Here is a 115648-nt window from a genome sequence, read left to right on the forward strand (position 1 = left end):
CATCGGAGTTAAAATCTTCATCCTCATTGTCCGTGTCCCTCTTTTCAACCCACCAATCAGTGACATAGTCATACATGACTTGGGAATTTGGTCGTGTTCTTTTTATTGAAAATGAGAAAAATCCTTCAGATGCAAACGAATAGACACATAAAACGCTGCAAGATATTCCTGTATGGTGAGATGGATAAAACTGTACCACTTATCTCGAATGATGGGATCCTCCTCCTTAAAAATTTCGGTAAAGACCCCTGATTGTATCGAGGCATCAGTGACGTCGATGTCATGCTTGCTCAGGTCACTCTCTGAAAACACCAGATTTTGTTTCTCTAAGTTTTCAAAGGCCAGCTTACCCAATTTGAGGATTATCTTCATGTCTTTCTCAGACAGTGATACCATATTGTGTTTGCCATAGTACTTCTCATCCTTCTTCTGCATCTGATGAAGAAGAAATCGGGTGTACATTGAAGTCAGGGAGGTAGGGATCTTTTCACGAGCAGTGTCCAATATATTGGGAATAGAAAACACCGTTGCTGAAATCCAACAGAAGACTGGAATGTGACACATGATGTAGAGGCTTCTTGATGTTTTGATATGGGATATAACCCTATCGGCCAAAATCGGATCAGTAATTTTCTTCCTGAAATACTCCTCCTTCTGTGGGTTACTGAATCCTTGTATCTCAGTCAAACGATGTGTTGTTTGTGTCCAGTTGCTGACTTTGTGGATGGCTGCCGGTCGAGAAGTTATCCAAATACGTGCAGATGGCAAAAGACGATCAGATTGTATGAGATTTGTAATCAGCTCATCCACTGAACACTTTTTTGTGACCTTAGACACCCTCTTGTTTTTATGGAAGTCAAGAGGAAGACGACTTTCATCCAGACCATCAAAGATGAACAAAATGCTGCAGTTTTCATAGGTCTTTGGGTCTTTGACATCCTTAAGTTCAGAACAGAACTCCTCCAGTAGCTCTTGAAGACTGTACCCTTCATCATCTTCAATCATTGTGTTCAGATCTCTAAAGGGAAGCACAATCATGAGGTCCACATCCTGGTTGGCTTTCTCTTCTGCCCAGTCAAGAAGAAATTTGTGCACTGAAACGGTTTTCCCAATACCAGCAATTCCTTTAGTTAGGACAACTCGAAAATCTTCATTTTCATCAGGTAAACATTTGAAAATATCATTGAGTTTGATTGAAATGTCCTCAGATGTTTGTGATTTGGACACACTGTCGAGGTCCAAAACCTCATGTTCCTGGTTTATTCCCTCCCTCTCGCCCTGAATGATGTAGAGCTTTGTGTAAATATCATTGAGCAAAGTTGAGGTTCCTTTCTTTGTGACGCCTTCGACAATTCTCTGAAACTTCTTCTTCAGTTTCAATTTCTGTTTTTCAGATAGTGTTTTGATATCTGTTTGAAGAAAGGCATCATTGATATTAATATTAGCGAAAGTGTTCTGAAAGTAGGGAAATCATTTGAATCATTAATATAAGTTTAGAGCGCTATGAGCTTACTAACTTTCATGGTATATAATATTTCCACAATGAGGATATGGTATAGATTTAGAAGAATGACATGATTTACTGCCCATACGATATTGAGCTGTTTTGGCCAGTACAAACAAGTGTGTTGAAGTGCATACATTGTTTTTGCATACGCATTGAAGATATACAGTATATTCAGGTGCATTTCTAATCACCTGTGTTCGTAGTAGTGCTGCTGGCGGATGACTCCTGAACACCGTTGCTCTCTATGGGTGGTAGTAGAGTTGTGGAGAGACAAGTGTCAATAACAACAGATACAGTTACACACACGCTAATAAAAGTGCTCAGCATCCCAAAAGTGTTAAACAGTGTTATTATTCCTTTGAAGTTAAGAACAACTTGTAACTTTTGCATCCTTTAACTTCTAAATGGCTACAAGATCAGATCAGATGTCTTTCATGTGGTAGGGTAACATGCAGGTATACAACTGAAAGATATGAAGCGTGAATTAAGACCTGATTTTAGCACAGGAGCTGAGCATGTGCTGACGTTGATGTTGACCGATCCTTCAATGTGGCAAGAATGTAGTTGAGGTAAGACTGCAACTCCACCCGTATGAGCCGTAATGGTGGATTGGAGAGGTCCAGTCTCCGTAATGGTGGGTTGGAGAGGTCCAGTCTGAGCCATAATGGCCGACTCACTGGACTTGGAATCGGCCATTAGTAGCTTGTTGTCAAATGCGGAGTCCTGGTTGGAGGGAGAATGTGAGAAAGGGGGAGAAAATAAAGAACCAACATGTACAATGCTTATAATTTGCTACCTTTTATACTGTACATTTCACACAAACTAATGTACACACCTTTCAAAGTCAAAGTAGTTACTAGTTTCCTGTTGATAACTTATTCACTTGCCACTAGTTTTACTGAGAGTAGCCTAACTGTCAGGCAAAGCACAATAGAAAGGCCCAGGTCGCTTAGCAGTATCAATTTCACTGTCAATACAGAACTGTTTAATAGACTAAGCGGAGAATTGAGTTGATGTGTAGGTGAAAGAAGTTGCTCTACAAACTATTCTGTGTCTGTCAGAATAAAATAAAATAAAAATATATACATATATAGCAATAATAATAATTATTAATAATAATAGCCAACTAATTGTGTATGCAAATGTAACAACCCTTGGTACAAGTGAGATTCAATTAATCATTATCCCTTACATACTTGCTCCTTTTCCCACTCACCTCCATGTCATCTGTTTCCCCTACACAACTGATGTCATCATGCTCCCTTTCTCCATCTCCCTCTTGTCTTGCAGTGGACTGGAGGGAACATGAAAGACATCATTAAACAAGTGTATTTCCATAAGTTTCTTTCTGTTCACAAATGTATTACCATTTCAGATCTGAATGGCAAAATGTAGGCTGAAGGGAAGCCAGCCCAAATTTACCCCGCCGACAATGATGTGGGCGTTCAGGACATTTGGTTTGGATTTGCTCTATTGCAAGATCTCATTTTGTCAATGCTCTCAACTTACATTTCTTCTTTTCTGAAGCTGCACAGAAAACTGGCAATTGTCGTCTCCACCCTTCCTCTTGCTCATGATGACACACTGTGAACAAAGCTGACTGTGACTTATCTGTTTGAACAAAAAATCACGCAAAACAATGGATGCCTTCAAACAGGTGATCAATAGCAGTTTCCCCTATGATATATTCAGCAGCGCCGCCGCTGGATTTTCAGCTCTACAGCAAAATCTTCACATGAACAGTAGCCTAATGTCATGACAGGCCTCCGAGCACATTGAAAAAGCACAACAGCCAACGTCATCGTTGAAATTGTTTTCTGAAAGTCTTGACTAAGTTAAGTGCATCAAGTCAAGACAAGCATGCAGCAGCCCATATGTAGGGGTGGGAATTGGCAAAAAAATGACGATTCGATACTATTGCGATATTTGGGCCACAATTCAATATTATTGCGATTCTTACCGTATTGTGATACAAGTATTGCAATTCGATTCTGCGATATATTGCTATTCATGTCTCCCATATTATTCGAAGGCATTACAAAAAATTAGGAAAATAACACTGTTCAACTCACTTTGCAATGGCAAGGTGCATGTCAAGGTCCTTACTATTCACTTTTTGTTGAAAACTATAATTATGTATTGTGATACTTTGAGCTGCTAGTATCGATATAATTGCATGCACAAAATATTGCGATACTGAACAGAATCGTTTCCCCCCCCCCCCCCCCCACCACTATTCTGACGTAGCCTAGCCCTAGGCTGTAGCAGAGAATGTCTAATAAGGGGAAAACTTCCACTCTCTGCAAACTCCGGGCTTATGAACTGGTTGCAGTTCCACTCTGTGAAAGAGACAAATTTAGCCATCTAGCTCCATAGACTCATTCTGCTCTCATGGCAATCACCTCCAGTGGAACTCCACAATTTGATACAATAGGACGTAAAGCTGCAGTTGGTAAATCTGGCAGATTGAGGGGATAGCCAACAATTTGAATGCATACAATTCTCATGCCCCTCCCATCGAGTTTGTGCTTGTTAGTGATCGCACAAACTGTGATTGACATTCAGATCTGCCAAGATACAGCCTTGCCCTTACTGGACCAGAATTGGACCTTTTTGCAAAACAAATAACAGGCTCTAGGTGGAGGTAGAAGCGCAGATTTTTTTCTTAAACAGGTTGATTCATGTTGTTCAGTTGGATCATACTGTTGGTTTCAGTGAATATGATCAAAAACATCTTGTCTACTACACCTTTAATAGGGAGTGGCCAGGCTCTGGCCTACTACACCTTTAATAGGGAGTGGCCAGGCTCTCCGTAGACAGGCTCTGGCAGTAGGCTACTCTAACATTACGGCTACAGCCTGGCAACATTCCATAGCCAAACGATTCAGTTTACTGTGCCCCAGTGAAAACTTTAGTCCAGGTTAAACTAGTCTACATTTCTCACGGAGTAGCCTACTCGTCACACAAATGTCACACAGCATGAAATGTAAACATCTCTAATGGATTCTTCATTAGACACATAACAAACTGTATACCACAATAAACAGCAGACCTTACCGAATATGAAGATGTAAAGCATGTCTCTGTACAAGAGCCTGTTCCTGAGTAATCAGGTTTTGAAATTGCATTTTTGCAAGGTCTCCAATTTATGGTTGAAATTGTATTTAAAAGTAGCCTAAACTATTATTATGTCAGTACAAACATTTTCGCAAATTACTTAGCCATAGAGTATCCCACCATCATGGTTCTTCTAAGGCCAGATTCCTTAAAGAGTAACTTCACCCCATAACTCCACCCACTTCACATTTCTGAAAAAGGCTTTGAAAATGCCTTATCACAGGTACTGTAGGCTAATCAGGGCAGCTGGTGTTGGGGCGTTTCATTCCTAATTTGTAACGACCCGGTGACGTAGTGTTGGACGAGAAGTACAGGACTTCGTCAGCATTTCAATAGCATTTTGGACCAAAATGCCATGGCATGTTTCAACCTGTAGATGGCGCGGAGAGCTATATCTCCAATACAAAATCATACGAAATGTTAGTTTTGTCGGGAAACGCGATTTTTGTCAATATTAACCCTGGTAATAGTGTAGTTCACCACTTATGAGTATTTTCAATCAATCAACAGCTCAAAAAACATATTTTAGGATGCAGTTACTCTTTAAACATATGTACTGTATACTGTAAAGCATTTAAAGAGTTTTTAAAAAGATTTCCTTTATTTTTACCAATGTTGATATTTGATTTACATTTAATTTTTGATTTGTTTTGGTTCTGTTTATTCTTTTGTGCATGTAAAGCACTTTGTAACTGTTTAGAAAAGCGCTCTATAAATAAAGATTATTATTATTATTATCATTCCAGACATCCCACTTTATAAAGCCTGATATATGTAAACATAATCACATACAGCCCAGAAATATAGCCTACACTGTTGGACTATTTATGAACTGTGAAACTATGGTTGTGAACTTAATGCAGTTAGGCCTATCAAAACTATTCCACCTCTGTAAAATTCTGAAGTGCAAAATAGTTTAGGATACAGCAGAAATATTTTCATCCATAGATAAAAAGTAAGTCTAACATCTGAATTTATTTTCAAAGTCACCAGACTGATGAATGTGGGCGTTTAAATATTTAAAATTGCCCACGGAGCCCCCTACCATGGCTTGATTACAACTTCCGGCATTTAACACATGGACAAATTGAATGAGAAAATCTGAATTCTGATCTGTCAATTTCATTCCACAAAATCCGCCAGAAGTCTTCATTTTAGGGGGTCATTTTTCACATTTTCATTTCAGCACCGTAGCTGGAGAAACTAGATGTACCACAAAGCGGTACAAAATATGACCGCTGCGCAGTCCTGCACATTCTGTCCGCACAAATGAATCACATTTGTCAAATTTCTTTCCATCTCCTACTCCATCTCCTGCTGCAACTTTTATGTATGTAAATTAGTGTGTCCATGTGTGTGCTTGCTTTTGTGTATGTGTGCTTCTCTGTCAGTGAGTTTTGGCGTGTGTGGTGGGGGTAAAGGGATGTGTGTGTGTGTGTGTGTGTGTGTGTGTATGTGTGTGTGTGTGTGTGTGTGTGTGTGTGTGTGTGAGTGTGTGTGTGAGTGTGTGTGTGTGTGTGTCTGTCTGCTTGCCTGCGCGTGTGTGTATATATTCACTTGTGAGAGTGTGTGTGTGTGTGTATTTGTGCGTGTGTGCGCGTAGGCATGTTTGCGTGTGCGGGGCTGTGTGTGTGTGTGTGTGTGTGTGCATGCGTGTGGGTGTGTTTGTGCATGTGTGCGTGTACTTTTTAATGTGTGTGTGTGCGTGCAGGTGCGTTTGTGCGTGCTTATGCCTGTCTGTCTACTGTGTGTGAGTGTGTGTGTTTATGCAAGTGTGTGTAGGCTATGTGTGAGTGTGTGCGTACCTGTGTGTGTGTGTGTGTGTGTGTGTGTGTGTGTGTGTGTGTGTGTGTGTGTGTGTGTGTGTGTGTGTGTGAGTGAGTGAGTGAGCGAGCGAGCGTGTGTGCGTGCCTGCATGTGTGTGCCTGCATGTGTGTGTGTGTGTGTGAGTGAGTGAGTGAGTGAGTGAGTGAGTGAGTGAGTGAGTGAGTGAGTGAGTGAGTGTGTGTGTGTGTGTGTGTGTGTGTGTGTGTGCCTGCATGTGTGTGCATGTGCTGTAGGCCTATGTGTTTGTGCATGCGTATGCAGTGTAAAGGTGGTCCTCCCTACGGTTCTCGAGATATTCACCGAAAACGTTTCCGCACCTCCTTTCGGGGGTCCAGTCCGGCCGGGGGGCGATGGATCAAAACGACCACGACGTTTCATGCACCCCGGTCTTTCAGTCTCCCGAGAATCCTTGACGGAAAATTCCACATTAGAAAAAAAAATACTGTAGGATATGATCTAATAATAGGTGAACCACCGTTACGCCTGAGTTTCGATTTACCAATTTTGAAGTTGAGTGGCCAGAGCTCTGCGGTAAACCCCAGCTGTGTGTGGTCGTTTTTAATGCTAGGCTGTGTAATGTATTGATATGTTGAATATATCTTCATGTTTCCACAAATAGCCTACTTATCATAGACGGAGGGTCTTGGTCTATGCTAACGTGTCTATTTTGTAGGCTATTCCTTTGCTCTTTCCCGAGACTGCAGAAGAACCAGATTAAGTATTCTGGTTAAAGGCTAAACCTCTTCATAGTTTACACAACATGTAGGCTAACATTCGAAGTGTGAAAATTAGTATTCCGTCAGAATGGATTTTGTAGATATTATCTTACCTGTTCACGCCAAGTCAACAATTGATTTTCACACTTCCGTGTTTTCCGAATATTTATCGTCTGGTCTAGAGGGCGTGTAATGCATGCGATGTCAAGTTGCCACGTCTTTGTTTCCTGAAAACGTCTAAAATAGGCTAGCCTTTATTTTGTTTTATTTTATTTCATTTCATTTCAAATCTTCATGATATTTGAAAGCATAGGCCTATAGGCCTAGCCTAAAAGTTATTTTTCATCCGAATCAACATCACTGATAGGCCTACAGTCACATTGAAAAGAAGCGAGGGGCATTACAGTTTTTTCTGATTGGTTAAGCACTATTTTTGTAACTATTGGCTATTTTTGCAAAACTCTACACACAAATAGCAAAACCTTTCACCAAATTATCAAAACATTGTAGTTCTCTTGCAAAAGCGAACACAGTGTGATTAACTCATCACACCTTTGTAAAAATGGTGTTTCTGTATCAATCAGTAAACACAAGCCATCATCTACTAAGGACACATTGTGTCAACTACACACTGATGGTATGAATACAAGACACATCTGGCTTTTGGTTTCTCTGTGCACAAGGTAGGCTACAGTATGTCAGTTTGAGGTCATACTTTTGTCTAGCCTAGTTGTGTAAACATATAGGAATCCAAACTTCAAGTATTGGTGTTCACACTCATCAAAACAAATACAAAGTCAAAACACAAAATAGTAATTTCACTGAGACAAAAAAAAAATCTGTCTACATCATGACATCTCTATGGGTAGTGGGTACGGCCACAAAATTTCATCTACAGTACATTGCATGCAATGTCCTCCTGTCCAAGGCACCGGGCTCCTTGTCCTTGTCGTCCTCTCCCTCTCGCTCCTTCACCTCCACGTCCTCTTCCTAGGCCTCCTCTAATTCTCACTCTTCCTGCTCCTTCCATTGTACTCCACACGGATATCTTACCTGTGCCTTATTTACACTGCTTAGGCTGATTGCAAAGTTAACTAATGATCTAAAACAGTTTTCACATGTGAAAATGTGCCAGACAGTTGGCAAAATAGTGTTAATGATAGCCATACATGTGTATGATTTTGCAAGGAGTGTGTTGGAAATTTGGTAATTGAGTAAGCAGTGAGTTGTGTTTAAAGTTCCGCAAAAAGAGTGTTGCGTAGTGAATTAGGCCCACTCAAAGCCATCGATATCTCAAAGTTGCGACAGCCGTTGACTTCCATGTTAAAGCCAGATTAGAGCGGTCACGTGGTTAGTGGGTAGACTCAGTAGTTCCCTCGGTCCCTGGTTTACTACGGGATTGACAGCAGCGATCGCATTAATATTTACGGTGAATACTCGATGAAAATTACTATAAACTGCATTTCCACATACATATACATTACTCAATGAAAATGCATTATTATGCACACGACTATAAGTCATGTAGAAAAGTCGTATTATATTCATTCATTCTCAATGGAATAGTTCTCGGAAGTGCCGCCATTGTTTGTTCACGGGAGTCAACTAGTGTCGCAACTTTGAGATATCGATGGCTTTGGGCCCACTGTTTTGCAAAGTGTGTGTTACAAAATTGCAAACTGAGTTCAAAGCAGTGTTTGTGCTTTTAGTTATGCAAACTCAGTGAGTGGTTTTGCTATATGTATTAATAGTTTTAGAAATTTTGCTACAAGAATCACGATTAGTGCTTTAGCATTCAGAAAAAAATGTAATTCGACTGAATCCAGTAACTCCTGTAGGCTACATTGATAGATAACATGTATGTATTTATGTATTATGACCAAATGGCATTCAAACAAATAGTAATTATATGTTCATTATCCTTCAAAATAACTCATAGTGTGTAAGCAGCTAAAATGTTTATGAAAACAAAGCTTTGGTTATCTGAGTGACAGTTAGGAGATCGAGATGGGATAACAAAACAACTTGCTCTCAAAACATTCTCCTTAATGCAGGCTGTGTGACACCATAGCACACTAAATGGCAGACTGTTTGGCAGTGACATTCATGTATTTCTTCAGCAGAATCTGCCCACTGTCACCTCTGCATTTGTTTATCACTATTTACCATCAGCACTGCAGATACAGGCAACACCCTGATAGATAGATAGATAGATAGATAGATACTTTATTGATCCCCAAGTGTACATGTACACATTTAATCAGTATAACATGCCAGCCGAGTTATGTGTGCTGCTCTAGTGATGTGACATTGAATAACCAGAATGACGTGAGAATGGGCAAGACTTTATGTGTATTTGCTGTGTATCCAAAAAAGTTAGGACACTGTGCACAATTTAAATGAAAACAGAATGTGATCCTCAGCAAATCTTGTAAACCCACATTTAGCTGAATAAAGGATATGGGCAACATATCAAATGACAAATTTGACTATTTCATGGAAAATATGAGCACATTTTGAACTTGATGCCAGTTTTGGAGGAGTTACACCGCACTCACATAAGAAGGTGCCAGACAAACAAAAACTAAGAATCTTGAAAATAAACTGTCTGCACACTTCAGTCCTTATTGCAATTTTAATAGGCAGCCTAGACTGAAGTGTGCAGACAGTTTATTTTGAAGAACTTGATGCCACAAAAAGTTGGGATGGGGGCAACAAAAGGCTGCAATAGACAGGAAAAGGAGGAACCCTGTGTGGGCAGATAATGAAACAATGTAGCCTACTCTAAGAATAATGTTTCTGAACATGACATTGAGATGGATTTTGGGATTCCATCATCTACAGTACTTAATATCATTAACATTTTCAGAGAAGCCAGAGAAATCTTTAAAGCAAGGGACAGGGTTGAACATATATATATATTGGATGGCCGTGGTCTTTTGGACCTCAGATGGCACTGCATTTGTAATTTGTTGGTTCCATCTTGCGTATCTTGCTCATTATACAGTTATGTAGGCTATTTCTTTTATTTTATATCTGTTTTTTTAATTACATGTCTTAAAGGAACACACCACCGTTTTATGAAATTGGGTTATTCACCATCTCCCCTAGAGTTAGAAAAGCATATTGTCTCCGTGCATACATTGTCTTAGTCCGGCAGCTCCACCACTAGCTTAGCTTAGCAGGCTATAGTGAATGGAATCTCTCATCGTCAGAGTTGAGAGTTAAAGTGAGGCAAAAAAACCCCTGATTGCCGGTACTTCTTGTAATTCTTACACAATGAGTACAGCTAGGAATGGCACAGTGCTCCCCATTAAATTATGTCACAAATATAGTGAATTTTAAAATCAAAACACATTTTATTCATAACATCACCGCATCATAGGTACAGTATGATCCATACCAAGAAAATTAATCAAATGTTTCATCAAAAGAGTCATTAATAAAACATGCTTAAACTTAACAAAACACATAAATTCATCACAACACCTACAGTGTTGGTGTCATTTACTCATGTATTTATTTTGTCACCTGAGCGCACTTGAGTTGATTTGGTTCACAACAAAACTGCTGCCACTGGAGAAGTGAGGTGGTTAAATCCTTCCATTTCGTTTGATATATTGAAGATATATTCGAAGATATTGACAGCTCGAACAGAAAAAAAACAGCAATTACGGCATTTGACATCCTCAAACTGTGGGGCATGATCAATTTAGGTGGGGCTTTCAAGTTAGGTTGAAACGTGCCCCATAATCAAATCCAAATGACGTGCTACCAGACTGATAAGAATTTTGATTCTCATCAGAACTTGAGTCTGGCTACGGCAAGCTAAACATTACCTTATATTGAAACAACTCAGCTCAACTCTTACCATTCTTATATGACATTTGAAGTCACACTAACTCGATGAATATGAATAAGCCTATTAACAAAGCTGAAGTAAAAAATAATACAGGACCTTTGCCTACACTACAACCACCAGTAGCTCTAACATTATAGCCAATTTAATTGCACTGAACTCAATGAGAATGAAACCAGCTAATAGGCTAATTTAAATAAAACCATGCCAATCTCTTGGTATGGTGAAGGGTAGGCCTATGTGTTGATGTGGGGTTATTTTAATTCCAAAGACCAAGGGGACTGTATCAGAGAGCATAGTGTCCTGGATACATGAAATAACTGGCATTTTAAAAATAAAACAAAAATCAGCTATAGCCTCTATGGGAATTTTAACACATAAGGTTATATGCGTTCCCATACGTATGACCCCTGTATTTTAAGGAAAACATGTATTTATTTACAATACATTATTCATTCACAAAGTAAATGTATGTCCTTAAAGGTTGAATATTTCCTCATTTTTTCATTAAGATCAATTTCCAAAAGATGATTTTATATAGTCAACTTTAGCATGTGTTCCAATACTTTTGGAGGGGACTGTAAATGCTGTAACGAAATTCGAAGTATAAATATACAAATTCCCTACATATACTAAATATACAATCCATATATGAGCACTAGTGGATGTGACTTATAGTCAGGTGCAACTTCTACATGGTTTTTCCTCTTCATGACTTTTCAGTGACTTTTAGTGACTTTTAGTCTGTAAAACTTAAAGGAGGCGGGTCAACCAAGCGCATGTGTGTGTGTGTGTGTGTGTGTGTGTGTGTGTGTGTGTGTGTGTGTGTGTGTGTGTGTGTGATCCAGCACGTGTGGTTGTGTGCCCAATTCGGATACTCGTCCCTTAGCACTGCCCTCCCACCGGTAAGCATCAGTACAGTCTCACTGTTTTATATGGATGTGAATTTGTGTGTGAAAAATAAATTATTTCTTTATGGAACCATGTCTCTGTCAGATTAACGAACCTGAGTGCCTTAGAGTTAAGGATACTGATTCTGAATTACATCTATATCTTTGGGTGCAAGTCCCATCGTGGCGTAGTCTGCAATACCTTAAAACTACCACTTGCCACAGTAGGATTAGATGAAAAAGTTTCCGTCCCCGGCGTACTATGTAACATTAATGTTAGAGGTATGAGTATGACCATTTTTATTCGTTTTAAAGAAATTGGTTACCTCCTTGCTAGAGATCTAGACTTGAGTAAAAGTACAAGTGCTCTATCAAAAAAATGACTTGAGTAGAAGTGCTTTTTAAGAACTGTACTTAAAGGGACGCTTCACCGATTAGCATTAAGCTTTGTATCTTTAGAAAACCAGTCATGTTTTTGAATGGTCGTGCATCATTCCCTCAGTTTGCCTTGAGATGGGAGAAATACGGATTTCAATGTTGGACTTCCTGCTTTCAATGATGTAAAAATCATCATTTTGCATCATTGAAAGCAGGAAGTCCTATTCATGGGTTTCATTGAAATCCATATTTGTCCCATCTCAAGGCAAACTGAGGGAATGATCCACGACCATTCAAAAACATGACTGGTTTTCTAAAGATACAAAGCTTAATGCTAATCTGTGAAGTGTCCCTTTAAGTGGAAGTACTAAAGTATTAAACATGTTTTGTACTTAAGTATTGCAAGTAGTTTATTTTTAAAATGACTACTCAAGTACTGAAAGTAAAAGTACAAGTATTGTGTAATTAGCTGATTTGCGAGCGAGATGAATGATAAACACTAGTAGGTTTGTTGAAACCTTTTTTCCATTAGTCTCATATTTTGACATAGCCTACATCAGAGGGGTTACCAGGATGTAATCTTTTGGGGGGCATTTGGCTTAAATTTGGGACACACGGGGGCCAGCCTAGGCCCTAGACTAGGCTATAAACATGTGGTAGTTGTTAAACAAGGTGAATAAATATAACTGTATGGGTTGTCCAATGTCATTGGGGTGTTATGACCGATACAACTCATATCAATACAATAATAGGTACAGAATCATTGATCGTCTGTAGCCAATCTATCTATCTATCTATCTACAGTATTTATTTATCTATCTATCTATCTATCTATTTCATGCATTAGTCAGGAAGAAAGAACAGATTTGTTCGCGACCGACACACCACTAACGAGTAACGATGCAGCACATAAAAAAATGTATCGGAGTAAAAGTACTAAACTAATCGAAAATATGTAATGAAGTAAAAGTAGAAGTAGGAGAAAAAAAAATAATACTCCAATAAAGTACAGATACAGTATTTCAGTGCTTAAGTAGAGTACTTAAGTAGAAGTAGGAGAAAAAAATGAAGTAAAAGTAGAAGTAGGAGAAAAAAAAATAATACTCCAATAAAGTACAGATACAGTATTTCAGTGCTTAAGTAGAGTACTTAAGTAGTTCTACTTCGTTACTTTACATCTCTGTTCCCTACATCATGATGCTTTGAAAAGATGAAATACAGTAGGCTAACCTAGCCTTCAGAGCAGCACAATATTCTAACATTGTGTGTGAATGAAGTGTGACAATGACTATTCTGTCAGAATGGATAATGTAGACAATTGAAGAGCTCAGATTACCTGTTGAGCTGTTGTGAAAACAATTAATCCAACAAAAGCTGCTGAGCAGGAGTGAGAAGAAACTCCAAACCAGTGAATGTGGAGTGGAATGTTTGCAGGTGGGTTGGTAGGACAGAGTGCTTGCTGGCCAATCCAGGTACACTCCTACTTGTCCTACAGCCAAAGGAGACGGCAGGTATGGCAAGTTTACCACTATGACAATGGTAAGCTGTTGGGTGTGTTTGAACTGTGTGGCATCCCTTTCTACATTCCACAATGGGGAGCAGTTCACCTGATGCACATCACAATTATACTTCCTTATTAGCTGCATACTTGAGCATGTTAGGCATATCAAGTTTCTCACTGGAACCTCCTAAAGATAGCCTTACGATAATCTTCAGTTCTGCACTGGACTTGAATTACAGTAAGAACCTTGGGCACAGCTACTACAGTAAGCACCAAACATATGATTTTGGACTATTCCCTGGTTTTGGACTATACCCTGTACACGTGATGTGGTAATGTGATATACAGTAGTACAGTGCTGTAAATAACATCTGAGTAGAGTAGAAGGTGGAGAGATGAAGACATAGGCCTACCTGTTTTCCAGTCTGAATGTTGCCACTGAGATGCCACTGTGAAGTGGCCTATGTGGGTGGACTCTCTGCCCAGCTTCCCTCATAGTCAGGCCATGGTTGATGACATGGTCCACCAAAGTTGCTCTTATATCATCAGAAATAGGGGTCCTTGACCTTGTCCTCCTCTTCTTCTTGCTCTAGGCTACCTCTGCCTCTCGCTCTCCCTCCATCCATGTTCTTGAAATGGCTAAACTGAGGGCTTTTTTGTAGCTGGTTGATTGGTGTTCAGTTTGGTGTGGAGTTCAAGTGCCTTCAAGTGTGTATTTGAGTGGTTGCAATTACCCAATGTGTTTTGTATTTTGGATACATGTGTTTTCCGAATGGCACCCTGAGATTTCATTTTTGAACAAAGTGTCTTACGTTGAAATAGAGTGTACTAGTATGCAGGACTGCAAGTGTGTTGCATAAAGGAGTAAGTGTGTTGCAGAATTGCAACTAGAGTGCAAAGCAGCACTTTTGTTTAAGTATGGGTACATGTGTTTGAGGTATGGCAACAAAAGCTTCAAGTTGTGTTACTTTAGTCTAAGCATGGGTCTATAGCGTTCAAGCAACGGGCAAAAACAGCAACTACTTTTATTCTTTAAAGTCGAGCTGGCAGAAATAATTGAATTGCTTTAATGAGCACATGAGCACATTCCTTTTATGAGCACAAGACTTGAACTTGAACTATACAGTACTAGGGAGCAACATTTTCAATGTTATTTTTTTTAATTGTTTGAACATTTACATAATATTTAAATCAGAGGTACCTGCGATTCTAAATCTGACAAGACCCCCTTTGTGAGTGTGTATGCCAAATTTCACGTTTTTTTTAGAAATAAGTTAATGATCTTTTTTAACTGTCCCACTAGCCTAAATGTAACCCTCTGAGAGTTTTAATAAGCTAAATGTTTGGGATAAAAAATAAAAAAAAAGCTGATTTGCAAAGTGATTTCATGCTCCCTTGAAAAACATATTGAGACTGTTTTCAAAATACACATATATTTTGATACATAATATGGCTACTGTATTTTATTTTGATACATTTAAAAGCACTCCGAAAGCACAGACCTCTGCCATGCGAAAACATAAACGCCTCCTGGATCCATATCACTCCCAAAATGTAATGTTTTCTTCCTTGGGTCATTTCAGGCCATTCCTGAAAATGTAGTCGAAATCCATCCATAACTTTTTGAGTTATCTTGCTAACAAACAAACAAACAAACAAACCCCATTGAAAACATAACCTCCTTGGCGGTGGTAATGAGGATATAAGTTTTTTTTTTTTTTTTTTGTATATATATATATATATTCTGATGTACACTATATTGCCAAAAGTATTGGGTCACTTGCCTTGATCCCCCTAATGACTTAAGTCACATCCCATTCTTAATCCATAGGGGTTTAATATGACATTGGTCCACACTTTCAAGCTATAACAGCTTAGACTTTTCTGGGAAGGCTTTCCATAAGGTTTAGGAGTGTGTTTATGAGAATTTATGACCATTCTTCCAGAGGCGCATTTGTGAGGCTATACACTGATGTTGGACGAGGCGACTGGCTCTCAGTTTCCGCTCTAATTCATTCCAAAGGTGTTCTATTGGGTTGAGGTCAGCACTCTGTGCAGGCCAGTCAAGTTCATCCACACCAAACTCTGAGATCCATGTCTTTATTGACCTTGCTTTTTGCACTGGTGCAGTCATGTTGGAACAGGAAGTGGCTTTCCAAACTGTTCTCACAAAGTTGGGCGCATGGAATTGTCCAAAATCTATTGGTTAATGCTATAGCATTCAGAGTTCCTTTCACTGGAACTAAGGGGCCAAGCCCGGCTCGGGGATGGCCCCTTCCTGTTCCAACATGACTGTGCACCAGTGCACAAAGCAAGGCCCATAAAGACATGGATCTCAGAGCTTGGTGTGGATGAACTTGACTGCCCTGCACAGAGTGCTGACCTCAACCCGATAGAACACCTTTGGGATGAATTAGAGCAGAAACTGAGAGCCAGTCTCTTCATCCAACATCAGTGTGTGACTTCACAAATGTGCTTCTGGAAGAATGGCCAAAAATTCTCATAAACACACTCCTAAACCTTATGGAAAGCCTTCCCGGAAGAGTTGAAGCTGCTATAGCTTGAAAGTGTGGACCAACGTCATATTAAACCCTATGGATTAAGAATGGGATTTCACTTAAGTCATTAGGGGGGATCAAGGCAGGTGACCCAATACTTTTGGCAATATAGTGTATTTTTAAAAACACTACGCAACAGTTTGTCACCTAAGGAAGGCTAGGCCATGTTTGTTCACGGCAATAGCCTACGTCATCATCCTCAAATGCAGGCTAAGGACCTCCCACTACCTGCTCCTCCAGATACAGTTTATGTAATCATGCCTTTCACTTCCTCATTCAAACTCTGCTGTCACCTCGTCTGTTTTATAACCTAGAAGGATGTGTTTGGCATCATGGATAGCTCTTTGTTAGCCTGGGTTTTCCCATACTGCCTTGCGCGGTCATTTCAATCCCGCTGCTAAGCCAGTCTGGAAACTAACGCCCAAATGTTCGCCTGATGTTGGCGAACCAATCACAGAACATCCGAGAAGTTTCCGTTGCCTTCTTGCGTCTACATTCGACGCCAAAGGATTTACGGCAGCCCTTAGCGTTGCATACGAACGAGTTGGGTATTTGATAGACATCCGTGGCGCCCAATGAACGGATCTGGGCATTTTTTCAAATACGAGAAAATGAACGTCTGGTTGCCAGACCACGTCTCATTTGAGAAGTGGTAGGCGTTAGCCAGGCTAGCTCTTTGTCTCCTCTTTCATCTGACATGCGTGCCATGTCTATCCGATCATCACTGGTTTGTGAGTAATTCAAACGAGAGTAATGGGTACCCACATACAGTATACACACACCGGATACTGATTTATTCAACAACAAAAAAGGTTGACTAAATGCAAGTTTCCCAACTGCTGCGCAATCACTAGGCTATACTGTACATAATTAGGTTTAGTTTGTTTTAAATTCATATGGCTCTTAGATACCAGTTTTGGTATCAACAATGTGGCTCAATAACGCTACAATTAGTTCATCAAGAGCATAGACTACTTTTTACAATAAGCGGGTCGGGTACAGTATTTTAATAATTATTTTCCGGTCTGAGTTGCACTCAGGTTAGTTGAAAACGGCGGGGCGGGGCAGGGTGTTCAAACACGTACCTGCGCAACACTGCTACAGATACAGGTAGAAGCCAAAGGAGAGGACAGGTATGGAAAATGTACCTGTGCAAGTTCACAGAACAAAGGGCACCAACAAAGACGAACTCTATGTCTCTATTCCGATCCTTAATGACATATTTCAATGAACCACAATGACATAAGTGGTAAGCTGTTGGGTGTGTTTGAATTCCCTCCTTTCTACATTCCACAATGGGGAGCAGTTCACCTGATCTAAATCACAATTATACTTCCTTATTAGCTGCATACTTGAGCATGCACATCAAGTTTCTCACTGGAACCTCCTAAAGATAGCCTTACGATAATCTTCAGTTCTGCACAGGACTTGAATTAAGAACCTTGGGCACAGCTACTACAGTAAGCACCAAACATGTGATTTTGGACTATTCATTATAATGTGGTTTATTGAAAGCTCTGTCAATCACTTTGGATAAAATCATCGGTTAAATTACTTAATGTAAATGCAGATTCTTAAATGATTCTTAATGCTGACTACACAAATTCTTAACACATTCCCCTCGCCCTAAACACACAAACACACACACACACACACACACACACACACACACACACACACACACACACACACCATCACACCACACAGACACACACAATATTACACCATACCCACACATCACCCTCCCCTCCATACACACACACACACACAGGTACACCCCCTCCCTCACACACCCCCATTACCCCCGACACATACTGTACACCAACTTCCACACACACCTTTCCCCATAGGCCTACACACAAACAATACCTTTTTTTTTTTTTTACAGTTTTAGCCCGTTGCTTGAACACATTTTGCAACACTTCACTCATTGTGCCAAAACTCTACACACAAGTAAACATGACACAACAGAGAAATATACCAGTCCCTTTTGTGTCAAATTGAACTCTACTATCAGTACCTAAATTCTGATATCAAAACCTAGCAATCCTTTGTCAAAATGTAACTCTGATGACAAAATGACACACACTTGCATGCAAATGTGGCAAGTGGTAGGTTTAAGGTATTGCAGACTACGCCACGATGGGACTTGCACCCAAATATATAATTTAAACTCAGTATCCTTAACTTAAGGCACTCAGGTTTGTATGACTGACAGAGACATGGTTCCAAAAAGAAATAATTTATTGACACACAAATTCACATACAACAGGGAGACGGTGCTGCTTACCGGTGGGAGCTAGTGGCTACAGTAAGCAATGAGTTTCCGAATAGGCACCTCAATCACAGTGCTTGGTCACACACACACACACACACACACACACACACACTACACACAGGCAAGGCAATGACACTCAGTGGGGAAAACGGGTCACAGCATAGGGGAACCCATATCGCCACTAGAAACCCACTTTCGGCTATAAGCACCTACATAGAGAGGGGGCGGGGCAGACAATGATTACAGACAGCACAGGCACAAAAAGTGTAACAAAGTAAATCAAAACCAAACAAGACGCAACAAACTGTCACACTAAGGATCCGCAGCTTTCCAACCTCCACTTAGTGAGGACAAAACAAATGAACAAAAATAAACGCAAACAGAAAATAACAGAAGAGAAGAAGAAGAGATCAACGTTAGCCATCAGTAGCACTAGAAAAAGGCCTCCAGTCAAGCGTGTCAGATGCAACGAAACGGACACAAAACGTACAAACTTGACAATCACATGAAACGGCAAGGTCTTCCTGCATAATCCAGCTAGCATATGGCAAGCTAGCCGCGGGACTCCTTGACCGCTCTTTGTCTCCTCTTTCATCTGACATGTGTGCCATGTCTATCTGAACACTGGTTTGTGAGTAATATAAGCGAGAGTGGACCCCTCTCACATGGACCCCTCTCACTTCAGTGCATTCACTGTCAGGCAGCAAACTCCATTTTCCGACCATAACCAAATAAATATATTCCTGAAAATGACTAACAATTTTACTAAATCACATAAGGAGCCCAGTAAGTTGTACAATCTCAATCCAATGTACAGATGGGCGACAGACAGTTCAGAAAAATTCATACAAGCCTTAAATTCACCAAATTTGACTAACAAAATAACTAACTTTACTAACAAACCCTTCTGTAATGATACAAAAAGTGTCAACATGGCCGTTCAAGAGCTGAACCTTATTTTCCACACTGCTGCAAAAAAGGCTGGGCTAACAAAAAGCCAGAGAGCAAAAGCCAAAAAGCCAAAATGTGATAAATGGTTTGACACAGAATGCAAAAATATAAGGAAGGAATTAAGACAACTGTCAAACCTAAAACACCGCCACCCCCAAGACACAGTTTTAAGACAACAATATTGTCTGACCCAAAAAAGTTACAAACAAACCATCAAAAGAAAAAAACAGCACTACACCAACAAACTTATCTATGAGATTGAAGACTCCATCAACAAAAATCAGTTTTGGCATATGTGGAATAATTTGAGCACTAAAGAAGCAAAAGAAGTACCCATTCAAAATGGTAACACTTGGATTGAGCATTTTCAAAACCTTTACAGTGAAATACAACTAACAGAAACAAATCAAAATCAGATTAAAGAAAAATTACAAACTTTTGAATTAGTATTTAAAGATAATCAAAGTCCACTGGACTTCCCCATTTCCAGTGAAGAATTATCACAAAAAATTAGATCCTTAAAGCCCAATAAATCCTGTGGACAGGATAGCATCAGGAGTGAGATGCTTAAGCAGAGCACACCTGAGATGCAGAATGCAATGCTCAAATTATTCAATCTTGTTCTAAGTTCTGGCTCTTTTCCTGACATCTGGAATCAAGGCATTATCACACCAATTCATAAAAGTGGAGACAAATTGGATCCTAATAATTACAGAGGTATCTGTGTGAACAGTAATCTGGGGAAGGTATTTAGCAGCATATTGAATGAAAGAATCCAAACCTTCCTTAACAAGCACAATACCCTGTGTAAAAAACAAATTGGCTTTCTTCCAAATCATCGCACTACGGATCACATTTACACCCTACACACCCTAATCAACAAACACGTAAAATATAAGAAAAATGGAAAAATATTTGCATGTTTTGTCGACTTTAAAAAAGCATTTGACTCTATTTGGCATGACGGATTATACTACAAACTGCTAGAAACTGGTGTAGGGGGTAAAGTATATGATGTGATCAAATCAATGTATTCAAACAATAAATGCAGTGTAAAAATTGGCAAAAAACAAACAGAAGTCTTCACACAGAAACGAGGAGTGAGACAGGGCTGCAGCCTGAGTCCAACTCTGTTCAACATCTACATCAATGAGTTAGCGGTGCAGTTGGAACAGTCTGCAGGCTCTGGACTCACCCTCCAGAATACAGAAGTCAAATTTCTGCTCTTTGCAGATGATCTGGTCCTCCTATCCCCTTCTGAACAGGGCCTACAAGAACACCTAGACCTGCTGGCAAAATACTGCCAGACCTGGGCCCTGTCAGTAAACCCTACAAAAACAAAAATCATGATTTTTCAAAAGAAACCCAGATGTCAGGAACACAGACACACTTTCACTCTAGGTGGCACCGCCCTAGAGCACACGATGCAGTATACCTACCTCGGTCTGGTTATTACTGCATCAGGTAGTTTCAGCATGGCAGTGAATGCACTCAAAGAAAAAGCCCGCAGAGCCCTCTATGCAATAAAATCTAAATTTTACAATATAAATATACCAATATCAATCTGGTGCAAATTATTTGACAGCATAATACAGCCTATTGCGCTATACGGAAGTGAAGTCTGGGGTCCACTCAGCATGCACAACTACACTGCATGGGACAAGCATCCAACAGAAGCCCTACATGTAGAATTCTGTCGATTTATTCTTAAAGTCCAAACAAAAACACCAAACAATGCATGTAGGGCAGAATTAGGCCGTTACCCATTGGCAATACCTATCCAAAAACGAGCACTAAAATTCTGGATGCACTTGAAATCAAGTCCCATAAATGCACTCCACTTTGAGGCTCTACAAACCCAGGAACTGAACCCTAACAAGAGTCCCTTATGCCAACTGGTACTGAAGCTCACTAACTCCATAACAAGTATACAACCTGCTCAGACCAGTACTGCTTCCAAATCAACAATTAGTGTCAAAATTGCCATCAAACAAGCGAAAGAAGACTATTTGGAACATTGGAGAAATCAAACTACCAGTCAAAGCAGAATGAATTTCTATCGGGCCCTAAATCGAGAATATAAATTGGCAGAGTATCTCTTCTCTGTCAGAGATACGAAGCAGAGGCAAATCCTGACCAAGTACAGGCTAAGTGACCACACTCTTACAGTGGAAACAGGCAGGCACAGGAAAACCTGGCTGCCAAAAGAGGAAAGAATATGTGGTCACTGCCAGACAGGGAAGGTTGAGACAGAGGAGCACTTTCTTCTTCACTGTGAAAAATATAAAAACATAAGAGAGGCATCTTTCCCTAGTTTTAAATCATACTACCCAAAGTTCGAAACCATGGGTTCACATGATAAACTGCCTATCCTCTCAGGAGAGGGATATTCAGCCCCTCTAGCAGCAAGATACATTTCACACTGTCATAAGCTGAGAGACACTAGCATAACTTAATTATTTTATCTCACAGGACTATATCCTTATTTTTACAGAGAATAGACATACTTATGGTATATTACTTGTATTCTTATGTGTATGTGTATAATGTATGCATGTGTACAGTGTATGTATTATCATTCTGTGCTAATGTTACACTATGATATACATTTGTTTGACTGCTTTGGCAACATGAATGTCTTATTTGTCATGCCAATAAAGCATCCTTGAATTGAATTGAAAATTGAGTAATGCACCCACATACAGTACAGTACATACACCAGATATTGATTTATTCAACAATCGAGCAGTTCACCTGATGCACATCACAATTATACTTCCTTATTAGCTGCATACTTGAGCATGTTAGGCATATCAAGTTTCTCACTGGAACCTCCTAAAGATAGCCTTACGATAATCTTCAGTTCTGCACTGGACTTGAATTAAGAACCTTGGGCACAGCTACTACAGTAAGCACCAAACATGTGATTTTGGACTATTCATTATAATGTGGTTTATTGAAAGCTCTGTCAATCACTTTGGGGTCATTCCGCCTCAATTCAGCGGATTTTAGGATTTTCTGGGAATAATGATTTCATGGACACACACACACACACACACACACACACACACACACACACACACACAAACACATACCCCCCTCATAGCCCTTTCCTGATTACATGTAATTGAAATCCATCCATAACTTTTTTGAGTTATCTTGCTAACAAACAGACAAACAAAGACACCCTGATGAAAAAATAACCTCCTTGGCAGAGGTAATAAGGACAGGTATTTTTTTTAAATACATTCTGATGTATTTTTGTCCATCCTGTCTGTTAACACTGCGCAACAGTTTGTCACCTAAGGAAGGGGCTATGTTTTTTCACGGCAATAGCCTACGTCATTGTCAACCATCATCCTCTATGGGTGCCTCTCATTCAGCGTTTATACGTCCTCCCTCGCTCCTCGGGCCTCGATCCTCACTGATCTACATAAAGAAAGATAGATTTTTTGTGAGGATCGAGGCCCGAGTAGCGAGGGAGGACGTATAAACGCTGAATGAGAGGCACCTAATGTCAGGCTAAGGACCTCCCACTACCTGCTCCTCCAAATACAGTTCATGTAATCATGCCTCTCACTTCCTCATTCACCTGCTTTTCATATTAGCTCGTTGTGGACTATATCCAGCATGTTCATGTTGTTACTGTTATTTTGTAAACTTTCCCTGGACTTTGTTTCGACAACGTCTCCTTTATCTGTCGGACTTGTTGCGGCAATGCTCGCATTGCTGTTAGCCTGTTGGTTATTTGACTTTGCCTGCCTACAACGTGAGTTCATGTTAAGTCCTATTGATTGATTGTTTGTATTTTGTCTGCCATTGTTTCAGCAATGAATGATGACTAAGCTAATGATTGCATAAAAAAGACAATTCGAAAAAATATGCTCATCTAAATGTAGGCCTACTGTCACATTGTTGATGGAGAAAAGTTGCAGAGAGGCGCGCTCAACGCCAAAATATCTCTTTGCTTCTTCGGGTGCGAGTTAAAAGTAACCAATTCTAATGTGCAAAAGAGCCGGACTCACTAGATCATTCTTCTTAAACAAAGTTTTTTTTATTATTGCGCCATGCCTAAACAAACGCGTTTCGGCGTCAAGCCGTCCGCAGTGTATGAATCACACCCAAAGCTGACTTGTTTTAACAAGGTATCAGGTGATCATGATCTCATGATTGGCTGCACCCTAGGGTGCGCGCATAGGACAACCAACAGACAGCACTAATGCTTCACAGTGGGCCAATGACCAATGACTATAACTAAAACCGGTATCCGAAGCAAGGTAAGCCTACCTTACATTGACAGACTTAAAGATTTTTGAAAGACTACCGTCTCAGACCCTCTCACATATAAAGACAATTCATTGAGTTTCTAGTCACAGGCCAGTCTCAGATTAGGATTTTGCAAAGACTGTGGGTCACTATTTACAACAAGACTGCTTCTTCTTCTTCTTCTTTTTTACAAGACTGCTGCTAGATTCCTTCAAATTATTTCCATCGTGCACTAGGCTACATGTCATCATCAACAGGAACTCACATGATAGCCTACTCATAAGTATTTTTTTCGCGTTTCTGCAGCATTGTTTCATGTGTGACATCCCTAACAGATATAGAGCTGTTCTATCACGTAGAATAATTACACTAATAATTTATAAGAAATTAAATAACTAGGGCTGTCAAACGATTCAAATGTTTAATCTAATTAATTACATACTCTGTGATTAATTAACCCTCTGATGCATGAATTATGAAAGCCTGGGTCAAAATTGTTTGTAATGTGTTTTTACTCAGCTTAGGACATGAAAAAAACAAATATTCAAAACATTTTTAAAAATATGAGTTTTTCAGGAAGTTACAAACATGTCCACTACATACATGCACCTCGGACCTCAAACATAAAAGTGAAAACCTAATGTAAAAATGAAACAAACTGAGTTTTTCTCAAATTAACCTCATTTTATGCTCATCAATCATCAGTTCATCAATCCTATTAACTCGTTGCATCCTAAATCTCTGCATCTCATTCATCATCCTCATCGTCCATGCCTTTATTGTTCTCTGGCAGCCACTCATCATCATTTTCATCACTATACTGATCATCACTAGCCTGGCTAACGCCTACCACCTCTCAAATGAGACGTGGTCTGGCAACCAGACGTTCATTTTCTCGTATTTGAAAAAATGCCCAGATTCGTTCATTGGGCGCCACGGATGTCTATCAAATGCGCATAGCTCACCCAACTCGTTCGTATGCAACGCTAAGGGCTGCCAGTGTAAATCCTTTGGCGTCGAATGTAGACGCAAGAAGGCAACAGAAACTTCTCGGATGTTCTGTGATTGGTTCGCCAACATCAGGCGAACATTTGGGCGTTAGTTTCCAGACTGGCTTAGCAGTGGGATTGAAATCACCGCGCAAGGCAGTATGGGAAAACCCAGGATCATCACTGGAGTCAGAGGGGTCTTACCTATTATTTGCTGCACTTGTGGTCTAAAAATATGATAAAATAATATTTTATAGAAACACAAACTACAACTATTATGCATAAAAATCCACAATTATGCATAAATTATGAATAATATGAATACAACATGCATACAATGTATAAACTAACATAAATATACCCAAAATGCACTGAATTGCAACCAAAATAGTCATTATAAGAGATGAATCAACCACATGACCTGTGTGAAAAATATGGTCAGTAATGCATGATGTCCACTCTATTGGACACATGGTTAATCGCAATTTCCAGCTTATTTGAAATATTTTTTTTCAAAAAATATAGAGTAATATTGTTCCTTAGATATTCCTGCATATCATCATATTTTTTTTACCTCTTGGGTTCTCCTGTAATAGGAGGATTGACAGGATATTCCCGAAGTAGTCAATAGGTGTGGCTGTCTGTCAGCCATCTTTGATTTAGAGGAGGCTCACGTGTAGTTACAACAACTAACCACTGAATACACCTCAATGGTTGGGGGCAGCAGAGAGCACTCTGATGGCTGATATGCAATTCCACCATAGAAACTATTGCATTTAGGAGAAAATGACTTTTAAACAGCTGTCCACTGTAGTGACCGCTATGCGCCTCTAAATTAATCGCATATAAAATGTAATCGCAAAATCGCAATGTCAACACTATTTCTTTGCAGTAATGTGGTACTTAAGAGTTGACGAACTCCGGTGAAATGCAAATTCTGTGCTGCAGACATTGCAGAGGACTTTGTTTTAATCAACACTTCAGGACGTTTTTGTTAAAGTAAAAGTGCCAATCAATGATCCAGGCAGCACAGTCTCCCCATTTTACGATCTAATGGTTACTGACTAGAATGGCTCTGGGTCAAAGGTCATCGATTAATCTGCGTTAATTTTATCTCAAATTAATTAATCTAAATTAATCAGTTATTTTGACAGCCCTAGAAATAACAAACAATCATATAAGCTACAGCTGCCGCCTATTTTGCCCCTTCCTGTTTCGTGTTGGAGCGAGATCACTATTGTTTTTTAATGTTTACGTCACTATTTGCATGAGCCATGACTGAAAAGACTTCTGATAATATCAAACATGTTTGATATTGTCGTAACGGCAAAACTAGAAAAAGACTGCCTCTGATGGACTTAAAACCGCCAAGATTGGCACCTTACACTAACAGGAAGGGGCAATATAGGCGACAGCTGTAGCTTATATGATTATTTGTTATTTCATTTCTTATAAATTATTAGTCTAATTATTCTACGTGACAGAACAGCTCTATATCTGTTAGGGATGTCACACATGAAACAATGCTGCGAAAAAATGACTTTGATATGAGTAGGCTATCATGTGAGTTCCTGTTGATGATGACGTGTAGCCTAGTGCACGATGAAAATAATTTGAAGGAATCTAGCAGCAGTCTTGTAAATGGTGACCCACAGTCTTTGCAAAATCCTAATCTGAGACTGGCCTGAGACTACTGTGACTAGAAACTCAATGAATTGTCTTTAGATGTGAGGGTCTGAGACGGTAGTCTTTCAAAAATCTCTTCCAAATCTTTGCAAAGTCTGTCAATGTAAGGTAGGCTTTAGATAGATGATGACAGCTGCTCTCCAGGCATTTTAGGAGGTTAGGAAATCTCTGTACAGCCAGGTGCAACTGAAGATTTGTGTGTGTGTGTGTGTGTGTGTGTGTGTGTGTGTGCGACGCGCAGTGTTGTGCCTGAACGGTTTCATTGAACGAAAGTTCATGAACTTGTTCATAATTTTGGTGAACTTGAACTGAACGAACTGTATTTCTGCCTGATGAACGATTCTGTGAACACGTTCTTTCTGGTGTGTGTGAACATCACCACTCTTTTTTTTAATATCGTTCAATAAGGTTCAGGCAAAAAAACACACCGTTAATAGCACTAAAGGGACAGACATTTAAAAAAGAGAACAATCCTGTGAAAACCAGGGGCCAGTTGTTCAAAGGTAATCTGATCGGATTTTGGTTATCGGATTGGATCAAATCTGGAAAATGGGTTGTTCAAAAGGGAAAGAAGGATTCTGAATTCGGATCAGATCATGTAATCCAATTTGAATCAATGAATCAAGCCTTCAGTTTGTGTTGTTCAAAACTTTTCAGCAGGATTTGGATAACTTTGATCCAAAAAAATAGGATTACCTAGCAAGGGGTAGGATTTCAAGGTGGATTTCAGGAAGAAAATGTACTAAAACTTTAAAATTGATCAAATAACACATGTTTCCAATATATCCACAATGCATTTGTTAATGTATATTTCTTTTTCCTTTGTTGTGGCTCAGGTGAGGGGCTTTAAAATAAATGATTAATTGAGGTGGATGTTTATGTTTTATGTTTTGTCTCAAAATAAACACTTAAGGTGACCCCATGTTGGCTATTCTACCTGTTCTTTAGCTGGCAATCCGGATTTGGCAATCCTGAAAACTGTGTATCTGGATAAGGGTGATCCAATCCAATGTTGCTTTGAAAAACTGACTGAAAAGTAAGACGGATTACCTGATCCTGGATAGCAAAAAATGGGATTTCCAAATCTGGATAATTTTGATCCGGATTACATTTTTTGAACAACTGGCCCCCGAACGTGTGGCAACCCTACCCCGGAAAGTGAAAACCAGCGACCCAAGCGGTTGCGTTCCTATCGAAGAGCAGCTATTGGTCCCGTAGACCGATTCTTTAAAAAAAAGATTATGGAGCCAAATCAGCGAAGTTATTTTTCAGTCTGTATACTGTAATCTATTAACTGTGAAAATATCAGATCCTATGTTGCCTTCTTTAAAAAAACGCAATTGTTCTTTTCGTTTCATAAATAGACTACACGTAGCCTACCCTTCGACGTTATACCCTCAATGGTGTTTTTTACCCCCAACAGCACCTTCCAGGCAGCACTGCCTAAAAGGCACTAACTTTACCCTATTCCTAATCCTAACCCTAACCCACTCAACCCTCATCCTACCCTAAACTGAGGGGAATTAGTGTCTTGAAGGTAGCGCTGCCTGGAAGGCACCATTGAGGGCAAATAATACCAAAGACCACGTTGTACTCACCGTAGCATGGTTTGTTTATTAGCCTGTTAGCATTGACAATTACTTACTGCCAGCTCTCGTGTGAGTAGGAGCAGAACACAAGTTACCCCAACATAAAGATAATCACCACGCGGTTCACCATCGCTCTCTGTTATTACAAAAATATGTACAGCCAGTTAAGCAAATTGCCAATTTGATCAGTTGGAGATGAAGCGCCAAAACCGGCGACGTCAACTGTAGCCTAGTTCGTTATGGGGCCAGTTGTTCAAAAAATTTAATCCGGATCAAAATGATCCAGATTTGGAAATCACGTTTTTTGCTATCCAGGATCAGGTAATCTGTCTTACTTTTAAGTCAGTTTTTCAACGCAACATTGGATTAGATCACCCTTATCCAGATACACAGTTTTCAGGATTACCAAATCCGGATTGCCAGCTAAAGAACAGGTAAAAGAGCCAACATGGAGTCACGTTAAGTGTTTATTTTGAGACAAAACATAAACCTCCACCTCCATATAATTTATTTTAAGGCCCCTCACCTGACTCACAACAAAGAAAAAAGAAATATACATTAACAAATGCATTGCGGATATATTGAAAACATGTTAAATAAAAGATGTCCAATAGTTAACAAAATAATGTTCATAGTTCTTCATCTGAGAAGAAGAGACCCACATTTTCAAGCCCTGCTTTTAGTGTAGTAAGGGATGCTTTTTTTGAAATTGCATCGAGGTTCATATCTGATGATTCTTTCGTTGACATTAATAGGCCTACAGTGATGAATGACAGTGACAGATATTAACAATTGAATATATTATTTTTAGTTTGTTATTAAAATCTGTTTGGGGGTTTATTTCATGTGGATAAGATCATTTTTATTTTTAGTTTATTGTACTGAAAGGCTAAATTAGTAGCCTATGTCTACTTTATCACTGTAACGGTTAAACTTGACAAATTCAAGTGCAAGATATAAATAAAAGTATACAGTAAATGATACAAATGTATTATTTGATAAATTGTAAAGTTTTAGTACATTTTCTTCCTGAAATCCACCTTGAAATCCTACCCCTTGTTGGGATCAGGGTAATCCTGTTTTGTTGGATCAAAGTTATCCAAATCCTGCTGAAAAGTTTTGAACAACACAAACTGAAGGTTTGATCCATTTTCAAACTAGGATTGGATTACATGATCTGATCCGAATTCAGAATCCTTCTTTCCCTTTTGAACAACCCATTTTCTAGATTTGACCCAATCCGATAACCAAAATCCAATCAGATTACCTTTGAACAAATGGCCCCAGAGGTTACAAAAAAACCCTCAAAACAATTAAACTGATCCTAAAAAATAAAGTACTAGAAGCAATAGAGCTGACCCCAATGTATAGCATATGGAAGGCATTTAACTAAGTTCCCATTGTGGGCTGAGATATATTTTTTCTAAAAGAGAATCCCATCCACTCCCGCTATGCTCTAGGAATGCAACCAGTAGGTGGCGATGAGATTACTTTCCCTCCCTATATGGGCAAAGATGGCAGCTCTGATTCCTTTTTGTAGGTGAACTTCAGCAGTCTATATGGGCTCTTCTCATTCGCTGTGTGTGTTCACTAATTCATGGATTGGGATAAATGCAGAGACCGAATTTCCCTCACGGGACCAAAAGAGGATATATACTTATTTTTCTCCTTCCTTCCTCGGTCCTCCTGCTCGTTCCCACTGATCTCTAAAGAACACTGGATAGACTATCCCATTGTTGCTGCCCCCTCATTCTTTATCTAGATCAGTGGGAAGGAGCCGGAGGACCAAGGAAGGAAGGAAGGGAGTATAGATAAAAACACGAATGAGAAGAGCCTTATGACATGTCAAATGCATGTGTTATGTCATGCCATATGGCCGTACAAACTTGTACGTTTCTTATAAACTTGTAAGTCAGACTGGGAACTTGTTGGTCTTTCACCCTACACAGTTTGGGTTTGCTATGACTAATATGTTTCATGATATTAATGTCCAAAATTATTAGTCTGATCAGCACACAGACCTTCTCAAATGTAATTGAGTAGGTCTGGAAAAGGTTCATTGATTTATGACTATGCAAGGCATTAACCAGCAGAGAAATTAAACTGAAATTGGTGCATTAAACCCTTACCAAATAATTTTAGAAGTGTAGCAATGTTGTAAAGATTTTCAGTCTTAAATTATTTGAAGAGCTGAAAATAATACGAAGTTTTATGGCCTGAAAATAACATTATCTTGGAAGCAATGTTTAGGTAACTTGGGAATACCCATACGAACCTTTTGCAAATTTTGAATTTGCTTTGCATGTTCCTCTGGCCAAGAGGCCATTGGAAGCCATTTTCAATGTCCTTTAAAACACGGGCACGCAAATACAATTGCCAATCTGGCATGGACATGTATCTCTTTGAAATTGAGTAAACAATTGCATACATTAGATTTGAACATGAATAGCCAATCATGGAGTTCGGGGAGGGGGTTGATGAGTTTGCTTTTTGGTGGGTTTTTTTGTTTTGTTTTGGTGTTTGGTTCAACTGATGTCATCCAGTGCATTGGATCTGGTCAATGGTCTTTTCTGGTCTGGAAATATTTGATTCAAATCTTGGTATGGTTATGCAGCAGACAGTAGGCTTTTTGATAAATTAAACAGTATTCCAAATAAGTTTACTGTCTTTTTATGTGTGCACTAAGTTAATGCATAGCCTTTCTTAGGGCAAGGCAACATATCAATCTATTTATGAAATTCAAGCTACTGCAGCTTTAAATTTGTATGGATTGAAACAAAATGCTTTAAAGCATGAGGCACTTTAAAATCTTTACTTTAGAGTATTTTAATTTTCCCCGAAAACTATATATTTTTGGAATCCTTACACACTGAAGAATCAGAAAATCTTTGGTTGACAATTTTCAGAAGTCATTACAGTTTTTCTGAAATGCTAAAACACAAAAGCCAATCCTCTAAACCAAATGACCAGTTGTCTAAACACATTTACTAAATCTAGCCACAATTTTTCAATACCATAAACACATTTCACATGAAGACACAATTCTCAAAACACAATCCTCCGTTCTCATAAATCTAAGCACATTTTTCCTTGCTAAAACACATGTTGCAAAACTAGGGCTGGGACTCGATTAAAAAAAATAATCTAATTAATTAATCGAAATTAATCGCATTTTAATTGTATATAAATATATGACCTGAGAACAGTGAGAAGTATTTTTTTTTCACATGGATTTTTAGTATAGCCTACTATTGGATAATGACTGAATACATAGGCCTAAGCTTAAGCAACAAAAATATTGTTTATTAATAAGTCCAACAGACCAGTGCAATTTTTGCCATAAAGTGTAGCAATACCATATTTAGAAATAGTACATGTTCAGAAATTCATGTAGCCTATAGATAGGTAGACCTTCTGTAAACTATAATACTGTGATATCTTGTTAATTGTGTCACCTGTTACCTTGAGTTGAGTTCATGAAATTGTTGTGTCCCTTTAAGGGGAACTGGGGGGCGGAGTTTACGTGTGTGCGTGTGTGCTTGTATGCGGTTCTGATTGTGAAGTTTCTTTTAGGTCTATGAAAGTTGGACATGGAATTAGGTGCGGTGGATTACTGTTATAAGCGTGAGTTGTGGCTGTAACAGCAACTCGGTTGCTATTTGTTTAATAAATAAAGCTCAGAGGTTTCCCTCAAGTGTCTGGAGGAGGCCTATCACAATACTTTGTCCACGCTAGCAGCTAGCTGCTTTATGTTTTGCACTGAGGTGATACCTGCGGTGATACGTCCTTGTTGCATAGGTTGCACACAACCATGCTCTTATCTACGCTTCCATCCGTTCGTTTTTTGTAACAACATTTCCCATCCACGGGGCCAACCAACGCGGTCACATCAGCTTCTTTGTTCATGTTCACTGTGCCACTGTGGTTTGTTTTGTCTGAACCGAACTCATGCGCGTTACTTGGTGCTCCAGTATAATCGGTCCGTCTGAAACTCATCCAGTGAGAAACGTTCCGCGGTGCAAAAATAAATAGGCATACGATTAAAATGCGTCAATTTTTTTAACGCATTAATGTTTGTGTAATTAATTAATCGTAATTAACGCGCTAAAGTCCCGGCCCTATGCAAAACATATTCTCAAATGAAAGCTCATGTAATGCAAAATGCTTGCCACAGTCAGCAATAACTGAACACAATGAACATACTTGGCGTCATTCATTACACACAACCACTCAAAAATGAAGACACTTGTTGCTAATGCGCACAGTGACTGTGGTGTGTGTGTGTGTGTGTGGTGTGAACGAAGAAAATAAAAGAATTTCACACCCTGATCACGTTTTCAAGAGTACTGTTGTGTGCAATAGATTCTGGTTTTTGCATTGAGTTGTGTTACAGTAGCCTAGTGTACTTGGATAGCCTAGAAATCTAGACGCACCCTAGTGGCCAAAAATATTTTTGCCTATACATTTCTGTGTAGTTTGGCTTGCCAGTACTTGGAGAATTTTTGTACTCTTGATATGAAACTCACAACTCTAAATGAAGAGCTCTTTTCCAAAACGCTATAAATCCATTTTATAGACATTACTGTACTGTAACAAATCATGTTACTGTATTTACAGTAATTGTGTGTTTCAGGTAATAAAAATGCAGTTGTTTTGTTTTTATTGAGTAAAGATAAATTACTGTAACTAAACATAACCCAATACAGTTTCACTGAGATTACTTGAAAAACAAATTGTAAAAAATTTATTTATGAAAATTCATTAGTAAAATGGTAGATATAGCGTTTTGGAAAATAACTCTTCAAATGCCTAATCCTCTGCAGAGATCTAAGAAGATCCGTTACTCTATGCATTGACAGTTATGAAACAAAGAACCTTCTCACAAATTGAGCATTGTGTTTTCAATTATTTTGCTGAAGTGTGTAATGATGTGTATAGTGTTTACATTTTTGAAAGCTTCGAGCTGCTCTTTTGGTGTGAAAGTTTGAGTTTTGAAGTGAGAAGGTGTGGTTGTGCTTATGTAGCTTTAGAAAAGGGTATTGTGTTTAGACATTGGGGAACATGGAGGAAACGTTTGTGAAATGTGTTTTAGCATTTGAGAAAAACTGTAATGCAGTCATTTTGGGTCTTGAAAGCAGATGATTGTGTCCTCAATGCTCTACAAATGCTCTCACAAAAAAGTGAAAAGGATCAGCTATCTACTTTGGCGAAGTGTGTATGTGCTGCATTACTTACCAAAGAAGGTTCAAATTGAAGGTTCAGTGTTGTCGGCAGCAAAGCAGACAAATGTTTCCCTTCTTCAGGATAGGGTGTGCATACATGCCTCGACAGTGTTTTGTGTTTTCAACCACAGCATTGGCAAGAGCGGTTTCCATATAGCCTGCTTATTCATAAGACCCATCAGTTTTTTAATTCTTGTAACATGGTAAACAGTTAATTCCACAATCAGTAGCATTGACATGTCATGGAAAAGGTTCTTGATCGAGGAAAAAAATAAATGAATGTGTTTTCTGCCATTGTTTTTAATACTTAGTTACTGATTTTATCAGGAACTATTAAGTATCTTTATAATAAAGTGCTTAATTCTTAATGGATGGCTACTATTATATGATTCAACAGCAATGCTTACTTTTAAGGTTGCTTCATCCAATATGTACATGTCAAGTTTGGAATTTTGTGCAAATTAGCGCCTATATTAATAGATTAAGCCTCATTTGCATATTTAAACATTACATTTCAGAAAACATTACATGTTTTCTGAAATGTAATGTTTAAATATGCAAATGAGGCGTATGATGAAGTCATATTAAATGATTATCAACAATGAAGTGCACTTCCACAATCTCTTGAAAACAAGTAGGCAACATTTTGGCAACACAATTTCAAGCTAGTAACTCAATCCAGAATATTAAAGGCTGGTCTACCATCAGCCCCCAGCATTAACAGCAAATAAGTTAACTAAAATGTAAGACAACATGCTGGTAGGGCTGCTAATGTCTCTTAAATGTTTTTAGCCAGAAACACTAGTCTTTTAACATATAGGCCTAGGCAACTTTAGAGTCTCATTTAAATATATTTGATTTAATATACGTTTATATTAATTGATACACTTTACACTTCTGTATAGGCTATACATCAAAATGAGCATCAAGTGGCTGAATAGCAGACATTTCCAACCCAACTGCTGCATCTGCTTTGCCTTTGCACTTATTAGGTTGATTATAACGTCACATTATGTGAGTAGCCTACAGTTCTCACATCATTTGTGAACACAAGTGGCTCTATCACACATTTCATCACTGAAACAACTGCGCGATCGCTGTCTGTTTTGTTTACTCTCATTCTGCGTCATATATCACCAGTGAAGGCGTCAATAATTTAATGCAGAACGGAAAATAGGGATGGACAGGATTAGCTGACAGATCTGCAATGCTCGCTAGTTTTTGGAAGTTATACTTTTGTCTGAGCTCAACTCGGCTCAGTTTTCGAGCGGCCAGAATGTAGACCTCTCGCATTTACTGCCACTGTGCAGAGCTAGCAGCCGGGAAATACAGTGAGCGGGGGGGGGGGGGGGGGCGATCACAAACTCAGCACAGCCGAACTCAAGGACGGTACATAGACTAGGCTACATTCATAACGTTACAGTCTCCAGAACTCGAGAATTCCAGAAAAGTAGGCTAGTTAATTTGTCGCTGGTGGCTTATTAAAAAAAAAAACTCACCGGGGGAATCTGAAATCTCTCTAAATATAGTGAAAAGTTGTTAATTTGACAATATTGCTAGCGGATGATATGCACACGACCTGCCTCACTCAGGTTAGAGAGAGTTTGTGGTGGCTTCAAATAACAATGTCCGCAGACAAGGTAGAGCATGTTGTATTATTTTATGAATGTGTGATGTATTGCGACATCGAAGCATGTCAAATTTGTAGTTTCTTAGGTCTCATTTCATCGAACTACAGGTAGCCTACGCTACCCGATCTGGTAAAGTTACATAGTGGCGTTAGAGCCGATAGAGGGCCGCAAAGTGAATGCAGAAGTGCCATTCACCCTGTTACGAGCTGATAAACCGCTGAAATAATTTTGGAAACATTATGTTACGGTATGAAAAACTCTTTAGTGTTGCTTTAATGACTTCTGAAAAAATTGTCAACCAAAGATTTCCTGATTCTTCAGTGTGTAAGGATTCCAAAAATGTATAGTTTTCATAATCCCCCCCAAAATTGAACGTATTAATTCGTCTGAAGATAGTGTCCTTGACTATATATTGACTTTTCCACTATTCTATTTTTAGATGCACTTGTACACTTTGGGATAGCATCTTATAAGCAGCTCATTTAGGTTAAATTCCTGAAAAGCTTCTGGAAAGCAGATAGCGAGGCACAGTTAAGGAACAGATGTTGGGCATGGTTTAAAACAAATATTTTGGGTGCTTTGCAATACTGAGTTCTTGATGACACACAGTTATTTGATTCAACAGAAAATTGTCTCTGCCCCTCACCAGATCAGACTTCAAATATCCAGCACATCTGACTCTGTAGTCCACACATTCAACACCACCATAATGGGTCAGGCACATGGAGTGGACGGTGAATCCCAGTCCACCACATCGGATCAAAAGCAAGAAGGGGTCAATGGACACCAAACTGCAATTGTTGCTCAAGGACAAGGATCAACGGTTGTTGCACCCCAGATCATTAACAGTTATATTCAGGGAGGAGTTTCAGTGAAAGTTTCACCAAACACACAATACACAGGTTTGTGTGATTGCATCTCTGCCATAACAGCCAATGTTGTCTCATGGGCCTGATCTGATGGTTACACATACATTATTACAATTAGAAATACATTATCATATACTGTATGTTGTGTAGGCTCAGAGTGAGGTTAACATTGAAACGTATTGTTGAAGTGCAATGCAATCTCCTCAAACCTGAAATTACTGCTTCTTAAAGGATACTGATTAATATTGACTTAAAGTGTGTTGAAACATGATACCGAGTGTGAGCGTTTGTCTCAGAGCTGATCTCGACCTGCTCCCTGCACTCTGAAATCTGCTGCTAGCTTGCCAATGCTAAAACAGGTTTTCAATGGCAGGGCATCGGCTTATCCATGTAAATAAACCACTGTTTTACACCATTTATGAGGCACAAAGTAGCTCCACACTTTATTAGTAGACTTCTGAGGGCCCTGACATTTAAAACGAGACATTGAGAACTTTGAAAAAGCACTGGTGGTTTACTTACATGACTGTTTATTCAGGCAGTCACTTACGAAAGTTTTCTGTTTGCAGCGAAAGTTTTCTGTTTGCGACGATCGCTAAAGTTTATTTTTAGGTACCCATCACAAACTGATTTGGTTCATTGGATATATCATTGGATATTTGTTGATTGAATGCATTTTTGTTCTTATTTTATAGTTGAAGACTCAAGTACCTGCAGTGTTTCTGCCAATCTTAAATCTAACCTGAGGAAGAGGTTTGAAATTATATTTGAGGGTATTGCGAAGCGAGGAAACCCTACTCTTCTGAACAGAATGTTCACAGAGGTTTTCATCACAGAGAGAGAGAGGGTTCCTACTGTGCCATACATTATTTTGCCTGAAGACAGAACCCTTATGGATAGTGGTGATACTTTTTGTGAATTCTGGAAAGAGCAGGAGCTGTTGCAGCTGGATGCCTCATTCAGTAATCCCAAGTGGCAGGCCGATACTAAAGGAAGACACTTTAGTAGGACATGCCATAATCCAGTGTCAGGCTCTGACCAAATCAATGAGCATGAGATGTGGCAGCTGGGTACAGCATCCAGGGATCAAACATGTGGAGAACCTGCCATCAACTGCAATGACATCTTCAAGCCTCTGTATGGCCAGGACGTGCACATCAGAACTGTGCTAACAAAGGGGGTGGCTGGAATTGGAAAAACGGTCTCTGTTCAGAAGTTCATTTTAGATTGGGCAGAGGAGAAGGCCAATCAGGATGTGGATTTCATTTTTGTCCTTCCTTTCCGTGAGCTGAATCGTTATCAAAACAGCAAGTTAAGTCTTCGTGAGCTGCTTGAGATCTTCCACCCGGAGCTGAAAGCCATGAAAGACATGAAGAAGTATTATGAAGCCAAAATGGTTTTCATATTTGATGGTCTGGATGAAAGTGGTCTGCCTTTAAACATTCACAAGAACAAGTTTGTTGCAGACATTGCAAAGAGAGCATCACTAGATGAATTACTGACCAATCTCTTCAAAGGCAATCTCCTTCCATCTGCCCACATTTGGATAACATCACGCCCGGCTGCAGTTGACCGGATCAGTTCGTACTGTCTTCATCGAGTGACGGAAATACGTGGCTTTAATGATCAACAGAAAGAGGAATACTTCAGAAAAAGGGTTTCTGATGAGAGACAAGCTGACACAATCATCTCACACCTCAGAGCTTCAAAGAGCCTTCACACCATGTGCCATGTTCCAGTGTTCTGTTGGATTGCCTCCACGGTTCTGGGAGGGATGCAAAGCGATACGATTGGAGGAAACGTTTCATACACAATGACAGGAATGTACACACGTTTCCTGCTCATCCAAACAAATGTGAAGAACCAGAAGTACAATGAGAAAGATGAGCAGGATCCAAGGGAATTGTCTTCATCCGATGTCCAAATTTTGCTCCAATTGGGCAAACTGGCCTTTGAAAATCTTGAGAGAGGCAAGCTCATATTTTCTATAAGTGACCTGAAAAAATATGGCTTGAAAACTGTTGAAACATCAGTCCACTCAGGACTTTTCACAGAGATTCTGAAGAAGGAGGATCCCATGTTTGAAGGGCAATGGTACAGCTTTATACACTTGAGCATTCAGGAGTTTCTTGCTGCTCTCTACGTGTTCCTTTCATTTGTCCAAGAGAGAATGGACATGCTCCAGTTAAATGCACAAAAAGGTATAACTTCTCAAAACTCTTTTACACGTTTTGACAAGAACTGGCTGCAAGACTCTGTACAACCTCGTAATGAATCTGGAAAATCATTACTTACTCGTGAGCAGTACCTATCCTATGTACTAGATGACTCTGACTGTGACTCGGAGGATGAGCCGTTGAAGAAGTCAGACATCCAGGATCAAACGCAACAACAGCCCGCACCCCAAGACTTCTTCACACTACATGAGTGGCACAGGGTTGCTGTGGACAAGTCCCTGAAGAGCAAGAATGGGCATTTGGACCTCTTTTTACAGTTCCTCCTTGGACTTTCGCTGGAAGCTAATTACAGCCTCCTCAGAAGCCTATGCTTACCCCCTGGGATTTTTCGGGAGGATATCTGTAAAACCACAGAATACATCAAAAACAAGCTCAACGTGGAAGACCAGAGGAAATGCCCTACTCCTGAAAGATGCATTAACCTGGTCCGCTGCCTCTCTGAGTTGGGTGAGTTGGGTGGCACAGTTACAGGGGAGATCCAGTCCTACCTCACGTCCAAGAATGTTCCAGGAAAGAAGCTGACTGCAGCCCAGTGTTCTGCCTTGGCCTACATGATGTTGACGTCCAAAAACGTTTTGGATGAGTTTGACTTGAAGAGGTACAGGACCTCTGCAGGAGGTCGCCGAAGACTAGTTCCACTGGTTAGGTGCTGCACAAGAGCATTGTGAGTATAACAAGACTACTGCGGGGAAAAGGTTGTGTGTGCTGCCTCTGCAATACTGCTCAAATCAAATAACGATTGAAACCTCACAATAATCCAGTAATTTGAACAAATTATGATAAAATGATTCCAATGGTATTTCTTTCTCTCAGACTTAACAGCTGCCAACTTACACGGAAATGCTTCGAGACAATATCCTCAGCTCTTCAAATGGCTGACTCCCCCCTCAGAGAGCTGGACTTAAGTCACAACTTCCTGGTTACAGAGACAATGGAGATACTGTGTGAGGGTCTAGCCAGTCCCCACTGCAACCTGGACTCTCTGAACCTCAACTGCATCAACCTGGAGCTGTTCGGGGGGTGGCCGCTATATTATGTACTGCACGGACCTCATCATCAGCCCAACTGTCTGAGGTACACTCTTGGAAGTCAAAAAAGAGGTGTAGTCGTAATAAAAAGTATTAGTTTGTACTTGGCTTTCAGCATTAAGCCATACTACCTGAAGTAGCCATACTCAATTTTATTCAGAATATGTCTGATACTGCTCGCATGAGGATGGGATTTGCCTTATTCATCCGGTGGCCATTGTAAGCCTGAACGTGGCTACTGGGTACACTTGCCATCACATCTCAGTCCAGCAGATGACAGTTATGCACTCTGTTTGCAAACTGCCACAATAAAACTCACAGAAGGTTACTCTGGCCAGCGAACCCTTCTTGGGGGGCATTTTGCAAACAGAGTGCATTACCACCATCTGCTGGACTGAGATGTTTATGGCAAATCTACTCAGTAGCCTCATTCTGGCTTACAATGCCTGCCGAATAATAAGGCGAATAACAACATCTAAATGTCTAGCTTCTCTAGTGACAGACTTTTTGTTGTAAACAAAATTAACAGAAGCGAGCTCAGTTGACATGAATGAATAAGCACTGTTGCTTACATATTTATGGTTGCTTATCAGTTCATCATTGGATGAAAGTATCTACTAAATGTAATGTACTGTAATTGTATAAAACCAAAAAACAAGTACACACCGAATTTCCCAATCTCAATTTTTGTGAGTGGGGTTAGATTCGGGCTGGCTTTTGAGCATCTCTAGCTAAAACATCAAGGTTTCCAAACATCTGCCTCCCCACAGACTAAGCGGATGCTATCTGGGAGACGACTGCAGTGAGGTCCTGCTCACAGCTCTTCAGTCAGAGGACTCCAGGCTCACCTTACTGGATCTCTCCTATAACAGTCTGACCGATGCTGGACTCACACAGATCCTGACTGAACTCAGAAGTCCAAACTGTAAACTTCACACTTTGAGGTAACTTTCCTGGCAATTGATGTACCTGTAGAAATAAAAGCTGTGTATTTTTTCATCTATATGATTAGAAATCAACATAGTATCTCTAACAGTTTTCAGACGTACAGTGATCCCTCGCTATATCGCGGTTCACTTTTCGCGGTCTCGCAGACTTTTTTTCTAGTGCTTTTTTTGTTTTATTTAGGGTTTTTTTTGCAGCGCATTGAGTTCTGCGCCCTGATTGGCTAATTGACTGTAGAACATTGTCAATTGATCTACTCCGTGCCGTGTCTCGTGTACAGTTCAGCTACAGCGGAGCAGCGCCAGGACGAAGAGGCCCGGTCAGAGGAACTGTGAAATACGCGAGTCACTTTTAATAATTTCGAATGTGTTCAACCTGATGGTTAATCGTTAAGGTTTCTAAAAAACATCTATAGAAAGACATTTATTTTAATTCTCACCCTAACCCTGATAAATGTTGGGCCCGAAAACAACTTTTGATCTTTGGTTTCATTCTCTTAATAGGCTGATGTCCTTATTTTTCTATGAAGGTTTGAACTTTGAGATTATTTAAACAAGAGAAGTTGTGAGCAAATGATAATACCTGTCTGAGAAAGGTGTATAACATTGGTAGTGAGGGGTTTTACAGCCTTAAAACATCTATAATAATTGTAAAAAAAAAATAAAGCTGCTACTTAATTCGCGGATTTCACTCGCGGGTTATTTTTTGAACGTAACCCCTGCGATAAACGAAGGATCACTGTACATTTTCCAAAAACTAAACAGGCAGGCTGTATATTTGGGGACATACAAGTCAGCATTCTTTTTTTACCTAGGAATCGCTCCGCCACACAGCATAGTTATCCCTCTTAACCTCTTAGACTTGCACCACATTTTATTTTGTCTTACCATACTTGGTCATGTGACTACTAATGTTACTGTATTTTAATAGGGAAAACATTGAGATATTTGGTCTAAATTCATCTCTATTTGGATCCTAACGAATGAACTGGGCTAGCTAAGTGCTATCAAAGTAGCGCAGCGCGCCAGAGCCAGTGAGTGCACACATTGAAACGTGAGAGGTATGAATCAACTCGTCTTAGTTAAGGGAATAACATAGTTTAATATAAAAAAAAACGGTGAAGTGTTCCTTTAAGCAACGTTAGCCTATGGCTCTCCTGAGGTTAGTTTTTCAGTAACCTTCTAATAACGTTTGTTTTTTTGTTTTTTTGGAGGGGTTATTTAATTTACAAGGTTAGGGGAATGTTAGTGCAACCAAATAGTAACATTCTCTAAAGGTTGCCTAAAAATTTAAAATGGCCTTGCTGTAGGCTATGGGTCTATAATCGGCAAAATTAGGCTACTACATTATTCGCATTTATACCACTGCTTGGTCAAATTTCCTATTGTGATGCGCTGTTTGGAACGTGCATTATTTTTCTATATACCGCACGGCTATGAAGTAGTTCCCTACTTTTGGGCTTATTACACTTGAATATTAATTCGCCAATGTCAATGTAACGGTAAAAACAACAACGTTGCATCTAAGACAGCGGCAATATAAACGAAAGTGATAGTAGCAGTGGTATAAGCGGGATAATCAACTCCGCGCCCTGTGCGTTTATAGGAAAATAATGCACTTATCGAAGTGTAAAGTCCCCTCCGCCTGCGGCGTCGGGTCCTTATTACCACTTCGAACGTGCATTATTTTCCTATAAACGCACGGCGCGTCGTTGATTATCCCTTACGTAGCCAACAGTGAGTGTATTGGTCTAATCTGCCACGTAAACCCTGAAAGAAACTTGAGGTGACGCCCCTGGTATCCTGTCCGGCGTGTCCGCCTACCATGTTGGCAGTGTGTTCTGCGTGGCGTTAGCTCAAACGCAGCAAAGTGTATGTTTTTCCAGTACACCTGTGTAATGTAATTTAAACCCTTCCTTAACAACACACTCAAAAGTATGTAGGCCTACCGTAGCGAGCTATATCTCTCCACCTCCCCAATTCAGTATGAGCTGCAGGCTGCACTCTCCCAAATTAACACAAACTTAGGGCTGTGGAGCGATAACTGGTTCTGTAGTCTTCAACTAATCGCAGAAATAAGGTTGGTTTTTGTAAATGTATTTTGGACATGTCAATACCATGTTCGCACAGACTTCTGTAGCGCGCAGAAGTAGGCTTGCTTTTATGATGGACTATTTGTCGAATCAGAGTCACATCTGCAGTAAATAAGGTAAAACGCCTGCTCATGATGACGTGCTAATTGTTTATCCCCATGTTAACATCAGGCTTGTGCAAAATTCAGAATTGAATTGAGAATGACTCCTAAATTCCAATTCAATTCTTGAGTTTGAATTGAATTTGAATTGAGGTCAAAAACAGGATGCAGAATTACAATTCGAATTTGAATTAAGGGAAGTAAAATTGAAATTCAATGAAATTCAAATCAATTCATATACATAATATAAGGGTACGCTGCAAATTATTTGATTCTTATCAAGATAAAAAAAATAGATTAGAAGTGTTAGATCATTTATATTGTCTGAAGCGTGAATTTCTTACTTTACGTAAGTGTTCAACTTTACACTATCTTAAATCAAGCACATCTTTTTTTTGTCTCAAATAGGCATGAAATCTTAAAATGAGGTAAATACTGTTAAAATGAGATCTTTTACATCTCTCCCTCAAATTCTCATCAAAATAAAGCTTGTTTTAAGATTAAGTGACAAGAAAATTTGACTTAATTTAAGATGACATTTAAGATTTAAGATATCATCTTAAAACAGCAGTTTATGCTTATAACAACTTATGTAACAACTTTAAATATACATAATCTAGACCTGTCTCAAGCTGTGGTACTGTGGCGCAACAGGTTACAGCATTAGTACCTTGTACTCGTCCATCTACCCACGGGGACCCGGTTCGAATCTCACCTGCGGTCATATCCGAATCTCTCTCCAACTCTGTCACTCACCTACCCGCTACCTGTCTATCTTCATTGTCCTATCTGAATAAAGGCAAAAAGTCCAGAAAATGTTCTTCCAAAAAAAAAGGAATATAATCTGAGGCTGTTTAAATGTAAGTAACCTCATTTTACAACCAGCATTTCATGCTTATATGAAGTATATTTTACTTATTTTGGGGATGTAAAAAATATATTTATAAGTAATCTTAAAAACAGCAATTTCAGCTTATGTTAAGTTTCCAAATACCTCTGTAGACATGCTTATTGCTAGATTTTTTTTAATTTATCTTAATTCACAAAATCTTGTCAAGTGAAATTATCTTGCTGCATGGACAGAAAATCTCACTTGTTTTGAGTACCTTTTACCTCAGATTTAGTGTTTTTATCTTGTTTTTAGACACCCTTTTTTGCAGTGTTTAACAATTAAGTTTCACAAAATGTGAGATATGATCTCAACAAACACACAATTTATGATTGAAAACAGTAATCAATTACATTTCCAATGTAAGTTTCCCTGAACTGAATGTATGTGAGATTCAACACATTCTTCCTGTTATGTGACATGTGAATTTGTTTTGAATTGCCATGAATTGAATTCCACTTCCTGTCATTCCAATTCCAATTCAAATTCAACTTCCTGTGGGGTGGGGCCAATTCAATTCAAATTCCAACTCATGAATTGAATGGAGGCAAATTCTAAAATTCGGAATTGTGCACAAGCCTGGTTAACATGGATCCCATCAAGATCTGTAACACCGGAATTGGGCTGGGTCTGGGCAGGTGTTACATGGCAACTGGCTCCTGTGTTAACTGGCTGCCAGTGTTAACTGGCTGTCAAACATTCCACGATTTATGACGTTTCTTTGACAGATGTGGCACCTTGACTTGTCAACTTTCTGGTATAAACTGGAGACGAACGCATATGAATGAATGGATGAATGATTTTATTTGACATTCTCAGTTCTTACATAAAAAAAATAAATACATGATTTAGTTATAAATATACCACACCACATACTTAATCTAAAAAAACAGAGAGTCAGGATAACACAATAAAGCTCGAAAGATTATTTCCATTGTGGTCCTTTGATGTTGTATGGCAGCAGATGTAAAAATGACAAGAATGGCGCTGTGACATTACTAAAACTGTAAAAAACAAAATTTACATAAACCGTATTCTTCAGATGTAGGCCTACATATTCTATAAGTGCAAGCCCTACACTACCAGATCTCTAAGCCATGTTTTCACAGAACGTTTAAATCCATCCAAGCTACTGCTTACCTTAATATTACCAGGTAACTTATTCCACAGACTAGTCGCAACATATAAAAAGGAGTTCTTCCCTACTTTTGTTTTCACTCTTGGAGGAACAAAATCTGTGGATCTCCCCCTAGTGGAGTAACTATGAACGTCCCTCACTCTGCTGAAGAAATTATTTAAATATTTAGGGACATCTCCATTGACAATCTTGTATACTATGCTCTACTCAATTTGAGAGACTCCACCCTCAGCCATCCCAGCCTCTCAAAATGATGACGATCAAGGTGAGTTCTAGGGGCCAGATCTAGAATGCTCCTGACTAATTTATTTTGTGAGGTCTGGAGCTTATTCTTGAAATACTTAGTGAGGCCATTATACCAGGAGCAACAGGCATAATCATAGTAGGGCTGAATTATAGCGCCTGCTAAGGTCAGCATAGCCTTCTTATTTAAATACTTGGAAATTCTGGCCAGAAAACGCACTCGTTGATTTATTTTAGTAATTTCTTTCTGGGCTTGACCAGCTCCAGACAACTGGCTATCCAGTACACACCCAAGATAGGTGACTGAAGCCTTAGCATTGAGTGCAGAGTCACCAGCTAATATTTCAAAACCTGGGTTTTTGTTTAACTTAACTCTTGACCCAAACAAGATGGACTCAGTTTTTCCTAAATGAAGAGATAATCTATTAAACGATAGCCAATGGCTGACTTCTAAAAGCTCAACACTTAAGGTTGATTCTACAGTGCGTTTGTCCTTATGTGAAAACACTAGTGCGGAATCATCAGCAAATAAAAACAGTTCACATGAACAAACTGATTTAAGATCATTAATATATAAAAGAAAAAGAAGAGGACCTAAAACACTCCCCTTAGGGACTCCACATTGCACAGTTTGTGGCTGGGATAAATTACCCCCAACATCCACCACTTGCTTCCTTTCCTTCAGATATGAGTCAAACCATTTCACTGCTATGTTGTTAAAACCAATTGCCCTCAGTTTAGACAATAAGATACTATGGTCTACCGTATCAAAAGCCTTTTGCAAATCCAGCATGACCATTCCACAAAAATTGCCCATGTCAACCTCCTTCCTGATATAGTCAGATAGGTACAATAAACATGTGTCGGTTGAGTGTGATTTACGAAATCCTGATTGGAGTTTGTATAATAAGTTGTAAGATAAAAGATATTTATTCACCTGCTCCAAAACAAGTCTTTCAATTATTTTTGATAGAGTACACAGAATGGAGACGGGTCTATAGTTACCCTGATCCATTTTGTTCCCCTTCTTATAAAGTGGAATCACTTTTGCCAACTTGAGCTCCTTAGGGAAGTAGCCATACTCAATAGACAGGTTTATAATGTGAGTAATACTTTGAGTGATGTTCTCCGCAGCATCTTTCAAGAATCGAGGTGGGATATTATCTAGACCTGTAGCTTTAGAGCTATCTAGTTTTTTTAAGTTTCATAAGTACATCTTCCTCTGATACCTTCTCTAAAAAATGAATTTGCCTGAACCCCTTGTTTGGAATAAAACTTAACTTTCTTCATATTGTTTCGACATGGCAGGGAGCTTTTCAACCAGCTTACTAGCAATTGTTGAGAAGTATGTGTTAAAACTGTTTGCTACTTTATCCTTATCTGATATAATATTATCTCCAAGGTCTAGATTAATATTACATGTTTTAGTTTTCAGCCTTTTGCTATAACCCAGCTCTTTCAATGACTGCCATAGCTTTTTCGTGTCATGTTTATACTCCTTAACTTTCTCATTAAAATATGTCTTTTTAGAACAAACTACTAATCTACTCACTTCATTTCTCAGGTTTTTATACGCTGCCCAGCTTTGATCATCCTTATTTTTCCTACAGTAAATTGTTCTTAAAGACCATTTCTCCTCCGTATGGCCTCCAGTATACCATCATTTATCCAAGGTTCTGTTCTCTGTTTCACTCTTGCTTCTGTAAGAAGTGCAATTTTGTCTTTCGATTGCAGAAATTATAATTTAAAATAGTGCCAAGCCTGATCAATATCTTTACATTGCATCACAGATGACCAATTTACTTCATTTAGGCAATCTGTACATGTCTCTTTGCTATACCTTTTCATAGATCTAATTTTGATGGTATTGTGAGTACTAAATACTGTTTTCTTTACCTTTCTGGTACAGAAGATCATAGAATGGTCACTTAACCCGTAGTGTATTACCCCACTGTTGATAATTCTTGATTTGTCAGTAACTAAAACAAGATCAATCGTGGTTTGAGTAGAAATGCAAACCCGCGTTGGTTCTAAATCCCCCAACATGATAACTTCCGAATTTATGAAGTCCAAACATTTCGAACATACATCATCCAACAGCTCATAAAAGTTTGTCTGATCGGGAGGCCGATAACACACTCCCACTAGTATTGGTTTGCTTTTAGGCAAGCTTCAATCTGGTCCTCATGCATATCCTCTCTTTTACTAAAACAAATATCGGATCTTAAATAAATAAAGACGCCTCCACCTTTTCTGTTTCGATCTTTCCTAATTAAACAGTAGTTTTCTATTTCAATGTCAGCGTCCTTTATCGATTCATCCAACCACGTCTCAGTAAAGCAAAAAAAAAAAAACATATGAATATGTATCTTTAAATGTCAAAATTGCCTGTAGTAGGCTACATGCAATGGATTATGAATATGCCACCAAAAAATGAATACCTAGATAAAGTTATTATAACTCCACATGAATATTGAATTGCAACTAAATTAAACAGCTTGATTGATGGCCAGCCACGCACCTGTTTACGCCACAAACTAACCGAGAACGGCGCGTGTACTTAACTTATACCATTAAAATATGTCAACTCATGTTGTCATTGTAGCAAGTTAACACGGCTAATCATGTTATCTTGTTACCGTTGTCCAAGCCATTTAGTAGGCCTTCTAAGTTGGCTGTCATGGTTAAGTTTTAGAATATTAAATAATTTAAATTATTAAAAAAGGAGAATATTAATCGAGGAGAGAGTTTGAAAGCCACCCCGGGAGTAGACTATGGAGGAGACCAGCCTTGCTGCGTGTTAGAGAGATGTTAATGTTAATGAAATGATGTTAATGAACTGTTAATTGACGTAGGGCGCTTTAAATACACGTAACACTTCCCTTGATCATCACTGACAAGTGCAGATTTTTTCCGCGATTGCATTCACATAGCAGCTGTGGCGGCAACATTACGGAAACATGACTAGGTTGGCAGCAGGAAAAGTTCCGGTAGTAGATATACGGACATATATATGAATTCAGACAGCACAACGAAAAAAAAACCCTGCCGTAAAAAGTAAAAAGTTGAACATTGCGGAAATACACGTCTGTCTGAAAGCGGCTTATATCTCCTTTTCTAGAAAAAAACAGGGATTTTGATGAAAACATAGAATACGCTGTGGCTCTACAAAATAGTCAAAAATTATCTAGATTTCCGGTACTCTGGGACATAGTTTCCAAAACAGTGCGGCATTCAAAGTGTTAAGTAGGACTTCCAAACTGACACCAGTTTGTGTTCATGAGAATGCAAGCAAGACTGGTATTATTACAAGCTACTGCTTACTTTCAGAATAGGTTATGTACAGTGATGGGCAGTAGCATTGCTACTTTTGTAGCGACGCTACTATAACCACATTTTCAGTAGCTTGGCGGTAACGTCGCTATTTACAAAACCAAGTAACTTTTCTGTAGCTAAGCTATTTTATTGATCAAGTAGCGCAGGAGCTATTTTCTCCTGGACATTTCTGATGTTCATACATAACATCATCTCCTGCAGCCATCAACACCACAAATTAGGAAGACAGCCATAATGTTTGTGTCCACGACAACACGCTGGGTACAAGCGCATGCGGTTGCCACACGTTTTCCTGGGATTGTTCTCTTTTTTCTCCGAACAGAACAACCTCGAAGTGTATGGCACCCAAACTCGATTTGATCTTAGTCCACTCACTTCTGTTTACAGTCAGTGCTTAATTGTGAAAATATTAGGTACATGAAGAGTACACAAGAAAGTATCATTACTTATTCTAAAACTACACAAAGCATAAATACATAACGTCAAGGTGATGGCCTGCTGTCTGTTTCTGGTTGGTCTACCACATTCAAGTGCACTTGTGGGCGTGGCCGCCTCCTTAGGGCAATGCAGCACACCGGCGCACAGGTATGCACAGGGTTTTTAAAGCACAACACGTGTCAAACAGTAGAGGGTCAGTAGTCAGTAGTGTCGGGGTGTTGTAGCAATTGTGTAATGTACTGCGTGCGTGTTGCATGTTCGAAAAGCAAAAAGGTCTCCTGGAGTCTCCTGCACCTGTGCTGCATTACCCTAAGGTAAGGAGCCAACCACGCCCACAAGTGCACCTGATAATGGGAGACAAAACAGAAACAAACAGCAGGCCTAGAAGGCAGTCACATTGTTTGTGTGTCCACCATACTCTGTGGTAAACAAACAACGTGACAGTAGAAGACATATATGCGTCATACACCACTTCCCTCAAGCTAGGTGCTACCCCTCACTTAACTTCTCGGTGTTTACTGCATATGGTGTGGGATAGGGCTGGGACAACACAGTACAGTATAGTTGGCTTAATCGAGTAAATGAAATGCGTTTAGACATGGGATTCAAAAGATGTAGATTTAGTAATATCAGGATTTGTAGCCCAATTTAAACTAGAAATGCTATTCCAGGATTGACAGGATTTATAAAACATACAAGGGCTTTACAAGGGTACAGTAAAACATTTCTGAAATGTTAATGTTAATGAGAAGCTTACAATATTTGGGAATGGGAAAGTAATTGCTACAGTAATCTACAAATGTATCGTTGATTAATCAAACAAATAATAATTTGATTAGAAAAATAATCTGAAAAAAATGTTGCTAATCTCACTGGATTAATCCTTTAGAAACTCCACCCTCAGCCATCCCAGCCTCTCAAAATGATGACGATCAAGGTGAGTTCTAGGGGCCAGATCTAGAATGCTCCTGACTAATTTATTTTGTGAGGTCTGGAGCTTATTCTTGAAATACTTAGTGAGGCCATTATACCAGGAGCAACAGGCATAATCATAGTAGGGCTGAATTATAGCGCCTGCTAAGGTCAGCATAGCCTTCTTATTTAAATACTTGGAAATTCTGGCCAGAAAACGCACTCGTTGATTTATTTTAGTAATTTCTTTCTGGGCTTGACCAGCTCCAGACAACTGGCTATCCAGTACACACCCAAGATAGGTGACTGAAGCCTTAGCATTGAGTGCAGAGTCACCAGCTAATATTTCAAAACCTGGGTTTTTGTTTAACTTAACTCTTGACCCAAACAAGATGGACTCAGTTTTTCCTAAATGAAGAGATAATCTATTAAACGATAGCCAATGGCTGACTTCTAAAAGCTCAACACTTAAGGTTGATTCTACAGTGCGTTTGTCCTTATGTGAAAACACTAGTGCGGAATCATCAGCAAATAAAAACAGTTCACATGAACAAACTGATTTAAGATCATTAATATATAAAAGAAAAAGAAGAGGACCTAAAACACTCCCCTTAGGGACTCCACATTGCACAGTTTGTGGCTGGGATAAATTACCCCCAACATCCACCACTTGCTTCCTTTCCTTCAGATATGAGTCAAACCATTTCACTGCTATGTTGTTAAAACCAATTGCCCTCAGTTTAGACAATAAGATACTATGGTCTACCGTATCAAAAGCCTTTTGCAAATCCAGCATGACCATTCCACAAAAATTGCCCATGTCAACCTCCTTCCTGATATAGTCAGATAGGTACAATAAACATGTGTCGGTTGAGTGTGATTTACGAAATCCTGATTGGAGTTTGTATAATAAGTTGTAAGATTTTGTAGCCCAATTTAAACTAGAAATGCTATTCCAGGATTGACAGGATTTATAAAACATACAAGGGCTTTACAAGGGTACAGTAAAACATTTCTGAAATGTTAATGTTAATGAGAAGCTTACAATATTTGGGAATGGGAAAGTAATTGCTACAGTAATCTACAAATGTATCGTTGATTAATCAAACAAATAATAATTTGATTAGAAAAATAATCTGAAAAAAATGTTGCTAATCTCACTGGATTAATCCTTTAGAAACATGTTTGAGACAGCCCTAAATTCAGGAAAAACTGCTATCCAAGAAGAGCTTGATATCGGAACATTCAAACCCGTTTGACTTATGTTCCTTATTCTGCATGCATGTAAATTTTCCATTTTGTTCCAGTAAGTGTTTCTTATCTCTGAGCAGGTTGGGCGGCTGTGCGATCACTAAGGTATCCTGTGAGGTCCTGGGTTCTGTTCTACAGTTCTCCTCTCTCAGAGAACTGGACCTGAGTGGCAGCAGTGTGGGAGATGAGGGGGTGAAACAGATCTTTTCTAGAACATTGACTTGGTTGGAAACACTGAGGTGGGTTTCATATTGTTGGACATGATTTTTTGAACATTGTTCTCTGAAGCACAGTGTTAAGTAAGGGATAATGTATAGAACGCCGGTCATCATCAGGAAATTGGTCCCAAACTGGCGATCTTGGCGATCTTGTTCTGCCCTGAAAGGACCTATTTCTCGATAATGACCGGGAGTTCTATACATTATCCCGCTTATACGGCTACTTGCCAAAATGAGAAAAGAAACTTAACACAATGGCCCTCATTTATCAACCGAGCGTAGAAACCAGCGTATATCTTACGACGAGGCTCACGCGTGATTCATCAAACTTTCGTATCACTCCAATTCTAGGGTAAGAATAAATGTGTGTTGATAAATGTGGCGGTTGGAAACAAGCGTAATTTAAATATCGCCCCTATATTCTAGTTTTAATTAGCCTGGATGCCAGACCGAAGTTTAGCCCCGCCTCCATTCTTTTTCTGCAGGGAACTTCGGTCTGGCACTGCTCCGTTCAGCTGCTACTATTCGAGATACACTTCTGCTCGGACCAATCACATTTCACAGGGCGGGCTTTACGTGATGATTGACATATGAACAGCAGTGACGTTCACGGCTGCATGCGTCCTCGTTCAACGAGTTGGGTGTGAGACCATGTTCGCTTAGGTTGATTTTGATTGCAACAGAAACGCTATGGCTATGAATGCATAATTTGTTCATGCAGTTTGGCCTTTCGTTTATCTTAGCTATTGAAACTGAGGTTTTATCACGGATTCGCACAACTATTTCTGAACACTTAGACCAACGAGAATATGTGGGAAAACTTCAGTTTCACTTTCACCCAGTTAAAACAGCATGTTTGGGTGATGTTGTTCCCGTTTGTTTAAAAATGTCTGTTTGCTCGTTGGGTTAACGACACACTTCCCCAGCTGTTCATTGCATACAGTTTGAAGGAATTATTTTTAAAAACGAAGGAGGATGTTTTCCATAGCCTACCCTGCTACATATTTCTGTCTTAGATTTCGCAGATACTGACAGCCAATAACTTGTTCTGTTTGGTTTGGTCTATCCAATGAGTGCAGAGCTATCCCCCCGCACTGTATCGGTTGAATCACGCCCCATAATCGCAGCTGAATGGAGCAGTTTCAGACTCATATTCTGATAAGAATTGAGTATGACGTCGTCAGGCTAAGTTTTAATGGCCTTGGCCCTAGAATTTATGACATGAAGGTGCATTATACGTCCAAAAGAGATCATTAGTGATCTGGAGCCACAGTGACGTCCAGCTGAACCTTGTTCATTTTGACAGCTAGAAGCTGTCATCAAGGAAGGCGGGAAGCTAGAGCGATTTAAGCGCAACAGACTTTATTTTCGCAGAGAGAACGCATCATACTATAAATACATTCATTACAAAACCATACAAGACTGAAATTTGCCCTTTGAAAATAATTTAAAATATATCATTCATAAATGTTGCGTTTGCCAAAGAGAAAGTATAATCATCTCCTATAGCTAGCCATAAAATGTGTCAATATAATGCTACATTACAGCAAATAGGCTGCGCATGTACAGGAAAGGTGTTATGTCCGAGATCCATAAATTCAACTCATCAACTTTGTAATCCATCGGCGATTTACTACTGCACAGTGCTATTCCGCCTGAAAAACTTGTGTGCGCGAGTTCAGACTAGACGTGAGATTTGAGCGTATAGCACCGATCACGTTCACATTGAGAAATGCCATACTTTGCGTGGAAACAAGCGCACTCCTGTTTTACGCCTGTTTTTGGTCGTACGCACGTTTCATAAATGAGGGCCAGTGTGTCTTTAGCGATGACTTGGCTACCGTTTCGTGTTTCCGCTAACAAAATAAATAGTTCGCCACACAGATAGAACTTGACAGTTTCAGGTGTTGCATGCATGGTTGCATGGCAACGTCTTACAAGCTGAATTTCACCAGAGACGGTTGAAAAGGGTATTTAAAGTAGCTTTGATTTCACTGTCGAGCTTATCTCCCTCAACAATGGAATTCTCTTCTCTGATTGGCTGATGGGGTGGCCATTAACTTCGTATAACCTGCTACCCTTGAAGTAGTTCCCGTATCACACTTGAATATTAAATTCGCCAAACTCATTGCGAAGTTTAAATGAACTGTCACGTTGCATCCAAGCTGAAATACAGACGCGCACAACCATAGTAACATTGTAGCATATGATATGACGGAGGTGGATTGTAGCTATCTTTCCAAGTTAAAGTTAATCAGAATCCTGGGATATGCCCGCTTGACAACGGGAGAGATAGAACTAACGACTGGCTTTTGGCCGTAGCAACCAGCCATTTAGAACTAACGACTGGCCTTTGGCCATAGCAACCATCCATTTTAGAACTAGTAACGGCAGTTTTGTCCTGCAAGTAGAAAGTTGATATGTGGCGGAAAGTAGTCCCACAGTCAAGACAGTTTTAGCGATGTTAACGGACGCAACGGTGGAATAAAACTATGTTCTAAATATACAGGTTATGAATAGCCTACAAACGGGAGATAAGCGGGATAACGGCCTTCGAGGTCGACCGGTTAGATGGAAATAATGGCTAGGTGGAGGTCTAGAACTCCGGCGACGTGCGAAGCACGGAGACGGAGTTACCTCCGCCGTGCCATTATTTCCATCGAACCGGTCACCTCGTCGGCCGTTATCCCTTACGTATTTGTTGTGGATTGATATGAAAGACCTGAATTAGAAGCACAAAACCCATTTTCCTTGACAGCGGTCTGTTATAACCTACGGTTATCGAGAAATATCAGACCTCCGAACGTTGGGAAGGCCCATTCATGTGAATGGAACTTTCTGCATCACTTTTTAGAGCTGTGTAATAATGCATTTTATATTCTGATTGCAATGTTTTTTTTAAAAGGCAGGGCAAAATTCAAATGTTGTATTGGATATGAACATTTTCTTTATAGAAGAGGAACCAGCTTACACTTACACTGTAAATCTCATAAAACCATATATAGCTTCAAAAAGGACATAGAATCAAATGTTGATAGTGACAAAAATATTAGCTCAATTTGAAGTATATCGTCTATAAAAAGTTGTGAGGCTGAGCTTCTCAGAAGTAAAGATGTTGATGTAGTCATCACTCTGTGAAAACTTGTCTGGGCAAAGAATGCAACAAAAGAAATGCTCAGAATGCAGAGAAATATTCATAAACAAAGAACAGGGCTGAATAATAATATTGCATGGCTGTGATCTTTTGGACTTCAGAGGCACTACATTAAAACTAGACCTGTATATGTAAAGAAAATTCTTCAATTAACCATTGTCTCTGGTCACAGTGCGATGCTTCATTCACTAATGTTGGTGAGATGGATCTTCTCCAGATCATCGACTCTGCTGGAAACACTGAGGTGGGTTTATATTGTTGTGCATTATAATTGCAATTAGATTAGATAATTGCTCTCCAAAGCACACTCTCCATGTACATTCTGATTAATTAATCTCAGAGTAACAGCTGAACACCTCCCATCATATTACTGTGCCATTTAACTTCCTCTGGGTTATGCCACTTACGCTTTACCCCCGACATTGCACTGTGCCAACTTCAGAGGGCACTGTTCCCAACTATTTTAGCCAACCATCAAATGCTTGACCTCTTTGGAAAGCTGAAACCCTGTAGTTTCTTCGGACACAATCAGAATAATTGTGTGGCACATAAGCACTGGCACATAGCTAAAGAGGTTAGACTATTGTGTTTTCTTTCTACTTGGTTACAAACTACTTTGAACTGATCACATTTCAGCCCAAGACTGGACTGGGACAGAAAATCGGCCCTGGCAGACAGGGTTCACCCAGCCTAGTTAAACACAGACGTATTTTAATACAGTTTGGGAGGGACACAAATACCTAAACAGAGGCAGCCGGGCTCGCCTTATGTTTAACTTAGCTAGGTGACCTGGACATTGCTACCAGCATACGGTTATCACTTCACTGCTTGACAGTACCATGCATGGAGACATCTTTCACCTTAATAATGGACATGTTAGCAAAACTATAGTTTTTGGTTAACGGAGATAATCTCCCTCCCTATTATTACAGTCTAATACAACAGTCGAAATATGCATGATGTATTATAGTGAATGTTGCATGTATTATAATGTATTAAAATGAATGATTCTTTCCAGAACATCGACTCTGCTGGAAACACTGAGGTGGGTTTTATATTGTTGTGCGTTATTATTAGATAGATACTCTCCAAAGCACACTATCCATTTACATTCTGGTTACAGTTTTGTCTGATTGCTTAAGCACATTTTTGTAACTATTGGCTATTTTTGCAAAACTCTACACACAAATAACAAAACCTTTCACCAAATTATCAAAACATTGTAGTTCTCTTGCAAAAGCGAACACAGCTTGATTAACTCTCCACACCTTTGTAAAAATGGTGTTTCTGTATCAAACAGTAAACACAAGCCATCATTTATTAAGCACACAATGTGTCAACTACACACTGATGGTATGAATACAAGACACATTTGGCTTTTGCTTTCTCTGTGCACAAGGTAGGCTACAGTATGTCAGTTTGAGGTCATACTTTTGTCATAGTTCTGTAAACGTACAGTAAGAATCCAAACTTCAAGTATTGGTGTTCACTATCATCAAAACAAATACAAAGTCAAAACACAAAATACTAATTTCAAAATAGTAACAAAAAAAAAAAAAAAAAACTGACGTCTCTCTGGGTACGGCCACAAAATTTAATCTACTGTACATCGCATGCAATGTACTCCTGTCCAAGGCACCGGGCTCCTTGTCCTCTTCCTCCTCCTCTTTCTCCTACTTCTTCACCTCCACGTCCTCTTCCTAGGCCTCCTCTAATTCTCACTCTTCCTGCTCCCTCCATTGTACTCCACACGGATATCTTACCTGTGCCTTATTTACACTGCTAATATTTACACTGCTAACTGCAACTAATGATCTAAAACAATTTTCACGTGTGAAAAAGTGCCAGACAGTTGGCAAAATAGTGTTATAATAGCCATACATGTGTATGATTTTGCTAGGAGTGTGTTGGAAATTTGGTAATTGAGAGTAAGCAGTGAGTTGTGTTTAAAGTTCCGCAAAAAGAGTGTTGTGCAGTGAATTGTGCCTACAGTTTTGCAAAGTGTGTGATACAAAATTGCAAACTGAGTTCAAAGCAGTGTTTGTGCTTTTAGTTGGGCAGACGAGTGGTTTTGCCATATGTGTTAATAGTTTTAGAAATTGTGCTACAAGAATCAGATTAGTGCTTAAGCATTCAGAAAAAAATGTAATGTTAAAACACAGTGTTTAAATATTTTTGACACGGAATCTAAGCTTTGGATAAAGTCAGGTTCAAAATTATTTTTTCATTGTGTTAGAGGGGAGAAAAAAATACAGGGGGATTTATGGATATCTACTTTTATTGTCCTGTAAATCAGAATTCACTGTCAATAGCTTTAAATAAATTTGTTTTCGCTGTTTTAGAAAAAAAAGACATATAAATCAGGCTAGGAATAAAGAATCAACAAACCCCTCTGTAAAAATCCTATAGTTTGGCACATGACTGTACATTTTGGTGTATGTAAGTGCTTTAGAAGTAGAGATTTTGCTCAGAGTGGGAGAGGAGTAGCCTGACGAGCCAGACCCACATCAAGATGTAGGGTCTGGACACTCACCGTAGACATGGCTCAATCGGAGGGATGGGATAAACAGTTGTCTTTCAAATTTCCTCCCCGCAATAGGATAACGCTAAATGAATCATCTTCTTGTTTTCAAGTAGCAGGATGCGTAACCTTCCCTCTCCACGCAATAGGATAACGCTAAATGAATCATCTTCTTGTTTTCAAGTAGCAGGATGCGTAACCTTCCCTCTCCACGCAATAGGATAACGCTAAACGAATCATCTTCGTTAGGCTAGGAGAGGAGACTCATTTTGAGAAAACAGCCTTGAAACACTGCCAATTAGATTCCAATCTCAGCCTAGACTTGGCTTTGAACTTTCACAATTGGTTGTTGATACAAAGACAATGTTCATATTTAGATTGCATACTGTCATGCAGGAAAAATAGTGTTACAATGGTATCACACATAATATGCTTTGGATCACGGGTCGCGGTATTGCATAAAACATTAGAATGGTAACTTTTGATGAATTTAAGAGATATATATACAGGCACGAGTAGACAAAATGTAATGAAATAAATGTGTACATCGGACTTTGTTGTTGTAGTAGTGTTAAAGAATACATGTTAAGGTAGCAAGCTAGCCCAAAATCTTGAAATGGGACAGTGCAGGAAAAAACAATGTGGTCACCTGCCGTCTCTAACTTGCAGACCATAGGGCTCGACAGTCCCCCTTGTGGAGATGTTCTCATCTAAAAGATGCAGGGGGAAGAGAGGGGGTTGAGGGGATGTAGTTGTCCTCAATGCCGCATAGGTGATTAGACAGTTGGTTAGACGAATGTATGGGGGAGGGGGAATGATCTTATGCTAATGGCTCTTCTATTGAATGCCTCCATGTGCGAAGGTTTCAGATAGGCTATGTTTGCAATGGATAGTGTGTTATGTAGGCCTAAAGTGCTGCGCCGATCATCGGCCGTCTGTACCGTCTTTAGGCGTCTTTATGCCTCTCCGATTTAATATAGCAAGTCCATACACTTTGTTCATTATACGCTTTTAAAATGAAATGTGTAACAATTTGCCTCTTATTATAATCAAGAGTAGGCGACACACTGCCACGACGCACAAGGTTACGGTCGGATATGAGCAACCGCATAGAGGGCCTCGGTTGACTTAGGATAAACGAGCAGAAGGCCTGTTTACAAACTACGTCAAACATGCAATAATCTAACAAATGAAAAAACACAAATGAATTCTGAATACACACTGTATTGTGTTACAAATTAAGCAATGAGTTCGTGGCCACCTAGCATGCAACTTACGCTGAGCTGAAGGCCCGACACTTGGCTATTAACACAAAGCTTCGTAAAGCACAAACAAAACACCCCCTTAAAGTTCAGTGTCCATAAGTCCAAACAATAAGCATAAGAATCCGACAGTCCAAAACGACGAGATCTCCCAGAAACGAAAAACAATGTTTATCTCAGAGTTTGTTAGTCGTTTCAACACTGATGTGCAACGCAATCTCAGCTTTCACGTTCGTTAGCTGTATTAATAATAATAGATAATAATAATACATTTTATTTCAAAGCGCCTTCAAAACACTCAAGGACACTGTACAACATTAAAACAGGAGAAACAGCAGTCCAGTATTCCAATAAGAAAAATCCACAAGGAAAGGGTCACGGCAATGCAGCATACAGGAATCTTCTAACCACGTAACTTTGTTGAGCCGGCTCGATACAGGTAACAATAGCCACCGTGTGCTCTACCCGCGCCTCCATTTAAACTAAGGGCAAACCCATTCATTCGTGCCCAAAACACGCGTCCATCTGTCAGCTGACATGAAATTTACCTACAGTAGATGGCATATGAAAAGTAAAGAAGAAGAAACACATTTTCATTTAAGCAACGTTTATGCAACCATGTAAAAAGGTGATTTTTGGCAACCTTTACAAATGTGCTGCGGGGAAGCATCGGGGGAGTCAGTTTAGGTTGTCCTACAGACATAGCTGTGTGCGTTTTCAGGGAAGAAATGTGTTCTGAATATGCGCAGATGTTCTTCCCAGTTCCAAAAACAGGTTATCAGAGAAAAAGACTGAAATGTACATTTTCAAAGCGGCATTTTACAGAGGGCCATTAAAACTTCAGCAATAGGTTTTTATCTCTTATGTGACTTATAATTTGCCCCCCTTTATTTATTAATATAAAAATCTGTCACTTTGTCACAATGGCAAACTGTCCTAAACATTGCGTTCGTTTTTGTGACATGAAGCATATCCGTGGTAAGTTGAGCAGACAAAGGTGCTTGCCCTATCGCGAGTTTGTGACGATCTGTTGGACTGCTTATTTGTCTTTATTTCAAAACGTTTGTTTAGGCTATTCCAGATAGTTTGTTATTAAAAACCATTAACGAAAATGAATTGTTCGTCGACGTTGAAAAACGGTCATTGAATTCAGTCAATGTAAGCTATAAAATTTCGCTCATGACATGGATTGAACCCGGTTCGCCTGAGTACAAGATGAGAGACCTAGTGTTGCGCCACTTGACGCTGCATGAGTTAGCTGTAAAAGATACCACTAGACCAGGGGTGTCCAAACTTTTTGGCTCAAGGGCCACATTGGGTCTTGGAAATTGACCGGTGGGCCATAACACACCCCCCCTATTTCAATGATAATAATGACAAAGTTATTTTGTTGTAGAAAATACATTCTTTAATAAATACGGTTAATATGAGGCTGTTGAAATCATCTATAAATGGTGCACTGTCACTTTAAGACTCTTGCTGGCTCCACTCAGTGGCTGCTGTGCCTAATCACCGTTGCTCAGTAGTGAAACTACTGTTGTCTTCACGTTTTTCTTTTAAACGTTTCTTATAAGAAGGAGATAACCGTTATCAACAATGACAAACCAGCTGGCGCGCTCTCTCCCTTTCGTGCGCGCTAAAACGCGTTCCCAATTAGCCAACGTTATGAGTAACGTTATGACTTATGAGTATGTAACAACGCAAATTAGATTTGCTGCAATAGAGATTTCAAAGAGTATCATCTCTATGTAACATGCTGTTTTGATATTGACATTGTAAACGTTCTCTAAGAAGACTGTAAAGGAGTTTGCAGTAATGTTAACCACAACGTCGTTGCTGGAAAGAAATAGCGAACAGCCAATGATAAGTGTGGCGGGCCATATCTATAATAAACTAATACATGCTCCGCGGGCCGCACTAAAGTGCGTGGCGGGCCGCAGTTGGCCCGCGGGCCGTAGTTTGGACACCCCTGCACTAGACTATAGAAGATATACAACTTAGAAGATACAACTATAAATGTACGTAGCCTAGGCATACTAAGTAAGCCCAAATAAATCCATAAGAGAACTTTGCCCAAGTCCATATAGGCTAGTTGCCGGCAGATGAATGATTTGGCTGCTGGATGAACTCTTTTGTTTCACCTGATGATTACACCTGCTTGTATTTGGGGGCCGGCCTTTATTTGTCCGAATCGACCACACACCAGGCTATAAATAGAATACCGGACATAATTCGAGGATTTACGGTATACAATAGGAATAAGTGTTGTGTCGTGATTATTATACACTTTGTGCCACGCTTTTAACTGTCGTGATAGAAGCCCTAGTGTTATCTAATGATAGTAACTAACTGAAGGTGTGTGTGTGTGTGTGTGTGTGTATGTATATACACTATATTGCCAAAAGTATTTGCTCACCTGTCTTGACACACATATGAACTCCAGTCACATCCCATCATTAATCTATAGGGTTTAATACGAGATCTGCCCACTCTTTGCAGCTATAACAGCTTCAACTCTTCTGAGAAGGCTTTCCACGAGGTTTAGGAGTGTTGTTATAGCTGTAAAGGGTGGATAGATCTCGTATTAAACCCTATGGATTAAGAATGGGATGACTGATGTTGGACGAGGAGACTGGCTCTTAGTCTCCGCTGTAATTCATCCCAAAGGTGTTCTACTGGGTTGAGGCAGGCCAGTCAAGTTCATTCACACCAAACTGTCATCCATGTGTTTATGGACCTTGCTTGGTGCACTGGTGCAGTCATATTGGAACAGGAAGGAGCCATCCCCAAACTGTTCAGAAAAAGTTGGGAGCATGGAATTGTCCAAAATCTCTTGGTTAATGCTGAAGCATTTAGAGTTCCTTTCACTGAAACTAATGGCCAGGTCAGACTAAACGATTTTTTTGTCTCTCACGATTGTCGTTTACGATCTACCATGTCACACTATACGATTTTAGAACCATGAAAACCTCTCCGCGTCTTGGTCGGGAGAGTGGCCAGATACACCGAAAGCATCGGTCGCGTCATACGACTCCCGTCAACTTTTTGTCGGGCTGTTTTAGAACGTCGTGAACGACAAATCACAAGTCGTGAAGCATGTCACATTATAAGATTCACTCCGCGTTCGATGTTGTGCCCAACCATTTGAAATCGGATACGACGCTGTAAACTTGTCGGTCACGACAAATTCGGGCCAAAATCGGGCTGAAATCATGTAATCTGACCAGGCCATAAGAGGCCAAGCCCAGCTCGGGGATTGCCCCTTCCTGTTCAAACATGACTGTCCATAAAGACATGGATGACAGAGTTTGGTGGAGATGAACTTGAATGGTCTGCACAGAGTCTTGACCTCAACCCAACAGAACACCTTTGAGATGAATTGGAATGGAGTGACATCAGTGTGTGACCTGGAAAATACGCTTCTGGAAGAATGGTCAGAAATTCCCATAATCACACTCCTAAACCTTGTGGAAAGCCTTCCCAGAAAAGTTGAAGCTGTTATAGCTACAAAGAGTGGACTGACGTCATATTAAACTCTATGGATTAAAGCAATAGTTCGGAATTTTGGACATTAGACCTCATTTCCAACTTAGTTGGGGTGATATACTGTAGGTCGGTGAAGACCATTTTCAGTGAATTTCTGCCCTTCCTTGAGTTGCAGCGTTCATCTCGTGCTAACCTGGCTCCGAGATAACGCAAGTCAACGGTAACATCCAGCCTGCCACTGAAAACACTCCACAGAACACCCGAAACAAATAAATGATAACGTCAGACTATCGATGCACATGCCTGTGTTGATAGAACAATGTTAGAAATAAAACTAACCTTGCATCGCATTGCAATAGCCTACTTTGTTCCCTGTATGGCAGTGGCGGATTGATATTGAGAAACTAGTCCCTCAAAATGTAATAAATCATTGAGTTGCAAGGTTAGTTTTACTTCTAAAATTATTCTATCAACACGGACATGTATATCGATAGTCTGACGTTTAATTGTCTTGTCTCGGGTGTGCTGTGGAGTGAGTAAGACTGTTGTTGATGTCAGACTGATGTTACCGTTTAAATGCGTTAGCTTAGAACCAGCGTTTGCAAAGGGGAACGCTGCAACTGAAGGAAGGGGTTAAACGCAATAAAAACGGTCTCCACCGACCTATATCACCTTGGTAAACTTGGAAATGAGGTCCTATGTCCAAAATTCCGAACTTTTGGCAATATAGTGTATACTGATGATATGTTATTATGAATGACAATGTAAACCAACAGCGTCTCAGTGTCCTGAATCTCCATATCCTGTTGTCTTCTCCCCTCTTTCAGACTGAGGGAATGTGGTCTATCAGACGGTGCTTGTGATGTGCTGGGAAAGACTCTGAGTTCCTCTGGGCTGAAGGAGCTAGAGCTGCGAGACAACGACCTCAGAGATTCAGGAGTGAAGCTGCTGTGTGTTGGCCTGGCAAAGCCAACCTGCATCCTGCAGTCCTTAGGGTAGAGAAAATACGACATTGAACACATTTCAGACTGTATTTTATTTATAACATAATCAGATTAAATGATAACAAAAAGGAATATTTTCCTGGGTGGGTATTGAAGTGTACTGTATGTGAGCTGTGTAAATAGTTTTATTTAGCCTACACAGACTACACAGTCCGTGGTAGCCGAGTTGACTCTACTTTCGTTTTGACATGTCAGAGACATAGCAGAGGTAGCCTGTCTACAACGACGTGTCACAAGCTTTACTGTCTATGGTCACGAGACGGTGTGTAAACACAAGGATAACTGTCTCGTCGGATATTTGTACTTGATAAATAAAACAAAACTTGAAGAAAAAAATACTTGGGACATGAATTCGGTGTCCTCAATGGTAGTTACGGCCATGGCTCTAGTTGCGCACCTGATGTAGCTTCCCTTACCTAACTCGCCACTAGTTGAGTTTAATTCTCACTGCAAAATCTCTAGCGAACACTCTGTTTGGGGGGGCAAAGTGACCCGTTTGGGGGGGGGGGGGGGGGGGACTGGTCCCCTACGGCCCCCTCATGACGCCGGCATTGCGCTAAGTGTTAACACTGAATAACTCAGCATTTCTCAAACTGTGGGGCACAGAGACATGCCAGGTGGGGCGCGAGCTGACGTGAAAAAACGGAGATTTCTTTTTGATCTGTAGCCTGTGCCTTCCTTTATTGATAGCCTAATTACGAGAATGCACCTCCATCTCACAAAACAAACACAAACAAGGTAGGCTAGCCTAATCTAGACTCCTGTAGGCCTATCATTGACCAGATGAAAATGTTAGTCTATCCTGGAACCATAGTCCGAAAAAAATGATTGATATCGGAATTTTAATTGCAGCGGAAACAAAAAAAAACCGTTCATGTTCGAGACGAGCGCAGTAAAATTGAAGGATGTCTTGGCTATCTGTCCGACGACACAATTGCTGTTCTGCGATCTCGAAGAACAACTGCTTGACACAAACACTCATGTGACAGTTACAAAGGTGGTTTAGTTATTGCTTATATCCGCTTTGTTAACTTGACAGCGGGCGAAGATATTCTATTCTGTGAGTATGCCAAAAGTAAGGCCAGTGCAGATGACTATTCAACATTGATCTCAACAATTAGTCTACCTGGCAGAACAGGACATCAAATGGGAAAACTGTGAGGGACTTTGCTCGGTTGGCGCACAGACGATAGCAGGTAAAAGAAATGCTATCGTCGTGATAAAAAGGGTAGTGCCCGATGCGCAACAGACGGACTGTTTCATTCAGGGAAGCGCTCGCGTCAAGGCTTGACCTGAATAAGATTTTGAACGAGGTTGTGAGAGTGTTGAACTTCATTTCTAACACAATGGTAGCATATAGTTGGCCCTTTTGCTGTATTATTGGAAATCAGCTTTTTTTGAAGCAAGGATTGACACCTTGTCAATGACAAAAAACTGACGTTATTGGTCATTGATTTAGATTTTTATTTTCTCTATTTTTGAACTGATATTTATCTTTAGTAGCCTAACTGTTATTTGCTAGGCCTACTGATGTATATTTAGCAAGTGACGTTATAAATATGACAATTTTGAGCTTGACCTATACTTTCTATAGAGCGATGATAGACAGGTGGGGCTCGAGAAAGCCCCCTTGATCAAAGTGGGGAATGAAAGAAAAAGTTTGAGAACCACTGGAATAACTGGACAAGGTTACCGGATACGGACAAACAACAGCTAGACACGCTGATACCTCCCATACGCAATTGTCACAGGTAGGGGGCGCTGATGCCCCCTAGCTAAAAAGACCTCTGCCAGTGGGGAGAACGCTATACTCTTCAATAATGGCAAGGATCAAGTGGTAAAGTATGAAATGTCACTTTATTTAGTAAGTGGCGAATAGAGTATTTAAAATACCCCAATGTCCAATGTCCAGTGCAGTGAGCAGTCCCACCAACCAAGGCCCAGGGTGGTCAGCAGAGGCTCCTCCAGTGGCGGTCCCTCCTGCTGGCGGTGGTAGGCCCAGTCTCCCTACTCAGCAGTTCCGCAGGCCGTGGCAGCTGTTCAGACAGTAATAAGACAGAGGCAAATTACCATGCGTGGCCACACCCTCTTTGTACAGCCAGGCCCAGGGAATAACAGGAAGCAAACAGTTCACCACCCACAATAATACAAGACAGTCACTCTGTTCGAACATTCATCACAGCACAGCACTCAGTGTTATAACAGGAAACAGTTCAATTCACGTAAGGGGAACAGTCCACCCAGTTGATCACTTAACACAGCACAGCACTTCCACACACTGCAACCCACACCACTAGGCTGTTATGGAAAAATGTTTTTGGTCAGATGAGACTAAGATTGAACTTTTTGGAGACTAAGATTGAACCTTTTGGACTGAACTCCAGGTGCTAACCAAACACAGTACATCGCCCAAAACACACCATACCTACTATGAAGTATGGTGGGGACAACATCATGTTGTGGGGCTGTTTCTCTTCAGTGGGGACTTCCTGTTCCAACATGACTATGCACCAGTGCTATTCTGCTAGGTTTTAGTAAAGCACGGGTCAGTGGAATACCTGTTCCATATGGTCACATGCAAGCAGATTCCTTGAAATGCGCTGATGACTATTAAAATCCTGATGTGCTGTTTGAAGTGTCACTCTCATTGGTTTAAAGGATGTTACGCCCAGAACACAACCGTGATTGATTAAGAAACATAGTGAACAAGAGGACAAGACAGCCTACTAAATTTAAATCAGCTTTTTGTGAGTGACAATGTGTGTTAGGCTGTCATTATAGAGCCCTAAAGGTGTGTGTTTACATCCAATTTTTATTTGTATTCCCTTGCTGTCAGGCTCTCTGGCTGTCTGATCACAGAGGAAGGCTGCACTTATCTGGCTGCTGCCCTCAAAACAAACCCATCTCACCTGCAAGTGCTGGACCTCAGCTACAATCACCCAGGGGAGTCTGGGGTGGCGATGCTGTCAGAAGCACTGGAGGATCCCAACTACAAGCTGGCAACGCTGAAGTAAGCACACATTTCATTATATTTTAGTACTGGATTAATGGACCAAGCTCTATTGCAGAGCAACACAGGTGTACAGTACATGGTGTATCTCTCCTCCTTCTCTGTCTTTGATGGTGTGGTTTGGTTAAAACATCTGATTGATTAGTTCCTCAAATAATTAACAACAGTGTCATTCCATACACCCAGAGGCTCACAAAGAGGCTAGTTCTGTTCACAGAAAGGTTTACAATTACTCAAAAAATGGTTTCCAATTTATCTTCCAATCGGCACTGAAAACCTTTTCGTTTTCAGATTTTTTGTGGAGATTTTTACATCAAATATTTGATAAAAAAAACTCACAGGTCACCCTACCTGTGAGTTTTTGGTCAAATATTTGATGTAAAACATATTTGTACACCTGTATTTGAAAATGTGTAGGCTGGGTGAACCCTGCCTGAACTTCCCAGCGAATTTGGATTTCGCCCGGCAGCTCAGGCTGGATACGTGCAAATCTATCTCCTCTGTTCCCGGCCGGAACCTTTGGCTCCAATCACAAACTAGCTTATCCAAAAGATGCACCGGATCGTTGGTCTGATTGGTTGAAGGATTATACAAACCTACGGAGTCATGATTTGCCAATAGAGCTTGAAAGTCCCGCCCCTCCTCCGAAAGAGCACGCCTCTCGTCATGGTTGGCAACTCTCATGCATCTGGCATGACACTCACGCTTTCAGCATCAATCTCACGCTCTCACACAGATGCAATAAATGTCACGCTTAAATCCATTCTTCTTTTTCTTCAACCCGTTCATTATCAGTTGGTGACTAGACCACAGCAGAGCATATTGTGTAGACAGAAGACAAATTTAAGGTATAGATAGGCTCTTTAGATCAACAGCAGGTATACGTCTAATATCTGTCTACAACGTTTTCAGTCAGCGCATGTGTGACAGGCGAAAAGTGCAAAATGCGCACCATTCGTCTCCAAGTCTGTCGGATTGCTCACAAAGTTCTAGTCACACTGATATGAATGACACTTGACAGAGCACGATCTTTCCGATGGTATTATAGGCCTACTAGTTGCTGTGATAAACGGATTGCAAGAAAATCAATGTGAATTTAGGCTACAATAATGTCATTAATTCGTATGATAAGCCATTCCCGAGGAATCCAGTTTTTAAATTGCAATACATTTCTACTTGTTCTCCAACTTCAGGCTGTATGTAATAGCGCCCCAAAATAATGAACTACTGCTCTTCCACTTGTTTGTTTTTTTGACTACATAGAAAACAAGCATTGCTTCCACATATTATATAGGCATAATTTTAGACTATCCAAAAATCTTTCTTCAATTGACAGGCACTCAATTTGACCTATAGTGTAATGACATTAAAGAGACCCTATGCAACTTTTTCATAGTCATAAAATCGCTCAGAAATCGTTTTGCTTGACCGACCAGTTTCATCGAAAACAGTAATATTTCCTCCCGCCCCCAGTGTCCCTATCCGCTATTGCAACCTTGCAGTTTCTGCAGTAGACGATCGCTCCTTGTTTACATCTGGAAGTCATAGACGCGTAAGGAACAAGAAGAACCACGCTTGCAATTTATATATTTATGTATAGCCTATACAGTATATGTATAAATATACACGCTAAAGCTGTCGGGGAAGCTCTGCAAAGAAATATGCAAGCATAAAACGAGCGAAAATGAAAAACGAAACCGAAACCAGAGATGCCAATCCTGCATGGTTCCTCTTTAAGGATAAATGTACAGTTGAGGCCAAAATGATTAGCCCCCTTGAGAAATCAAACATAGTTGAAAATGATCATTTCCAAAATGTGCATAGTTTATATGATTACAAAAGAGCAAAGACAGCATGCCCACAAAGTTTGATGATAATTTTTTACTCATGCTCTGATTTGTGACAAGAAAAGGGAAAATTGACATGTTTGAAATTATTAGCCCCCAGACCATTAACAGTCATTAGAGTAGCCTTTCTTTTCTTCAACTGGCAATGACTTCTTTGGATAGACTTTAATAGGTTGGCACATATCTCTAGACACTCTTTAGCTCCAGCTCATCCAAACTGCATGTTTTTTTTTGCATGGACTCTTGCCTTAAGCACATGGTCTCTGTGTAGGCCACTCCAGGACCTTGACACTTACGTTTGTTATATGCACAAACTTGGAACTCTTTGTACTTTGTAATGATGCCTTGCACAGCTATATGAAAGACTGCGAAGCATCTAGAAATTACAGTAGAGCCTTTCCCATGGTATAGGCCTCAATGATTTTCTTTCTGAGGTCCAGACTGGTTTCTTTCATCTTCAGCATGCCTGTGAAGGCAGTCCCCTCTCAGACAGGTGTTCAAGTACCTGTAGGCCTGTTCCTTGGAGTCTTTAGGTAAACAATCACTGCTGATTGGATGTTAAGGTGTTGTCTGGGCACTAACTGACTGCAAAGGTGCGGCTTGAAAGGTGACAGGCTGGACGTGTGTGTTTAAAAGCAAAAGAATCACATGGGGGCTAATCATTTTGACCACTCCACTTTTCACATAATTTGAAATGTAGCATTCATGATAATAATATTAACACTCCAAAATGCACCAGATACTACATAATATCACTGGCAAATGTTTGATTTTTTACATTTTTTTCAGGGATGAACATTTTAGGGAGAATTTTAGGGAGTAATGTTCCTAAATTTCAGGGGGGCTAATAATTTTGGCCTCAACTGTAAGTCAATATGACAATCGTGTAATATGTCAAAATCAAAAATCAATATGAAATCGTCAACTTACTATGTATTTTAGCTAATTATGCAGATCATGAATAGTGTAAACTTAATATGAATTTCAAAATGTTTGAAATACAAACATTTGATATGAAACCACCTATGACATTCACAGTATGATTCTGTAAATAGCATCTATTGTATTGGATGTGAGTTGTATCGGTGTACAACACCACTACAAATGACATTGAGAATCCCATACTGGTATATTTTATTCACTTGGTTTAACAACTATCACATGTTTATGTAGTCTACTGTATGGTCTAGGCCTAGCCCCGTGTGTCTGGCAAGGGGCCTGCACTTAAAGATTGTGCCAATACCTTTTGCACCCTTTTTTTTGGGTGGCCCTCAAAAGAAGCCAGCCTAGGGAGGAACGTGTACATTTTGGGAGAGATCCGTATCACCGTTTGGATGCAGGAGGCGGTTATGTGTTCGCTTGGCGGAGGTTTGCGCTCTCTCTAGTGCTTTTCTAGTTACCTTTTTCCCGTTCATCCAGCCAATATGTGAGTCTGGCGATGCAACATTTAGCCCCAGCCTAGCATAGATCAGTGAATTGATTTAGACCATTAGCATCTTGCCTCCTAGCATCACGCTTAAAAGTGACTAAGATTTCCGGTAATTTTCCCATCTTTCTGGCAATGGTACATATTGGTGTGCCATTCTGGAGGAGTTGGTCTACCTGTGCAACCTCTGTAGGCTCCAGATACTGGCTTATGCTACCAGTAACACTGATCCTATCCAAATGCAAAACTAGTGAAAAATCAGTCAAGAAGGATAAAAATGGCCATTTCTATGTTGGGGGTCATCTCAAAGTTGGCCGTCTAGTACACCTGTAGTAAATTAAATCAGTATCCCACAAGTGTAACTGACTTGATGCTATACTCCTATGAACAAGTGTTCCCTTAATTTGTTTGAGCAGTGTATTATATAGTGACAGGTGCTCAGGAGTTTTGCACCAAATAGAACCTCAGGGTATGAAAATGCGAAATGAAACACTTTGTAAGATCACTCACTTACTCTCCCTCTCCCTTTCTCAATGTGTGTATGTGTGTATATGTGTGATTCTTTACAGTTTAGAACATGGTGGACTGCAAAGGATTAAGCCTATGCTGAAGAAATGTAAGTATTTCAGTGATCACATGTGCTTAATAAAAACATACAGTGAAAAGTTTGGACACATACATATACAGGGCCGGAGCTTCAGCGAAAAGAGGAGGCAAACATTCCCAGGTGCTATTTTGCAGCTTCAGAAAACAATTACGCCACAGACCAGGAAAAACCTAGTCTAAAGTCAGTGTTGTGTTATTCAGATTCTATATCAGGGGCGCATGTTTGGCCATAACATAGCATAAGAAGAAAAGAAGAAGAAATAAAGGGAAAAAAATGTTGACAATCACTATATGACCGCTACGCTAAAAAATATTGTGATGTCCATGAGGATGTGAAAAAATAGGCATAAATCTACACATTTACCTAAATTATTCAGGCTAATTATGACCGCCGCTAGCGTAGCTAGTGATTGTCAAAGTTTTTCTTCTTTTTTTTCTCCCGTCATCTACTTCCTGAATTTTTAGTCAACGATTCCCGGGACAGCGTAACACCTGGGCTCATGAAACTTGATGGGTATGTAGCCCCAGTAGTCTTTTACGGAAAAAAGATGTTTGGCCCCCGTTTTATTTCGCATCAACTAAGGATGCAATATGATATTGGCATGACATTGGTTGCTGCAGATAAAAACTTAACTAGAAATTACATAACTAATTTCAAGGAAATTACCAGTGCATGCAAAAGCAAGACATACATTTAGATAAAATGTGAAACAAATGTCCGATTGTATGCTTAAAGCTTGAGACGGAGTAGATGGGGGGGGGGCAGTGTGTTGTATGTATGTGGCTTAATAAGATGCTGGTAAGGGGCAGCGTGTGCAGAGGTGGAACACCAGCTGATTCTAATTAGTACAACTCTTTAGCCAGGCAGAGCAGCTAATTGGTGAGATCACCTGTGTCAAGTGCACAGATAGAACCAATACGTGATTGAACTTTTATTCTCTGAAGCTTGACTTTTCCACCTCTGAGTGTGAGTGCGTGTGAGTGTGCGTGTGTGAGTGGATGTTTTCTGTAAGGGTTGAATCAATAACCCAAATTGTATCTACAGCAGGTAAACCATCATAATAACAGATTAATCCAGGCCTGGAAATGGAGAAACGTTTTAATAGTAGAGGTGTATATATCTGTATCAGGCTCCAGGACCTGATGGAGTAGTATCACCCTCTTGTCTGCAGGTCTGTGCTGAACAGCTGGCACAGACCCACAGACCCGCTGCCAATCTTCACGCAGATTTTCAACCGGTCGCTGGAGCTGGGTGAAGTGCCCTCTTGCTTTAAAGGCTCCACCATCATCCCAGTCACAAAATAATCCTCCATCACAGGATTAAATGACTACAGGCTCATCACCCTGACGTCTGTGGTCATGAAATCTCCGCTTCGCGTCGTGCCTAACAACGCCCCTTAGCTGTTCGATTATACAGTTATAACCCACGGCCTCTCGGGGCTTATTGCTTAATTCAATACCGCAAAATCAATCCATGTATTATTCTCTCCAGCATGATCTCTACCTACTAAACCAACTTAACCTTGCAATTCAGCAATACAATGAACTATTGTAGGCTACCATAGGCAACACCCAGGCAATATGTTGTCCTGTAGGCCAGTGGTTCCCAAACTTTTTTTCCCTGCGTACCACCACCTACTTCCTGACTCGGCTCGTGTACCCCCACCATCCGACTCATAAAAACGCAACCGATTCTATTGACATATTCCAGGCATCATGTTTAATAAGCCACCCTTTTATAAATGAAATCATAGCCTATTTATTGATTCATGAATTAATTACAAAAAAAAAGTTAATTTTAATGCCTCTCCGCCGTAGACCTTTTCATCTCAAGTACATAAGCAGCTCGCATACCACCGGTGGTACGCATACCACAGTTTGGGAATCCCTGCTGTAGGCTATCTGAAACAAGTGGTTGCCCTTGATCGAAAACAACTGGTTGCCTCTGGCTGCCACGGTCGTCAGTGCAGTTTAAGTAGACTATTTAATGTGTTTGATCAACTAAATAAAAGATGTATTGTATTGACGTTGTAGGCCTAAATTCTGAGAAGTTAAATTGCACAAAATCAAACTATCTAGCCTATATTTAAGTGCACCAGCCCGCGATGTCTCAAAGGGTTGAATGAAGCGAGTTTGCAAATATTAGCGTATTTTTCGAGTCAAGACACATTCTTTATTTTCGAATGTTTGTGTCAGGGAGCATTTGACTTTCGAAAACCAAATAGGCTCGTACAAGGAGTTGTGCTGGTTTATAGGTGTGCAGGATATTGATTTATTGCAGGATCGAATCCAGTTTAATACTATAAAGATTGTTAAAATATAGCCTATATTTTACATGTCTTTCGTCAGAGTGGTTGTAGTCTAGTGATAATGGCACAGATATGAAATGCGGCCTGAAAACCGTGTAATACAACTTGTTTTGTGAATGTTTGACAACTCCTGCAGCTGTGGTGAGCAACGCGAGCACGGGCAAAGAAACCAGTAAAAACCAGAAGGCACACTACATTGGCAATGCTATAGTGGACTTAAACTGTCACCTTGTGGTGATACGTTGTAATACATTTCATGCATCTGCGTGAATCACGGAAAGCGTGGGGGAAAGTGGCCACTTCTAAATCGGACCCACTGTGAAACATAGCAGGAGTTATGCTTTGCAGTATATGTTCCATAAAAAAAAAAAAAAAACTGTTGCTCGATATCAATGAGAACATGCAAAAACAACTCAAGAACATTTCACATCAACATTGCTTCAAAACATCTATCTACCTGTCTATCATCGGCTTCAGTTTTTCATGTTTGAATATATGACAGTGACATCTGACTGCAAGTAATTTATCTGACTGCAAGTCATTTAATATAGTTGAATTGAAAAATAGTAATAGGCACAGGTCTGATGCATAGCACTACTCAAGGTTATGTAAGTAGTTATGACATTTGCATGTCAATGCGTTTCATGATTAATGTGTGAATTCATTAATCTTTTTTACGTTTGACACTTCTTAGATGCATATGATGTCACCCTGGACCCAAATACAATGAGTCAGGCAACGTCTCCATCAATGTTTTCCCTGAGCGAGGACCATAAGGAGGCATATTTTCATTACCCAAAAAATTGTTTACGACTCCAATCATGTCGTCTAACCTGGCTTGGGGTGAGCTGCTGTAAAGGCCTAACAGGAGGGCGCTTCTACTGGGAGGTGGAGTGGACAGAGAAGGTTGTGATCGGTGTGAAGTACAAGGGGAAAGACTCCAGGTACCACAAAGAGTCCTGGAGCCTCTACTGCAACTCCCGTAGCGCTCACTACGAGGCGAGCCACAACAACAGCTTCTTCAGGATCGACATGGCCGACATAGAGTCCAGACGTGTGGGGGTGTATCTCGACTGGCCGGCCGGCACGCTGTCCTTCTACACAATGGCTTTTGATAGGCTCACACATCTTCATACTTTCCACAGTGCCTTCACTAAACCTCTGTACCCTGAGTTTTATCTGGATGACCAAGATAGTTACCTTACAATTGTCAGAATTGTCAGCCTGTGATGTACTGAGTGTTTTTCTGTGCTCTTGATTTTAGATTTTGTCTTTTGTGATTTCATGATTTAGGTCCCTTAGGGTTTGGTTTTATGGGTGGTATTTGTTCATGACATATCTTCCTAAAGAGTTTGTTTTTAATTCCCTATGACTTTCCCCAAACCATGTCTTATGAGGATAACAAAGGGAAACATTCTTAAAGGCTAGGAGGAGGCAGAATCCTTGTTTCTGGGATCCATTATTTTTACACTTATAGGTTGTAAATGCAAAACATACTGAATTGTCTCTTGTGAACAGAGTGCTCTCATTCACTTACTTAACAGTAAATTAGACACTACATTTGTTTAGTTCTAAAATGTAACTATATCTGAAAGCTGTTTTATAAGACTAGTGATCTTGGATACCAAGATGAAAGTAATTCAAACAGCATGTTGACTGGGAACATATGGCTTACATTATCTTTGGTAGTTTTTTTTAATCAAGTGAGATTTACTTTAACTGTATCTACATTTTAAAAGGATTGTAAATTGTGCAAGCAAAAACCATAAATTAATTACACTAGCAAATCAGAGCCTTGTGTTTCTTGAGATTGGCTTAAGCCTACTGTACATTCTCAAATGTCAGTCTGTCCTGCAGTAATACCTCCCACTCTTAATTCAGACTGTGTTTTATCGTAGTTCGCACTTGTCTTTCACTAATTGCCTTGTGTGTGTGTTATACTGTTGTTGTGATAACAACTTTGCCAGAGTATTCCATCAACCTCGCCAAGACTATATAACAATGAAAGCATAGATTTAAACAACAATCATGGTTTGAAATCAATTATGAGTTTGATTGTCTTCAGCCTACATTCTTAGGTTAAAAGGGTTCACATCTAGGTGTTAGTGTCTAGATGTAGGTGGTCATCAATAAAATTGATATCAACTTAATACCATTGTCTCCCATAAGTTTCATAGTCCTGCCAAAGTGATATTGAAATATCTGAAATGCAATGGCTTTCAACTTGTCATTTAATATTTAATTTGTGTAGCACACAGTTGAGCCCTATACAGGCTACAGAATGATATACTGTATGGCTTGCATCTGATTTAATGTCACTGTACAGGCTATCAAATATGCATGATCCTTTATCAATAGTAGGAATGTCTTATTACATTAAAAAGCATAACTAACATGCCATTATTAAGATGATAAGCTATGTAAATGCTGGGAGGCGAACCTGAGAACACGCACACTTCCAGACAAAGTCACTGTACCATTCAGTGACTCCTGCTGTTTATAATTTAAAGATGGACGGTGACACAAAACAGACAGCACGCCGCGCACACTCCCCTTCGCTCTCTTGCTCTCCTTCACACACAAATCCCAATCTCTCTCCCAATTCTCTCACACACACACACACACACACACACACACACACACACACACACACACACGCACGCACACACAAAACAGAGTAAATGGCTTGAGAGAATGATTTTCTTGTTGCTGGGTGCTTCAGGACTTCTAATTAACACCATGTCCTAACCGGACGCAATGCGAGTGAACATCAGCATAAAATCCGTTTAATTGGAGTGTCCTGACTGCACACATGTTTTGAGATGACTTTTGTCGGACGCTTGGTTTCTTTTTTCTTTCGGTCACTCGCTTTGAGATATTTTGAAAAAGAAATGCTACGCAATAGAAGGGCATATTTAATACATTCAGTGTAGACAGACAACATGACAGTTGACAGACTTATTGTGTGTGGTGGTACGGGTCCGCTTATTGTGTGTGGTAGGCCTACGGGTCCGCTTGTTCCGTGTTGTGTGGATCTGCAATTCGGGTCTGCTTATTGTGGCCCACACAGTCAGATCTGTCTGGGACGGACCTGGGCCAGTGCAAGTCCATATCTGCCGCAGATCCGTCAAACGGATCCAAACCAATTTTGGACCGATGTCCGTTTGGACGCCGGATCAGGTCCATTATGCAGATCCGTGCTGGATGTTGTGGTAGGTGTGGCCCAGTTCCGTCCCAGTGTAGTTTTGCTATCTGGGGTAGCAATTATATGTTCATTAGCCTTCAAAATCACTAATAGTGTGTAGGCTGCTAAAATGTAGACAAAGCTTTGGTTATCTGAGTGACAGTCACAGTAGAGGAGATGGGATAACAAAACAACTTGCTCTTTCAGCTAACACCTTTATCCAACACAGCCTGGCAGTGTGATACCATATGGCACACTATAAGGCAGACTGAATGGCAGTGTAACACCATATGGCACACTATATGGCAGAGTGTATGGCAATGTGACACCATATGGAACACTATATGGCTGTCTGTATGGCAGTGAGACACCATATGGCACCAGGGCTGCCAAGCCTCACGCTTTGAGTGTGACAGTCACGCAATTTGACCCATTCTCACACCACAGTTGACATTTCATTGGAATAGACAGGAAAAGGAGGAAACCTGTGTGGGCACCACCGCTAGTTTAGCTTAGTAGGCTGTAGTGAATGGAATCTCTCGTAGCCAGAGTTGTGAGTTAAAATGAGGCAAAAAAACACCCCTTATTAGCGGTACTTCTTATGGCCTGCCTATTCACAATGAGGACAAATAGGAATGGCACAGTGCTCCCCAGTAAATGATGTCAGCACACATACAGTATTCATAGACCCAGAAAACACTTGGCTAGGTCAAAAAATAAAGGAGTTAGCATATTTAAGGGCTTTCTGCCCATCTTGGACGCCATCTTGAAAATTGCACCTTTCCAGTGGTCAAACTTTGGTAACTTTTAGTATGTTACTAAAGACACCTAATACTACAGAAAATAGCTGAGACACTTTTTGTTAGAATTTTTTTAGGGTTAGGTGTTTTTTTTTTCATATATGCAGCCGCTTATATAGTGAATAAAGTGAGTAAAATCAAAACACACTTTATTCATAACATCATCACATCATATAGGTATGATCCATATAGCAAGAAAATGAATGAAATGTCTCATCAAAAGATGAAAAAGATTACGGCATTTGACATCCTCAAACTTTGTGGGGCATGGTGAATTTAGACTGGCTTTCAGGCTAGCTTGAAACATGCCCATAATCTAATCCAAATTACATGTTACCAGACTGATAAGAGTTTTGATTCTGATCAGAACATGTTACGATGTCTGGCTATGGCAAACTAAATATCACCCCTTAATGATAACTTAACAACTCAGCATATTTCTTAGAACAGTCGAAGTAACTGTCACACTAACTGCTCAGATTAAAGTCTTATAATAACAGTGCTAAAGTAAAAAATAATGCAGGGCCTTTGCCTACGCTGCTGCTACTACTACTACTGCTACTACAGTACTACAAGCCTACTACTACTACTACTGCTACTACATTTGATTAACCCTGGACTCACCCTGGAAGTGCATATGATCAGGCTTATTCTGTAGAAATTACACATCTGTATACATATTTTCTGATATTCTGATAGCTACTACATTTGATTTAAAAAGCGCACATTTTAATGTCGGTGATGAGGAAGTACTGTACATATAATAAGGCTTAGCCTATTCTGTGGAAATGACACATCTGTGTACATATTTTCTGCTGTGTTCACAGTGCAGTTGCCCAAGGGGGCAGGCATATTCCCGGAAGTAGAAACACGAAATGAGCTGGTGATCAACGCTCTGTTAACTCCCTTGGACGGCCATAGATTTCAGATTTTTTTGCGATCGCATAACTTCATGTAACATGTGCCCTTTGTCTCCCTTATAGCTTCTGTGTATTCTATATAGGGTATCGAAGGCAAAATTAATTCACTTCTTCCCCGTATATTACGTTGGTTTCCCGTAAAGAAGTATTTTAGCATGTCGGTTGTAGGGAAGCTAACGTTCGCCCGTAATGTTTGGATAAGAAGCTGAGTGAGCCTGCACGAAAACCATGACGGAGAGTCATTCGCAAGATCAGTGAAAATGCGTGTAGCCTACAGTAGCCTACTGTTTGATATGGTAAAGCATTACCTAGAGGCAAGTACACATAATAATAATATTCAAAAACGAACGTTAACAATTTCAGAGGTTTTCGATCTATCAGACGAGTTACAGCAGGCTAACGTCACGAACTGAGTACGAGTCTGCGCAGTACGACGGAAAGTAAACGGAATTTTGTTTCAGCCCCCTTCCATCGAGAACAACGGAGTCTGTTTGTCCATTTCTTTTAGGTCTATGCAGTTGCCTCATTTACAGATTCAAAATGTACGAAGAGTGACTGAACCAATGCCATCATAAGGATGTGGCTTTGCAAAGGAAAAGAAAGGTACAACGGGTGCGCTAAATGTGGTGTGAAACGTGTGCAGGAAAGTCCTCTCGCCCGAAGAGACGCTGTAGAAAGACAAAATACCCGCTGGCCAGTCCAGATACACACCGATCCGCTGAGGGTCTGGATTTGGCTTCTTTAAATGTGACACCGACTTTGTACTGACCCGGTTGTTGTGGAAAGCAATTAACTGATCCCTGCTGCAAGCCAGATAATACTTTTCAAATGAGTTGAAACCCAACCTTTGTCTCATACCAATGAAAACCATACCAGTCCAATCCACTTCCCAGTAGAAGCGTTCCCCCGACAGACTTGGGAAACACTGCACTTCCACCTGGGAGTTTTGCAAGTTGGACTTTGGCAAAATAGACATATCGTCATCGCCTGAGTCGAATGGGCTGTAGAACATCTCCATATTTCTTCTTGTAGCTTTCTTTCTGTCTTGAGATAGGTCTACTCCGTCACTCCAATCAAATTTGAGGTCTACTGCATCTATTTCAAACCGAGCAAAAAGGTAATATAAAAAACAAACACAAAATTCATCTTGAATGAATGTCAGTATATACACAGAAATTGTTTCTAAAATCATGTAAAACTTTAAATGCACCTACATTTCTTGAAACCCCATTTTAGGTGCCTTTCCCCAACATGCTCAATGCTGTGGAAAAATATTTAAACATTTAATATCCAATTGACTCATGTTTCATTATGGATATAATGAAATGTGTGAAAAAAAACAATTGTATATATACATAAATACATACTGTATATCTAAATGTAAAGTATACAGGTACTGTAGCTACCCTGGATTAACACAGATGATGTCAAGGGGGCCTTCAAGGAAGTTCTGATATTGTGTGTGTGTGTGTGTGTGTGTGTGTGTGTGTGTGCACGTGTGCGCAGGCGTGCGTGCGTGTGTGTGTGTGTAAGCCCAGCTGAACCTTGTTAATTATGACAGCTAGAAAAGTGTCACTAAGAAAGCTAGGACTATGGTGATTTAAGTGCAACAGACTTTGTTTTCGGAAAGAGAAATCATACTACAAATACATCCATTACAATTTTTTAATAATAATTAAAAAAACGACTGTTGGACGACTGTTGCACTTTCCAAAGATACATAGCCTATGGCTATTTTAAGCCATCAAATGTGTAAACATGACAGGCTAAATTACAGCAAGTAGGCTACAAATGTGTAAGAAAAGTCTTATGTCAGAGATATTCCATGAATTCCATGAACTTTCCAATCCACCGGTGATTTACTGCTGCTATGCCGCCTGAAAAACTTGCGTACACAAATTGAGACTTGACATGAGATTCGAGTGTAGCCACCGCTCACGATCAAATTGATAAATGCCATCCTTTGCATGGAAATAAACGTACACCTGTCACACCCCTGTTTTATGTTGTACGCACATTTCATAAAAGAGGGCCAGTGTGTGCGTGTGTGTGTGTGTGAGTGTGAGAGTATGAGGTAGAGAGAGAAAGAGAGATGAGCAAATTGCACGGAAACAGTATCAGCAAAGTGCCCACTTCATCTCCATTTCATATCTCTAATGCCCACTGTGTATAGCCTAGAAATCTAGACACCCCTAGTGGCAGCAAATCTAGCAACTCTCCGTTGACTTGGGAGCTGGCCAGTTTCAATGAGGGCTGGGCCAATATCACATCGTGTATAGAGTCGGTAACAGAATGACGACTGAACTGCGACCAGAAGTTGTGACAGTTAAGCATCCTGCTACTTGAAAACAAGCAGATGATTCGTTTAGAGCTATCCTTTTGCTTGGAGAGGGAATTTGAAAGACAACTGTTTATCCCACCCCTCCGATTCAGCCCTGCTATGGTGAGTTCAGACCCTACATCTTGATGTGGGTGTCTGGCTCGTCAGGCTACACTGTGTATGCACTCAATATGCATTCAAGACCACATTCAGAAGCGCATGTGTCCGCATAGAGTTTATAGTCTGAACTGAACAGATACGCGCCAGGGGCCACATAGACCTCTGAGGTTTGCATACATCAAAGCTGGCGTCTGTCAATAGAAGGAGATCTGGGTACTTGCAAGGTTTTTTTTTCCTATCACACCTTTTATACTCTCACGGTGAGGAAGATGTCTGAAAAAGCCTACAGATGTTTTTCCTTACGCATTTCTCATTCTCATCTGATTACAAGTAGGCTTTCATCACCGGTATGTCAAGATTTAGATTTTCGCTAAATGGGCGCTAACCAAAACTAACGACTTAGTGCAAGTGTGAGATCACTTTTTAATGCCAGATGTGCTCCTCTGCAACTGCTGAGCAAGCTCACTTTGCACTTTCTCTGTGGAAATCAGGGATTAAAGCAAAAAAAAATCCTGAGCCTGAACTTTTTTAGACTCGTGCATGCGACTCTATACGACACTATGTTGGTCGATCGATTGGAAACCGGTTTATTTTTTGGAGTGTTTGCACACGACACAGGCGTTGTTTGTGATGTTGGACACCAAGAAAGGCCAATAGGCAATAGTAGTCCAACACACTACAATATGCTACTTGTTATGTAGCATTTAGGATTTCTTTTTATATCAAGTTTTGCTGCTAATCTTTGTCTTTGACAGGTTACAAATTGACCTACAATCATAAGGTGTCAAGGATATGTGAAATTGGAAGGCAGGCATTTGAAGAATAAGATTTAGTTGCAAACCATTTAAGTTAAGGTATTTAAAAAAAGACAATTATTCTCTTTCTAAAGAGTAATAACAGTGTTTCCCACAGATTAGAAGGCAATGTGTGGTGGTCGCCTCATGTCTGACTTTTTATCGCTTTGCTTTCATATAATGTGAATTTATTTATTTAATGATTTTTTAACAAGATGTAAAGCACACACACACACACACACACACAATTATTTATACATTCTATATACTGACATTTCTGAGATTCATAACAGCAAACTTTATGCAGCTTATAGCCTGCTATTCACATTACAACTTCACCTCTTAAATTCAGCTGTTTGATTGAAGCCTCAAAATATTGTAAACAAAGTAGCATAGTTGGCTAGTTTATCATACTCTAGCTGGTTGGACTGTTCAGTGTCCCCACGTGTGTTTAAGTTTCAAGGTAAGCTCATACTTTTCCTCCTTGGGACAGGCCCTTTAAATCTTGGAGTTGAAAAACATTGGTATTGAGATGGTCAGTCAACTTGAATGCAGAGTTTTAATCAGATGTGTGCAGCATAGCCTACTGATGCTAACCGTATTTAACAATAATTCAGCTAGTCGTCTTCTGTGCGTCATTGCGTTCACGATTGTGAATGTTTTGTTTGGATTAAATGTGCATGTCGAGGAGCGGGTGTCAGTGCGCACGAGAGTGGGCCAAGGAGAATTCGTTTACTTCTATACTGTTTGGTAAAGTTGCACGCATAGTCTACAAAATTTGCGGAAGAACTTATGCTTCCACCCGCAGCGTCAGGTGCATCAGTGCGACCACGCTTCCAGGGATGATCTCGTTAAGGAGACTCGGTGTGCACGAAGGGGAGACTGTGTCTGTGTCTGAGTGTGTGTGTGTGTGTGTGTGTTTGTGTATTAAAGGGAGCGTGACGCTGAGTGACAGAGAGGGAGAGCAGGGAAAGGAAATTCAGCTTAACGAATGCTGCGTGTTTTTCAATAGCGTTAGCAAATAAATAATATTTTTTTAAAAATGAACGCAGTCAATGGCTGCACGCCGGAATTCCGGCACGGTGCCGGAAAACTTTAATCCCTGGGAAATGCCAGATGTGTACACAACTGCTTAAAGGTATGAAATAGGGATGTTAACCGGTGACTGTTTAACTGATTCTAACACTAGACAAACACCTTTATTTGCAACGCGATCACCTTGTACCTAAACCATTTCGAAATGAAGGAGCCATTTGTCCTCCACCTACTTAGGCTACAAGCTCCTTGGTTTGCGGGACTCATGTTTCGCGCTGTAGGGGATTTAAAAAAGGTGACATGAGTGGAAGGGCAGCGCCGGGGCTGTGTGTGTGAGCGGGGGACAGAGATACAGTATGTGACAATATCTCAAATAATTACATAAAAAATATATTTCAAATAACGTAGCATATTTTAAACTAATCGGTTAACCGGTTTCAACCGGCTATAATGAGGCTCGGTGGTTGGTTAAGAAAATTTGTAGTTTTCGCCATCCCTAGTATGAAATGGCCTTGGGTGGGTGATTGGACCCTGTAGATATTGTTGACAAGTGGATTGAGGTCTTTCTCATTGTGTTAAATTAGCTATCTAATTAACTTTAGTTAGATTTAATAATTGCACTTTCATAAATATACGTTTTAAGATTAAAAATGTATATACTGTACATATTTCACTTTGACATGAAAATATTCCTGTTATGAGATTTCTGCTTTCAAACCTATTTCAACCTCACTTCAGTTTCAAGGCTTGTGTTCCTGGGTTCTCTGCTGAACGACAAATCATTAACAGCCATTATTCAGTTATTGCCAATTGCAGCATCTGACTTTTATACAACAAGATTATTTTTAGCCTACTTCAGCTTCTGTAGATGGCAGTGTGGATCTTCCAGTCTGGCAGACAGCAGCTGTATTCCTGACTCTTCGGGGTGATTGTAGCTGAGATCCAGCTCTTCAAGATGATGGGGATTTCTGATGAGAGCGGAGGCAAGCAAAGCACAGCCTCTCTCTGTGATCTGGCAACCAGACATCCTGCAAAGGAGAAAGTGTATTTTTACATTCATTAATTTTGGCAGAGGTTTTCACCTAAGGCAGCTTGCAATTCAAGAATAACAATCCAACTTTGGTACAGTAATTTGAGACTTCAGAGTAAACACTATGTACTAATTCTACTAAGTCTAACAAAGTTCAAAGACATTAAGTAAAGATGCCTACACAGTAAGTGTGAGTTTAGGCATGGACAGGAGATGCTCTTGGAAAAAAGGGTTTTCATATTAGGATATGACCAATGCCTAAGCAGATTCAAAACAATGAGACACCATCCTGTAGGATGATAAAGGACAGCATGGTTTTCCATATCATATTTGCACCTGAGGACACGAAGGGAGCAGCTGGGATTCCTTAATCCAACCGATAGTCGTCTCAGTCCTGCGTTTGGCAAGTCGTTGTTGGACAGGTCTAAGTCTTTCAGCTCCGAAAAAGACCACAAGACAGGAGCCAAAGCCTCACATGATCCTTTATAGAGCTTGCAGTCTTTCAATCTAGAATGGAATACACACACACATGGAGCAAAACAACAGGGTATATCTCAGTCAGACTTAATCAGAGTAAGCCTCTGTGTAAAGATGATAGCACAAGGCTAATACTGTATCACTGCTACTTGGACTTCTGGCCTCAATGTGGAATTGATTACTTTCTCAACTAACACTGACCTCACTATAGCCTAGGCATTCAGTCTGACCTGTTTTGGGCTATCTTTTAATGTGGTCACTTGCTCAGTTATAGGCTATAGCCTATTTGTGCAAAGGCTGACTGACTAAGATTAGCTCTGAATGAACAAATGAAGCCATGGTGCTATTGAAGAAGAAACATGTTTACAGAAGGCACAGTGAACGTTATTTTAAATGATTGTGTCTTCCTCACACTCTCTGTCCCTTTCTCCACTCACACAGCCTGAATGTTTTTGGGAAATTTTCGTTTTCATTTGGTACTAAACGTAAGGAGGGGCAACTACCACCACCAGGTTCAATACAGCTACTAATAGAGTTTGGACTGATAGAAAACCTGTGTCGACTAGCTCAGGGATGGAGTAAGGCAGAGGGACAAGAGCCAACTAGTCGAAATGAGCGACGGTCCGTGTATTGGGAAAACAGCAGATCAGTGGATTAACACAAGACATTACTATACGAACTGTTGCATTCATATTGTTTTACAAGCTCACAAAGGGTTCACATTTCCATTCCCCAATACTCACCCCAGTGTGTTTAACCGACAGTGGGGACTCATTAGTCCAGTGCAGACCAGCTTAACTCCTTCATCTCCTAACAGATTGCCACTCAGGTCCAGTTCCCTGAGACTCGACTGCTGAAGGACCTTGGCCAGTGTCACACAGGACGTCTTAGTGATGTGACAGGCACACAACCTGGTAACAAAATAGGCCAGTATGTGTAAGAAAGCCCACCAGTTAATAACATAGAAACATATTTTATATCATATTTATACAACAAGTCTATTTCTACAGTCAATCAAGTAAGTGACACAATACCTCAGCGTTTCCAGCTCACACTTTTTGCTTAAAAGTGCCTGAAAAATGTTCTCTACTCCAGCATCTGTCAAGGGGTTGTAACTCAAGTCAAGTATCTTAAGTTGGGATAATGGCATCTCCATGGACCTCACCAATATGTCACAGGTATCTTGATCCAATTCGCATCCACAAAGTCTATGAAGGAAGAACAAATATTTTGTCTGTTAGCCTAGCTTAGCTACATTTCACAAGGTAAGAGAAGAGTCCCAATTTCTTTTTCAAAACAGAAATGTCACGTTTTGTTTTTTTAAAATAAAACAACTGGGATCAAAATTATGGTTGCAGCAGACTTTTCTCTTGACTTACGGTACGGCCACACATATTCGTCACTTCACTCTGTCGTGTCGTAATCTGCTATTTCCCTATGGGTGACGTCAAGCGACTTTAACGCACCCACAAAGCATTCCGGGAAGGCAGCGCTGCATTTGAAAACGTGTCGCGCGACAGAAAAGCTGGCCGATGCCCAGCTCTATGCAAATGAGTCCGTTGAACGCGAGGCGTCTGTCCAATGAAAGCACGAGGTTATAGGGCCGTTGTTGTACTAAAACAGTGCCTGTGAAACTTGGTTCCGTTTACAAGACAAATTCATGTTTAACCATCTCTTCCACGACCAGCTAGTATAGTATTTAGTAAATAAATTAAACTTGGATTTGGAGAAATACATTGACTGTTGGTGTTTCTGGTGAGGATTTGAGATTGCATTGAGTAGTTAAAATAAAACAAGATTTGAAAATGGCTTGCATAGTTTGTGTAGGCTATTAATATTTTCGTATGCTGTTAAATACATGCCTAAAATAGTGGTCCATTTGTGAGAAACACTTGAGACAAGTTAAAACGAACTGCTTATGAACTGCTAACTGACCATTCAAACGAAACCGCCACTCACGATGAACGAGGGGAAGGCGAGCGACACCCTCCGTCACATATGTCGCAGGTGACTGCCAATAAATAGTGTCCACTAAAAGAGGAGAGCGTGAGAGAGAGTGATAGAGCAGAAGGAAAGGTGAGTGGATGATAAAAAGCATTAATAAAAAAAAAACTGGCCGCTATACAACAACTTTAGCCCAGGTTCCTCACCAATCAAAGCTCTAAGGGTGAGTGGCAAAGCTCGTATTTAATCTTGACCAAAGTCATGTGGGAGACTCCAAGGTCAAATTGTGGAAGAAGGTATATTGAAGGTGATGGTAGCATCATCCTGTAGGGATACTATGACTTGGGAGAAGATTTCCTTTCCAGCAAGACAATGAGCTGAAGCATACAGCAAGAACTACACATCTAACGGTTTAAAGACAACAAGGTGAATGTTCTGAAGAGGCAGAGTCAAAGTCCATACCTCAATCCAAAGCTGTGACTGGACTTGAGAAACGCCGTTCACAGTTTTGCCAAAAAAATGAGTAAAATTGCATCATCAAGAAGTTCAAGCTTAAGGTACGTTCAGACTAAGCGTCTTTTTCGCAGCTGCTGCCGTCCGTTTTACTTTATAATGAAGTAGACCGTGTTTTCAAAAAAGTCATCAGCTGCAACCATCTTTTTCTTCAGGTCAGAAGTTGAGAAATATTCAACTTCTAGCAGAAAAATGGCACACGTCATGCTGTCTTTTTTACAGCTGACCAATCACAAGCGGATTACCGAGACCTGTGGTTTCCCATTACAACAAGCAGGGGTGTAGTGGGTGTTGGATGCAGGGGTACACCGTCCACCCACTTCTCCCGACGTGAGATATAAAAAAGTAACAAATATAAAATAGCCTACAACTTAAAGGAACACTCCACCGTTTTTTCATATTAAACTATGTTATTCTGTCAACTAAGACGAGTTGATACATTCCTCTCGCGTTTCAATGTGTGCACTCAAAGGCTCTGGCGCGCGGCGCTACTTTGATAACACTTAGCTAGCCCAGTTTCAGTTTCTCTGTGCGAGAGAAACTGAAACCACTCGACGTTGGTAGCAGAGCTCCGCTTCAACTAAACTAACACTTTATTTGAAGGGGTCTACATAAGGGTGTCATGTAACCGTCATAAGAATGACATGACACATGTCATGCACATTAATGACACATTATTGATGTTTATGACTGTTGTCATAATGTGTCATTCGGTTTTTGGAATGTCAAGTTCACATTGTTTGAGTGTCATCATTATGACAATTTGACATTAATGCATGTGTAAATAAGAGTACATAGGGAATTTGCATATAAGTGTGGGATCACTAAGCTAAGTGGTTATATTCCATAGAGGTGATGAATGAACGCTTGCATTCATTTGTTTATTTAATACTTTAAAGAACTCAGGATACCATTACCTACCCATGGCAACGAGGCGCTGATGTATTATGGTTTTGCAAAATTCATTGCTGAAATAAACTCTTTGAAGTCATGACTTGAGTATGGTGTTTGTTATTATACTTGAAATTAGACTCAATGTTCCAGAAATGTAAAATGTACAGAAATGAAACCTACATGACAGTGTAATGACACTTCATGACATGTTCAGGAAACATCTCAGACGGTTCACTATACTTGAGGTCAAAGGTAAATATTCATGACAATGTCAGAAAACTATTTTGGTCAGTAATGGTTCTTTGTGACAGCTTAATGACAAGTCAAAACTGTACCACTGTAGTTGAGGTCAAGAAAAGTGTTCATGACCAATTTATAATGGTGTCATGACAGCCAATTGTTCAGGCTCATCACTTAAAAAACCTTAACTCAGGTTATAGGAGATAACTCAGGCCAAACACAGTTATATGTCAAGTTGTCATGACAATATTGTAAACGGATTACATTTTCTTGCCTAATGTCAAGTTGTCATGACAAAGACACCGTCAAATAATGTCATCTTGCCTAATGTCAAGTTGTCATAATGATGACGCTCAAACAATGTCAACTTGACATTCCAAAAACCGAATGACACATTATGACAACAGTCATAAACATCAATAATGTGTCATTAATGTGCATGACAAGTGTCATGTCATTGTTATGACGGTTACATGTCACCCTTATGTAGACCCCTTCAAATAAAGTGTTACCCAATATGACACCTGTGTATTTCTGCATGTCAAGCTGAGTAGGCCCATTTTCTTTTTGGGGGGTAGGGGGTGGTGACGTCACTGTGATGACGTCACAAATAGCATACCTCCACTTAAAAAATCCCCACTACACCAATGACAACAACTTAAAAAATGGAGAAAGTGACAGGACATCTGTTGAGAGATTCGTTTTAGTGTCTGAACAACGGGAATTGTTCGACATGACTTCACTCTTTGCCATAACATATGAAAAGCAATAGCCAACCCCAGTTTTTTCTTCCGCGATATTTTGCATCCATACGTCCGACGCCGTATTAGGGCCACGTGTGGGGGGTTTTTCGGGGGGGATAAACTTGTATATTTGCCACATTATAAAGTCGCAAATTTGCGAGAAATAAACTCATATATTTGCCACATTATAAATTCGCAAATTTGCCATTATAAAGTCGCAAATTCGCTGGATGCTTCCTGCTTTTTGGAACAGCAATTTTTTTGGAACTCTGACAGATTTTTTTTTTCAAACTAGATATCTGTGGTCTGGATAAATTATTTTGCCAGAAAAAGATGCTAAGTCTGAACATATCCTTACTGAGATCTATCCATGTCCTCTCTAGAGGACCTTTCTAAACTGGAATATCTCCCACACCATACATACTACTGAGCTAAATACTTTTGTTCTCTAAAGAAGACATTCAGGGCTTTTAATTGATACCAAATATATGGGGGTGGGGTTTTGGGAACTTCCTCTTTTTCTTCCTGGAAAATTGGGTCAATTTGACCCATGACAATAGGCGCATTCGAGTTCGGAAACGGCTGACTTCGGCTGGCTGCATACGTCAACGAGAGCTTGAGTCTCACCGGGAGGGGCGAAAGTTTTAGACGCAGATGGTCCCGAACACGATTTAGCAAATTTGACAGACGTGATTTGCGTGAGACCTCGCGGGAGATATCACAGAATTTGTGTGCATTAAATAATACAGTATTTAACTTTCATTCTCACTCATTAAAATGAGCATGATGACTGACGAAATAAATTGATATGATGTAGTTTAAATAAATCACTGTTGTCATACAGTTAACAGGCCTGCATTGTAGCACATTAATTAAATATAATGTGTTTTCCGTGTGTATATGTAACCAACAGCATAAAATAGCAGAATATCACAACCTTTTCAGGAGGCTAGCCTACCGCTGTTCCAGACATCACAAATAAGAAGGTATCCCTTCCATATCTGTTCATTTTAGTACATTCTAACGTAAGGGGCAAAGATTCTACAACAGAACAAGATAGATCACTTTTGACAAGCCCAGGTGTCATCCCAGATGCTGGCTACAGTGCTGATCCTAAAATGTTAACTGATCCATCTTGCTCCGCTATAGGCAAGGCAAGGCAGTTTTAATTATAAAGCACATTTCATACACAAAAGGCAGCTCAATGTGCTTAACAAGTGCAAGAGAAAAGTTAAAAGAGGAAGTATCAGTGCAAATGCATGAAACGATACAATAGATTAATACATAAAAAAGATAAAAGGTTTAAAAAGAAAAAATAAATAAGAGTAAAATTAAAGTTAAAAGCAGAATAAATATGGAAAAAAGAATGCAGACATAAAATACAGCAGTCAGCAAAAGGCATCGGAGAAAAGCTTTGTCTTTAGTTTGCTTTTGAAGTTCGCAGCAGTAGGGGCCTTTTTAATTGCCTCAGGACCGCATAATAACTGAAAGCTGCCCCACCATGCTTAGTTCTGACGGCTGGTTTAACCAGTAGGTTGTTCTGTTGAGATCTAAGTGCTCTTGTAGGGGTGTATGGGTGCAGCATGTCAGTGAGATAATTAGGCCCTGTCCCATTTAGGCATTTATAAATAAGAAGGAGTGCTTTAAAATCTATTCTGTAGCTGACTGGGAGCCAGTGAAGGGACTTTAAGATAGGGGTGATGTGCTTACTTCTTTTTGTCTTTGTGAGGACTCTTGCGGCCACATTTTTAATTAATTGAAGCTGTTTTAAGGTCTTCTTTGGCAGGCCTGTGAACAGGCCATTGCAATAGTCAATTCTGCTGGAGATAAAAGCATGGATCAATTTTTCCAAATCACTTTTTGACATAAGACCTCTTAACTTGGCAATGTTTTTCAGGTGATAAAATGCTGACTTAGTAACTGATTTCATATGCCTGTCAAAGTTTAGTTCACTATCAATGAGAACACCCAGATTCTTTGATCCAGATAGAATCTTTGGTAAGGAGGCAGAACGAGACCCCTGTCATAATCGTCATGGGGAGATTCCTTCCGAACCTGTTCCAAATGGCAAATCACGTTTTTGAACTGACGTCATGGGGTGGGATCCAGCCGGTTGCAGGCGTTTGAAAGCAGATGCGGAGAATTGCAAAATGTGACTGTAAGCGTCTTCATCCCGCGAGTTTTGAGTGACGTGACATGGTCGCATTTTTGTGACATGATCACAACATTTCTTCAAGTCGAACAACACGTCTAACCAGCATGCACTGCATCTGCATATGACGCAAATTATGTTTCTGTTTGCGCCGACTTGACATGTCGAGTGAGCCTATTGCAAGAAAAAAAGAGGAAGTTCCCAAAACCCCACCCCCATAAATTTGGTATCAATTAAAAGTCCTGAATGTCCTCTATAGAGAACGAAAGGAGTTATGTCAGTAGCATGCATAATCTGGGAGATATTCAAGTTTGCAGATGTCCTCTAGAGAGGACAAAACAAACCTCTGGTAGTCAGGATGCTACTAATACTACTAATACTGACTTGGAGGGGGTGAATATTTATGCAATAGCTTATTTTGCATTATAGATTTTTAATTAGAGATGCACCGATTGCAAGTTTTTGGCCGATTCCGATTTCCGATTTTTCATCGAGTTTGACCGGCCGATACCGATTTTAGCCGATTCCGATTTAATTTCTTCTAACCACTTTACAGCACAAACAAAGAGTTATTTTCTAGCCTATATTTTTTTTAATACAACATGTTAGAAATGTAATCAACTTATCAATGGCTGGTAGAAAAATGTGAATAGACAGATTCTTCTTCAAGTCTTCTTCAGCTGCAGTAATCCCAGTGTGGGACATTCATTTCACACATGTAGAAATGCACTAGGAACACTATTTCTTTTCTTCTCACATCCATATGCAATATCCAACTGTAAATATCGTCAGAATACTGATAACTGAAGTTAGTGCTACATAGGCTGAGATGTTGGAAAAAATAATTTTGAGAAGCCTTGAAACACAGCAAATGACTTACATTCTCAGTCCACACTCTTCTTCGAACTTTCGCGATTGCTTGCGGATACTAAGGAAGTGTCCATATTTGGATGGCATAACGTCATGCAGGAGCTTTCCAACGACACCACGCATGATATGTTTTGTATCACGGTCGCGGTAGTTTATGACACGTTAGAATGCTAACTTTTGGCGAATTTAGAAGAAATATACAGGCGTGATCAGACAAAAGGTAATGAAATAAACCTCTAAATGTGTAAATCGGACTTAGTTGTTGTAGTAGTGTGAAAGAATACATGATAAGTTGGCAAACCGAAGCAAAACTATGTTTATTCCTGCCGTGCTATGTCGCTGCTTATTGATAGCGCTTGTGGTTCAGCTGTGGGCACGCAATTAGCGGCAAGGACGGGCTTTGATGAGCGCTGTAACCTGAAGTGACAGCTTAGTATAGTAAATTCCACGCAATATGGCAAAGCACAGCGTTCGCTGCATAGAAAAACTCAGTATTAGCGCTTTATCCAGCCCTGACTGTTGGCCTAGCTTCATCAAACTTTGCAAACTCAGCTGTGTGAGTGTGATGTTGTTACAAGTACGTGCGAGTGCATTTGATCGGCATAAAATCGGCATGTTTCAGACTGACCGGCCGGTCGCCGGTCGTGGCCGATCACGTGAAAATCGGCCGATTCCAATCGGCAGCCGGTCGATCGGTGCATCTCTATTTTTAATGAATGAAAATTACTTAGAGGAAATATGCTTTCACATTGACATTAAATAAAGGATTTTTGTAAATTATTACAAAAAAAGTCCAAATTTAATTAATCAAGAAAGATTCCATTAATAAAAGCAGTAAAAATGTAAAATGGTGAATTGTTTTTATAGGTTCTGTATACTATCAAACTGTACTGTAGAATAATTAAATCATCATTTTCCCTCCAGGATGAAGTTATCAACCAAGACGATACTCACTTAGCTCTGATGCAGCGTCCCAGAACCGGAATTAGTCTTATCCGACCCTCTCTTGATGTATTGTACTTCCTCAGGTCAAACTCCTCCATCACCTCATCTGACGCGGTAATCATATAGGCCAGAGCAGTGCACTGGGCTGCGCTTATTGTCTGATCAGAAAGATTCCTCATGAAGTTCTGAATTTCTTTCAACATTGAGTCGTCTTTGAGTTCGGTGAGGCAGTGGAAGAGATTGATGCAACGTTCGGGGGATAGAAACTTTCTCTCGTTGTCCTTTCTGAACTTGGTTTTAATGAGCTGGCTGGTTCTCATGATGCTCTCTTGATCTCTGGTTATTTGTAAATTCAAACATCTCCCCAGACTCTCATCCACCGAGAGCCCAAGAAGAAATCTGAGAAAGAGATCCAGATGTCCGTTACTGCTCTCCAGCGCCTGACCAATTGCAGCCTTGTGTAGGTCATGCAGAGTTTTCGTTTTCTCTGTATCATCACTCTGTTCACCTTCCTCTTCATAGTCATATGTGTAGAGATTATATCTGTCTTCTCTTGGATATGGCTGTCTGGTTTCTTGTACTGGAAATGGGTTTGATCCTTCAGAGACAAACTGGTAGAATGTATAGAATGCAGCAAGATACTCTTGTATGGTGAGATGGACAAAGCTGTACCACTTCTCTTTGAAGATGGGATCTTCCTCTTTGACCACTTCTGTAAACACTCCTGAATGTACCGAGACATCAGTGATGTCAATGTCATGCTTGCTCAGGTCCCTCTCAGAAAACACCAGGTTTTGTTTCTCCAAGTTTGCAAAGGCCAGCTCACCCAATTTGAGGATTATCTTCATGTCTGTCTCAGACAATGGCAACGTATTGTGTTTGCCGTAGTACTTCTCATTCTTCTTCTGCATCTGATAAAGAAGAAATCGGGTGTACATGGTAGTCAGGGAGGTAGGGATGTTTTCGCGAGCAGTGTCCAAGACCTCCGGATAAGAAAGCACTGTCGCTGATATCCAACAGAAGACTGGGATGTGACACATGATGTAGAGGCTTCTTGATATTTTGACATGGGAGATAACTCTGTCTGCTAAATTACCATCACGGATCTTCTTCCTGAAATACTCCTCCTTCTGTGGGTCACTGAATCCTTGAATCTCAGTCAAACGATGTGTCACTTGTGTCCAGTCGCTGACTTTGTGGAGTGCTGCTGGTCGAGAAGTTATCCAAATACGTGCAGATGGCAAAAGACGATCAGATTGTATGAGATTTGTAATCAGCTCATCCACTGAACGCTTCTTTGTTACATTAGACGTCCTCCTGTTGTTGTGGAAATCAAGAGGAAGTTGGCTTTCATCCAGACCATCAAAGATGAACACAATGTTGCAGTTCTCATAGCCCTTTGGGTCTTTGACATCTCTAAGCACAGGATGGAACTCCTCCAGCAGCTCTTGAAGACTGTACCCTTCATCATCTTTATTCAATGTGTTCAGATCTCGAAAGGGAAGCACAATAATGAGATCTACGTCCTCGTTGGCTTTCTCTTCTGCCCAGTCCAGGATAAATTTATGCACAGAAACTGTTTTCCCAATACCAGCAATTCCTTTTGTCAGGACAACTCGAAAATCTTCTTGATCATTTTCATTGAGTAAAGGTTTGAAAATGTCATTGAGGTCAATTGGAGTGTCTTGAGAAGATTGTGATTTGAAAATGCTGTCTAAGTTACACACCTCATGTTCATGGTTTATTCCCTCTTTCTCTCCCTCAAGGATGTACAGCTTTGTGTAAATGTCATTGAGCAATGTTGGGGTTCCTTTCTTTGAGATGCCTTCTAAAATGCTCCCAAATGTCTTTCTCTGACTTGATTTCAGTTTTTCAAACACTCTTTTAATGTGGATATCTGTTGAAAAAAAAGGCAGCATTGATATGCATCACAGCATCTGACATAAGTCTATAATTGAAACTGCTTATAGACAAGACTGTGATTACGAAGTGTTATGATATTGTAGCATACCATTATAACTAATGCTTGAGGTCACATGTGACCATGTTGGGAAGATTCATTTTGAAATACAATAGTTTGGGATTACAAGTTACAAGTTATCAAAATGTAATAATAGTGTAATATGTAGGCTAATTGAAGTAAATACACTTTATTACTTTTTTATTCTAAATATTCAACTGTTAACCATTTTTGATGGTTTAAATGTTTAAACCTGGCAATTTTAACCTTAAAGCAGTAACACTGACTACTGTCAAACTCCCTTTAAATCCTTCATACATTACAGTAAATACTATAATAATTGAATTTGAAATAACAGCCACCACAAAGTCAGATCATTCTGAGGTCATATGGGCTGTCTCTGAAAACAATCCTGCCCTCTAAGACAGCATTATGTGGCAGCGAAGAATCTCTCACTGAATGTCCAAATCAAATATTTCTATAAAATACTGCCTTCCAAGATGCCAAATTTTGAAGGCAGCATACAGTATTCCTTGTATAGGTATTCTATATCTTTCTGCCAATAATCAAACTTGAAATACAGTAGAACAATACTTTACGACACTTTCAAATAAAATGTAGCCCCATTGTAATCACGAAACTCTTCAAAAGTAATTGTCATTTAACTATACATTAAATGAAATTTAACTTTATAACTGTATTGGATTACAGTTACATTTATTTTGTATTTAAATCACATAATTCCATTACATGTAATTTGTTACTCCCCAACACGGCATATAACTTACACTATAACAAAGAGCATTTGGTGAATAAGCAGCATTTGACATGGGGCAAAGAGACCAATGGAGCCATTAAGGGCTAGAAGAAGCATTACTGTACATTCTGATACCCTTCATCATTACTGTACCCATAATGCTTTGTAAATATTGAGTTATGTAGAGATAGATAGATAGATAGATAGATAGTGTTACCCATGACTTCTGCATCTGATTTTACCACAGGAACTGAGGATGTGCTGACGTTGATGTTGACCGATCCTTCAATGTGACAAGAGTGTAGTTGAGGTACCACTGCAACTCCACCCGTATGAGCCGTAATGGTGGATTGGAGAGGTCCAGTCTGAACCGTAATGGCCGACTCACTGGACTTGGAATCGGCCATTAGCCTACTGAAAGTCAGCTGTCAAATGCTGAATCCTGGTACGAAAGAGAATGTGAGAATGGGGGAGATCACAAAGCCAATTGTTATACACACATAAAGACTGTTATAAAGTCAAGGTCAAGGTCAAGGTAACTTTATTGTCCCCAAGGGGCAATTTTTGTGCAGCCAGCAGACAGGTATACATAAGGACAAGACACACAACAATACGGCAAAAACATAAAATACCCATAGAAACTAAAAACACAAAATAAATAGGATAAAAGTGCAATTAATTTATATTTTACACTGACAAATTTATCTTTGTATCCACTTGCAGTTTTGCTCTTTGTAGATGGATCCCGGCCTAGATGCTCAGCCAAAAGCAGTATGCTCACAGGGATGCATTTCATTTCCCCAGTGCTTTGCATACTGTAAATAGGCTACGCAGGCTAAGTTGACTTAAAACAGGAAGGATCTTTTGGAAATTGAACTCACATGCCCCCTGTATTTTAAGGAAGAACATTTATTTTTTAAGCCTAGGCTACACTACATTATTCATTCAAAAAGAAAATAGCTGTCCTTGGGTTGGATTTTCCCTCATTTTTAAAAGATCAATTTCCAAAAGATGTTTTTATTATTACTCCTCTTTTAAGTCAACTTTATCATGGGTGTATTCACTTACGCAGAGCACTGTATGTTTGCTTCTTTCAGATGAAAACTGGGCTGTAACTTGTAGTTTAGCCTCGGCTACCTCATGACAGTCAGATAGAAAACGTTTCGCCTATGAAATTGAACTGCAAACCGCGAATCTGCCCATTTCTGTCTAGGCCTACTTACCATGCAGAACGAATACAGTCGAATAACAGCCGCCGGAACCGCACAGACCAACACCCTCGGCTGCGATACCGCTTGCCTTCCTCATAGCTTAGTCTAGTAGTTTCTTGCAGTAGGCCTAGGCTAGTAGACAATAGCCGACTTACGCAATTAATGCTAATTTCGGCCCGAATACAGGGTGGGTTTAAAGCTAGACTAACATTCATATAGGCTATGAGTTCATAAATCATGTTAGAAAGAAAGATCGTCAGGTCGATTTTCCTTCATCTTTTTGAAAATTCTGGTTATTCTGCTCTCGGTTTGCAAAACTACATTGAATTAGGCTGCATTAAACAAGTTGCAGAGACAGACTGACATTTAAAGAACCGACTATTCTTTCATTATGCAGGCAAATTGTCTTACCTGTCCTGACGTCGGGTCAAACTAGAATTTACCGACCGAAAACTTTGACCGTCTGTCTATGCTTCCGCATCCAATAGGCGCAAGTTTCTCTCCGCCCTGCAGACTTACGCAAACTGGTCTACATCCCATAGAGGGCGTAAGAGGCCTATGGATGAATATAAAAATGTATGCTGCCTTCTAATGCTGTGTTAGGTAACAATTGATTACGTAGTAATGTACACTGCTCAAAAATATTGGGGACACTGGTTCATAGGAGTATGTCATCAAGTCACTCACACTTGTGGGATGATCTGGCCAGTGTTGTTGTGAATCAGGTTCACCTGCTCTGATGTCAACTAAATGTAGCCTACTACAAGTGTACTAGAGGGCCAACTATGAGACGACCACCAAAACTGGAATGGCTTTACAGGTGGTGGCAACTGGTACTTTTTCCATCTTTATCCTTCTTGACTGATTTTTCACTAGTTTTGCATTTGGTTTGGGTCAGTGTCACTACTGGTGGCATGAGTATCTGAAGCCAAGTTGCACGGGTATGGCACACCAATACTTTCCATTGCCAGAAATATTGCTGTGTCTCCCACTGCAGTCTCAAGAACATGGAAGAGATTCTAGGAGATAGGCAAGTTGCTCTAGGAGAGCAGGGCAGAGTGGCAGAAGGTCCTTTGTGCAAGGAGGAACATTAGGAGCCCTGCTAGAGCCCTACAGAATGACCTCCAGCAGGCCGCTGATGTGAATGTCTCAGACCACACTGTCAGAAACACTTCATGAGGGTGACTCAAAGGCCCGATGGCCTCTAGTTTCTAATGAAACAATGTAATAACTAGATGCACCGCATAACGGTACACAATATGACTGCAGCTCAGTTCTGCACTATTCTCTGCACAAAAATAAATGTTGCATGTCAACTTTCCTGCATCTCCTATTTGTGCAATTTATATGCATCTTCTACTCTTGCAGCTCATGTGTATATAAATGAGTATGTGCATGTGTGAGTTTGCTTGCTTTGCCTGAGAGAGTTTGTGTGTGCGTGTGTATGTGTGCGTGCATACGTGTGTGTGTGTGTGTGTGTGTGTGTGTTTGCGCGCCTGTGCAGGTCATAATGAGTGTGTGCATGTGTGAGTTAGCATTTTTGTATAAGAGAGTGTGTGTGTGCCTGTGTGAATGTGGATATGTGTGTGTGCGTGTACTGTATGTCTGTGTGTGTGTATGTGTGCTTGCATATGTGTGTGGAATCTGTGGATGTTTGTGTATCGGAATCGTTGACCAAAAATTCAGGAAGTAGATGACAGGAAAGAAGAAGAAGAAGAAAAAAAACTTTGGCAATCACATGATGATGTTTCTTAACATGGCATTGTGAAGGATTTGGGGATTTCATCATCTACAGGACATGATGTCATTAAAATGTTCAGAGAAGCCAGAGAAATATTTAAAGCAAGGGACAGGGTTGAAAAAAATATATATATATTTTGGACCTCAGATGGCACTGCATTTGGAATTTGTTGGTTCCATCTTGTATATTGCTCATTATACAATTATATAGGCTATTTATTTTCTTCTATATCTGCTTTTTAATTTAATTTTAGAAAAACATATTTGTCTCTGTGCATGTATTGTCCGGCAGCTCCACCGCTAGCTGAGCTTAGTAGGCTGTAGTGAATGGAAATCTCTCGTCGCCAGAGTTTGAAGTGAGGCAAAAAAACCCCAACCTTATTTGCGGTACTTCTATTCCTTCCTTCCTTCTATTCTATTCTTGCCTATTCACAATGAGTACAATAGGAATGGCACAGTGCTCCCCAGTAAATGATGTCAGCACACATATTCATAGACCCAGAAAACACTTGGCTAGGTCAAAAAATAAAGGAGTTAGCATATTTTAAGGGCTTTCTGCCCGTCTTGGACGCCATCTTGAAAATTGCACCTTTCCAGTGGTCAAACTTTGGTAACTTTTAGTTTGTTACTAAGGACACCTAATACTACAGAAAATAGCTGAGAAACCTTTTTTTCATATATGCAGCCGCTTATATAGTGAATAAAGTGAGTAAAATCAAAACACACTTTATTCATAACATCATCACATCATATAGGTATGGTCCATAGCAAGAAAATGAATGAAGTGTTTCATCAAAAGATTCAATAAAATAGAGTTAATAAAACATGCTCAGACTTGAAACAAAACACATAAATTCATCACAACAGTGTATAGGAGTCATCTACCTCACTTGAGTGGAGCACCCTTGAGTTGATTTGGTTCACAACACAACTGCTGCCACTGGAGAAGTGAGATGGTTAAGGCCTGCCATTTCATCTGATATACACAAGACATGTACAAGATATTGACAGCTCAAACAGAAAAACAGCAATTACGGCATTTGACATCCTCAAACTTTGTGGGGCATGGTGAATTTAGACTGGCTTTCAGGCTAGCTTGAAACATGCCCATAATCTAATCCAAATTACATGTTACCAGACTGATAAGAATTTTGATTCTGATCAGAACATGTTACGATGTCTGGCTATGGCAAACTAAATATCACCCCTTAATGAAACAACTCAGCATATTTCTTAGAACAGTCGAAGTAACTGTCACACTAACTGCTCAGATTAAAGTCTTATAATAACAGTGCTAAAGTAAAAAATAATGCAGGGCCTTTGCCTACGCTGCTGCTACTACTACTACTGCTATACTACAGTACTACAAGCCTACAGTACTACTACTACTACTGCTACTACATTTGATTAACCCTGGACTCACCCTGGAAGTGCATATGATCAGGCTTATTCTGTGGAAATTACACATCTGTATACATATTTTCTGATATTCTGATAGCTACTTCACATGAACAGTAGCCTAATGTTATGAAAGGCCTCTGTGCACATTGAAAAAGCACAACAGCCATCGTCATTGTTGAAATTGTTTTCTGAAAGTCTTGACTAAGTTAAGTGCATCAAGTCCTGGCTTGGCCTCTAATTGTTCAGGGCATGATGGATACGTGAAGGTCACGTTTCAGGCTATTACAAAACTGCAGACAAGCATGCAGCAGCCCATGAGGGTTCCCACTGTAACTGTGCATTCAGACCGAAACCGTCAAAAGCATCAAGAGTGCCGGAAATCAATCATTTTCTACGGAGAGTCGGCGTTACTGGCGTCAAAAGCGTTCTGGGCTTGAGCGTGGCTTCATGGGTGTCACGGGCGTCAAAAAAAAGTTGAGCCTCAGTTAACTTTATGGTATTAAGCTATGACACGGTTCGGCGTCAACCAATCAGAATGTCGAACTCTCAGGATTTCTGCTTGTGGCTTTTTCGAATGTTTCACGTCATGGCTTTGGCGCTTTCGTCGCGCTATGAGCTTCACCAGCAATTTTTAAGCTTTTGACGGTTTCGGTCTAAATGCACAGTAAGTCAGACTTAAAATTCCCTGACTTTTCTCTGACTTTCCCTGACCATAAACAGAATTTCCTTGACCTCCGATATAAAGAAATGGGCAATATTTTAGTGTTTGAAATCCTCTTTGTTCAGCCAACTTTCTTGAAACCTGCATGCATGTTTGCCTGAAGTGACGATATGGATAGTTTGGCTATGTGTGGTACTTTACTACTATCCTATTTCAACTCTCCTTATTTGTGAGTGCACGCATTGAAACGTGAGAGGTATGTATCAACTCGTCTTAGTTAAGGGAATAACATTAATTTGATAGTTAGTTAAGGGAACACAATAATTTGATAAAACGGTGAAGTGTTCCTTTAAAACACACTTATACCATTAAGCATTTAAAGAGTTTATTTAAGTTTAATTTTGTTATGCCTTGTTTGGTTTTATTCCTGCCTTATGTAGTGTATAATTACTTTGATTTGCATTGTTTTTAAACATTTAATTTTTGTTTTGTTTGGGTTCTGTTTATTCTTTTGTGTATGTAAAGCACATTGTAGGCTAACTATATTCAGAAAAGCGCTCTATAGATAAAGATTATTATTATTATTATTCCAGACATCCCACTTATAAAGCCTGACATATGTGAACATAATCACATACAGCCCAGAATATCCTGAAATAGGAAGATATACACTATATTGCCAAAAGTATTGGGTCACCGGCCTTGACCCCCATATGAACTTCGGTTACATCCCATTCTTAATCTATAGGGTTTAATATGACGCCGGTCCACTCTTTGAAGCTAAAAGCCTCAACTCATCTGGGAAGCCTTTCCACAAGGTTTTTGTGGTTGTTTATGGGATTTTACCATTGTTCCAGAAGCGCATTTGTGAGGTCACACTGATGTTGGACGTGGCGACTGGCTCTCAGTCTCCACTGTAATTCATCCCAAAGGTGTTCTATTGGGTTGAGGTCAGGACTCTGTGCAGGCCAGTCAAGTTCATCCACACCAAACTCTGTCATCCATGTCTTTATGGACCTTGCTTTGTGCAGAAGTGCACAGTCATGTTGGAACAGGATAGGTGTGAAGTTCATATGGGGTCAAGGCAAGTGACCCAATACTTTTGGCAATATCTTCTAGATCATGGCCATTACAATTAGATTAACTAGCTGAACTAGCTGAACAACACAGACCTGCATAATTGCATGTTATAGCTTATGTTTTGGACTATTTCTGAACTGTGAAACTACACTTTGTGGTTGTGAAGTTAAAGGGAAGCTATAAGCAGGATTTCATCGCAGGTTTTGATTTCGCTTTTCGTTTTCGCTCGTTTTATGCTTGCAGATTTCTCTGTAGAGCTTTAATTACAGCTTCAGCGTGTATATCTTACAAAACTCCTCAATCCGTCATGCCTTTTCATGAGCATGATTGCGAGGCTGGAGACTTTCTGTTACGAAGTGCCGGAAGTGCCACTGACCCAGTGTCACAAAAATTGCGTGTGTGTTTTTTCCGCTCAGAGGCGCTATAAAAGTGTGACGGAGTCATTCAACCCAAAATAAGTCAAATAACCATTCCAATGACTACGAAGCTGATTAGTTAAGGGAAATTAAGCTAAAAAATCTTGCATAGGCCATAATGCAGTAGGCCTATCAAAACTATTCCACTTGTGTAAAATTCTGAAGTGCAAATAGTTTAGGCTAGCCTACAGCAGAAATATTTTAAGTCTCTAACCTCTGAATTCACCTTCACCTTTATTTCATCATGACAACCGACAACAGGTCACATATTATGTCACAATAAGTAAATCCTAAATATTTATTGCTTCGGTAAGTACATATTTACAGCAGTTATTACCATTCTATTTTACCCTTAAATCCAAGTTATTTGCATCGTTGTCGTATGGTAATTTCACAGTAATTGTCTAGAAATTACACATTAATTATTTGTAATATGTGGTTTAAAAATATTATTACCATGAAATTGCATATATATTACCATAACATTACCCACTTATTACTGATCTGTAATGTAAAGTGTTACCAATTTTTTTTAATCTTGATATAAGATGAATAACACAAGTGTACAATGTTTTTTTGCTGTGCTTTCTGTCCTATTACCTCATTTACTGATTTCAAAATGTGCGAATATTGATTGAACTAATGACAGCATAAGGAAATGGTTTTTCAAAACCGAAGAAAGGCGTGACCGGTGAGCTAAATGTGGTGTGAATCGTGTGCATGGAAACCATCAGAGTGAGATTGTAGAAAGACAAAGTGCCCGCTGGCCAATCAAGGAACACACCAATCCGCTGAAAATCTTTAAAAGAACATGACGCCCTGTTTGTACTGAATGTGTCCCTGTAGGCATCCTTGCAACATCTCATACAGAGTATTTGAGAATTGTGTTTCACACCAATGGAAACCACACCAGTCCAATCCACTTCCCAGTAGAAGCGTCTCCCTGATAGACGTTGAACACACTCCACCTGGAGCTGTGAGTCTTGCCTCTCTCTCAACATTTTACCACTTGGCATCCATCTTGTATCAAATGGCCCATAAAACATGTCCATACGTCTACTTCTTGTGGCTTTCTTTCCGTCTTCAGAAAGATCCACTCCATTCCTCTGATGACATGTGAGGTCAACAGCATCTTTAACATAAAACATAAGAGATTGAACAAAAGGTTGCATATAACACTACAGAGGGGTTACCAGGATGCAATCTTTGGGGGGGCATTTGGCTTATTTGTGGTGGCAACAAAAAAAGCATGATCTTTTAGCGCATGGCCACTTGGCAGACTCACAGGGCCCATAGTCTAGGCTCTAGACTAAACAATGTAGTAGTTGTTAAACCAGGTGAATAAATGTATGGGTTTCCCAATATCATTTGTAGTGGTGTTGTGACTGATACATCTCACATTTAATACAATAATATATACAGAATCATAGATCTGTAGCCATTCTATCTATCTATCTATCTATCTATCTCTCATGCATCAGCCAGGAGACATACAGTAGTCGATGAAAAATACATAAGACTATGTGTCACAATTGTTTTGATACTGATTTGGTATTGATTTGATTTGGGAGTCCAACCACACCAGTGGAGATCAAAGACATTACAAGGCATATTCTTCCCCCAACACACGCTTTGTTTGTATTTCAAACATTTTGAAATTCATATTAAGTTTACATTATGATAGGCTAGCCTATGCGTAATTAGTTATATTAAGTTGACTATTTCATATAGATTTTTTTATTTTGACTCACATTTTACATGATTGTCATATTGATTTACATTTAGGCTATCTTTAATGTCATTGAGTGCCTGTCCCTTTAAGAGAAAGTGAGAGCAATTAGGCTTGAGTAATGATATTGGGCTAGTCTAAAATAGGCATAATGCATAGAAATATGTGGAAGCAATGCGTTGATTCTATGTGGTTTAAATAAACGTTCAAAAAATCAAACAATAACAGCACAATATGCATGCAGTGATTATTGTGGGGTGCTATTACATACAGAGCGAAGTTGGAGACCTGTGTATGTGCTGCCTGCAATTTAAAAGCTGGATTACTCGGGAATGGCTTATTGTACAAATGAATGCTTTATAGCCTCGTAGTTGGTAAGGTCTGCCATTTGTTTTGATATGGTTTGCCACGTGTAGATTGAATGAAGAGCTTGAGATATTTTACCGAGGGTAATGTTGTGGAGATGGAATAAAAACGATTAGGCTAGCCTACATTTCATGTAAATTCAGGTTGATTTTCTCGCGAACTGTTTATTACAGCAACTGGTGTTTAATATCATCGGAAAGCTAAGATCGTGCTCTGTCAGGTGATATGCATGTGATATCAGTGTGATTAGAACTTCGTGAGCAATCCAATACAGAAGAATGGGTGTGCATTTTGCACTTTTCGCAGATAATGCGAATGTTAATGCAGGCCTTGCCTAAATTCATATTGATTTTCTCGCGAACCCTTATTACAGCAACTAAGTTCTTAATACCATCAGAAAGCTAACATCGTGCTCTGTCAACAAGTGAAACTATATATTAGTATGACTAGAACTTCGTGAGTAATCCAACAGAGAAGTATGGGTGTGCATTTTCCATTTTTCGCCCGTCGCAGATAATTTCTCTGGGGTGGCAGAGGTTATCTTTGGGGAGGCACTGCCTCCCCCAGCCTCCCCCTAGACATGCCCCTGTAACACTATAATCATGTTAACAAATACCAGTATGCACAAAAAGACCTTGTTAAAAATTAGTTATCTCCCTTAACAATCGGATTCTCTTCTCTGATTGGCTGATGGGGTGGCCATTACAACAGGCTATCTTTGAAGTAGTTTAATTTGTTGGTCGGAGGCGAGCCCCCCACCTCGCCATTATTTCCATCAAACAGGTCACCTTGTCGGCCATTATCTCTTCAATATTTTCAATAATATGAACCTACATTTTTTCAGCCCCCATTTTAGGTGCCTCTCCCCAACATGCTCCATGCTGTAAAAAAAAAGCAAATAAAGTAATAGTTACTTTATATACCATCATTTACATATTATGGACACAGTAAATGAATGCATTGGCCTGGCTTATCACCAGACCAAGCTCAGTCTTTTAAGACTGAACATTAGTCTGGGAAGTCTGCTCTGTATTTTCCCTGGAAGTATTATATATAACTGGAGAGCGTGACTAAGTCCCGCCCTCCATTCAAATGAATGGCGGAGGCTAGGCTAGTTAACCCGGCCAATTCATAGTCAACGCCATATTGAGCACTGGAGCTCCGATCCAGCCCCAGTCGGCTCTGACCATGCGCAAAGTTCAAAAGCTGCAAATGACGCATGGACCTACATTGATTTTTATTGGACATTCTGTAAAAAGAGAGCCATCCTCCAGTTCAGAAGGTGGCGATAATGCACATATCTTGCTTGCCGCATAACAAGAAGAAGAAAAAGTTGCTCGGGAACGCACACCTGAGTCCGAGTGGAATCCCGCACTGAGTAACAATTGGCTGTAGCCGCCGGATAGGTACCCATCCACCAACATGTACGCACGCGCATGAGAGCTCGTGCCAAACACAGATTTTCGTGCACGGAGCTGGTTCTAAATGCTCCATGCGGCGCCATCTTTGAAAATGACGTATGCCGAAGCTAATCTACACAGTCTTGACCCCCTGGTATTTTCTACTGCGTGATGAACGGACATAGTTCAAATGACTCTGTAGCCTATGCAATTGGATAGTCCTTCAACCAATCAGACCAATGATCTGGGTGTACCAGGTGAATAAGCCAGTTTGTGATTGGTCCCCACAGATTTGTAACAGAAGCAGGAGAGATAAATGTCCAGGTTTCAAGCCTGAGGTGCAGGACAAAATTCAATCGCCGGCAGATCGGGCTGGGTTTACAGTCTATCTAGGAATGTATAGCAATGTATGTAAAGACTGTAATTCCTAAACAGCGATGTTTTTGTAATCAACGTTTTGGTGGTGTACAGAGGCAAAATTAAACAAAAATGTGTTACTCTCCAAATAGTTCTGGACCCTGATATAAATACAATGATTAATTTAATGAGATCTGTGAGGGACCGAGCGTCACCCCTAGTATTGGGATGTGTAAGGCTCACTGGCTTGGAGATGGTGGAGGTGGAAAACACAGCAACCGGAGCATAAAGTTGTATCAAAAATATAATAAGGTTTATTTATAATTAACTCAGAATTCTATAAAGCAAAATAATCAAAAGTAAATCAAAATAGCACAATGCTTCAATCTCAAAGCAACAGTACCGTACATAGCCTCGCAACAAGCTAGTACTCACTCTCTCCCCCACAATGCAGAATGAGGCCCTCTTAAATAGGGCAAAGCATTAAACTAAATTGGCCCATTCAGGGATAATTGGAATGTACCAACCATCAGGGTTTGTCAACATTCTATGGTCATGAAAATAATTACAAAAATAGAAAATAAACATTATATGACAAAATAAATATTATTATTAAGCTATCATAACCATATTATACCATATGTACACATCCCATTTCCACCACACGTATACATACAAACATTACAACAAACAGACACCCCTGTGCACAATCACCTGCACCCTCTGCCCCGGGACAGGGAGAAATACTGCCCCTACAACGGCGCGCGCAGCCGCGCAGACACAGTCAACCAGACCGGGAAGCAGGAAGTGTGTGAGTAGGAATATGTATGAGTTAACTGGGATTTTAGACAGAAACAGCGAGTAAATGGGACATGAAATAGTGGGTACCGCACTACATGTCATGGAGGTGGTAAAGTATGAAGTTATGGGAAGTGACAAATGAGTTTTGAGTGTTATGAATGAAATCGCGGACTGACCGCGCTACAAACAAACTAACGCAGATGCGTTAGTGGCGCATAGCTCTTTGCTACTTTTCCCTTCCCTGTAAACACAATCCCCCGTGTTCACAAACAGTACACACATAGTTATCGTGCACATATAACAAGTCCTTTTATAAAGCAGCGTGCGGGTGTATGTATGCGTGTGTGTAAATGTCCAAAGTCTCTCTCCCGCTCTCGCGGGTAACGCCATTCAAAGTCAATGCGGCGGTAACGCCATTCAAAGTCAATGCGGGGGTGCGGACCAGTGAGAAGTGTAGTTCACTTTCTCACAAGATCTCAGCAATCAATGTCCTGCCCTTCAGCCTTTTCAGTTGCACGATTAGTGCAGAATGTCAATCAGCCAGCCCTCTGCTGGAAGACAAACCATTCACCATGCTAAATCAGTAATCTACCTTTTATACCACAATATTATCTTTAACCTACTTCAGCTTCTGTAGATGGCAGTGTGGATCTTCCAGTCTGGCAGACAGCAGCTGTATTCCTGACTCTCCGGGGTGATTGTAGCTGAGATCCAGCTCTTCAAGATGATGGGGATTTCTGATGAGAGCGGAGGCAAGCAAAGCACAGCCTCTCTCTGTGATCTGGCAACCAGACATCCTGCAAAGGAGCAATGCATATTTACATTCATTCAGACATCGTGCAAAGACGTTGGGTGCATTTTTTCTTTTCCTCGGGTCGGGTCGGATTTGGGTCACGATTCGAACATATTTTTGCGGGTTGGGCAGGGCGGGTTGGATCTCCTGAAGAATCGGGTTGGGGCGGGTTTTAAAAAAGCCCATCCGCGCATAACTACTATCTATTTATCTATATACGATAGGCACCCTTGGTCTGATAGTATTTAGCTCTTCCATGTTTGACCATGGGGCAATTGCTCTCTCAGTTAGCATTGCGCTAGCTGAGCTGCACTTTCACTGTTCTGAGCTGCACTTTCACTTTCACTCACCTACAAAAAACAGCCATCGGCTTTCCAATTCACTTTTATAAAAAATTCTCTGATCAGCTAACCCCTCTGCTATTAGATATGTTTATTGATGCATTATCTAAACTGCCTGACTCCCTTAATGAAGCATCCATAACTCTTCTGTTAAAGCCAGGTAGGGATGCTTCAAAATGTGGATCTTATCAACCAGTAAACACTGATATTAAAATACTCTCCAAATTATTGGCTATACGTTTGGAGACATCATTACCGCACATAATATCAACCGACCAGACAGGTTTCATTAAAGGGCGGCATTTATTTTCCAACATTAGACGGCTCATGAATGTGTTGTATAGTCCCTCATCTGAGGATTGCCCAGAAGTTGTGGTGTCATTAGATGCAGAGAAGGCATTCGACCGTGTTGAATGGGATTTTCTTTTTTTTGTTGTAAAGAAATTTGGTTTTGGTAGAACATTTACCAAATGGATCCACCTGCTTTATTCCTCCCTTCAAGCCTCAGTAATCACGAATCAAATGCGCTCCCAAGGTTTTTCTCTGTCTAGAGGTACCAGACAGGGTTGCCCTTTGAGCCCTTTATTATTCACATTAGCAATAGAGCCATTAGCTCTGGTCCTCAAATCAACACCTTCAATACATGGTATACGTAGATGGGGACTGGAAGTTAAATTATCATTGTATGCAGATGATATGTTGCTTTACATATCAGATCCAATACAATGCATCAATACAATTATTTCAGTGTCACATACTTTTGATCAGATCTCAGGCTATAAGCTTAACTTCTCAAAAAGTGAATGTTTACCTGTAAATAAATTGGCTCTGCAAATTCCAGATCATGCGCTGCAATTTCATATTTCTGGATCAGGATTCAAATATTTGGGTATTAACATAACCCCTGCATTTAAAAACCTCTTTGATGGAAATTTTGCCCCACTCATGTCTAAACTTAAACGAGACTTACAAAAATGGGACATTTTGCATCTTATACTTTAGCAGGCAGAGTGAACTGTGTTAAAATGAACGTCCTGCCGAGATTTTCATTTCTGTTTCAATGTATTTCTTTCTTCCTATCAAAATCTTTTTTCTGCCAACTTGATAAAATGATATCTAAGTTCATATGGGGTACTCAGCACCCTAGCATTAGTAAGGATTTCTTACAACGTCCAAGAGCTGGAGGCGGATTGGCTCTGCCAAACTATAGAAGATAATAGCTTCTAAATGGACCAGACCGAACTTCCCAACATCAAATTTTGTGGGTGGGGCGAAATTCAGGCTGCCTTTCCAGTGTAGTGTTTTTTCGATGATCATATGAGTGAGTAATGTACCAAAAGTATATGACCAAAAGATGTGGGAAAATAGACTACTGAAAATTGACAGATTAGAACTCTTTGTTACATGATCATTTGATCGGTAAAAACATGTTTGCAATTTTTACCTGAGGACATGAAGGAAGCAGTTGGGATTCCTCAATCCGGCCGCAAGTAGTCTTACTCCTGCGGTTGGTAAGTCGTTGTCGGACAGGTCTAGGTCTCTCAACTCCGAAAAAGACCACAAGACAGGAGCCAAAGCTGCACAGGAACTCTTGTAGAGGTTGCACTCTTTCAATCTAGCAGGGTCAAAATGTGCACAGGGAACACATGTCCATATTAGAATAGCTGAATTGAGCATAATTTTTAAAACATAAGCAAGGTCAACTGAATGTGTGCCTGCTGTACAGTACATTCCCTAATACTCACCCCAGTGTGTTTAACCGACAGTGGGGACTCATTAGTCCAGTGCAGACCAGCTTAACTCCTTCATCTCTTAACAGATTGCCACTCAGGTCCAGATCCTTGAGACTCGACTGCTGAAGGACCTTGGCCAACGTCACACAGGATGCTTCAGTGATGTAACAGGCACACAACCTGGTGAGAAAATAGGCAAGAGTGTGTAAGAGAACCCACAGGTGCACAACACAGAAACTTTTCATTTGTTTTTTCACAAATATTAGTGAGAATGTGTGGTAAAAATTGTTAATTACATTCGGTTCAAAGCAAACTACTCTGATGGATCTTCCTGCAGTCAGCAGGCCAGTTGCACGCTCCTTTAATACGTGTGAGATCAGTGGTATTTTGTTGTGATTACATTTTAGAGCAACCCTTTATTGTGACATCTGTGCATTTTAGTAAGTATTTTGATGTGACACACATGTTGGGTGAATGGATTATCTAGAAAAGACATGCTTTTAACCTTCATTGAAATAACCTGAACCTTCATTGAAAAGACCTTTGTCTAGGCGAATGCAAAAGAGCGAATGCACTATGCCCTTTTGCATTCGCTCTTTTGCATTCGCTCTTTTGCATTCGCCTAGACAAAGGTGTTCCCTCGTTTCATCGACAAGCAGATAAGGAACATAATACCTCAGTGTTTCCAGCTCACACTGTTTGCTTAAAAGTGCCTGAAGAATTGTCTCTACTCCAGCATCTGTCAAGGGGTTGTAACTCAAGTCAAGATTCTTCAGTTGGGATGACGGCATCTCCATGGCCTCAGCCAGTATGTCACAGATGTCCTGTTTCAATTCACATCCACTGAGTCTATTTAGGAACATAACATAGAATGCTATTAGGATGACTGACTATATCAACTTCTAAATATCAAAGGTCTAATTTCACTTTCTCATCTAGCATCAATATGATATATTTTTGGTGAATATGGCTTCTTCCTTTGGTAAACAGGCAGTTTACAGATTAAAATCTATCAATAAAAATAGGTTAGAATTCTATAAAAATATCTATCTATTTTCAATTGCAATTCTGAAATAGCTGTTGGTAGAGAGCTGAGGCAGCAACATATAATTATTTAAAACCTTGCCAGTCCCTGTAAAAATTGTGCAATTTCACCTTACCTCAGAGTATGTGGTTGTGTGTGGGGTCCCAACAAAATGGCACCCAGCAGGTCCATCGGTTTTGCCTTTCCCAGGTCATTAAAGCTGATGTCAAGACAGGTGAGTTTGCAGTTGGAGCTTCGCAGTCCATCTGCCAGAGCTTCCACTGCAGGTTTCCCTAAATCATTGTGGCTGAGGTCCAACTCTCTCAGACACGAGCCGCTCGACTGAAGAGACTGTGCCAGGGTCTTACAGCATTCCTTTGTCAATGAGCAACCTGCTAGCCTGAAAAATAAAAATGAAAAAACATGTAAAAACATGTAACTGTGTCGAACAAACTTCCTGACAACATAAAATACTAATGCCCTATTTTCCGGACTTGCTCTGGAGTACTGTATAATAGCATCAGTCAAAATATGCCTCATGAAGAGGAGAAAAAACATATCGCATCGGACTAAAAGTCACATCTATTTAGAGGCGATGTAACTTGACACATAGAGGCCAAAAAGATTAATATTAATGAAGAGTAGGAGTGAATGGCAGTGATAAGGAAGGATGCCAAGAGGAAGGCCCCCGAAGATAATTGTAAAGCTATTTACAAAAGATATCGCATCGGACTAAAAGTCACATCTATTTAGAGGCGATGTAACTTGACACATAGAGGCCAAAAAGATTAATATTAATGAAGAGTAGGAGTGAATGGCAGTGATAAGGAAGGATGCCAAGAGGAAGGCCCCCGAAGATAATTGTAAAGCTATTTACAAAAGATTCACTGAACAAAAATGCTGATGTGGTACAACAAAATGTAGCTAAAGGCTGGCTTACATTGTACGATTTTGGTCTGTTTTAACAGTCTGCGACTAAATTTCCAAAATCGGAAAATAATGAGAGTTGCACTGGAATCGCGGCGCGCTACCATCAACTAAATCCTTTAGGCGGGGATCACATTAGCCAGCGGCAAGCGGCAGTGGCAAGTGCAACACAACGCTCAGACCACAATAATACATCCAAAACATTCTATGTCATTCCTAAGTTCAATCTTTGTTGTTACGGTCTTAGACAAATCTGATTGGTTAAAATACCTAAACATTCTAAAACTGATTGTGTGAGCCGAGCGTTGCGCTTCAAAGTTGAACCAAGTTCAACTCTCAGTTTGCTCAACGCTAGCGTTACGCCAGCGTTGTCACCGTTCCGCTGCCGAACCATAGAGAACAATAGGAAACCTGCCGTTTGCCGCTGGCTAGTGTGATCCCTGCCTTAGTGTAAGGTGCCAATCGGTATCCGCCGTTTATTCCGACATACCAGCACTCCGACATTGACGTCCAATTGTCGTAGTGGAGGCATGTCTATGAGAAAAAGTCCCACCACTCCGACATTTTTTTTTTTCATGGTCGCAGTGGCGGTATTTAACTTTTTTTTCAAACAACGTGCCATTCCGATATGAGGTCATTAATAGGCTATTAATGTCATAACTATATCCAATTGTGTAAAATATAGATTCACATTTAAAATGTTATTGTGAAGACTTCTTGATATGGTTATGTGTCTGTTGCGTGCGCTACTCGGGGAAGTGAAAGCAGTTCTGTACAGTACATGGCAAGTTCATTATTCGCGGATTAAGTGGAGCTGAAGTAAGTTATTATTTTGCTGTCACTTCGTCTGTTTTATGGCCTAGAAGGTGTATTTGGTATCTGTGGATAGCTCTAGCTCTCCTCTTTTATCTGACATGCAAGCCATATCTTTTGACCATCGTTTCACGAGTAAATCAAACGAAAGTAGCGGTAGCCGAAACTATATGACATTCTTATTTGTTTGTCACTTCGTCTGTTTGTATAACACAAAAGGATCCATGTGTTTGGTATCGATGGAAAGCTCTGTTTCTCCTCTTTCATTTGATATGCGTGTCATGTCTGTACGATGCCTGGTCCCGGAGTAATTTAAGCGAGAGCAGTGGCTGCGTGGGTGAACGCAGAGCAATAGACTGTAAATATGATATACTTTGATTTAAATTCATGATTATATTTTATTTTCATACTTGATCGTACAGACACGTGTCTAGTCTCGTTGGAAAGCCCCGGCTCTGCCCTTTCATGCAATATAGGTCTCATCTCGATGTGACTAATAATCGCGGAGCAATGTAACAGAGAAGAATGGGTGTGTTTTTTGATGCACTTTGCGTCCGTCGGGCTCATTGACTTGGAAAAAAATAGGATTTGTAAACTGTCGGAATGGGGGTACTAAAATGTGTCGGATTGGCAGCATGTCGAAATAGCAGCATGTCGAAATAGAGGCATGTCTAAATGGAAGCATGTCGTAGTGGTGGCGTGTCTGAGTGGCAGCATGTAACCGTGCCAATCTTAGCGGTTTTAAGTCCGTCGGAGTCAGTCTTTTTCTAGTTTTGCCGTTACAACAATGTCAAACACGTTTGATATTATCAGAAGTCTTTTCAGTCGTGGCTCATGCGAATAGTGACATGAACATTAAAAACCAATAGTGACCTAGCTCCAACACCAAACAGGAAGGGGCAAAATAGGCAACAGCTGTAGCCTATATGATTATAAGTTGTAATACAATTCAATGTGCGTGAATTAAGTGGCCACTTCTAGGGAATTCCAATGTGCAAAAGAACCGCACTCACTGGTTCGTTATCTTTATCTCTTTATTGTAGCACCATGCCTAAAAAACAAACGCGCTTCGGCGTTAAGCCGTCCTCAGTGTGTCAACCCACTGTAGCCTACTTCCATGCAATAACATGGCCTGATAGCCTAGGCTACTGCAGACTAATCATTAGGCTACTTCTATAGGCCTAATCATGGAGCAACAATTTGGGCGAATGCAATGTTCAAGAAAACAGGCACGAGAGGGGAGATGATTTTCTGACGATTTAACAATGAAATTGAGTTGCGCAAAGTCGCGCAGTTTCTGGTAAGTCACTAAATTGGCAACACTGAGCACTGAAAGACCAAGAAAGTGACTTTGAATTGACTTCCAGGTCACAGCTATCGGAAAAAAATAAATAGCCTATCAAAATCAGTTAGCCCTGAGTCCGTTTTTCAAATGTTCTACTTTTGATCTGACCACGAAATCAAAAGTCTGAAAAACAAAGCGTTATTTTCTTCTTCGTATTACATTCATAAACAAATAATGAAATAACAAGTCATTTTTTATTTTTTTTTATTTTTGGTTCTTAATTGAATATCAAATGAACGAAGCATACACGGACGATTTTGCCTCGAGGCTTCGTTTAATTTATGTCACCAAATTATGTCTATTTAAAATGCAGCTGCTATCGTATCACGTCAACATTGTACACAACAGCACTGCACGGCTGCAGTATCACTGTTCCCCTGGACTGCAATTACTGACGCACTTTTCAAATATTTACGGCGGTGCTCGATCTTAATGTTACTTGCTCACTGACAATGGCAGAAAACGAAGATACCGTTGTGCGGATATTGCTAACTTGATTGCTAAACATGAACACTACCACTTGTTATAATGGCAGTATGTGTAACGTGTGTTATTTATCTATAGTGATGAGACATAAGTAACGTTAGCAAAGCACCTAAATCTCACTCACTCTAATGCTCTGTCACACACGCGCGCACACACACGCGCTCACACACACCCACCCTGATGTAGCCTAATAGTCACCGATAAATAAATTCATTAGCATACAGATTTGCTTTACTTAGGCTACTTTTTGAAATTTAGCAAGCATTGTACAAATACGTTTTTTTTTTAATCCTCCCACAGTACATCACAGCAAAGCATGGATAGCTTTGTCCGGAATATCTGAAATGAAATATTTTTTTCGAACACACATATAAGAATATGCATTCCTTATTATAATTATAAACTTTTCTGATATCTGACAGACAAGGATATAGATAAACAACTCTAGCCTACCACTTGGGCTTTGATCTTATGTTGAGTGTAAATAAAAACCTTTTTTAGTAAGGAATAATAGCCAACGGGCTGCTTATTTTTAGAGGCCTTTTACGTTGCATAATACACTATTGATATAGGCCTATGTGTTTAAAAACACAAAAGTCTAATTTATCCGAATACTCGATTAATCGTTGAAAAAAATCGAAATCGATAGAATACTCGATATTCAATAGCTGCGGCCCTATTTACTCCCCTTTCATTTCGGAATTATTCAAAAACATGTTCAATTTCATATATAAGTCGCACCTGACCATAAGTCACAGGGCCAGCCAAACTATGAAAGAGTGACATATAGTTCGGAAAATACGGTAGATAAAATCACTCTATGAGAAGTTGGTTTGGTTATTTATCACAACTGAACTTCATTGAAACTTAAAGTCGGCAAGTAATGCCCCACCTATTACAGTTATTTTGTGGAAATGTCTTTCTAGTCCATTCCTGTGACCTAAAGTTACGTACTTAAGTTATGTACCGCAGCAGTAAAAAATGCCTGAGTAAAAAACAAATTTATAGTCAAATCTGGTGCTGGCGTGGGAGCAAGTGTTACATTTTATTTATCTCATTTATTTAGCACATCACCCCCATACTCAAGAAACTCCACTGGCTCCCTGTCAAAGCACGCATCACATACAAAATCCTCCTCCTCACGTACAAATCACTACACTCACTGGCACCCAAGTACATTACTGATCTCCTCCACCCCTACTCCCAATCACGGTCCCTGCGCTCCACAGGCAAGGATCTACTCACCATTCCCCGCACCAAACTAAAGACCTTTGGTGATAGGGCCTTCTGCGTAACTGCCCCTACCCTATGGAACAACCTACCATCTCCCATCCGTTCTGCCACCTCCCTGTCAATGTTCAAAAAGCACCTGAAAACACACCTCTTCTCTCTGACCTACCCCTCTTAGCCCCCCACCCCCTCCCACCCTCCCCACTCCTACTCTTGTTAAGCGACCTTGAGTATCTTGAAAGGCGCTATATAAATGTAATTTATTATTATTATTATTATTATTATTATCATCTGCCTACTTGCTCCCATCACTGCTGATCCTAGCTGCACCTTGATGTCAATCTAACGTTGAATACTAGTCAATACTTTCAGCAAATACTCTTGTGTGATGATTTGACACGGAATGACCCATGGGTAACATTTACACTGGTCATTTGGACATAGTTACAGTATCTTAAAGCAACACTAAAGCACTTTTCCTCTGTCACACCCACGCTATTTGTTTATCCAGCAAATACCGATGTCCACAGACAAGGTAGAGTATGTTGCATGATTTTATGAAAGTATGATGTATTGCGACATTGAAGCAAGTCAAATTTGTAATTTCTTATATCTCATTTCATTGAACTACAGATACGCTACCCGATCTCGTAAAGTTACATAGTGCGGTTATAGCCGATAGAGGGTCGCGAAGTGAAAGCAGAAGTGCCGTTCACCTTGTTATGAGTTGATGAACCGCTGAAATGATTTTGGAAACATTATTTTAAGGTAAGAAAAACTCTTTAGTGTTGCTTTAAGTTAAAAGTATTTGCTGAATTTGAGCATTGAGTATTTGCTGTACCTTTAGAACTTAAGAATATTTGTTAATCATTAAATCTGCATGTTCTCATCCTAAATTAGATGAGAAATTAGATCAGAAGTTATTAACAGGATTATTACTTACTTGGCACTAATGCAGCGTTCCACGACATGAATAAGTCTTGTCTGACCCTCTCTTGATGTGTTGTACTTCCTGAGGTCAAACTCCTCCATTACCTTCTCTGATGAGGTAATCATGTAGGCCAGAGCTGTGCACTGAGCAGCACTCAACTTCTGATGATACCTGGAGGTCATGAACCACTGAATTTCTTTCACCAGCGAATCGTCTTTCAGTTCAGTGAGGCTGTGAAAAAGATTAATGCAACGTTCTGGTGATAAGGGCTTTCTCTTTTCCTCTTCCTCCTCCTCCTCCTCGTCATCCTCCTCCTTGTCCTCCTCTTTGAGCTTGGTTTTAATGAACTGACTTGTTTTCTCAATGCTCTTTTGATCTCTGGTTGTTTGTAGCTTGAAATGTCTCCACAGACTCTCCTCCACAGAAAGCCCAAGAAGGAATCTGACAAAAAGATCCAGATGCCCATTGCTGCTGTTAAGAGCCTTGCCAATTGCAGCCTTGTGTAAATCATGCAGAGTGTTCACCTCCTGAACAAAATGTATAATATCACATTCATCGTCATCCATGCATGCGACTTCCTCATCGGAGTTATAATCTTCATCCTCATCGTCCGTGTCCGTCTTTTCAACCCACCAATCAGTGGCATAGTCATACATGACTTGGGAATTTGGTCGTGTTGTTTCTTTTATTGGAAATTCGAAAGATCCTTCCGATGCAAATGAATAGAACACATAAAACGCTGCAAGATACTCTTGTATGGTGAGATGGATAAAACTGTACCACTTCTCTCTGATAGTGGGATCCTCCTCTTTAACTACTTCAGTAAAGACCCCTGATTGTATAGACACATCAGTGACATTGATGTCATGCTCGCTCAGGTCACTCTCAGAAAATACTAGATTTTGTTTCTCCAAATTTGCAAAGGCGAGCTTACCCAATTTGAGGATTATCTTCATGTCTGTCTCTGACAGTGGCATTGTTTTGTGTTCGCCGTAGTACTTCTCATCCCTCTTCTGCATCTGATGAAGAAGAAATCGGGTGTACATTGAAGTCAATGAGGTAGGGATGTTTTCGCGAGCAGTGTCCAAGATCTCAGGAATAGAAAACACCATCGCTGAAATCCAACAGAAGACTGGAATGTGACACATGATGTAGAAGCTTCTTGATGTTTTGATATGGGATATGACCCTGTCGGCCAAATTCTCATCAAGGATTTTCTTCCTGAAATACTCCTCCTTCTGTGGGTCACTGAATCCTTGAATCTCAGTCAAACGATGTGTTGTTTGTGTCCAGTCGCTGACTTTGTGGAGTGCTGCCGGTCGAGAAGTTATCCAAATACGTGCAGATGGCAAAAGACGATCAGATTGTATGAGATTTGTAATCAGCGCATCCACTGAACACTTCTTTGTGACCTTAGACACCCTCTTGTTTTTATGGAAGTCAAGAGGAAGACGACTTTCATCCAGACCATCAAAGATGAACAAAATGCTGCAGTTCTCATAGGTCTTTGGGTCTTTGACATCCTTAAGTTCAGAACAGAACTCTTCCAGTAGCTCTTGAAGACTGTACCCTTCATCATCTTCAATCATTGTGTTCAGATCTCTAAAGGGAAGCACAATCATGAGGTCCACATCCTGGTTGGCTTTCTCTTCTGCCCAGTCAAGAAGAAATTTGTGCACTGAAACGGTTTTCCCAATACCAGCAATTCCTTTAGTTAGGACAATTCGAAAATCTTCATTTTCTCCAGGTAAAGATTTGAAAATATCATTGAGGTTGATTGAAATGTCTTCGGATGTTTGTGATTTGGACACACTGTCAAGGTCCAAAACCTCATGTTCCTGGTTTATCCCCTCTCTCTCACCCTGAATGATGTAAAGC

General features: G+C 40.0%; 4 protein-coding genes across 6 annotated transcripts; 1 reads left to right on the forward strand and 3 right to left on the reverse strand.

Moving 5' to 3' along the window:
• Nucleotides 1-37: 37 nt before the first annotated feature.
• On the reverse strand, nt 38-3082 carry LOC134077442 (NACHT, LRR and PYD domains-containing protein 3-like). Its single transcript, XM_062533046.1, has 5 exons — nt 3017-3082; nt 2724-2801; nt 1999-2230; nt 1699-1749; nt 38-1409 (listed from the first exon to the last, which is right to left on the reverse strand). Exons 1-5 carry the CDS (start codon nt 3080-3082, stop codon nt 103-105), a joined length of 1734 nt encoding a protein of 577 aa, XP_062389030.1. The 3' UTR covers nt 38-102.
• Nucleotides 3083-23222: 20140 nt separating this feature from the next.
• LOC134086081 (NACHT, LRR and PYD domains-containing protein 12-like) lies at nt 23223-73061 on the forward strand. Of its 3 annotated transcripts, XM_062539999.1 has the most exons (12): nt 23223-23351; nt 35615-35867; nt 36530-38735; nt 38885-39145; nt 39870-40043; nt 50525-50683; nt 53989-54060; nt 54835-54861; nt 61913-62080; nt 64926-65099; nt 68942-68988; nt 71982-73061. In XM_062539999.1, exons 2-12 carry the CDS (start codon nt 35675-35677, stop codon nt 72515-72517), a joined length of 4017 nt encoding a protein of 1338 aa, XP_062395983.1. In that variant the 5' UTR covers nt 23223-23351; nt 35615-35674; the 3' UTR covers nt 72518-73061. The 3 variants fall into 3 exon arrangements, with proteins under 3 accessions (XP_062395983.1, XP_062395986.1, XP_062395985.1); XM_062540002.1 differs by lacking the exon at nt 61913-62080; XM_062540001.1 differs by lacking the exon at nt 54835-54861.
• Nucleotides 73062-75403: 2342 nt separating this feature from the next.
• LOC134086570 (ribonuclease inhibitor-like) lies at nt 75404-83168 on the reverse strand. Its single transcript, XM_062540039.1, has 6 exons — nt 83002-83168; nt 82711-82878; nt 81827-81997; nt 81315-81488; nt 77406-77452; nt 75404-77286 (listed from the first exon to the last, which is right to left on the reverse strand). The coding sequence occupies exons 1-6, from the start codon at nt 83121-83123 to the stop codon at nt 76727-76729; spliced, it is 1242 nt and encodes a 413-aa protein (XP_062396023.1). The 5' UTR covers nt 83124-83168; the 3' UTR covers nt 75404-76726.
• A 16543-nt stretch (nt 83169-99711) lies between these two features.
• Nucleotides 99712-115585, reverse strand: LOC134086334 (NACHT, LRR and PYD domains-containing protein 3-like). The gene is made up of 8 exons (XM_062540019.1): nt 113783-115585; nt 108175-108438; nt 107690-107863; nt 107027-107194; nt 106726-106896; nt 104771-104944; nt 102424-102470; nt 99712-100626 (listed from the first exon to the last, which is right to left on the reverse strand). Exons 1-8 carry the CDS (start codon nt 115390-115392, stop codon nt 100109-100111), a joined length of 3126 nt encoding a protein of 1041 aa, XP_062396003.1. The 5' UTR covers nt 115393-115585; the 3' UTR covers nt 99712-100108.
• Nucleotides 115586-115648: the final 63 nt, after the last annotated feature.

This window comes from Sardina pilchardus, chromosome 1 (assembly GCF_963854185.1).
Source record: "Sardina pilchardus chromosome 1, fSarPil1.1, whole genome shotgun sequence".
In the NCBI taxonomy this organism is placed as follows: Eukaryota; Metazoa; Chordata; class Actinopteri; order Clupeiformes; family Clupeidae; genus Sardina; species Sardina pilchardus.

What these genes read in the sequence shown, in the direction of transcription:
- LOC134086334 (XM_062540019.1), bottom strand. Translation starts at nt 115,392, where the DNA reads ATGATTGTGCTTCCCTTTAGAGATCTGAACACAATGATTGAAGATGAT. An exon ending in TGTCGGTTAAACACACTGGG is followed by an intron (nt 106,897 to 107,026) that starts GTGAGTATTAGG and finishes TGACCCTGCTAG; the next exon opens with ATTGAAAGAGTGCAACCTCT. An exon ending in TGCTTCCTTCATGTCCTCAG is followed by an intron (nt 104,945 to 106,725) that starts GTAAAAATTGCA and finishes GCTCCTTTGCAG; the next exon opens with GATGTCTGGTTGCCAGATCA.
- LOC134077442 (XM_062533046.1), bottom strand. Translation starts at nt 3,082, where the DNA reads ATGAGCAAGAGGAAGGGTGGAGACGACAATTGCCAGTTTTCTGTGCAG. An exon ending in AGCTTCAGAAAAGAAGAAAT is followed by an intron (nt 2,802 to 3,016) that starts GTAAGTTGAGAG and finishes TGTTCCCTCCAG; the next exon opens with TCCACTGCAAGACAAGAGGG. An exon ending in AGCTCCTGTGCTAAAATCAG is followed by an intron (nt 1,750 to 1,998) that starts GTCTTAATTCAC and finishes TACCACCCATAG; the next exon opens with AGAGCAACGGTGTTCAGGAG.
- LOC134086081 (XM_062539999.1), top strand. Translation starts at nt 35,675, where the DNA reads ATGGGTCAGGCACATGGAGTGGACGGTGAATCCCAGTCCACCACATCG. An exon ending in CATCAGCCCAACTGTCTGAG is followed by an intron (nt 39,146 to 39,869) that starts GTACACTCTTGG and finishes GCCTCCCCACAG; the next exon opens with ACTAAGCGGATGCTATCTGG. An exon ending in ACTTGGTTGGAAACACTGAG is followed by an intron (nt 50,684 to 53,988) that starts GTGGGTTTCATA and finishes CTCTGGTCACAG; the next exon opens with TGCGATGCTTCATTCACTAA.
- LOC134086570 (XM_062540039.1), bottom strand. Translation starts at nt 83,123, where the DNA reads ATGGAGATGCCATTATCCCAACTTAAGATACTTGACTTGAGTTACAAC. An exon ending in TGTCGGTTAAACACACTGGG is followed by an intron (nt 81,998 to 82,710) that starts GTGAGTATTGGG and finishes ATTCCATTCTAG; the next exon opens with ATTGAAAGACTGCAAGCTCT. An exon ending in AAAATGGGGTTTCAAGAAAT is followed by an intron (nt 77,287 to 77,405) that starts GTAGGTGCATTT and finishes GGTTTGAAATAG; the next exon opens with ATGCAGTAGACCTCAAATTT.